The 116,793-nt window shown below is 43.6% G+C and overlaps 1 protein-coding gene across 1 annotated transcript; it reads right to left on the bottom strand.

Moving 5' to 3' along the window:
- Nucleotides 1-64,832: 64,832 nt before the first annotated feature.
- LOC143982475 (Krueppel-like factor 15) lies at nucleotides 64,833-116,415 on the bottom strand. The gene is made up of 3 exons (XM_077481215.1): nucleotides 116,299-116,415; nucleotides 76,577-77,630; nucleotides 64,833-71,463 (listed from the first exon to the last, which is right to left on the bottom strand). The coding sequence occupies exons 2-3, from the start codon at nucleotides 77,530-77,532 to the stop codon at nucleotides 71,289-71,291; spliced, it is 1,131 nt and encodes a 376-aa protein (XP_077337341.1). The 5' UTR covers nucleotides 77,533-77,630; nucleotides 116,299-116,415; the 3' UTR covers nucleotides 64,833-71,288.
- Between the last annotated feature and the right edge of the window lie 378 nt (nucleotides 116,416-116,793).

Genomic DNA, 116,793 nt, shown 5'->3' with positions numbered 1-116,793 from the left:
TCATCCTCGTACTACGGACGAGGATGATACGATGTACGTGATAGGCGGAACACAGGCTGCTGGGAAATTCAGTGTTCCGCCTATCACAGGCGAAGGCGGCGGCGCAGCTTTTGAATTTTACAATGGCCGCCGAGGCGCCGACGAAGAGGGCACGGGACGGAGGCAAGGCAAGGCACGGCACGGGACGGGACGGGACGGAGGCAAGGCACGGCGGCGAGGCACGGAGGCAAGGAGGCTCGGCACGGGACGGAGGCTCGGGACAAAGGCTCGGGACACAGGTAGGCTGGACACACACACACACACACACACACACACACACACACACACACACACACACACACACACACACACACACACACACACACACGGATGGATACACACACACACAGGGATGGATGGATGGAGACACACACACACAGGGATGGATGGATGGATGGATGGAGACACACACACACAGGGATGGATGGACACACACACACACAGGGATGGATGGACGGACACACAGGGATGGACGGACACACAGGGATGGACGGACACACACACAGGGATGGACAGGCATGTCTTACCCTCGGCTTATACACGAGTCAATAAGTTTGCCAGTTTTTTTGGGGGTAAATTGGGGGCCTCGGCTTATATTCGGGTCGGCCTATACTCGAGTATATACGGTACACTTGTGATATACTTCCACTTAGCGATTTCGGAATCGCATAAAGTACACGATTGCAATTCAATGAGATTTTCTTTTTGCTTATAACATCTTGCTGCTGGACTTGCAATATACATTTGCGATATATCTCCACTTAGCGATTTTGGAATCGCATAAAGTACAGGATTGTGATTTGGTATTTTATTTTTTATATATATTTTTTGTTTTTTGTGTTCTTTGTTTTTTGTATTTTTGGGTATTTATAATTTTCAAGAGCACTATGCGTTTTTCATCAAGCACCTTTTATTAACAATACGCACTCCTAGGGATTTTTTCAATATTATATTAGGTATGAAATAATTTTCACCCAATCTACGGGTCATCACGTATTTCGTTTTAAGATATTCTATTATGTGATTTTCATCACTTGATTTGCAATTTGCACATATTAGTAGCAGGTGTGCGCCGTTGACTACCCCTTTGATACACCAATATACTGGATCTACTGCCTAGACACCTTAGCGCCTGGTGGAATTAACGAAAGTATTGAGATTTCGACTATTCTTTGATTCTTCCTCCTTCTATTATTACTTGTTATTATTATTTTTATATCCAGGTCATTCCCTCATTTATATTTTTGTTATATATGTATATATTTTGTTATTTTTTTTTATATATATATATATATATATATAATTTTTTTTTTTTTTTTTTTTACATATATACTTTTTTCCTGTTCATCAGTTTCTTATTCCCATGATCTGAGTACGTGGTTTTGGGGACTTTTTATATACCCCTTTTTTTTTTTTCATTTACCCTCTCACACATTTGGCTTCACATGAATAATATATATTCCGTTGTCAAGTATCCTTTGCATCCACCTTACTAATATTTACGAATTCCCACCCACTTTCATTCATTCTTCTTTTTTCATTTATTTTTATTATTATTATTTTTATTTTTAATTTCTTTTTTATTTATTTTTATATTTATTTTTATTTTTATCTCCACATCCATCATTTTCATTTTTTCATTTTCATTTTTATATTTTTATATATTTTTTTTTCAGTTTCTTGTTTTCCATCAATTCCCATTTATTTTTTCCTTCATCTCCCTCTCACATTTTTTTCATTCATTTTTTTTTAAATTTTTCTCGTTTTTCTCATTTGTTTCATTATTATAATTTTTCACTTTAGTTTCATTATTAACTCCTCTTACTCCACCACACATATATAATTAAATATATATACATGTCCATACATATATCTTGCACTACTCTTTTTCCCATTTACTCCTCTTCTTTCTTTTCCTATTGTATTTAGTTCTGTGTCCTCACATTATTATGGTCCCCCCGCATTGGTCCGTGCCTTATGGGATCCTATGCCTGTATATTGGTTCCAGCATCCCCGCCCCCTTTTCCTCCCCTGTGTGCTATTTATATCCCTGCTCTGATTCCAAGTGCCCAGCTTGATAAAGGAGCGCAGCCGTCCTGTAATACACGGTCTTGCCAGCTCAGGAAACGCGCCGCATCCCCTGTGATGTCATCTCCCGTCGCCCGGAGTTCCTCGTGCGTTCCACGCCTCGGACTAACGCTCACTGCTCTACATTGGCCAGCTCTGCACATCCAACACAGCCCCCAGGAGCGGACACACGCCGACAGGACTCCCCCAGCGCAAGGGATACAGATGACACATCGAGGGTCTCCCTCCGGTTTGGAATCTTTACATTGCCTGTTAATGTACTACTTAATGTGAGTGTTTTTAACCACCTGTGCATTAAATAAGCATTTTACAGTCTACACTCAGAGGCACCTCTCTCTCTTATCTTTACACTTCCCTTACTAGTATAGTGTCTGAACGGATCAATATCTTTGACCTTATTAGAACTATATTATCGTCCCCAGTAGTTTAGTGTTCCCCAAAATGTAGCATTAGTGGGATCAGCCCAGACACTTGCTAGCACCTGTGTTTAGCCCCTCCGCAGAGTCCACCCCACCCAAGTACAGTATCAATAGATCACTGTCACTTACAAAACACAACATGACTGCAGTGTTCACAGAGTCATGCCTGATCCCTGTGAACACTAACAGTTTTTTGCCTGCGAGTCACACTAGCTGTACCTATAAATTTAGAGACCAAGATCTCCAAACAGAGGCATACTAGGGATGAGGCCTACATGTTGCTGAGCATAACACTTGAGAGCGAAGGGGAAGCCTCACTGTCAGATTGACTCATCGACGCAGACAACTTGATCGGGAATAAACAAGGCTGCAAACAGTTGGAGGCGATCAAATCCAGGGTCAACCCAAGGACAACAGAGTTCATTGTCATTAAAATGCATGAACTGCAAGATCTAAATGATTGCTTCCTTGGAAGAAGATAACACAGGGATATGGTGAATTGGGAGAGTGGACCAATATGACTGCAACTCACTTTTTTTTTTAAATGCAGCGCAACTTCCCCCTTATAATTAATTAACTGTTCCCGTCTGCCCACAGTACATTTACTGCGGGCGGGTGGCATGAGCTGGCTGGATAAGGTACATATACATCATCCAGCCTGTTCCTGGTTAGGGGAGCATGTGCATGCTCCTCTCTGATCCGTGCATGACACTGGCAACAGTGGGATTTTGTCAGCAGGTCCCGGCTAATGATTTATGGCTGAGAACTGCTGATTGGCTAATCACAGCATAGAGTCCTGTGTTTAGAAATGCACAGGACTCTGTCTGTACACAGGTCAGAAAACTTTGTTAAAAAAACTGGCTCCTAACTTTTTATAGCTGGCTCCTAGATACAAATCACATTTGTCAATCCCTGCCCTACCATTTGTTATTCTGAAGAAGTACCTGTTTGTCTGTGTGCAAAGTGAATGAGAGTGATTTTATCATTACAATCAGCTGCTGCACTTGCAGGATTCTAATGAGGAAAGTGCCAGGGTCTGCATCTGTCTAGATGTGTTTTCCCTTTGGGAGTATCTCACCAAAAATGACACAAAAAAATTTTGTTGCAGCGGATGCCCAATATTGGACTTGTATCTTAGTGCAGACTTCTGGGGAAATCAATAAGCCAATCACACAAGCAGGAAATAAAATTTCTGGGGGGCATTCTGAACATCATCAATAGGATGCCCTATTGCGTTGCATTTAAAGTGGTTGTAAAGGCTAAAGTTTTTTTTTTTAACTTAATGCATCATCTGCATTAAGGTATAAAACCTTTTAGGTGCAGCTCCTGCCTGTAAATACCTACAGTACCTGAGCCTGATTTTGGGCCAGTGCTGTGGCCGACAGCAACGGCTCTCTCTCTCTCTACACATGGCCAATGGCCCCCGCTGCTGTCAATCAAATCCAGTAATGAGGGGCTGGCTGAGTCACACTGTTTGTGTTTATGGAGTAACACTGTGTGTGTCTATAGACTCACACAGTGAGGCCACACAAGTACCTCTCTTAGCAAGCGGCATGTTGGGGGAGGGGGTTATTTGAAGGCAGGAGAAGCCAGAGGCAATGGGGAACCCCAGAAGAGGAGAATCAGGTTTGCACTGTGCAAAACCAGAGCAAGTAAGTATAATATGTTTGCTATTAAAAACGAAACAAAGTTATTGCAAAGGTGTGTTTTTTTTTAGTTAACTGATTCCGGACCACCCACCACATATATACTGCGGCAGGGTGGCCCGGCTGCGCAAAATCATGTACCTGTACGTGATTTTGTGCATGTGATGTAGGGGGTGTGCGCACCAGAACTGCCACTCCCGATGTTATTGGACACAGTGGGAGCCAATCAGCGGGTCCGGTGGCTGCGATGGCCTCGATGATAGGTGGGTCGTGGAGGCCATTGTGGCCACTGGACCCGCTCAAGCAAAATCTCTCTTTTTCTCCAGTGTATCCACTCCCTCCACAGTTAGAAAGCACCTCCCAGACACACACTTAACCCCTTGATCGGCCCCAGTGTTAACCCCTCCCCTGCAGTATAATTTATACTGTGACAGTGCATTTTTTTTAGCACTGATCACAGTATTGGTGTCACTGGTCCCCAAAAAGTGTCACTTAGTGTCCAATTTGTCTGCCACAATGCCGTAGTCCCGCTAAAAATCGCTGATTGCCACCATTTCTAGTAAAAACAATAATTAAAAAAAAAGTCCCCAAATATATCCCATAGTTTGTGATGCTATAGCTTTTGCACAAACCAATCAATATACGTGTATTGAGAATTTTTTTTACCAAAAATATGTAGCAGAATATATATTGGCCTAAATTGATGAAGAATCTAGATTTTTTTTATTGGGAATTTTTTATAGCAAAAAGTAAAAAAAATATTTTTTTATTCAAAATTGTCGTTCTTTTCTTGTTTATAGTGCAAAAAATATAAAAACCGCAGAGGTGATAAAATGCCACCAAAAGAAAGCTATATTTGTGGGGACACAGGTACAGCTTCACATGACCACGCAATTGTCAGTTAAAGCGACACAGTGCCATATCGCAAAAAATGGCCTGCTCAAGTAGAGGGTAAAACCTCCCGGAGCTGAAGTGGTAAAAATAACAAATGTTATACTTACCTGCTCTGTGCAGTGGTTTTGCACTGAGCAGCTCAGATGCTCCTCTTCTGGCGGTCCCTCTTCAGCTCTCCTCCCTCCTGTTGAGTGCCTCCACAGCCAGCAGCTTGCAATACCCTGCCAATACTCTGCCATAAATTGCCATACCCAGCCATACTTGGTGCTACCCAGCCATACTCGGTGATACCCTGCAATACCCAGCCATACCCTGCAATACCCAGCCATACTTGGTGATACCCTGCAATACCCAGCCATACTCGGTGATACTCTGCAATGCCCAGCCATACCCGGTGATACTCTGCAATACCCAGCCATGCTCAGCCATACTCTATGATACCCTGCAATACCCAGCCATACTCGGCCATGCTCAGCCATACTCTGATACCTTGCAATACCCAGCCATACTCAGTGATACCCTGCAATACCCAGCCATACTCGGTGATACCCTGCAATACTCGGTGATACCCAGCCAAGCCCAGCGTGTTACACGTGTTATCGCCGTACTCAGAAGGAGTAGAAGAATCTATTTTGGGGTGTCATTTTTGCTATGTACATGCTATGTTTTATAAATATTGTATAAATGGACAACTTTGTGTGAAAAAAAAAATGCATTAAAAAAAAAAAGCATTTTAACCACTTCCCGCCCCCCAGCCGTCATATGCTTTCTGATGATGCAATATACCTTGTGAAATGCGTAGAGGCTGCTGGGATCTCCGTTTACCATTTCTGGTGTACGAAAAGGAGGCTTGGAACGCACTTGAGAACCATGGGATGCACATCACTACCCAGAGGGGTCTGAGAATATAAGGGGATAGATCTAACCCACATCCCCACGTACACGGCTGAACATGCTTGGTGCCGGTTTCGGCACAAGCACATGTGAGTGAATATTTTGCATTTTAACACTTTTAAATAAATTTTTCTGATATACTACACTATGATGGCCATTTATATATTTTTGTGAATAAAACTAGCATGAGAGGTTTCTTTTTTCCATTCGGAGAGGTAGTTGGTGAAATTCCTAAAAGGAGTGATTATCCTAAATGAACTAAAGGCGCATATACAGATTTAATCTGGTGAGTGGCCATTGCAGCTGGTGGTGGTGAAGTCACTTGGTTGGTGAATATAAAAAGCACTTTAAATTCAAAAAGAAGCACTTTAAAAATAGGAGGAATTGATCGGCACTGGAGTGATCGCTCACTTAGGATATGCATTGTGCACTGGAACCAATTGTTTGACACTGGAGTGATCACTCACCTAGGACATTCATTGTGCACTGTAATTGATTGTTTTATTTTACTTTTGATATTTTTTCACGTTTCAAGGCATTGTTTTGTACTTTAAATTATTTGACACTACTGTAGAGGTGGCATGCCCATAATACGGGTTAAGCAGGCAGTTCTACAGTGGTGTCAATACTTTGTGTGTTTTTGATTTACACTGTCTCATAGTAATCTTGCAACATTTAGTAATTTTGAAGAGGGAGTAAGTAGTTGTTTTTAGGAAGTTTTCATATATGCACGGCACGTTGTGGGTTTTGTAAAATATTGTAGAACTTAAACAGTTAGCGCAACCCACATTTTATACATATGTTGAAATTAAATTTGCTCACAGAGTGACATTTTTATATTAGGTTGCAGCAAACTAAAATATAGATTGGTAGTTCCTTTTTGCGCTGGTAGTCCATTGTTTTTTCTACTTGCTGACCAACCTACACTATATTACCAAAATAATTGAGACACCTGCCTTTACACGCACATGAACTTTAATGGCATCCCAGTCTTAGTCCATAGGGTACAATATTGCGTTGGCCCACCCTTTGTAGCTATAATAACTCCAACTCTTCTGGGAAGGCTGTCCATAAGGTTTAGGAGTGTGTCTATGGGAATTTTTGACCATTCTTCCAGAAGCACATCTGTGGGGTCAGGCACTGATGCCGGCGATAAGGCCTGGTTTGCAGTCTCTGCTCTAATTCATCTCAAAGGTGTTCTATCGGGTTGAGGTCAAGACTCTGCAGGCCAGCCAAGTTCCTCCACCCCAAACTCGCTCATCCATGTCTTTATGGACCTTGCTTTGTGCACTGGTGTGCAGCCATGTTAAAACAGTAAGGTGCAATCCAAAAACTGTTCCAACAAAGGTGGGAGCATGAAATTGTCCAAAATGTCTTGGTATGCTGATGCCTTGAGAGTTCCTTTCACTGGAACTAAGGGGCCAAGCCCAACCCCTGAAAAACAACCCCACACCATAATCCCCTCTCCACCAAATGATTTGGATGAGTGCACAATGCAAGGTGCATAAAGACATGGATGAGCGAGTTTGGGGTGGAAGAAATTGACTGGCCTGCACAGAGTCCTGACTTCAACCCGATAGAACACCTTTGGGATGAATTAGAGCGAAGACTTCGAGCCAAGCCTTCTCATCCACATTAGTGCCTGACCTCACAAACATTCCCATAGATACACTCCTAAACCTTGTGGACAGCCTTCTCAGAAGAGTTGAAGCTGTTATAGCTGCAAAGGGAGGGCCAACTCAATATTGAACCCTACGGCAGCTGCAGCCATAATCCTGGTACCATTTTTTTTCAGCCAGAGTTCCGCTGTCATGTAAAAGTGATCCATACTGCACTTTTACAGCCTTGCGAAGGAACCTCCTGCCGCTCGGGACTGTGATAAACAGTTAGGACAGCTTCCTGCAGAGGACATGGAGGAACATCTGTTGCTCCTTTGTGACAAATGAAGTGACAAGGTTTTTGTCACTTCCAGTTTCATAGCAGAACCCTGATGTCTATAATGAGTACCTGTCATCTGCCCAAAGCTATCAAGCAATAAAGTTAAAGTGTAAAGGTTTTTTTTATTTTGGAGAACAGCAAACATGTTATACTTACAGTGCGTATAGAAAAGAATCACCCCCCTTTAAAATAATCGCAGTTTGTTGCTTGCAGCTTAAAATGAAGACAGACATAGTTTTTTGTTTTATCCAGCTGTATTTACTTGCAACTTATAACATCCAAGTAAAAGATATAACACCAACCTGTTGAAATATATCTCTACTAACTTTGCACATTTAGAATTTGCAATATTTGCCCACTGTGTGGTCATTTTTGCTGAAGGCTTTGGGTCATTGTCATGGTGAAAGGTAAACCTTCCTCCCATTGACAAATTTCTGGCAGAGGGCAGCAAAAATTCCTCAAGAATTTGATGGTATTTTGCCCCATCCATTTTTCCTTCTATCCTGACAACTGCTCCATTCCTTGCTGCAGAGTAACACCCCATAACAGGATATTTACACCTCTATGCTTTACTGTAGGAATGGTGTTATTTGGATGATGAGCTTTATTGCCTATTAATGACATTTTAATCTCATCTGGCCATAACACCTTTTGTTAATTGACCTCAGAATCTTCAAGGTGGATTTAACCACTTCCCACCCGGCCAATGTACATATACGGCCGGGTGGGAGCCACCTCCTTCTGACTGGACGGCGCGATCCCGATGCGTTTGTGTCACCCGGACTCGGCGCATCTCGGATCGTCAGGAGGGCTCTGTGATTGGCCCTCCTGCGGCGGTCATGTGATGTAAACAAACAGCCGGTTGCTAGGCAATCGGCTCTCCTCTCCTCACATGGAAGTCATCGCTGAGGAGAGGAGAGCAGATCGCTGCAGCCGGCTGGTGATCAGTGAGTATGAGCTGTTTTTACAGCTTTTTACTCACTAATCACTAGTCTAGTGTAAAACACACATGTCTCCACACATGTCCCCAAAACACATTTCAAAATTTCATTCGGGTACAGTGTAGCATGACCGCGCAATTGTCATTGAAAGTGCGAGAGCGATAAACGCTGAAAATTGGGCTGGGAAGGAAGGGGGCGAAAGTGCCCTGTATTGTAGTGGTTAAGATGGTCAGATAGTGAAAATCCAATACACCTCACCATCCAAATAACACCATTCCTACAGTAAAGCATTGAGGTGGTAATATCCTGTTATGGGGGTGTTTCTCTGCAGCAGGAACTAGAGTAATTGTCAGGATAGAAAAAAATGGATGGGGCAAAATACCATCAAATACTTAAGGAAAATCTGCTGCCCTCTGACAGAAAATTGTCAGTGGGGAGAAGGTTTACCTTACATAGTTATATAGTAGGTGAGGTTGAAAAAAGACACAAGTCAGTCAATATTACATTTTATATCCCTGTATGTTGCGGTCGTTCAGTTGGTTATCTTGAAACTATCAATGCCCCCCGCTGAGACCACCACCTGTGGAAGTGAATTCCACATCCTTGCCACTCTTACAGTAAAGAACCCTCTACATAGTAAACAGGGAGTTTTGGGACTTTAAATGAAGCACCTGGATAGTGGAGGTGAGTTTTAACCATATTTAGATGTTTATTAGTTGTTTGTTCAGTGGAAAACCATAAATTTTAGAAATAGAACATATTCATAATATATATCAACATAAATATAATAGAAACACAATGTATAGTATCCACATGACAACATTTCACAATGATAAATGCAATAAATAAATAAATGAAGTGGCATGGTAATGCCCAAGACTGCCAGCCCGGCATTGACAAGTAGGCCCACATGGTAGATAAGCATCCACTAAAAACGATTAATATTTAATTAAGTATACAATCTGTAATAGAATGAATATGATTCCGTATAAAATGTAGAAGGAACATCAAAATCAAAAGCTCGACGCGTTTCGTGGGTAACTTCCCACTCATCAGGAGCTGATGCTACCACAGAATTCCTATGAGATAAAAAGTGTATAAATAATATAATACCTGTATTAATGGAAATTTAATAATTATATATATATATGGTTTAAGCCGAGCAAGCTCACCGGTCAGGACGGCAAGTGCAGTGCATGGCGGTGGATGCTGAGCGGACCAGGGACAAGTTCCATTTAATCATTTTATCCATGCTTCATTTAAAGTCCCAAAAAACCCCCCTCTTCTCCACTGGCATATATATCGGGATGGAAGCATTTGGATATTTGGGGTGGTAGTGTTCCCCTACCCCCCCGTGTGAGGTATATCTTAACATTTACTGTTGATATTTCCTGTATTTTTATTTTTTTATGTTTTTTATGTCTTCATAAGTATCTATTTAATTTTGTAGACTGCCAGCACTTTTCCGACACTGTACGGGTGCCCCACATGGATGTTCTGCTACTGAGGCCCATTGTATGCTCACTGGCCGGCCGGTGTCGTTCTGTGGTGGGCGATTGGGTGTTTGGGCATGGCTGGGCTCTTCTGTCTCCTTCAGGGAACTGCGACGCGCTAGTGGACCCTCCCCTCCTCCCCCTTCACTTGTTACTGGGAGGCTTGGGAGGATTCCCCTTTGTGCATCGGCGCCACGCCTCCTGCGTCGTGCGTGTGACGTCACACTGGCGTCACTGCGCCGACGACTAGGTATTTTCCTTCTCCGTGTTTCCATAGGGAGGGCACGGCACGCCTGTCTCTGGTTGTTAAACCAGGCCAGGTGTGGTCCCTCCCCTTGTGTCTCACGTGCGTGGCGTTGGCGGCATACTTAAACCCCATTCGGAGCCAGCTGTAGGTTACGGCTGGTCTCTGCATGGGGTCTATACACACCAGCCCTCTGGTCTGCTGGTGTTGTCCCTTAGGCGATATGCAGGTAAACATACTCTCTTTCTCTTCTTTGATCCATCTTATTGTTCCTTTAGTAACCTCACCACTTCCCCTTGTTTTCACTATCACACACACACACACTATATTCTCAATCACCTTCACCTACCTCAACCTGTGCACTCATACTTTCATAGACACAGTCATGATCATTATTTTCTCTCTTTAATCGTATATCACACAAGGCTATATCTATTTCTCCACACTCACCACGCAGCACTTATTATTTTTTGCTCACTTACTTTTATGGATTCTTTGGGGCTCAACTTTCAATTTCTTTGTCACTACACAATCTCTTACAGCACACCTACGATTCACATTTTGCCCTCTGATATTTTTATTTCAACAACCATTACACTTCCCACTTTATGGTACACTCTCCCACGCTGGTGTATTTTCCAGGTTTGCCTGACATCGCATCCATCTTCATGTCGCCTCAGTTCCCATGGAGGGAACTTGTCCCTGGTCCGCTCAGCATCCACCGCCATGCACTGCACTTGCCGTCCTGACCGGTGAGCTTGCTCGGCTTAAACCATATATATATATAATTATTAAATTTCCATTAATACAGGTACTATATTATTTATACACTTTTTATCTCATAGGAATTCTGTGGTAGCATCAGCTCCTGATGAGTGGGAAGTTACCCACGAAACGCGTCGAACAACCAGAGACAGGCGTGCCGTGCCCTCCCTATGGAAACACGGAGAAGGAAAATACCTAGTCGTCGGCGCAGTGACGCCAGTGTGACGTCACACGCACGACGCAGGAGGCGTGGCGCCGATGCACAAAGGGGAATCCTCCCAAGCCTCCCAGTAACAAGTGAAGGGGGAGGAGGGGAGGGTCCACTAGCGCGTCGCAGTTCCCTGAAGGAGACAGAAGAGCCCAGCCATGCCCAAACACCCAATCGCCCACCACAGAACGACACCGGCCGGCCAGTGAGCATACAATGGGCCTCAGTAGCAGAACATCCATGTGGGGCACCCGTACAGTGTCGGAAAAGTGCTGGCAGTCTACAAAATTAAATAGATACTTATGAAGACATAAAAAACATAAAAAAATAAAAATACAGGAAATATCAACAGTAAATGTTAAGATATACCTCACACGGGGGGGTAGGGGAACACTACCACCCCAAATATCCAAATGCTTCCAAATGCTTCCATCCCGATATATATGCCAGTGGAGAAGAGGGGGGTTTTTTGGGACTTTAAATGAAGCATGGATAAAATGATTAAATGGAACTTGTCCCTGGTCCGCTCAGCATCCATCGCCATGCACTGCACTTGCCGTCCTGACCGGTGAGCTTGCTCGGATTGATCACTCACCTAGGACATTCATTGTGCACTGTAATTGATTGTTTTATTTTACTTTTGATATTTTTTCACGTTTCAAGGCATTGTTTTGTACTTTAAATTATTTGACACTACTGTAGAGGTGGCATGCCCATAATACGGGTTAAGCAGGCAGTTCTACAGTGGTGTCAATACTTTGTGTGTTTTTGATTTACACTGTCTCATAGTAATCTTGCAACATTTAGTAATTTTGAAGAGGGAGTAAGTAGTTGTTTTTAGGAAGTTTTCATATATGCACGGCACGTTGTGGGTTTTGTAAAATATTGTAGAACTTAAACAGTTAGCGCAACCCACATTTTATACATATGTTGAAATTAAATTTGCTCACAGAGTGACATTTTTATATTAGGTTGCAGCAAACTAAAATATAGATTGGTAGTTCCTTTTTGCGCTGGTAGTCCATTGTTTTTTCTACTTGCTGACCAACCTACACTATATTACCAAAATAATTGAGACACCTGCCTTTACACGCACATGAACTTTAATGGCATCCCAGTCTTAGTCCATAGGGTACAATATTGCGTTGGCCCACCCTTTGTAGCTATAATAACTCCAACTCTTCTGGGAAGGCTGTCCATAAGGTTTAGGAGTGTGTCTATGGGAATTTTTGACCATTCTTCCAGAAGCACATCTGTGGGGTCAGGCACTGATGCCGGCGATAAGGCCTGGTTTGCAGTCTCTGCTCTAATTCATCTCAAAGGTGTTCTATCGGGTTGAGGTCAAGACTCTGCAGGCCAGCCAAGTTCCTCCACCCCAAACTCGCTCATCCATGTCTTTATGGACCTTGCTTTGTGCACTGGTGTGCAGCCATGTTAAAACAGTAAGGTGCAATCCAAAAACTGTTCCAACAAAGGTGGGAGCATGAAATTGTCCAAAATGTCTTGGTATGCTGATGCCTTGAGAGTTCCTTTCACTGGAACTAAGGGGCCAAGCCCAACCCCTGAAAAACAACCCCACACCATAATCCCCTCTCCACCAAATGATTTGGATGAGTGCACAATGCAAGGTGCATAAAGACATGGATGAGCGAGTTTGGGGTGGAAGAAATTGACTGGCCTGCACAGAGTCCTGACTTCAACCCGATAGAACACCTTTGGGATGAATTAGAGCGAAGACTTCGAGCCAAGCCTTCTCATCCACATTAGTGCCTGACCTCACAAACATTCCCATAGATACACTCCTAAACCTTGTGGACAGCCTTCTCAGAAGAGTTGAAGCTGTTATAGCTGCAAAGGGAGGGCCAACTCAATATTGAACCCTACGGCAGCTGCAGCCATAATCCTGGTACCATTTTTTTTCAGCCAGAGTTCAGCTGTCATGTAAAAGTGATCCATACTGCACTTTTACAGCCTTGCGAAGGAACCTCCTGCCGCTCGGGACTGTGATAAACAGTTAGGACAGCTTCCTGCAGAGGACATGGAGGAACATCTGTTGCTCCTTTGTGACAAATGAAGTGACAAGGTTTTTGTCACTTCCAGTTTCATAGCAGAACCCTGATGTCTATAATGAGTACCTGTCATCTGCCCAAAGCTATCAAGCAATAAAGTTAAAGTGTAAAGGTTTTTTTTATTTTGGAGAACAGCAAACATGTTATACTTACAGTGCGTATAGAAAAGAATCACCCCCCTTTAAAATAATCGCAGTTTGTTGCTTGCAGCTTAAAATGAAGACAGACATAGTTTTTTGTTTTATCCAGCTGTATTTACTTGCAACTTATAACATCCAAGTAAAAGATATAACACCAACCTGTTGAAATATATCTCTACTAACTTTGCACATTTAGAATTTGCAATATTTGCCCACTGTGTGGTCATTTTTGCTGAAGGCTTTGGGTCATTGTCATGGTGAAAGGTAAACCTTCCTCCCATTGACAAATTTCTGGCAGAGGGCAGCAAAAATTCCTCAAGAATTTGATGGTATTTTGCCCCATCCATTTTTCCTTCTATCCTGACAACTGCTCCATTCCTTGCTGCAGAGTAACACCCCATAACAGGATATTTACACCTCTATGCTTTACTGTAGGAATGGTGTTATTTGGATGATGAGCTTTATTGCCTATTAATGACATTTTAATCTCATCTGGCCATAACACCTTTTGTTAATTGACCTCAGAATCTTCAAGGTGGATTTAACCACTTCCCACCCGGCCAATGTACATATACGGCCGGGTGGGAGCCACCTCCTTCTGACTGGACGGCGCGATCCCGATGCGTTTGTGTCACCCGGACTCGGCGCATCTCGGATCGTCAGGAGGGCTCTGTGATTGGCCCTCCTGCGGCGGTCATGTGATGTAAACAAACAGCCGGTTGCTAGGCAATCGGCTCTCCTCTCCTCACATGGAAGTCATCGCTGAGGAGAGGAGAGCAGATCGCTGCAGCCGGCTGGTGATCAGTGAGTATGAGCTGTTTTTACAGCTTTTTACTCACTAATCACTAGTCTAGTGTAAAACACACATGTCTCCACACATGTCCCCAAAACACATTTCAAAATTTCATTCGGGTACAGTGTAGCATGACCGCGCAATTGTCATTGAAAGTGCGAGAGCGATAAACGCTGAAAATTGGGCTGGGAAGGAAGGGGGCGAAAGTGCCCTGTATTGTAGTGGTTAAGATGGTCAGATAGTGAAAATCCAATACACCTCACCATCCAAATAACACCATTCCTACAGTAAAGCATTGAGGTGGTAATATCCTGTTATGGGGGTGTTTCTCTGCAGCAGGAACTAGAGTAATTGTCAGGATAGAAAAAAATGGATGGGGCAAAATACCATCAAATACTTAAGGAAAATCTGCTGCCCTCTGACAGAAAATTGTCAGTGGGGAGAAGGTTTACCTTACATAGTTATATAGTAGGTGAGGTTGAAAAAAGACACAAGTCAGTCAATATTACATTTTATATCCCTGTATGTTGCGGTCGTTCAGTTGGTTATCTTGAAACTATCAATGCCCCCCGCTGAGACCACCACCTGTGGAAGTGAATTCCACATCCTTGCCACTCTTACAGTAAAGAACCCTCTACATAGTAAACAGGGAGTTTTGGGACTTTAAATGAAGCACCTGGATAGTGGAGGTGAGTTTTAACCATATTTAGATGTTTATTAGTTGTTTGTTCAGTGGAAAACCATAAATTTTAGAAATAGAACATATTCATAATATATATCAACATAAATATAATAGAAACACAATGTATAGTATCCACATGACAACATTTCACAATGATAAATGCAATAAATAAATAAATGAAGTGGCATGGTAATGCCCAAGACTGCCAGCCCGGCATTGACAAGTAGGCCCACATGGTAGATAAGCATCCACTAAAAACGATTAATATTTAATTAAGTATACAATCTGTAATAGAATGAATATGATTCCGTATAAAATGTAGAAGGAACATCAAAATCAAAAGCTCGACGCGTTTCGTGGGTAACTTCCCACTCATCAGGAGCTGATGCTACCACAGAATTCCTATGAGATAAAAAGTGTATAAATAATATAATACCTGTATTAATGGAAATTTAATAATTATATATATATATATGGTTTAAGCCGAGCAAGCTCACCGGTCAGGACGGCAAGTGCAGTGCATGGCGGTGGATGCTGAGCGGACCAGGGACAAGTTCCATTTAATCATTTTATCCATGCTTCATTTAAAGTCCCAAAAAACCCCCCTCTTCTCCACTGGCATATATATCGGGATGGAAGCATTTGGATATTTGGGGTGGTAGTGTTCCCCTACCCCCCCGTGTGAGGTATATCTTAACATTTACTGTTGATATTTCCTGTATTTTTATTTTTTTATGTTTTTTATGTCTTCATAAGTATCTATTTAATTTTGTAGACTGCCAGCACTTTTCCGACACTGTACGGGTGCCCCACATGGATGTTCTGCTACTGAGGCCCATTGTATGCTCACTGGCCGGCCGGTGTCGTTCTGTGGTGGGCGATTGGGTGTTTGGGCATGGCTGGGCTCTTCTGTCTCCTTCAGGGAACTGCGACGCGCTAGTGGACCCTCCCCTCCTCCCCCTTCACTTGTTACTGGGAGGCTTGGGAGGATTCCCCTTTGTGCATCGGCGCCACGCCTCCTGCGTCGTGCGTGTGACGTCACACTGGCGTCACTGCGCCGACGACTAGGTATTTTCCTTCTCCGTGTTTCCATAGGGAGGGCACGGCACGCCTGTCTCTGGTTGTTAAACCAGGCCAGGTGTGGTCCCTCCCCTTGTGTCTCACGTGCGTGGCGTTGGCGGCATACTTAAACCCCATTCGGAGCCAGCTGTAGGTTACGGCTGGTCTCTGCATGGGGTCTATACACACCAGCCCTCTGGTCTGCTGGTGTTGTCCCTTAGGCGATATGCAGGTAAACATACTCTCTTTCTCTTCTTTGATCCATCTTATTGTTCCTTTAGTAACCTCACCACTTCCCCTTGTTTTCACTATCACACACACACACACACTATATTCTCAATCACCTTCACCTACCTCAACCTGTGCACTCATACTTTCATAGACACAGTCATGATCATTATTTTCTCTCTTTAATCGTATATCACACAAGGCTATATCTATTTCTCCACACTCACCACGCAGCACTTATTATTTTTTGCTCACTTACTTTTATGGATTCTTTGGGGCTCAACTTTCAATTTCTTTGTCACTACACAATCTCTTACAGCACACCTACGATTCACATTTTGCCCTCTGATATTTTTATTTCAACAACCATTACACTTCCCACTTTATGGTACACTCTCCCACGCTGGTGTATTTTCCAGGTTTGCCTGACATCGCATCCATCTTCATGTCGCCTCAGTTCCCATGGAGGGAACTTGTCCCTGGTCCGCTCAGCATCCACCGCCATGCACTGCACTTGCCGTCCTGACCGGTGAGCTTGCTCGGCTTAAACCATATATATATATAATTATTAAATTTCCATTAATACAGGTACTATATTATTTATACACTTTTTATCTCATAGGAATTCTGTGGTAGCATCAGCTCCTGATGAGTGGGAAGTTACCCACGAAACGCGTCGAACAACCAGAGACAGGCGTGCCGTGCCCTCCCTATGGAAACACGGAGAAGGAAAATACCTAGTCGTCGGCACAGTGACGCCAGTGTGACGTCACACGCACGACGCAGGAGGCGTGGCGCCGATGCACAAAGGGGAATCCTCCCAAGCCTCCCAGTAACAAGTGAAGGGGGAGGAGGGGAGGGTCCACTAGCGCGTCGCAGTTCCCTGAAGGAGACAGAAGAGCCCAGCCATGCCCAAACACCCAATCGCCCACCACAGAACGACACCGGCCGGCCAGTGAGCATACAATGGGCCTCAGTAGCAGAACATCCATGTGGGGCACCCGTACAGTGTCGGAAAAGTGCTGGCAGTCTACAAAATTAAATAGATACTTATGAAGACATAAAAAACATAAAAAAATAAAAATACAGGAAATATCAACAGTAAATGTTAAGATATACCTCACACGGGGGGGTAGGGGAACACTACCACCCCAAATATCCAAATGCTTCCATCCCGATATATATGCCAGTGGAGAAGAGGGGGGTTTTTTGGGACTTTAAATGAAGCATGGATAAAATGATTAAATGGAACTTGTCCCTGGTCCGCTCAGCATCCACCGCCATGCACTGCACTTGCCGTCCTGACCGGTGAGCTTGCTCGGCTTAAACCATATATATATATAATTATTAAATTTCCATTAATACAGGTATTATATTATTTATACACTTTTTATCTCATAGGAATTCTGTGGTAGCATCAGCTCCTGATGAGTGGGAAGTTACCCACGAAACGCGTCGAGCTTTTGATTTTGATGTTCCTTCTACATTTTATACGGAATCATATTCATTCTATTACAGATTGTATACTTAATTAAATATTAATCGTTTTTAGTGGATGCTTATCTACCATGTGGGCCTACTTGTCAATGCCGGGCTGGCAGTCTTGGGCATTACCATGCCACTTCATTTATTTATTTATTGCATTTATCATTGTGAAATGTTGTCATGTGGATACTATACATTGTGTTTCTATTATATTTATGTTGATATATATTATGAATATGTTCTATTTCTAAAATTTATGGTTTTCCACTGAACAAACAACTAATAAACATCTAAATATGGTTAAAACTCACCTCCACTATCCAGGTGCTTCATTTAAAGTCCCAAAACTCCCTGTTTACTTGAATCTAATTACGGGATGGAGGCACATATCCATGCTTCATTTAAAGTCCCAAAAAACCCCCCTCTTCTCCAACCCTCTACATAGTTTAAGGTTAAACCTCTTTTCTTCTAATTTTAATGAGTGGCCACGAGTCTTGTTCAACTCCCTTTTACGAAAAAGTTTTATCCCTATTGTGGGGTCAACACTATAGTATTTGTATATTGAAATCATATCCCCTCTCAAGCGTCTCTTCTCCAGAGAGAATAAGTTCAGTGCTCGCAACCTTTCCTCATAACTAATATTCTCCCGACCTCCTCCAGATTAGCTTTGTTGGCCTTCTTTGTACTCGATCCATTTCCAATACATCCTTCCTGAGGACTGGTGCCCAGAACTGGACAGCATACTCCAGGTGCGGCCAGACCAGAGTCTTGTAGAGCCGTAGAATTATCGTTTTATCGATTTAGTTGATCCCCTTTTTAATGCATGCCAATATTCTGTTTGCTTTGTTAGCAGCAGCTTGGAATTGAATGCCATTACTGAGCCTATCATCTACTAGGACCCCAAGGTCCTTTTCCATCCTAGATTCCCCCAGAGGTTCTCCCCCCAGTGTATAGATTGCATTTATATTTTTGCCCCCCAAATGCATTATTTTACATTTTTCTACATTGAACCCAATTTGCCATGTAGTTGCCCACCCCATTAATTTATTCAGATCTTTTTGTAAGGTTTCCACATCCAACAGAGAAGTTATTGCCCTGCTTAGCTTAGTATCATCCACAAATACAGAGATTTAACTGTTTACCCCATCCTCCAGGTCATTTATGAGCAAATTAAATAGGATTTGTCCCAGCACAGAACCATGGGGGACCCCACTACCCACCACTGACCATTCCGAGTACTCCCCATTTTATGACCACCCTATGAACTCATCCTTGTAGCCAGTTTTCAATCCATGTACTCACCCTATGGTCCATGCCAATGGACCTTATTTTGTACAGTAAACGTTTATGGGGAACTGTGTCAAATGCTTTTGCAAAATCCAGATACACCACGTCTCCGGGTCTTCCTTCCATAATAGGTTAGTAGATTGGTTTGGCAAGAACGATTCCTCATGAATCCATGCTGATTACTGCTAATGATACCTTTTTCATTACTAAAATCTTGTATGTAGTCCTTTATCACCCCCCCAAGAGTTTACATACTATTGATGTTAGGCTAACTGGTCTGTAATTCCCAGGGATGTATTTTGGGCCCTTTTTAAATATTGGTGCTACATTGGCTTTTCTCCAATCAGCTGGTACCATTCCAGTCAGTAGACTGTCAGTAAAAATTAGGAACAATGGTCTGGCAATTACTTGACCGAGTACCCTTAGGTGGAAGCCATCTGGTCCCGGTGATTTATTAGTGTTAAGTTTCCCAAGTCTAATTTTAATTCTGTCCTCTGTTAACCATGGAGGTGCTTCCTGTAATGCGTCATGAGGATAAACCCTGCAGTTTTGGTTACTACTGACCTTCGCCATCTCCCCATCATTTGTAACCAGATGTCCTTCCTCATGCTTTATGGGGCCAATATGGTTTGTCTTCCCTTTTTACTGTTTATATACTTAAAGAATTTCTTGGGATTTTTTTTGCTCTCCTCCGCTATATGTCTTTCATGTTCAATCTTAGCCGTCCTTATTGCACCCTTACATTTCTTATTGCATTCTTTATAAAGTCTGAATGCTGATGATGATCCCTCAATCTTGTATTTTTTTAAGGCCTTCTCCTTTGCTTTTATATGCATTTTTACATTGGAGTTAAGCCATCCAAGACTTTTGTTCACTCTTTTAAATGTATTACCCAATGGGATGCATTGGCTAATTCCCTTATTTAATATGCTCCTAAAGCAAACCCATCTCTCCACCGCGTTCTTTGTTCCTAAGATTTTATCCCAATTTATGCCTTCTAGTAAGGTTCATAATTTAGGGAAGTTGGCTCTTTTGAAATTCAGTGTCTTTGTTTTCCCTTTATGTTTCTTATTTGTGTGATTTATACGGAAGCCAATTGACCTGTGATCGCTGTTCCCTAAATTGCCCCGTATTTCCACATCCGTGATCAGGTCTGTATTATTGGTAATCAGTAGATCCAATAACGCTTTATTTCTAGTTGGTGCATTCATAAAATTGTCCTGCAAGACATTTAGGAACTGGCGAGCCTTCTGCCGTGTACACACGATCAAACAATCCGGTGGAAAAGTCCGGCAAACTCAAGTCCGCCAAACAATCCCCCCCCCGTGTGTAGCCTCCGGCATACTTTTTTGACCCGACAGTACGGCGGACTTAGAATTTCGGTTTTTCCAAAATTCTGTCAGTCGGACTCGCATTTCGGCGGACAATCTGGCCGTGTGTATGCCAGTCCGCCGTACTTTAGAAATTAGCGGACTTTTCCCGCCCGGAGAAAAGTCCGCTCATTTCGAGCGGGTCTCCAGGTAGGCGGGGCCCGCGAAGGAGACGTCGCTGGCCCTGCTGCCTGGTATGGACTTAAAGGGGAACCCCAACGCCGAAAAAAAATCGGCGTGGGGGTCCCCCAAAGTCCACAACAGACCCTTGTCCGAGCACGCTACCCGGCCGGCCAGGAAAGGGGGGCGAGCGCCCCCCCTCCTGAGCCGTACCAGGCCGCGTGCCCTCAACATGGGGGGTGCCTTGGGGAAGGGGGGGCCCCTCCACGCCAAAGCACCTTGTCCCCATGTTGATGAGGACAAGGGCCTCTTCCCGACAACCCTGGCCGTTGGTTGTTGGGGTCTGCGGGCGAGGGGCTTATCGGAATCCGGGAGCCCCCTTTAATAAGGGGGCCCCCGGATACCGGCCCCCCACCCTATGTGAATGAGTATGAGGTACAATGTACCCCTACCCATTCACCTGTAAAATAAAAGTACAAAAAAAAACACAACACACAAGATAAAATAATTTATTGCACAGCTCCGGGGGTCTTCCGTCTTCGGGGGTCTTCTCGCCGGACTCCTCCGCTATCTTCTTGTAGCTCTTTTGCTAGCGGAGGAGTCCGGCTTTCTTCCTGGCCGCCGGCCTCTTCTTCCGACTTCGGGGGTCTTGTCCCCCTCTTCGGTTCTTCTGCCGGGCCACCGCGCCTTCTTATAGCTCTTTTACAGGCGGTGGCCCGGTCTTCTGTCGCCGCCGCCTTCCGTTCTTCTTCTTCTCCTTCTTCTCCTGGAGATGTTGACTCGACGCTCTCTCCAGCCACAATGCCAGGGACGTGCTGCGCGGCCACTTATATAGGGACAAGGGGCGGTGTCACATGGCTTTATGTCACATGGGTTGGTCACATGGGTTGATGTCACATGGGGACTGTGACATCGTAAGGGGGCGGGGTCACCATGTGACACCAACCCATGTGACATAAAGCCATGTGACACCGCCCCTGCAGGACTGCTGCAGGATAGGGCAGCAGTCAGCAGTAGTGCACCTCAACCCTATATATTGTGGACCTATACCAGTCCTTAAGGAATAGCAGACTGTACCTCACTCAACCCTATGTACTGTAGTACGCTATACCTTACCAGTCCTTATAAGGACCTTTGTGAAACTAGTTGTGATTAGCAGGCTGTACCTCAGTCCCTATACTCATAAAGGACTACTGCAGCAGAAGGGCAGCAGTCAAGTATAATATTCTTTCTATATTTGGAAGAAAGAATATTATACGTGTACAAGCCTATTACCATACCAGTCCGGAAAAGAACCTTTGTGGACCTAATAGTAACAGCTACTGATTAAATTGACTGTCCCTCACTGCCACACACAGCTTCCTGCCTGTCCCTATTTAAACTGACAAAACCACAGGCTGCTGCAACAATAACTTGGATAGCACTCAAAACTATATCCTGTACTACTTTACCATACCAGTCCTGAAAAGGACTTTTGTGGACCTAATAGTAACAGCTAATGATTAAACTGACTGTCCCTGCTGCACACAGTGTCTTGTCCTTCTCTCTACACTGACAAAAGACAGGCTGCTGCAACAATGACTTGAATAGCAGTGCCTCAAACCTATATCCTGAACTACACCTAAAGCCGCGTACACACGGGCGGACTGTATGGCCAACTTAGTCCGTCAGACAATCCGACGGACAGTCCGTCCTACTTTCGAATGAACGGACTTGACCACACACGGATGCACAAACAGTCCGTCGAAAGTTTGCGCGATGACGTGTAAAGCACGTACGACGGGACTAGAAATAGGAAGTCCAATACACAGCAATGCAACCTTTCGCCGTGTAAATCCTTTCTGAGCATGCGCCATACTTAGTCCGTCGAACTAGCCTACTCACGAGCGGATTGTCCGCTGAAACCAAAGTACGACGGACAATATTACGGAAATTCCGAAATACTTAGTCCGCCAGACTGCACGCTGAAAAAGTCCGCTGAAGCCCACACACGAGCGGACTGTCCGCTGAAATGTGTTTCGACGGACTAAGTTGGCCAGACAGTCCGCCCGTGTGCACGCGGCTTAACACCTATACCATACCAGTCCTTAAAAGAACTTTTGTGGACCTAATAGCTAGCGATTTGGGTCACTGCAGTCTCTCCCTGCTCCACACAGCAACCTCTCCCTATAGTGACATACGAAAGAATTTAAAATGGCGGCTGGATCGGGTCTATTTATAAGTTAGGGGGAATGTCCAAGTGTCCATGTGCTGTAATGTCTCAATTGGCTGTCCTGTACCACATGATGGATGTGTCATCATAGGTCAAAGTTCTTTTACACAGTTAACACGGAAGTCCGCCGGGCGAACAGCTGCAATAGTCCACCGATCGGGCGGACCGCGAACAGCCGAAATTCGCCGCGAAAGGACCGCCGGGCAAACCGTTCGGCCATCCCTTATGACCACTGCCTTGCTAAAGAAGCTGAGGGTAAAGGTGATGCACTAATACAGTGTGTACAGTTTCTGCTACACTTCTGGTGGTATACACAGTATACAATACAGTGCAGCCGTTGTACAATTTCTAATACAGTGCAGGCAGTGTACACAGTATCAAATACAGTGTGTACACTTTCTAATACACTTCAGGTGGTGTACACAGTATCTAATACAGTGTGTACAGTTTCTACTACACTTCTGGTGGTGTACACAGTATACAATACTGTGCAGCCATTGTACAGTTTCTAATACAGTGCAGGCAGCGTACACAGTATCTAATACAGTGTGTACAGTTTCTAATACAGTGCAGGCGGTGTACACAGTATCTAATACAGTGTGTACAGTTTCTAATACAGCGCAGGTGGTTTACACAGTATATAATACAGTGTGTACAGTTTCTACTACACTTCTGGTGGTGAACACAATATACAATACAGTGCAGCCATTGTACAGTTTGTAATATAGTGAAGGTGGTGTACACAGTATCTAATACAGTGTGTACAGTTTCTAATATACTTTAGGCGGTGTAAACAGTATCTAATACAGTGTGCACAAATTCTAATACAGTGCAGGCGGTGTACATAGTATCTAATACAGTGTGTACAATTTCTACTACACTTCTAGTGATGTACACAGTATACAATACAGTGCAACCGTTGTACAGTTTCTAATACAGTGTAGGTGGTGTACACAGTATCTAACACAGTGTTTACAAATTCTAATACAGTGCAGGCGGTGTACACAGTATCTAATACAGTGTGTACAGTTTCTAATACAGTGCAAGTGGTGTACACAGTATCTAATACAGTGTGTACAGTTTCTAATGCTATTCAGGCGGTGTATATATATATATATATATATATATATATATATATATATATATATATATATATATATATATACTCTGCATTCAGTGTAGCCTATATATACAGTGCATTCGGTGGTGTATGGTTTCTAATACACTTCAGGGGGTGTGTACAGTTTCTAATACAGTGCAGGCGGTGTACACAGTATACAATACAGTGCAGCCATTGTACAGTTTCTAATACAGTGCAGGCGATGTACACAGTATTAATACAGTGTGTACAAATTCTAATAAAGTGCAGGCGGTGTACACAGTATCTAATACAGTGTGTACAGTTTCTACTATGCTTCTGGTGATTACACAGTATACAATACTGTGCAGACATTGTACAGTTTCTAATACAGTGCAGGTGGTGTACACAGTATCTAACACAGTGTGTGCATATTCTAATACAGTGCAGGCGGTGTACACAGTACCTAATACAGTGTGTACAAATTCTAATACAGTGCAGGCGGTGTACACAGTACCTAATACAGTGTGTACAGTTTCTAATACAGTGCAGGCGGTTTACTCAGTATCTAATACAGTGTGTACAGTTTCTAATGCTATTCAGGCGTATATATATATATATATATATACTCTGCATTCAGTGTAGCCTATATATACAGTGCATTCGGTGGTGTATAGTTTTTAATACACTTCAGGCGGTGTACACAGTATATAATACAGTGCAGTGTAGTGTGCAAAGAGAGGCAGATGCTCAGGCCAGTAAAGAGGACAAGCAGCCTCTGTGTCAATAGTGGTGGTCGTGGATATGGTGCATCCTCTGCAGGTGGGTGTGGGGCACGCTTGTCCTTTTTTTCTGCTGATGTTATTGAGCCACAACATACAGAAGAGTTGATGAGGTGGATAACAAAGCAATCCTCATCCTCAGCCAGACTCAGAGTAGTTTGCCTTCCAATTCAGCTGCCAAAGCGGCCTATACCAGCGGCTCCTTGTCCATAGTCACTCCTTCCGTAGCCCCACCATCATGCATGGAGGAGTCCCCAGAATTATTCAACCACAGTGTCAGTTACATGCTGCTGGAGGATGCTCAGCGATTTGAAGGCTCCGATGTTGGTTCACAGGTTGAGGAAGGGAGTAACGTGAGCCTAGAGAGAGAGGGTGCCACAGAAGGACAAGAAACTGGCAGTCATGTTCCCCCAGCTGCTGCATACTGCCAAGTTTGCTCCAGTGACGGGGAGGGAGGGAATGATGAGGTCACTGACTGTACTTTGGTGCTTGAGAGAAGAGAGGAGGAAATTGAGGATGCACAACTCCAATGAGGCAGGATGTACTCTAGGGGGAAGCTTAAGGGCAGTCACCCTATTACATCAAACCGCAGTGGGGAGTACTCGGAATGGTCTGGGGTGGAAAGTGGTGTCCCCCAGGGTTCTGTCCTGGGACCTATCCTATTTAATTTATTCATAAATAACCTGGAGGATGGTATAAACAGCTCAATCTCAGTATTTGCGGATGATACAAAGCTTTGGAAATTTGGAAACCTTGCAAGAAGATCTGAACAAATTAATGTGTTTGGTATCTGCATGGCAAATGAGTTTTAAATAGTAGAAATTTTTTAAATAATGCATTTGGGTGGCAAAAATATGAATGCAATCTACTCACTAGCAGGGGAGAACCTCTGGGGGAATCTAAGATGGAAAAGGACCTGGGGGTCCTAGTAGATGACAGGCTCAGCAATGGCATGCAATGCCAAGCTGCTGCAAGCAAAGCAAACAGAATATTGGCATGCATTAAAAAGGAGATTAACTCCAGAGATAAAATGATAATTCTCCCACTCTACAAGAATCTGGTTCAGCCGCACCTGGAGTATGTCGTTCAGTTCTGGGCACCAGTCCTCAGGAAAGATGTGCTGGAACTGGAGAGGGTCCAGAGAAGTGCAACAAAACTAATAAAGGGACTGGAGGATCTTAGTTATGAGGAAAGGTTACGAGCACTGAACTTTTTCTCTCAGGAGAAGAGATGCTTGAGAGGGGATATGATTTCAATGTACAAATAACGTACTGGTGACCCCACAATAGGGATAAAACCTTTCAGCGAAAGGGACTTTAAAAAGACACGTGGCCATTGACTAAAATTAGAAGTAAAGCGGTTTTACCTTAAACTGCGTAGAGGGTTCTTTACTGTAAAAGCGGTGAGGATGTGGATTTCTCTTCCACAAGCAGTGCTTTCAGCAGGTAGCATCGATAATTTAAAAAAACTATTAGATGTGCACCTGAACGACCACAACATACAGGAATACGCAATGTAATACTGACATAAAATCACACATATAAGTTGTACTTGATGGATTTGTGTCTTTTTTCAGCCTCACCTACTATGTACCTATGCAACTATGTAACAAGAGTATCTGTGAGGGGTTACAGTGTTGAGGCACCACCACCATCACCAAAGGCCCATTTTTTCTGCCTCTGTTTAACAGAGGCACGTAATTACAATCTTGGATATAATATTTCACAGCGGGGCCTGTTCCTGCACCCAACAAGAGTAACTGAGGGCTTACAGCGTTCTGGCACCACCACCACCCAAGGCCCATTTTTTCTGCCTCTGTTTAACAGGGGCATGTAATAAAAATATTTGAAATAATTTTTTTTTATTTTTTTTTAATATTGGTGCGGAGTTCCCCTTAATATTCATACCAGACCTGAAGGGTGGGGGGGACATCCACACCATTTTTTTTTGTATTTTTGGACTTTTGTCAATGATTTTTACAGTGCCTTGCGAAAGTATTCGGCCCCCTTGAACTTTCCAACCTTTTGCCACATTTCAGGCTTCAAACATAAAGATATAACATTTTTATTTTTTGTGAAGAATCACCAACAAGTGGGACACAATTGTGAAGTGGAAACGAAATCTATTGGATTTTTGAAACTTTTTTAACTAATCAAAAAATGAAAAGTGGGGCGTGCAAAATTATTCGCCCCCCTTGCGTTAATACTTTGTAGAGCCACCTTTTACTGCGATTACAGCTGCAAGTCGCTTGGGGGATGTCTCTATCAGTTTTGCACATCGAGAGACTGAAATTCTTGCCCATTCCTCCTTGCAAAACAGCTCGAGCTCAGTGAGGTTGGATGGAGAGCGTTTGTGAACAGCAGTTTTCAGCTCTTTCCACAGATTCTCGATTGGATTCAGGTCTGGACTTTGACTTGGCCATTCTAACACCTGGATATGTTTATTTGTGAACCATTCCTTTGTAGATTTTGCTGTATGTTTGGGATCATTGTCTTGTTGGAAGATAAATCTCCGTCCCAGTTTCAGGTCTTTTGCAGACTTCAACAGGTTTTCATCCAGAATGGTCCTGTATTTGGCTGCATCCATCTTCCCCTCAATTTTAACCATCTTCCCTGTCCCTGCTGAAGAAAAGCAGGCCCAAACCATGATGCTGCCACCACCATGTTTGACAGTGGGGATGGCGTGTTGAGGGTGATGAGCTGTGTTGCTTTTACGCCAAACATATCATTTTGCATTGTGGGCAAAAAGTTCGATTTTTGTTTCATCTGACCAGAGCACCTTCTTCCACATGTTTAGTATGTCTCCCAGGTGGCTTGTGGCAAACTTTAGACAAGACTTTTTATGGCTATCTTTGAGAAATGGCTTTCTTCTTGCCACTCTTCCATAAAGACCAGATTTGTGCAGTGTACGACTGATTGTTGTCCTATGGACAGACTCTCCCACCTCAGCTGTAGTTCTCTGCAGTTCATCCAGAGTGATCATGGGCCTCTTGGCTGCATCTCTGATCAGTCTTCTCCTTGTCTGAGCTGAAAGTTTAGAGGGGCGGCCAGGTCTTGGTAGATTTGCAGTGGTCTGATACTCCTTCCATTTCAAAATCATCGCTTGCACAGTACTCCTTGGGATGTTTAAAGCTTGGGAAATCTTTTTGTATCCAAATCCGGCTTTAAACTTCTCCGCAACAGTATTACGGACCTGCCTGTTGTGTTCCTTGGTCTTCATGATGCTCTCTGCGCTTTCAACAGAACCCTGAGACTATCACAGAGCAGGTGCATTTATACAGAGACTTGATTACACACAGGTGGATTCTATTTATCACCATCAGTCATTTAGGACAACATTGGATCATTCAGAGATCCTCGCTGAACTTCTGGAGTGAGTTTGCTGCACTGAAAGTAAAGGGGCCGAATAATTTTGCACGCACCACTTTTCAGTTTTTTATTTGCTAAAAAAGTTTCAATTATCCAATAGATTTTGTTCCACGTCACAATTGTGTCCCACTTGTTGGTGATTCTTCACAAAAAAATTAAATTTTATATCTTTATATTTGAAGCCTGAAATGTGGCAAAAGGTTGAAAAGTTCAAGGGGGCCGAATACTTTCGCAAGGCACTGTATCTATATTGCTGGAATCTGACAATACATTACAATCACGAGCAGTTTTATATTACATTTTTTCCTTTAGAAATGTAATTTTGCTGTGGTACTGTTATAAACATGGGAAAGATGCACCGCTTTATAGGCAGCATGGGGAGAGAAAAAACGATTACCGAGCTTTTGTTTACACACGTGATCAGCTGTCATTGACTGACAGCTGATCACGTGGTAAGGGGCCGTGACCGGCCCCTTACTCGGATCTGTGATCATCCGAGTCTTGGTGAGTCGATGATCACAGCGCACGCCCTGCAGGGGGTGCGCGGGGAGCGTGGAAAAGGGAGGCTATCATATTTCCTCCCGGAAATTCAGGTCCATGCTGTGGCTGTCATTCGGCTATAGAGTGGACGCCAATTGGTTAAAGGAATATTTAATTTTTATTGTTTATTTTAAAGTGGACGTAAACCCACTCTCGCCCTTTCTAAACTACTACCATAGTGGTTATCTATAAGGATATACATGTTGTCTGCATGCATCCTTACCTGTCAAATGTCTCCCCTCTGTCTGTTATGAGACCCGAAAAACTGCAGATTCTGTGGGTGAGTCTATTGTCTGGAGATCGTTGGATGGAGTCGTGATGTCAGTAGGCTCCCCAACCACCTCTACACTCCCCTTGTCAACATGCATTTTCTCCTGTGTATTTCTTACACTGAACTTCTGCTATGATCACTAATATCCAGTCAAAACCTCACCGCATGACTTCAGCATGCCCAGTCATTCTGAGGTGTGGAGCAGCCAATCCTGGAGAAGAAAGGAGGAGGGAATCTGAAGTACACAGAATGTCTTTCTCAGGCCCGTGCATGAGATATGTAAATCACCTGTCACTCACAGCAAGGGGGAGAAAGACTCTTATTTCCCTGTCTGTCTGTTTTTATGTCACTGAAAAAAGATGAGGGCTGCTCAGAGCTGGATTAACTCTTCATGGCAAGACTGGGCACAGATGACATGAAATCCTATACTGTACAAGGTGTAAACCTTAATTAAAAACATTTTTTTTGTGTTTACATCCACTTTAAGCATTATTAAAATCACTGCTCCTGAAAAAACTGACATTTTTAAAACTTTTATTTGCATTGATACATGTCCCCTGGTGCAAGACCCGGGTCCCCAAACACTTTTAATGGCAATAACTTGCATATGAGCCTTTAAAATTAGCATTAGCATTAGATTTTTCACGTTCGCGCTCCATAGACTTTAACAGTGTTCGTGTGTTTTCACAAATCTTTTGCCTATTCGCATTTTCATTAACCAAACCAGGGGGTGTTCAGCACATCTCTAGATAAAGGATGTGTAAAAAAAAAAAAAAAGAGTGGGTTGAAAAAGCTGTTAATTGTGAATCTCCATTATTCACTAGCTCACACAGCACATTATTCATTTTGTGTAGCATACTGTTGCGACCAGAAGATTTTGGACATCAAAGAGAGCTAGTTGGCTCCTTTTGGTGGCTATAAAGCTCAGTTTAGTTTAGGACCCTGATGAGGTAGGATGTCTCTCTCCAGCTCTGCCTGATCATGAGTCCTGAATAAAACACAGGATAATAGCCATTGATTCCAGTGTTTTACCAGATAGGTACTTCATTGTGATAGCCCTGCATTTGGCAAGGACAAGGAGGTTTGCACCCAGCCTCAAATCAGGGCATCACTCCTGTGGTGTCTTTAGTCCCGCATGGTGACTTTGAGCAAGTCCTTCATGCCTTTCAGATGGAAGATCTTCATCATGAACATAAGTCTCTCCAGCTGTTGAGGAATGTTTGGCACACTGCTCTTGCAGGGTCAAAAGTTGACAGAGAAATTCTGACATTTCATCTTTTGTAGCTGCTAGTGACACAGTTGTCTGTTGCCTTCTTGGCACATTTTATTTGCAGACTATAACTCTTATTGCTATATCCAGACAGCAGCCATCTTAGTAAAGCAGTGTTCCAAATCTGTCCTTTCTTATCACAATCATTGCAATATTCTGCAGCTATTTGTGATTAAAATATTTCTTCCACTGTCCACTGTGAATATAAAATGGCAGTTTCCTAAGGGCTAGGGCTGGGTTCATACTATTGCAAATTGGATGTAATTTTCTCCTCATCCAATTCATATAGCAGGAGATTGTGACTCTATGGAGCCGGTTCACACATCTCCGCAGCGGCTCCGGTGCAAATGGCACAGGAGCCCTGTGCATCTTTTGGTCCATTTCAGTTCCGAATTCGACCCAAAATTCGGGCTGAAATTGGACCTGATATGGTAAATGGAGATGCACAGGACTCCTGCTATGAGCCACTGTGTTCTATAGTGTGAACCCAGCCTAAGGCCTAGTTTATGCTTGCAATTAAACAGTAAACACAGGTAGACACTTTTTTTTTCTCCTCCCAAGCTGCAAAGACATGATTGTACACATGCCATGGTTATGATGCTTTGCAGTGCAGCAAAAATGATTCCTTCCATTGTGTTTGGCAGGCAGTACAGAAGGGATAGGTACAGCATCATATCCAAATGAATGGTGCCAACCTACAACCTTGTGCAATGCACGTGGTTGTGGTGTGGGCTTTTGGGGGTAAAAAAAGGAGTGAGAATGCAATATAATGCCTTCTCACACCTGTCAAATGTCCTATGAAAAGTGTTTCACTGTGGATCGCTTTTTTGAGGGGAAAACTAATATAAACAAGACCTAACAAGTACATCATCATGTGCATCACACCAAAGTTAATCATTTTAAATCTAGGTGAATCCTAGTTGCTTACACAGGGATGAATTTTGGTATTCAGAAAAAGTAAATAAAATACACTTCTCTTTGCTTGTGTTTGGAAGAGAAATTGTTTCAAGTGTCAAGGACATCAAAAGAGGCCTTGAGGACATGCCGCAGATTATTACTTTTAGGATGTTACTTTGTGCTTTGAAATGTAATGCTTGATTATTTACCTCCTGGGTATGTATGTGTACATGTTAACAACCGCAGCCTATCAAGCTGGATTACCGGCGCAACCTGTTTTCTTTTTTTTATCCTGCTTGAAAAAAATGGTAGAGAAGTTTAGACAACCTTTTGCTTCCTCATAGGCAAGTTATGGTGAGCCATACTAAATGCACAATAATTGTACAAAAAGGCCAAGACCATACATTACTGCCAAATTTTCCAATTGATTTTTAATACTTTGCAACTGAACTCTGAAGAGATATAAAAGAAAGAACATAATGCAGATCTATATCTATTAATACATAATTAATCCAGGGGTGTTGCTGAGACAAGACGCAGTCCCTGCAGCTTTGTTTTTTTATTTTTTATTTAGGGGGTGTGGTGGTGTGGTACCCCATCAGTGTATCAGTTCAGGATTCTCAACCAGGCAGGTCGAGGGGCTCCAGGGTATTTACTGGTTTGAGAGGCATTTCAGTTTTCTAATTATTTAGTAAGGTTCACTTTGGGACCTGGAGCCCAGGGACTTCTTAGGCCGTGTACAAACGACCGTACTTTTCAACAGCAAAGGTCTGACAGAAAGAATCCTCCGGACAATTCAATCATGTGTGCGCTTCATCAGACCTTTGCTGTCTAAAAATCAGATGGACTTTAGAAATAGAACATTTTTCAAATCCTTCCGCCGGAACCAGTTCCTATGGAGAAGTCCGCTCATCTGTATGCCGTTCCAACGAACCAAAAACTACGCATGCTCTGAAGCAAGTACGAGACAGAATCGCTTGGTCTGGTAAAACTAGAGTTTGTATTGTATAGCAAGCACATTCCTCATGCTGAAAATTCTGTGAACGTTTACAAATGCAGCGCATTGTCTTCTTTATAATGCTAGAAGAACGAAGTTGTTTTGCTGCTCATATTCACACAGAGTTCTCACAAACAGATTTCTGGATTATTTCTCCTGATCGCATGAATGATATTACATTTTTTAAAAGCCCGATCTCCATAATAATGTTTTCAAAGTTTTTTTTGGAGTTATCTTTTATTATTTTGGATTTCATCAAGATCTTTTTTTATGATTATTTAAAAATTATTTTCCAGTGATCTCCATATTTTTATTTTTCGTGTCGTTACCACGATAACATTAATAATGTTTTATTTTTTTGTGTGTCAAGTTACCATGATAACATTGTTAATGTTTTATTTTTTTGTGTGTCAAGTTACCACAATAACATTATTAATGTTTTATTTTTTTGTGTGTCAGTCAAGTTAACTATGGCTCTGGTGGTAGACTTGTGGCAGGAGGAGGAGGAGGAGGGGCTTGCTCATATATTTGGCTGTTGGCAGTTAACACGCCCCTCAGCCCCTTGTGAAGGGGATCAGAAATAATTCTTTCACATTGGAGGAGTTGGCCCTTCTCCCATTCGAGCAACCTGCTGGCTATATATCAGCCATAGGCATCTTCAGCTTCTGGGGGGGGGGGCTCCTTAGGACATTTGTAGTTTCTCTAATGAGGCGCAGTGATGCCTCCTCTGTCACTGTCCCCTTCCTGTGCCTTTTTGTATGAAGGCGGAGGGGAGGCACCTGCGATTGGGTGAGGCTCCTACTGGGCCCAGCCACCTCCTGGCTGAAACTAGGCCCGGTCTCCTCCTGCCTGCCACTTCCTCCTGGCTGAGCTCATCCTGTGTATAAAAAAGGACATAGTTTTAGTTTTTGATTCATCAATCACACACAATTTTCAGCTCATGACTTGCAAATTCAATGTTAATACATATATAAAAGAGTATCATTCTGACCCCAGCATTTTTTCGAGCTGGTGACAAACATTTTTTGCCAGTACTGTCAATTGATATGTATACATAATTTTTTGGATAAAATCATTAATAGTTAATAAATTATAACATCTAGTTGACATCATTAATATTAGGACACTAAATATGTCTAAAAATAATATACCTGGCTCAATCTGGGCGCATCTGCTTCTTCCTGGATGGAAGGCCCAGGTTGTTCCTCATTAGCCTCTGCTGGGGTGGAGGGAAAGGTGGAGGGAAGGCTGCAGGAAAGGGTGGAGGGAAGGGTCGAATACGATTCCCTGGCTTCAGTCTGGTCGTCAAGAAAATGCAGTTTTTTCGAAGTACCACAGCTTGGGTACATATACATCATCTGCTGATGCTCCTGACCTGAGGGAAACCAGAATCATTTTGTGCTCCTTTCTGTACATATTCCTCAAGTTCCCAATTTTATGTTCCAAAATCTCTAAGGTTGTGCAGACTTGTGATCCAAGTCTGCACAAATGCCAGAAGACTCTCCAGCATTGCCTTCCTTACTTGTTTGTTGTATTATGCACTGTGCTTGACCTCCCACAGATTCCTCATCTCCCTGTACTTGTCAATAAATTGTGACATGAATTCAAGGTCCTTAAACTTCTTATTATTAATTTTTTCTGTAAGACAATACACAAGACAAAAACACTAATGTTAGCTCAAACTCTCATAATATTATCCCACTATAGGCCTCAATCTATAAGCAGTATAGGCCACTGATTTTCTAAAATTTGTATGAAAATTTCCTTTATTTCGGTCGCTCGCAACTTCTGTTCCTATTTCCGAGTCAACGTTCGGCACATGCTTGTTAGCTTTATATACAGTGCGCATGCGTGAAACTCCGCCTGCGTCGCCAGGCCCTGATGTTCTTTTTCACGAATATTCCCCGCCCCTTCTCTCTATGGTGCGCAGTAGGGGCAACATGCCGGAGACACAGCTGGTTAATTCTTCCAGTAACTAGAAAAGCCCAGAGCCCGAAACATCCCGATCCGGGAAGAAGAAATTTAAGGCCTCCAATATGGCCTTTGAAGAGATGGTGGAGCTAGTAAAAGAGCAGAAGATAGCAGAGGAGTCCAGTGAGAAGACCCCCCAAGACAGAAGACCACCGGATCTGTCTAATAAATTATTTTAAAACCTTGTGTTGTGTTTTTTGTTTACACTTTTTTCACCAGGTGAATGGGTAGGGGTACATTGTACCCCATACTCATTCACATAGGGTGCGTGGCCAGAACCTGGGGGCCCTCTTATTAAAGGAGGCTCCCGGATTCCGATAAGCCCCCCGCTCCACAGACCCCGACAACCAACGGCCAGGGTTGTCGGGAAGAGGCCCTTGTCCTCATCAACATGGGGTCAAGGTGCTTTGGGGTGGGGGAGCCGCAGGTCCCCCTTCCCAAAGCACCCCCCATGTTGAGGGCACACGGCCTGGTACGGCTTGGGGGAGGCATTTGTTCGTTCCCCACCCCCTTTCCTGACTGGCCAGGCTGCGTGCCCAGATAAGGTGCTATGGACTTTGGGGGGACCCCCACGCCGTTTTTGTGGCGTAGAGCTTCCACTTTAAGTCCATACCAGGTGACGGGGCTCGCGACGTGTCAATCTCGCCGATGGAGGCGGCGACATTGACTTCCTTTGCTAGTCCCGTCTACCTGGAGCCGCGTTCAAAATGAACGGACTTTTCTCTGTGTGTGGGCAAGTCCGGACTGTCCGCCGGAAAAGTCCAGTCGCGTGTGAGCAGGTCTGCTCGTTCAGAAAGTCAGACGGACCTCCGCTGCAAAGTCCAGCGGTTTGTCCGCCGAACTAAGTCCGACGGATAGTCCGATCGTTAGGGGTGTTGAAAATGATCGCCATTTTGCCCTTCCTGATTCGGCATCGATGCGGTTAGCCAGGAGAATCGATTATGTATGATGTCATTTTGGCTCCTTCCCCCTCCCCACACAGCAGTGTCTTTGCCGGTCATGACAAGCCACCGCTCGGCTGGCTGAGCCTTTCCCCGTCAATGATGTGGCCTCAGCATGCTGCCCCCACCCAGGCTCTCCCCCGCCTCAGGATTTGGAGCTGTGGACACCCCTCTCATCTCCCCATCGGCGGGCGCAGAGCTGTGAGACAGATCAGTGTAGCTGTCTGTCAGATCCTGCACTGTGGGAGGGACCATGCACTGTTTCCAGCCTCCCATTATCCTTGTGACAGAGAAAAAAAACCACACTGATTTCTCCCGTCCGTAGGACAGGATGATCAGTGTGTACATTTAGAGGCTGGTGGCTGCAGCTGAGTGGAGTGTCTCTGACACTCGTGTCTCACACAGCCCAGGAGCTGCCCCTCCTCCTCTCTCCCCCTGTGTCTGCCTGGCCCGCCCACTCTCCTATCCCGATGTACAGCTGTGAAGAGGAGAGAGAGGGGGGAGAGAGGGGGGTGTGCGCGGGAGATATGAACAGCAGCAGCTACACATCCCAACCTGTGAGAACTTCCAGCCTCCTCCCTGAATAAGTAAGCTCTGCATTTTTCATTACACATTGATAACTGATCTGTCCCTTTTTCTCCTCTATCTGTCTCCCTCCCCCTCTCTGTTCTTCCAAGATCCAGTTACCCCTAAGCCACTTATGCAGCCCATACATTGATAGCTTTTTTTTTTGTCATTACACTGGAAAAAAGAATATGATCCAATTCCCCCATCTACACATTCCAGGTGGATGGGGGAATCCTCCGACAGTGGACCAGTGGGCGAACAACCAGGGTTGTTTTCCTGGCACCGAAATTTGATAGCACTGGTCTCTGTCTCCATGGCAGCAGCGCATCATGTCTGCAGTCTCTGATCACCTCCTGTATTATGTCTGCAGTCTCTGATCATCTTCTGTATTATGTTTGCAGTCACTGATCATCTCCTGTAGTATGTCTGCAGTCTCTGATCACCTCCTGTATTATGTCTGCAGTCTATGATCATCTCCTGTATTATGTCTACAGTCTCTGATCATCTCCTGTACTATGTCTGCAGTCTCTGATCATCTCCTGTACTATGTCTGCAGTCTCTGATCATCTCCTGTACTATGTCTGCAGTCTCTGATCATCTCCTGTACTATGTCTGCAGTCTCTAATCATCTCCTGTAGTATGTCTGCAGTCTCCGACCATCTCCTGTAGTATATTTTTTTTTTGGGGGGGGGGGGGGGAGCCTGGAACTCTGCTGTGATTAGACTTTGCTGCATGCACGGAGTGTTGTCTTTTTTTTAAGAGCATATAAAATAAGAAAATTAAGTTGTCCTGACTACTTTAATTTCTTTTTTTTAAGAAAACTGCGCACAGTAATCGTGATGCATCGCGGAATCAAATCTAATCTAATCGCTGACCTGATAATCGGAATAGAATCGAATCGTGAGGCCAGTAAAGATGCGCACCTCTACCGATCATGTGTACGTGGCATAAGCGTTCATAGGAAACATTGTTCTTAGGAAACATCGTTTGAAAAATTATACCGTGTATTTAGTTGATACAGGGTTTAAACAACATTTTGGTCTTGGTAATTTGTCTTCTTAAAAGAAGTTTAGGACATTGTTGTCTAGATGTTTTTGAAACTAGAATGAATAGCAAACTTAATTCAGTGGAATGTAAGGAGAGGACACTTGGCAGCTGTTTACACATCTGGACTCAGGAGCACTAGTGTGGGACACAAGAGAACATTTTTTAGGGTAACCCACACAGGTGCTCCAGGGAATACTTGGGGTGTCTCCATCTGGGAAACTTGGCCAAAAAAGGTAAGTATTGCAGTTTGTTTAAAAGGGAATTTTAATCATGCCTTCAACTTGGATCTCTTCCCAAACAGACAATTGTGCACCACTACTAAGCAATGTTTCATATTCCTATTTCTGGACTAAAATATCTGTGTGCTAAGTATACCATTTGTTTAATTCCCATAGGGGAGAAAAGACTCAGACAGCAGGATCCCAGGGACTCCTGACCTCACCGGCCTGAATGGAAAGTTAGCCCCACCCCCCGAGGATGTGGAGTAAGGAGAGGTGGAGGAAGGAGGCAAGGTGTGCACCCCACCAGGTGAGTGTCTGAGACCCCAGCTTTAGGTAATCTATGTATGCCTGCATATTTCTAAATACATGTTTTTTCATAAATTTTAGGGGATGTGCTGGCTGTGAAAGGGGAACCATTTACCAGCGACAGCGCCCAAAGTCTGATTAGCTAGATCATGGCCTGGAATGGGGAGATTGATGCCATGCACAATAGCCTGGACATCATGCGCAATTGGCTGGACAATATGCAACAGGAAGTGAAGAACATGATCGATGTTATGGGGAGAATCTAATCCCTTTTTCCCTAAAACAAAATCGATCATGTTCTTCATTTCCTTTTTAGATGACTAGATTCCGTTTTTAATATTTTAACAGACAAATTTTTAAGTTGCACACGCTGTGTCAACATGTGCTATCTGCCATCGGGGATCTCAATGTACGCGTTTGTGGGTGCAACCTCATCCTCATAACACTAGTAGGTGAGAGGAAGGGAATGCACCCACAAAACACATCCATTGATCTCCTATGATGGGAGATAACACATGTTGACATTACCCATTTGGAATCCCAATTTGTGTGCTTCAAAATTTGGCAGTTACAGGGGTGACATAACCTGTCTGTCTCCTAGGTTCTCCTAGTGCAATTGTAGTGCCAAGCAGTTTTCACATGTACATACACATGTGCGTTTTATAAAACATTTGGCGGTAAAAAAACAAATCTTTTTTTTTCAAAGTTTTAACTTGAATTTTTTTAACAAATACAGAAACAGGCATGTTTCCAAACATAACATAAACAACTCTGGAACTTACAAAGGTCAACATTGCAAAAAAAAAGCAATATCAGACATTTTCTAGTGTGAAAAGGGTATTGATCTTTCCTTCATCAGATGGGGCAAAGTCACCCCTGTAAAAGCCAAATTTAGAAGATACACACAAATTGTGAGTCAAAATGGGGATTTCCTTTCTGACCCCATACCTAATGTCAACATGTGCTATCTCCCATCATGGGGAATCAACAGACGTGTTTTGGGGTGCAACCACTTCCTCTCACCTACTAGAGTTGGGAGGAAGGGGTTGCACCCCCAAAACGCATACATTGAAATCCCCCGATGGCAGATAGCACATGTTGACACACTGTGTGCATCTTCCAAATTTGGCTTTTAAACTGATTAAAAACTTTAGATAACATTTTTTGCAAAAAATAAATAAAAAAACAGGAATCTTTTTTACGATTTATATTCTCCCTAGTAGATCAATCATGTTATTCAGTCTTTATTCAATCTCCTTGGTTTTTTTCTTTGTTAAGGTCCAAATCCTGACTACAAGACATGATTTCCTGGATAAGCCGCTGTGCACTGTCACTGGTGAAATTACTGGATTTTGGTACCACAACCTGAACATCAACTAAAAATATGCAGGCAAACATCTATTGCCTGAATCTGTGGTGTCCGACACTGACCTGTTGTGGTGCCAAGTTCCAGCACTTCTTCCACCTCTACTTCCTCCACATCATGAGGTACCACACTACTATGTTCCCCTTCTTGAGGAGGTGGGGGGTTCATGTTGTCCTCTGATGGAGCGAGTCTTTTCTCCCCTATGAGAATGAAACAAAAGGCATACTTAGCACACAGATATTTGTGGCCAGAAATATGAATGTGAAACATTGCTTGCAAGTGGTGTACAATTATCTGTTTGGGCAGAGTTCCAAGTTGAAGACATGATTAATTCCCTTTTAACCAAGCTGGAATACTTACCTTTTTTGGACAAGTTTCTCACATGGAGACACTCCAAGTATTCACCAGAGCACCTGTGTGGGTCACCCTTAAAAATGTGCTCTGGTCACCCACACTATTGCTGCTGAGTCCAGATATGTAAACAGCTGCTGAGTGTCCTCTCCTTACATTACACTGAATCAAGTTTGCAATTTATTCTAGTTTCAACGACATCTAGACAACAATGTCCTAAACTTCTTTTAATACAGATTAGCATGACCAAATTTAGTTAACCCTGTATCAGCTAAAAACATTGTATTTAGTTGGCAAACAAACAATGTTTCCTACGACAGTAAAGAAAAGCACATGGAGCAGCATGCAAGTTAATACTCATAGGAACATACGACAAGTACTTACTTTTTTGAAGCACTTTCTTTATCCTTCTGTGCTGATCCTGCTCCCTTAATTTTAGGTCTGACCAGCGTTTCCGTAATTGATGCTTGGATCGTCGTATCCCAAATTTCTGCCGCAGACTCTTCACCACTTTCTTCATGATTTTGGCCTTTCGCAGATTGAGGTTTGGGTAGGGCCCATTTTTTCCATCATAGTCTGCCCTCTTCAATATGTGGACCATCTCCACCATCTCCTTAAAGGGCATATTGGAGGCCTTAAACCTCCTCCTGGATCGGGAAGTTTCAGCCTCCGGGCTTTTCTCGTTACTACTAGTAGTAATCACCTGCTATGTCTCCGCCATATTCCTCTCCAGCTGCGACGAAAGAGACGGGGTGGGGAATCTTCGAGAAAGAACGTCAGGGGCGGGCGACGTGGGCAGGGTTTCACGCATGCGCAATGTATATAAAGTTAAGATGCGTGTGTCATATATACGTTTGGTGTGCTGAGGAAAGAGGACAAACGTTCTAACGAAGGTAACATCTTAACTTTGGTACATCAGTGGCCTATACAGATTCTAGATTGAGGCCTATATTGGGATAAGATTAGGAGAGTTTAGCCTGATATTTAGTGTTTTTGTTTTGTGTTTTGTCTTGCAGCAAATATGAAACAATTCAAGACCCTGAATTCATGGGCGACTCTATAGACGAATACAGTTACATAGTTACATAGTTAGCCAGGTTGAAAAAAGACACAAGTCCATCCAGTTCAACCTTAAAAACAAATAAATAAAATAAAAAATAATCGTACAATCCAGATACCCAATTTTATGCCCACAATTGATCCAGAGGAAGGCGAAAAAAAAAACCCAGCAGAGCATGCTCCAATTTACTACAGCAGGGGAAAAAAATTCCTTCCTGATCCCCCAATAGGCGATTGGATTTTCCCTGGATCAACTTTACCTATGTTAGTACCTAGTTATATTATGTACCATCAGGAAAGTATCCAAGCCTTTCTTAAAGCAATCTACTGAACTGGCCAGAACCACCTCTGGTGGGAGTCTATTCCACATTTTCACTGCTCTAACTGTGAAGAAACCTTTCCGTACTTGAAGCTGAAATCTCTTTTCCTCTAGACGTAAAGAGTGCCCCCGTGTCCTCTGGGTTGACCGTACAGAGAACAACTCAACACCAAGTTCACTATATGGACCCCTAATATATTTGAACATGTTAATCATATCCCCCCTTAATCTCCTCTTCTCAAGAGTGAATAAATTTAGTTCCTCTAATCTCTCCTCATAGCTGAGTTCCTCCATGCCTCTTATCAGTTTGGTTGCCCTTCTCTGCACTTTCTCCAGTTCCCCGATATCCTTTTTGAGAACTGGTGCCCAAAACTGAACGGCATATTCCAGGTGAGGTCTTACTAATGATTTGAACAGGGGCAAAATGATATCTCTTTCTCTGGAGTCCATACCTCTCTTAATACAAGAAAGGACTTTGCTCGCTTTGCAAACAGCAGCTTGGCATTGCATGTTGTTATTGAGCTTATGGTCTACCAAAACCCCCAGATCCTTCTCCACTATGGATTCCCCCAGTTGTACTCCCCCTAGCATGTATGATGCATGCATATTCTTAGGCCCCAAGTGCATAACTTTACATTTATCAACATTAAACCTCATCTGCCACATAGTCGCCCAATTAGACAGTGTATTGAGGTCGGCTTGTAAATTGGAGACATCCTGTAAAGACGTTATTCCACTGCATATCTTGGTGTCATCTGCAAAGACAGAAATATTACTTTTGATGCCAGACCCAATGTCATTTATAAAGATGTTAAAAAGTAAGGGTCCCAACACTGAACCTTGGGGTACACCACTGATAACCTTAGACCATTCAGAGTAAGAGTCATTAACCACGACTCTTTGAATTCTGTCTTCTAGCCAATTTTCTATCCATTTACAAACTGATATTTCCAAACCTGTAGACTTTACCTTACACATGAGCCGTGTGTGCGGAACTGTATCGAATGCTTTTGCAAAATCCAAGAATACCACGTCCACCGCCACCCCTCTGTCCAAGGTTTTACTTACCTCCTCATAAAAAGAAATCAGATTTGTCTGACAACTTCTGTCTTTCATGAATCCATGCTGTCTGTTGCTTAAAGTGTTATTGTTCAGCAAGAACTCGTCGATGTGGTCTTTTATTAAACGCTCCAGTATCTTCCCAGCTATAGAAGTTAAGCTAACAGGTCTATAGTTAGTTGGTAAAGACTTTGATCCCTTTTTAAATATAGGCACCACGTTCGCCCTGCGCCAATCCAGTGGGACTATTCCCGTCATTAATGAGTCCCTAAAAATTAGATACAATGGCTCTGAAATTACAGAGCTCAATTCTTTTAGGATGCGTGGGTGGATGCCATCAGGTCCAGGTGCTTTATCCACCTTTATTCTGTCTAAGTATTTCTGGACCATATCCCTTTTGAGCCATTGTGGATATGCAAAATCTGTGGGAGGTTAAAAACCCCTTTGTCAGAGAAACCCCTTTGTCCCTGCGTGCATGCATGGCGGTTTAGAGCTCCGGCGCACGCATTTGCGCCCCATGGTGCGGCGCGTGCATGCACAACGGCACACGTGTGCGCGCAGTGGCCCGTGAGTGTGCATGATAGCGCACGGGTATGCACAATGGCACATGGGTGTGCGCAATGGCGCACACTGTGGTGAGGTTATTTCAAACAGCCCTGGCATCCAAACAAGTTGCTGGTTTGTTGTCAGCTTCCCGTTTGTGCCTGTTTCCTGCTACTATACCTGATTGCCTGTTTTGACCGGACTGTCCCTGACTACGTTGCTCTTCTCCTCGATCCGACCCTTGGCTTGTTTAAACTGACTTCTCCTGATCTGCCTTTACATGTTTGACCCTTGGCCTGCCTTACGGACTTCCTTGCCTGCTTACACGGATTTGACCCCTGGCCTGCTTCACGGACTTGCTACTCATCTTGTGCCTGATCCCTTGCTACTGCTGATTGTCTATTACTCTGCACAGGTAACCCTCTGCTCAGCTCCTCAACCCTCTTCAGGAACTTACACCCACTGATGGCCAGTGCTTCTGTGTGCCACCTGCTCCCTGTACCACCTCCGGGGCACAGGGTGCGCGTAGTTGCAAGAGTTAACCACTCTCGGCATCTCGGCCTCGGGAAGTACTTGTTGTGACACACTTATATCTAAATAAACCGGCTAGGAAGGCATCGCTGGAGAAACTGATGGAATATGTGAAGACGCAGGTCCCAGATGCAGACATCGAGTTTGTGGAGAAGAAAATTGGTAGCTTGAGAAGCACATATAGGAAGGAGCTTAATAAGGTCCAGGCTTCCATGAGATCAGGAGCTGCAACAGAGGATGCGTATGTACCCAGTCTGTGGTTCTACAGCAGGATGCGGTTTCTGGAAGACCAGGGAATCACTTTCTACAAACCAGCTTGTGTGACAAGAATGAAAAATGCTGGGGTCACAATGATTGTGTTTTCTATTTATTAACATTCAATTTGCAACAGTCATGAGCTGAAATTTGGGTGTGATTGATGAACCAAAAACTAAAAGTGTGTACTTTTTCATACACAGGAAGACCTCAGCCAGGACGAGGCTCTGGAATGTGGCAGACAGGAAGGGGCAGGGGTAAGTGGCAGCCAGGAGAAGGCGGGAGTAAGTGGCAGCCAGGAGGTGGCAGGGCCGTGTAGCCTCACCCAATCCCAGGTGCCTCCGCTCCGCCTTCCAACAAAAAGTGCCAGGAAGGGGAGTAATGTGGAGGGGCAGAACTGGGCCTCATTAAGGATGGTAATACGGCCCTGAAATGCCCCCCCCCCCCCCCACCCAGACGCTGAAGAGGCCTATGGCTGCTATGTAGCTGCTAAATTGCAGCAAATGGAGGAGGGCCAACATCTCAGGTGTGAGAATTTTGTTTTTGAGGCCATTCAGATGGGGTTGAGTGGCCAAATAAGTGATAATATGCACTTATGTATGCTCGCCCATCCTCCTCCTCCTCCTGCCACAATCCACCTCCTGAGCCACAGCCTTCAAGGAAGGCTGCAAGAAAGACAAGAAAGTGATGGTCTGGGTTCAGTCTGGTCTGACAGAAGACGCAGGCTGTTGTAGTACCACAACCTGGGGACATAGATGTCATCTGCTGCTGTTCATGATCTCTGGGAGTCCTAGACCAGATTGTGCTCCCCATTATATGGACTTCTCCGGCTACCAATTTTATTTTCCAAATAGTTGATGTGTGCCCTGGGGTAGAAAGGCTTTGCAAATTCCAGCAGTTTCTCCAGCATTGCCTTCTTTATTTTATCAGCCAGAATAAATGGAGATTTTTTTTTTTAATCATTTCCTATGGGGGTTATTTACGAAAGATAACTCCACTTTTCACTGCAAGTGCACTTGAAAGTGGACTTGGAAGTGCAGCCGCTCTAAATATAAGGGGCAGATCTGAAATGAGCGGAAGCTCTGCTGGTTTTATCATCCAATCACGTGCAAGCTAAAATGCTGCGTTTTATGTTCCTTGCATATCCCCCTCGGATCTACAGTGACTTTACTTCCAAGTGCACTTTCAATTGCACTTGCAGTCCAAAGTGGATTTGCCCTTAGTAAATAAAGCCCTATGTGTTTTTCGTCAAATAGGACAGTTTGTTTGTGAGTAGACAGGTACATTTAAAAAATACCACGTCAAATTAACAAGGAACACCAACCAACCTCCTTGAGCTTTAAAAAGACAAGATAATAATGTTGTTGTGTAACCTTGACACACAAATAAAAATGTAAAAAACTACCAAAAAAAAAAAAGGAGTTCTTGATTAAAAAAAAAAAAAAATAACACGAAAAATGATGGAGATCTGGCTTTAAAAACAAAAAAGGTAATCCCCATGAAGAAGTCACATGACGTAACGCGTAGGGATTGGCCAGAGGACGAACCGGAAGTAGAGTAAGGCGGGAGGAAGTTGTCATTATACCCTCTTCCTGATTGTGCTTGTTTTTGCAATTAAAATGTGAGAGTCTTTACTGCTTTTTAATAAATCTACCTGCCGTTTTTTAAACTACTACACTATGGAAGTCTCCTGTTTCTCTCTCTCCCCCTCCTCTCTCTTATTTTGAGCCATACACTGTGAAATAGAAGTGAAGATCCATTTCAGCTATTCTGGAAGCTGGGACTGGCCCTCTAGTGGCGGAATTGTATCATTGCATCCCTCCTTTGGATTGCCTGATGGCTATTATTTATTATTTATGAATGAAATAAGAGAATCCTGGAGTTTGTTTGATTTGCTTATTCACTTCGTTTAAAGGTGAGAGTTCTGGGAGCCTTGAGTAGCGGACATTTTATTATTGTTCTATCATTAAACCTTTTTTCCATTTTTTTATATATTTTTTATATATTTTTATGCGTGCTGTTTTTTGGACTATATTTTTTTCACGGCATTGTATGTATGCACATATTTATATTATTTTGAATTTGTGTATTTTATTTGAGTGGCACGATTTGCGCAGGACCCACCCCTTTATATTCAAAGAAGAGAATGCGCTGCATTAACCTCTTAAGCCCTGGACCAATTGTCCGCCTAAGGACCAGAGGTCTTTTTACAATTTCGCACTGCACTGCTTTAACTGGTAATTGCGCGGTCGTGCAATGTTGTACCCAAACAAAATTTGCGTCCTTTTCTTCCCACAAATAGAGCTTTCTTTTGATGGTATTTTATTGCCTCTGCGATTTTTTTTTTTTTATATATTAATGGAAAAGGACCGAAAAATTTGAAAAAAAAACATACTTTCTACTTTTTGTTATAAGAACAATCAAATAAACTAAATTTTTGTCATACATTTAGGCCAAAATGTATTCATCCAGGTCTTTAGTAAAAAGAATGTGAATAAGCGTATATTTATTGGTTTGCGCAAAAGTTATAGCGTCTACAAACTAGAGTACATTTTCTGGAATTTACACAGCTTTTAATTTATGACTGCCTGTCTCATTTCTTGAGGTGCGAAAATGGCAGGGCAGTACAAACCTCCCCCCAAATGACCCCATTTTGGAAAGTAGACACCCCCAAGGAAATTGCTGAGGGGCATGTTGAGCCCATTGAATATTTTTTTTGTCCCAAGTGATTGAATAATGACAAAAAAATAATAATAATAAAATGTTTACAAAAAGTTGTCACTAAATGATATATTGCTCACACATGCCATGGTTATATGTGGAATTGCACCCCAAAATACATTTTGCTGCATCTCCTGAGTATGGGGATACCACAGCTGTGGGACTTTTTGGGAGCCTAGCCGTGTACGGCACAGCGAAAACCAATCACCACCTTCAGGATTTCTAAGGGTGAAAATTTTTGATTTCACTCCTCACTACCTATCACAGATTTGAAGGCCATAAAATGCCAAAATAGCACAACCCCCCCAATGACAACATTTTGGAAAGTAGACACCCCAAGCTGTTTGCGGAGAGGCATGTTGAGTACATGGAATATTTTATATTTTGCCACAAGTTGCGGGAATATTACAAACTTTTTTTTGCACAAAGTTGTCACTAAATGATATATTGCTCACACATGCTATGGGCATGTGTGCAATTACACCCCAAAATACATTCTGATGCTTCTTCTGAGTACATTTTGCTGCTTCTCCTGAGTACGGGGATACCACATGTGTGGGACTTTTTGGGAGCCTAGCCGCATACGGCCCCCCGAAATCCAATCACCTCCTTCAGGATTTCTAAGGGTGAAAATTTTTGACTTCACTCCTCACTACCTATCACTGTTTCAAAGGCCATAAAATGCCAAAATAGCACAAAACTCCCCCAAATGACCCAATTTTGGAAAGTAGACACCCCAAGCTATTTGCTGAGAGTCATGGTGAGTATTTTACAGCTCTCATTTGTTTTTGAAAATGAAGAAAGTAAAGAAAAAATTTTTATTTTTTCAAATTTCAAAACTTTGTGACAAAAAGCGAGATCTGCAAAATACTCACCATACCTCTCAGCTTGGGGTGTCTACTTTACAAAATGGGGTCATTTGGGGGGGGGGTTTGTGCCATGTGGGCATTTCATGGCCTCTGAAACTGTGATTGGCAGTGAGGAGTGAAATAAAAAATTTACACCCTAATGCTGCGTACACACGATCAAACTATCTGGCGGACTAGAGTCCGGCAATCCGCCCGTGTGTGGGCTCCGGCTGACTTTTTTTTACCCAAAAGTCCGGCAGACTTAGAAAGTAGTTTTGACTCAAAAACGGACAATCCGGCCGTGTGTGTGCTAGTCCACCATACCTTTGAAATGAATGGACTTTCCCGCACAGAGAAAAGTCCGTTCATTTTGAGCACGGCTCCAGGTAGCCGGGACTAGCGAAGGAAGTCAATGTCGCCGCCTTTGGCGGCGAGATTGACATGTCGCTGGCCCGTCACCTGGTATGGACGTAAAGGGGAAGCCCTACGCCGAAAAAACGGCATGGGGGGTCCACCCAGGTCCATATCAAACCCTTATCTGAGCACGCTACCCGGCCGGTGGAGATACCGCATGTGTGGGACTTTTTGGGAGCCTAGGCACGTATGGGACCCCAAAAATAAAGCACCGCCTTCATGCTTTCTAATGCCGCATACACACAATCAGACTATCCGGCGGACTTAGTCTGGCGGACAAACCGCCAGAAAGTCCGCCAAATTTCCAAACGAGCGGACCTGCCCACACACGGGACTTGTCCAGCGGACTAGGTCCGGCGGACATAGTTAGCCTGACTATCCGCCGTACTTTTAAAATGAACGGACTTGCCCACACACGGAGGAAAGTCTGTTCATTTTGAACGCAGCTCCAGGTAGCCGGGACTAGCGAAGGAAGTCAATGTCGCTGCTTTTGGTGGCGAGATTGACACGTCGCTGGCCCCGTCACCTGGTATGGACTTAAAGGGGAAGCCCTACGCCGAAAAAACGGTCCATATCAGACCCTTATCTGAGCACGCTACCCGGCCGGTCAGTAAAAGGGGTGGAGACAAGCGAGCGCCCCCCCGAGCCGTACCACGCCGCGTGCCCTCAACATGGGGGGTGTTTTGGGGAAGGGCAGCCCGCGCGCCCCCCCACCCCAAAGCACCTTCTCCTCATGTTGATTAGGACAAGGGCCTCTTCCCGACAATCCTGGCCGTTGGTTGTCGGGGTCTGCGGGTGGGGGGGCTTATCGGAATCCGGGAGCCCCCTTTAATAAGGGGGCACCCATATCCCGGCCCCCCACCGGCGAGAAGACCCCCAACATGGAAGAAGACCCCCGGAGCTATGCAATACATTTTTTTTAACCCTTGTGTGTTGTGTTTTATTCACATTTTTTTTTTTTACAGGTGAATGGGTAGGGGTACATTGTACCCCATACTCATTCACATAGGGTGGGTATTAAAGGTGGCTCCCGGATTCCGCTAAGCCCCCCGCCCGCAGACCCCGACAACCAACGGCCGGGGTTGTCGGGAAGAGGTCCTTGTCCTCATTAACATGGGGACAAGGTGCTTTGGGGTGGCGGAGCACCCCCTTCCCCAAAACACCCCCCATGTTGAGGGCACGCGGCCTGGTACGGCTCAGGAGGGGTGGGGCCGCTCGCTCATCCCCACCCCTTTCCTGACCGGCTGGGTTGCGTGCTCGGATAAGGGTCTTATATGGACCTTGGGGGGACCCCCACACCGTTTTTTGGCGTAGGACTTCCCCTTTAAGTCCATACCAGGTGACGGGGCCAGCGACGTGTCAATCTCGCCGCTGAAGGCGGCGACATTGACTTCCTTTGCTAGTCCCGGCTACCTGGAGCCACGTTCAAAATGAACTGACTTTCCTCCGTGTGTGGGCAAGTCCGTTCATTTCAAAAGTACGGCGGATAGTCAGGCGAACTATGTCCGCCAGACCTAGTCCGCTGGACAAGTCCTGTGTGTGGGCAGGTCCGCTCGTTTGGAAATTTGGCGGACTTTCCGGCGGTTTGTCCGCCGGATAGTCTGATCGTGTGTACGCGGCCTTAGAAAGCATGAAGGCGGTGCTTGGTTTTTGGGGTCCAGTACGCGGCTAGGCTCCCAAAAAGTCCCACACATGCGGTATCTCCATACTCAGGAGAAGCAACAAAATGTATTTTGGGGTGTAATTCCACATATTCCCATGGCATGTTTGAGCAATATATCATTTAGTGACAAAATAATAAAAAAAATTGTTCCCACAACGTGTGTCAAAATATAAAATATTCCATGGACTCGACATGCCTCTCAGCAAATAGCTTGCGGTGTCTACTTTCCAAAATGGGGTAATTTGGGGGGGGGAGGGGTTGAACTGTCCTGGCATTTTATGCACAACATTTAGAAGCTTATGTCACACATCATCCACTCTTCTAACCACAAAGACAAAGCCCTTTCTGACACTTTTTGTTTACATGAAAACATTTTTTTTTTTGCAAGAAAATTACGTTGAACCCCAAAACATTATATATTTTTTTAAAGCAAAGGCCCTACAGATTAAAATGGTGGGTATTGCATTTTTTTTTTTGACACAGTATTTGCGCAGCGATTTTTCAAACGCATTTTTTGTGAAAAGTACACTTTTTTAAATTTTAATGCACTAAAACACACTATATTGCCCAAATTTTTGATGAAATAAAAAAGATGATCTTAGGCTGAGTACATGGATACCAAACATGACATGCTTTAAAATTGTGTACAAACGCGCAGTGGCGACAAACTACATACATTTTTAAAAGCCTTTAAAGGTTACAACATTAGATCTACTGCTAAAATTACTGCCCTCGATCTGACCTTCGCGGTGATACCTCACATGCATGGTGCAATTGCTGTTTACATATGATGCCAGACCAACGCTTGCTTTCGCCTTTGCACAAGAGCAGAGGGGACAGGGGTGCTTTTTTTTTTTTTTTTTTTTTTTTGCTTTTTTTTTAAATTTTTAAACAGTTCCTTCCAGTTTTATTTTTTTTAATCATTTTTATTGTTATCTTAAGGAATGTAAATATCCCCTATGATAGCAATAGGTAGTGATGGGTACTCCTTTTTTTAGAAAAAATTGGGGTCTGTTAGACCCTAGATCTTCCTATGCCCTCAAAGCATCTGAGCACACTGTTCGGTGTGATAAAATGCTTTCCCAATGGCGCTGTTTATATCCGGGAGGGGGACATTCCCTCCCACTGCTTGTAAAAGCAGTCTAAAGGCTAATTAGCCGCTAGGATTGCTTTTACATGAAAGACGATCACTGGCTGAAAAGAATGATACCAAGATGATACCTAAACCCGCAGGCATCATTCTGGTATAACCATTCAAAGTCCAGCAACATACCAGTACATTGCTGGTCCTTGTTGGACATATATTGTAATCGTTTTTTTCATGCAGCCTGTTGGCTGAACAAAAAAAAGAGATTGATCTGTGGGTATGCCCACCATTAGAATACTTCCCTTCATCCACCCACTTCTAATGATGGGCACACATGCACCATTTATATATGCCGAAGCATGGGTGCATCCTCCCGCAAAAAAGTTATGCCGCGTACACACGGTTGAACTTTTCCACAGGCAAGCCCTACGTCGGAATTTTGACCATATGTAAGCGGCATTAGGAGCAAAATCGCTCCTCCGCCCCTGCTGCCCCCATGCTTCAGCATATTTGCTCTCTTTTTTTTTAACTGTAGTGGTGAAATCACCTCCTACAGCGTTGGAGTTGCTGCTTTATGTATCGTGGGAGCAAACGCTGTTGCTGTCAAGATAAATAAATCCGAACTGCAACTGAATGGCGTACCTGCTAAGCAAATTATGGTTAACATTAAAACAAATTAACATTACAGTATAACAGTAAAACCTTACCATACCATACCTGCAAAGCTAATACGAAAAAAAAAACATAGTAAAAAATAAAATTTTTTTTAACGCAACCTGTGCCTAAAAAATATATAAGCCGAAGCATGGGGGCATCCTCCCGCAAAAAAGTTATGCCGTGTAAACACGGTTGAACTTTTCCACAGGCAAGCCCTCTGTTGGAATTTCGACCATATGTAAGCGGCATTAGGAGCAAAATCGCTCCTTCACCCCTGCTGCCCCCATGCTTTGGCATATATGCTCTTTTCTTTAACTGTAGTGGTGAAATCACCTCCTACAGCGTTGGAGTCACGGCTTTATGTATCGTGGGAGCAAACGCTGTTGCTGTCAAGATAAATAAATCCGAACTGCAACTGAATGGCGTACCTGCTAAGCAAATTATGGTTAACATTAAAACAAATTGACATTACAGTATAACAGTAAAACCTTACCATACCATACCTGCAAAGCAAATACCAAAAAAAAACATAGTAAAAAATAAAACATTTTTTAACGCAACTTGTGCCTAAAATATATATATGCCGAAGCATGGGGGCATCCTCCCGCAAAAAAGTTATGCCGCGTACACACGGTCAAACTTTTCCCGAGGGCTTTCACACTACAATGGTGCGCTGGCAGGACGTCAGAAAAAAGTCCTGCCAGCAGCTTCTTTGGAGCGGTGAAGGAGCGGTGTGTTTACCGCTCCTCCACCGCTGCTCCCCATTGAAATCAATGGGGCAGCGCTGTAATGCCGCCAGCAAAACGCCGCTATTGCGGCGTATTGCTGGCGGTTTTAACCCTTTCGCGGCCGCTAGCGGGGGGTAAGAGGGCCCCGCTAGCGGCCGAAATGCGCCGCAAATCCGGCGGTAAAACGTCGCTAAAAATAGCGGTGTTTTACCGCCGACGCAAAGGGCGGTGTGGTGTGAAAGGGGTCTAAACAGTAAAGTATAAAAAAAATTACATACCTGAAAAGCAAGCATGATAAAACATAATAACATATTGCAGAATAGAATACAGTAAAAAAGAGCAACAATAGAGAGAGGGAGAGAACAATAAAACGACAACTATTTTTGGTTTTTATATTTTATATATATATTTTTTTTACGTTTTATTTTTATTTTTTTCGACTTTTTTTTTTGGAACTGTAACAACTGTAACGGTTCGGGTCTCTCAAAATGCGATGGCATCTTGGGAGACCCTGGGTAAGTGTGTCCTAGCCTGTGAAATGCTGTACCCTACGCTAAAACTTCACTAGTGTGTGGTAGCGTTCAAAACATTCACCAATGCAAAGACCAGGATTGCCAGGACAGCGTAGACAATAACAATGGGTGTCACGCCTAAAAGAAAGCCAATTGAAATAAAGAGACACTTTTTTGTACCAGCATCTGGCCTTATGGGCAACTAGATACGGCGCCAACAACTGGTCATTGAGGTCCACCCCTCCCATATTTTGGTTATATTCATGGACACAGAGGGGTTTCTCCACAACATTAGTCGCCTTATGAATTTGGATTGTCGTGTCTGCATGAAGGGAGGTAAGAACGAAAACATTCTTATTATCCCTCCACTTCATAGCGAGCAAGTTATTACACCGCAAGCAAGCTCTCTCCCCCAGCCTAAGATGGGAATCTACAAGACCCTGGGGAAAGCCCCGGCAATTAGGTCGAACGGTGCCACATTCTCCAATCTGATGATCAAACAAATGACTAAACAGTGGCACGCTCATGTAATGATTGTCCATGTACAAGTGGTACCCCTTTACGAATAAGGGTGACACCAAGTTCCACACTAACTTGCCAGCGCTCCCTATGTAATCTGGGCAGTTCTACGTCTCTACGTAACTATCTTTTCCCTCATAAACTGTAAAGCTCCATGTATAGCCTGTTACCCTGTCACAGAACTTATAGAGCTTGACCCCGTATCTGGAACGCTTGTTGGGAATGTACTGTTTGAATGACAAGCGGGCAGAAAATGTAATCAGGGACTCATCCATGCAGACAACTTGATGGGGAATAAACAAGGCTGCAAAACGTTGGTGGAAGTGGTTTATGAGGGGCCGAATTTTGTAGAGCAGATCTTATTCAGGGTCTCCACGAGGACGACAAAGTTCATTGTCGTTGAAGTGCATGAACCGCAAGATCTGCTCATATCGTTTCCTGGTACATGGAGTTAGAGAACACAGGCATATGGTCAGTCGGATGCGTGGACCAATATGTCCGCAACGTCATGAATTTATGTGTGCCCATGTTGAGGGAAAGGCCCACAAAGGTCTTAAATTCGGAAACCATAATTGGTTTCCAATCTCTGGCAAGGGAAGGTAACTGGGGATTAGCGGCGATGTGTTGACCAGCATATAAATTAGTTTGGTCCACAATAGATCTATAGAGATCTTCTGTGAAAAACAGCGAATAAAAATCAAATGGCATAAAATCAGCTGTTTCCACCTGAATACCGGGTTGGCCAGTGAATGGGGGAAGTACTGGTGCTGCAGAAGTGATGGGCACCAAATCAGGATTGGCGAATTCTGCAGGAAGGGCACTATGGGAACGACGGGCCTGCCTTTGTCTTCTTCTTGGTGGCATCGGAACACTACTGGTGCTTGCCACCTCGCCAGCTTGAACTGCACTCATGGGACTCGCCTGGTCACCACGTGTTACTGCAGTGCTGGATGTACGTCCAGGGTGTACTAGGCCGCTGGTGCTTGCCAGTTCACCAGAAGGATGAGCGACGCTAGTACTGGCTCTCTGCTCCTTACGAGGCACCTGCGGTTCTTGCACCTCAACAACATCAGGAGATCGGAGTCCGGTATGCCCTAACCTTAGCAGGGACCTCACCTTCGTCGTCAGAGCTATCTGTCATGGAGCCACTGTCCTCTACAGGATCGTATTCTGAGCCTGAATCTGACAGATGAGTGACTTCCTCTTCACTATCTGTCATGCTCAGAAACGTGTAGGCCTCTTCACTAGTGTACCTTCGCTTTGCCATTTTGGGCTCTACACTAGTGAGATTCTTAGGTAAAAAAGCACCTAGGCTGTCTAGGCTGTCAACGACTGTATAGTATTTTGTATTTTGTAAGTGACAGTGAACGATCGATACTGCACTTGGGTGGGCTGGGAGGGGCAAAACGCAGGTGCTAGCAGGCATCTGAACTGATCCCGCTAACAATGCATTTTTTGGAACCCTAAACTGCTGGGGACGCTAGTATAGATCTGATTAGATCAGATATTGATCTGTTCAGATACTATACCACTTAGGGAGATGTATGCTTTGCGCATGGGTGTTAACGGTACTGCCACTAATTTAGTGCTGCCTGGGGCGACGCAGACCCTATCTGACCCTAAAACCTAATTGATATCACCCGCTGGGTGATCAGGGGGTTACACCTTTATTTGGTAATAAATGGCGTATGTCCTGATGCTATAAAAAGCAAACTAACTAACCAGCGTCACCCGTAACACTTATACGGTGATCACTGGTGAAAGGGTTAACTAGGGGCAATCAGGGGGTTAAAAACTTTATTAGGTAGTATATGGGGGTACCTGACGCTATATAAAAACCTGACGGGAAACCTAAATAACAAAATAACTAACTGGCTAACCAGCATCACCAGTGACACTTATACGGTGATCACTGGTGAAAGGGTTAACTCTAGGGGCAATCAGGGGGTTATTAGGTTGTATATGGGGGTACCTAACACTATAAAAACCCGGCGGTGAACCTAAAAAATAACTAGCTACCTAGCAGCACCAGTTACACTAATGCAGTGATCATAAAAACGATTTCTTAGTGACACTGGCAAAAGGGGGTGAAAAGGTTACCTGGGGGGCAATCAAGGGGTTAAACCTTTATGGGGGGGTAGGGGGCTACCCTGGACCTAAAGGGGCCTAACACTAACTGCCCTGACACTTTTTACAGTCACGACTGACACTAAATGCAGTGATCAGTAAATAAATGATCACTGCAATCAGTGACACCGTGACTGGGGGGGGGGGTGATCGGGGGGTGACTGGGGTGAAATGTGTGCCTATGTGTACCTACGTGTCAGTGGACTGTTGGTGCACTTACTTGGATGTCTTCTCTCCTCGCCGTCCGGTCAAAAAGACCGCCAGGAGGAGAGTGACATCATTTCCTCCTGCCTGTGTTTACACTTACACAGGCAGGGGAAGCTTCTCATTCGCCAGGAGCGATCGCGAGAGGATGGCCAGAAACCAACGGCCCTCCCCTCATCCCGGATCGCTCCTAAAGCGAAACGGACCACCGCAGCCAGCAGGAGGGGGTCCATTCGGACCCCCCACCCGCTTGAAGGCAGGCACGTACGGGTACGTGCTTGTGCCTGTCCGTGCCATTGTGCCAACATATAATTACATGCGGCGGTCCTTAAATGGTTAAACTATTCAAACAAATTCAGCATGACGACTGTGCTATGTCCATTACGAACGGTAGTTTTACCAGACCGATTGATTCCTTCTCGTAGTTGAATCTGAGCATGCGCAAGTTTTTGCACGTCGGAATTGCATACACACAAAGGCATTTTCGGATACGAACTTTCTCAGACCGAAAAATTGAGAACATGTTCCCAATCTTTTGCTGGCCGAAATTTGGCCAGCAAAAGTCCTATCGAGCACACACATGATCGTATTTTCCAACCAAAAGCTCTCATCGGTCTTTTGCTGGCCGAATTTCCGATCGTGTGTACGGGGCATAAGGGTCTTGGCTGCTAGTCCTTGATTTGCACCATCCTGGAGGAATTTCAGGATTGTGGGGATCTCCTGCTGGGAAGTCCCTTTTGCCGACACCAGCGGGAGAAGACACCCCAGACCTTGGCATAAATATGCTGGGTAACTGGCTTTCTACTTGAAAGGAGGGTGTCAATTACCTTCTCAGAACACCTCCCCTTGCGCAGGCTTTCCCTCTCAAGAGCCAAGCTGTCAGCTAGAAGAAACTGGGATTCGGGTGACAGACCGGGCCCTGATAGAGAAGATCCTGCCTCTCCGGGAGGTGCCGAGGCAGAGACACTGACCAGATTCCTAATGTCAGAAACCAGGTCCTCTTAGGCCACCAAGGAGCGATCAAAATCAGCTTTTCTGCTGATAGGTTCAGCTTTTGTAAAATTCTGGGAATGAGGACCAAGGGGGATAAGGCGTATGGCAGATGAAAATCCCAAACCTGGGCAAACGCATCCATCCCCTCTGACCTGTGTTCCTACCAAAGTAAGAAGAACCTTATCACCTTTCTCTCACCAGTCCATCCAGTTCAACCTGAGTGACTGTCTACAATTGTCCCTATCCCTGTACATAGCACACGCACATCAATTATGATTCAGGAAGGCTACCACAGTCGCGTTGTCGGAAAGAGCCTGGATCTCCATGCTGCAGTTTCTTTCCTCGAAGGCCCTTAGGGCCTCTCTGACCACCAAAAGCTCCCGGAAGTTGGAGATAGTCTCTCTTTGAGTCTGATCCCAGACAACCTGAGCTTCCAAGTGGGCCCCCCAACTCCAGACGCTTGCATCCGTAATCAGCCTGAGGGGTTAAAAATGAGCCCAAAGGAGGCCCATCTGCAACCTCTGAGGACTGAGCCACCGCTGCAAGGACTCCCTGACCTGTACTGGAATGGAGATCCTGTCATCCAGCGACCCTCTCTTCCCATCCCAGGAGGACAGAAGGAATTGCTGGAGAGTCTGTTAGAGCTGGGCCCAAGGGACCGCAGGAATACAAGATGTCATCAATCCGAAGACTCTCATTATCTTCCTGTAGGAAATTTGTTCTGTTACTAGCAGGGATGCAACTGCTGACATGAGATCTTTTGAGGTAGGATCAGCTTCTGTGCTGCTGAGTCTATCAGGAAACCCAAATAGACCTTGGTCTGAGCGGGAATCAAGGAAGATTATTTTTTTGACTGAATAACCAGCTCAGGGACTCCAGGGTACTCACTACCTTCTCTAGGCTGGTAAGGAGATCTTGACTTTGATTGTAAACGAAAATGTCAAGGGGATTTTTGTGAACACCCTTGGGCTGGAAACCAGTCCGAAGGGAAGGGCACAAAACTGCCAATGCTGCACTCCCTGACCGGAGGGGATCGCACATCTCAGAAAGGCCGGAGGTTCTGAAAAAATGGGGCTGTGAAGGTTGGCGTCCTTTATATCTATGGTGGCCATAAACACGTCCTTCAGGAGGTGCCTTCTGAGGGTATAAACACTTTTCTGTTTAGCCTTAAGTTTATTATAAGGCAGAACTTCCCCAAGGGTTTTGGGACAATGAAAATGTGGGAATAGAATCCATGTCCATGTTGCTGCATTGGGACTGGCACTATGACCCACTGATCCGCCAGCTACCTGATGCTTTGTAAGAGACCCACTGCCTTTTGATGATCTTTAGAAAGGTGGGTTAAGAGGAAACTTGGGGGAGGAGGAGAGAGAAGCTCCAACCTGTAACCCTCTCTTATTATTTGTAGGATGTGGGGGCTCTGCGTAACACCCTCCCACTGGGGAAGAAAGTTGGAAAGCCTTCCCCCCACCCTGACGTCACTTGGAGTCTTCATCAGTGGATTTTTGACTGGGGAAAAGGAGAACCCTTTGTTTGCCCTTACCAGCCTCCCAACACCTGGTAGGCCCGCTTTCCTTTTCCTCTCGAAAACGGTCCTTAGCCTGGGGACCTCAAAAAAACCTTCCCTTATCCTTTCTGGTTTTTATGGGAAACTTTTTGCCCTTCTTGGTAGACCTAAACAGGGCCTGCTCTAAACCGGTGCAGAAAAGTCTTTGATGTGTTATCTCCCTTCCAGGTTTTCACCCACAAGGCTCTTCCTGCAGAATTCAGCAGAGCCCCTGACTTTGCAGTAGTCCGAACTGTTTCAACGGCTGCATCTGCCAGGTAAGCTACCACACTACCAATGACCTCTAGGGAGTCCAGGACCTGTTTAGATTTAGAGGTTCTTGAACATGGTCCCTTAATTTGGTGACCCACATATCAGCATTGCTAGCCACACAGGCTGAAGCCAGGGCAGGACTCAGCTGCTGCATTGGCTTCCCAGGCCCTGCGCAGGAGGGTTTCGGCCAGACTGTCCATCTGCTCCTTAATGTTACCCGCATCCTCAAAAGGATAGGTCTGAATGTTTAGAGACCTGAGCCAAGGAAGCGTCTAACTTAGGAGTCTTAAAGAATTTTTCCTCTTCCTAATCCTTGAAGGGGCACCTCCGCTTCCATGTTTTAAGCTTTAACAGCTTCCTCTCTTGTTCCTTCCATTCCCTTAAAATGATATCCTTAAGGGCCTGATGAACTGTAATAACCTTGGACTGGGGCTTAACTAAGCCTCTGTACATTCTGTCCTGAACAAACACCTGTGCAGTAGGCTCCTGAATATTCTCAGATGCATAAACTGCCCTAAGGAGACCCTCCATATCATAGGCAGAAAAAATAAATCTGCAGCGTCTGGAGTCCTCATCTTCCTCCCCGACTGTCCTCTAAGCCCTCGACAGAGGAACTGTGGTCAGGAGCTTCAACCTCCTCTTAGTCCTGAGAGGGAAGGGACCTCAGGGTATCAGGAGCGCCTAAGACTACCACCCGCACTGAAAGTGGAAGGACCCTCCTGGGAGGGAGAGCCCTCTCTACTAGTGTGAGGTTCTGGCTCCCTGGGCTTGAGGGATGCTTGGAAGGCTTTTAAAGTGGACAACCTCTCTGTACAGAGAGAAAGTCCTTCATGACCTGGGACAGGGCTTAGAATGGTCCTGAGGTAATTTGTCATTACAACAACTGCATCTCTTAGAGCGGGAAGGGGTTTTTGTGGGACGGCTGGCGACCACCTGGGCAGTGACATCCTCACCTAAAAGAAACACAGGACTAGTCACATATCTTGCTGTGACCTGCAGGAGTAAGAGGTGGGGTCCCATCATTACCCCTGCCAGCCAGGTAGACTCACCCCCTGTGGCTTCCTCCATGGCTGCAGCCGCTGTGGGCCTCTCCTCTCTGTCCATCGTTCCCACCACCCACCTTCTGCTGCCAGGAACACCACCGTCCAGAAGGGGGGGCAAACTGACTAAAGCAGGACGCCCGCTCCTCTGCAGGCCAAGTCCCCACTCTGAACGCTGCTGTGTAAGGCTCTGGCCGCTATTAACATGGAGACCGGAACTGATGCGAGAGACAGGGAGGTGTCATTTCCGGCACCGAAGAGGAAGTGATGTCACTCACTTTCCGAGGGCCAGAAAGATGGCACCGCACATACAGTACACCGCCGCTATCCACAACAGCCACTCGAGCGACCAGCCCTCCAGGAGACCTCCAACACCGGCCCTCCAGGAGACCTCACTGCCCCGCCAGGAACACCTCCATCTACAGCAGCTGCGGAAACAATCCAGCTCCATGGGAGACCTGACTGCCTGCTCCCCCCCACCAAATGGACACACTCAGGTAAGGGGGAAGAGTGCAAGAACATGGTCCCTGAAGTTCTGGGTACCCCACTGTACCCAGGGTCCTTCAGTTCTCAGGGGGGCTCTTCCTGTCCTGCTGCCCCCCTGAGAAAAATTGGGAGAGCCCGCGGGAGGTCAAAAACACGGGCCAGACTCAGAAAGGCTTCAGGTCTAATGAAAAAAACAAACGGTTTTCGCTGTGGGTAAATACAATCAAAAACTGAGGAGCACAGGGAGAGGCGGGGGGTTTTAACCTCTTTGCTGATTGTGTTTTCTGTCAGGTGGGACCAGTCACCTCCTGGGTGCCGTCCTGGAAGACGACTTGAGAACAATTGTTTTTTTTAACAAAAGGGATGGTTTCCCCTGCCAGGAAAATACAATGGCTCGATGGGAGGGATACCTCTTTTAACACGGTCTGTGTTGATGAAGAAGCAATTGATTTTCTTTCTTGCAGCCCGTGGTTGCAGGAAATAATTTGCTCTGTCTATGGCTTAATATAAACTTGGACAAAAGCCTTTTGTACAGCTTGGGTCCAGGGTGCTCCACTGATCTGAAAACTAACTGGTACAAAAAGGTTAATTTTAAAATGAAAGAAATAAAAAAAAAATTAGAACACTCCTAACAAAAGGTTTTTCATCCCACCAGCTTAAAAAAAGCCCCCATTCCCCTCAACAAAACACACATATAGTAGTACTGTAAAATTTGTACTCATGTCTGGGCCAGACGTACTGCCTTCTACAGTAAATAAGATTTAAATAGGATTTTTGTACTCCGTAAAATACTTTTCACTGTAGTTCACTGACTCACACAGCTCCTTACTTAGACCATCGGGTTGTTACACCACCTTCAGGAGAGGACTAGCCAGAACATGTTAACATGTACAAAAAAAAAAAAAAAGAACTTTCTAGTTCCGCCCAAGGGGCGGTCCCTTCAGTCAAAACCCCACAGCCTGCATACTGCAGCCTCAGTACGTCAGCAAGCAGTATAACATAAAAATAGGAGGGAGTGGTGCTGTGTCAGTCAGTGAACTACAGAGAAAAGTGAGTACAAAAATCCTATATTCTCTTAAGTTTACTGACTGACACAGCTCCTTACTTAGACCATCGGGACGTCCCCAAGCAGTGTCAAAACAAGGGGTGGGAAACAGCATAAAAACTTCACCCACAAAAGGAATGTGGGAAACAGCATAAAAACTTTACCCACAAAACAGAGTGCTCCCTAACCGGGGAGTCACCTCCTTATCTAACCGCATCAAAACTTGCGGTAACAATGCAACAGTGCATTTACTAAAAGGTAACTGTGTTCCTTGTCAAAAAAAACAGAAAAAAATTAAGTGCAATTGCAAATTACACAGCCGCCTGCAAAACTTTGCAGCTTAAACAGGCATCAGCCGATGCACTGACATCTACCTTGTAGAATTTTGTAAAGGTGTGAACAGACGACCAAGTCGTCGCTTTGCTTACTTGAGTGAAAGGCGCTTGATTTCGGAATGCCCAAGCAGTTCCAATTGCCCTGGTGGAATGGGCCCTGACCGGAAAGGGGGGCACCTGCCCCTTCAAGGCGTAGGCCTGAACCACAATCTGTCTGATCCACCTGGAAATGTTGGCCGAAAAGACCGCCATGCCTTTTTCAAGACCAGCCACCGAAACAAAGAGTCTGACTTCCGAAAGGGAGCCGTGGCAGACAAATACACCTTCAGCAGAAAAGAAGGTTGCAGACGCAACACCACCTTATCCTTATGGATAACCAGATAAGGCAACTTGCAAGACAAGGCTGCCAGTTCCGAAACCCTCCTGCCCATGTAATGGCCACTTTCTGAGAAAGAGTTAACAGGGGAATCTCTCTGATATTTTCAAACGGTGGATTCTGAAGCGCCGATAACACCAAGTTCAGATCCCACGGGGGTAGCAGTGGACGCACCGGAGGAACTACATGCTGGACCCCTGAACAAAAGTGCTCACTAAGGAGTGAGATGCCAGGGGTCACTGAAAAAAGACAGCCAAGGCTGATATTTGTCCTTTTATGGTGCTTAAAGCCAATCTCTGGTCTACTCCACGCTGTAGAAACAGCAGGATCCTAGATATAGAATAGGAGCGCGGACGCCATCCTTTCTCCTCACACATGGAGATGTAGGCCTTCCAGGTATGATGATATATCTTCCGCGAAGAAGATTTCCAAGCAGACGTGGTAGTAACTTTAGTGAAGGAAAGGCATATATTAGTTGATACTGACCCCACGGAGCCACCAATGCGTCTGACGCATCTGCCCAAGGATCTCTTGTCCTGGACACGAATCTCGGCACCTTCCGATTGAGATGGGAGGCCAGAAGATCCCCATCTGGTGTGCCCCAACGCAGGCACAGTAGTCTCAACACCTCCGGATGCAGCGCCCATTCTCCTGGGTCCAGCATCTGGCGACTTAAGTAGTCCGCCTGCCAGTTCTCCACTCCCGGGATGTAAATGGCCGATAAGGCTGGTACATGTCGCTATGCCCACTGAAGGATGTGAGCGACCTCCCGTGTGGCGGCCGAGCTTCTTGTTCCTCCTTGATGATTGACACATGCCACTGCCGTGGCGTGGTCTGACTGGATCCTGATCAGACGCCCTCGAAGTCTTATTGACCACGTGGAGAGACATAGCCTGATCACTCATAGCTCGAGAACATTGATCGGTAACTTGGATTCCTCCTCCGACCAGAGGCCCTGGGTCGACTGTACTCCCAGTACTCCACCCCAGCCAGTTAGGCTGGTGTCCGTTGTGATCACTGTCCAATTCAGAGGCAGGAACGACTTCCCGGACCGAAGTGCTGGGGATCTCAGCCACCAGAGCAGGGAGTCCCTGACTGACTGGCTCACCTGAATCTGCCGATCCAGGGATAACGGAGATTTGTCCCATTTAATCAAAATCTCCTTCTGCAAGAGTCTGGAGTGAAACTGGGCGTACGGTACTACCTGAAAGGAGGTCACCATGAGCCCCAGGACTCGCATGCAGGAGTGAATGAATGAAATACTTGTATAGCGCACAATACAAACTGAATCGCCTCTAGGCGCTGCGAGTGCAGGAGTGTAGTGAAAACCACCTGCGTTTCATCAACAGGTTTACCGCAGCTCTGAGAGTCTGAAGCCTGTCTGAAGGGAGAAAAACTCTTGCTTCCATGGAGTCCAGCAGTAAGCCTAGGTACTCCATACGCTGAGTCGGTAAGATCACCAACTTTTTTAGATTCAACAGCCACCCAAATTCCTGCAGGGTCTGCATGCTGATTGCCACATCCTCCTCTAATTCTGAGGGGGAAGATGCTCTCAGGAGGAGATCGTCTAGGTAACCTACGATCGCGATCCGGCATTGTCGCAGCAACAACAGAACTGGAGCCAATACCTTGGTAAAGACTCAAGGGCTGATGCCAAGCCAAAGGGGAGAGCCACAAACTGGTAGTTGGCTTCCCCAACTGCAAATCGCAGAAACTTCTGATGCCGTAGGCATATGGGTATGTGCACATCCTGCACAGGTACACATCCTGGATGTCCAAAGATGTCAGTGAGTCCCCTTGATGGAGTGCAGCGACTACTGAGCGAACTGATTCTATTCTGAATCTCTGTACTTTTAGAAAGCAATTGAGGGCTTTTAGGTCCAAGATTGGACGTAGCCCTTCCTTTTTGGGGACTACAGAGCTCCGGAACAGGTACTATCACCCCGCAACTCAGCAGGTCCCTTACTGTCCCCATTAGGGCCTCCCGGCGAGCCGGGAGTAAGGGTATACTGGAGGGGAACAATCTGCATGGTGGCCAAGAGAAAAATTCTATCTTGTAGCCAGAGGAAATGAGTTTGATCCATTGGTCGGACAGCGGAGAGGCCTACTGGGCTGCAAACACCCGAAGGTGACCCCCCACCCAAGAGAGGGGCGTGGGCAAACCTTCATGCGGTAGCACTTTTGCTCGCAGGCTTGTTAGGCTTGCGGTTCCAGGGACGCTTTTGTTTTGCTGAAGCCCTGGGCGGACAAAAAAGCCGTTTGTGAGTGGAAAATGAGGGCCCTTGCCTACGGCGTGACTCCTTAGACTTCCTGGCCTGTGGGAGTAAGGTACTCTTCCCACCTGTGGCATTCTTAACAATGTCATCCAACGAGGCTCCAAAGAGCCGTTCACCAAGGAAGGGTAAATCCGTCAGGGCTTTTTTAGATGCCTGGACAGCCGACCAGCATTTTAGCCAAATCCCCCAATTCGCTGTGCAAAAGTTTTGCCCACTCAGTAAGTGTCTGTGACACAAGTGTGGATGCCAGTACTGGTCGCATTGCTGACCCCACAACCATAATCAAGGAACGGGCCACTGCCTCGGCCTTCCTGTCTGTGGGGTCTTTAAAGGCAGGAGTCCCCTCTACCGGGATTGTGGTTACTTTGTTTAACCTGGATACTGGGGGGTCCACGACCAGAGGAGACACCCATTTTTTGAGAAGGCTCTCCTCAAAGGGATAACGCACCGCCATGTATTTGGTGACCGAAAAGGTCCATTGCGGTTGACCCCATTCCTTGCATATAAAACGTATCAAAATAATTCAGATATGGAAACACCTTTGGTGTATGGGCTGGCTTATGGGACCCAAAAGGGACCACTACATCAGCAGAGGGATCTGATGTGTCCTGAATTTTCAGAGTATCACGCACTTTTGTGATAAGTGCTCCAACAAGCGCTTTGTCACGTGCAGACCCGGACAGGGACTCATCCTCACTGTCCAAGTCAGCGTCATCTAAAACAACAGAGCAGGGGTCATCAGCCTCAGCGGGGCCCGAGTCTGCGTCAGAGCTCTCCCCAGAGGACGGGGGGCAGGGGCCACTTTTTACCGCCTTTGCACCCACACACCACCTCCATCTCGGCAACGAACGTGTTAAGGACCGACGACAAAGCGTCCAAAGGGCACTGCACTGTCTGCAGGCAAACCAGTTGCAATTGCCTGTATTTCGGGGGAAGAAACACAAGTTTCTGAAGCCATGCTGACCCTACCCTGTCTGCCACCTGTTAGGGACTTAGGAAAGTGATGGTCCCACCCTCCTAACTGCTGCAGGCTGAGGGGCCCCCACCGCAGGACTCACCACCATGTCCGAGTTCTACACTGTCCAGCTAGGTGTGCCCGTGTCCTGTGTCAGCTCCCAGATGCTTGTGAGAGAAAACCGCGCTGTGCTGAGCCTCAGGGAACAGCGCTGAGCATGAAAAACGTGTTTAGGCTACAACAAAATGGCTGCCGAGCGTCCAGTACAAAGGTCATAATCACAGGGAAAATGCCCACCGAACTACAGAAAAATTGTATCAGACCATGCTTCTCCCTGGTCACACCAAAAATGGCCGCCGAGCACTGTATACAATGAGGGACAATGAAACACAGGCAGAAGAAACTGCTGCAAACACAGACTTCTGCAGAAAAAAATCCATGGACCGATGGGCCTGCAGGGTTCCTAGGTCCTTCATCACTAGGCAGAAAAAACTGAGGCTGCAGTATGCAGGCTGGGGGGTTGTTACTGAAGGGACCGCCCCTCGGGCAGAACTAGAAAGTTCTGTTTTTTATGTACATGTTAACATGTTCTGCCTAGTCCTCTCCTGAAGGTGGCGTAATAAATCAATTGTCTAAGTAAGGAACTGTGTCAGTCAGTGAACGTAAGAGAAATAATTTTTTCCTCTGAAAATCATGATAAATATCTGGAATTTGACAGTCCACTGTCAATCAGCTGAGGGAGGGCACACAGTATACATCAGGTACCATGTGTGACTAAAAGATCCAAACAGAATGTATTCAATCCATATTGGCTGCCCTTAAAGCGGTAGTAAATCTCAGCATGTAGAAAAAAAAAAAAAAAAAAGAAGAAGAAATCCCCTGCAAGGTAATGGCATAATGTGCTAGTATGCATTGCGTACTAGCACATTATGAAATACTTATCTTAGAGCAAAGCTCTCCATCGGTTTGCTGTCACCTCTAACAGGGCTTGCATTTTCACCCAGTCTTCCTTCCGGGTTCAGGGGCTCCAGCTGTATGAGTGCCTGGGGCTGCGATAACATCACTCCTGTGCATGAGTCCTCGGCTCCAGCATGCAGCTCTGAAGGTCCGGCATGGTATGCAGCCTCCTCAGAGTGCATGCACTGGTGATGTCACTGGCTGCATCCAGTGTGAATATCTCCTAAACACTTTATGATAAGCTTACCTGTATATACAAGTTCAAAAATGAGTTTACTATCGCTTTAATTTTCTAACAAAAAATACACTGACAACAATTTCAAGTTAACAAGATACATTGTCATTTATTATGCCAAATAAATGCACCTGAAAATTGGGGTGTTTATTAACCACTAAAACAAACTGTTTTTAAAAGATAAGAAGTATAAAAATAACTATACAATATTTATAATGTAAACATAACTTGAAATCCTTTAAATGATTTAGAAATAAACGTTGCTGCCAGAAGCTACAATGACCAGTGTGGATTTAGAGCAAGCTATAATTGGAAAGCAGTCAGACCGTGTTCAGTATAAAGAATACAACAAAGACAGTAAAGCACTGGTACTTTATTTTTTATAAAAGGCCTCAATCTGGATCACCATTTTAGCCAACTACTGTAGCAAAACAGTCTTGCAGCGCCCTTATTAAGCACTTTAAAACCAAATACATACAGTATGTGTTCTGAGGATTGCCAAATGCAGTGGTCACTCTTCAAATCTAAAGGTATAGATAACCATTTTATGTACACTATCTTGAGCTTAATAATACACATCTCGAGTGTGAAATTTCAGTCTGAACTAAAATTAGATTTTTGTACGCAGTATAAAATCCTTTTGTTGGATTCCATTGTGTAAAGGAGGAATGATATACTGTTGCGTCATACTGCCGCCTACAGAAGGAACAGACACTGGCAAACAAAAAATAGTTTAAGGGGTATGAAAGAGCACTAACATTTTCCATGAAAATGGAAGTGGAAACTGTCTGCTGTTTAAGAGCCTCTGAAAGACAAACACCCAAACTGACACCAGATGAGGCCAAACCCCCTGCCTTATGGGAAATGTGATCAGAGGGAGGACATGGAGAACAAACCCCGATGCTTATGACCGAGATACCCTTGACCACCAATCATAAGTTATCACCGAAACCTGGACCAAGGGAGACGAAGATCAACCAGAACCCACTATAATGGATGGAACAAACTCCCAAGTGGGAAAGAAATAAAATGCAACCTGACATTATCAACAAGACGTTGGGTCAGGCACCTAGAGGGAACATGTCCTGAGAAGATACCTAGGAAAAACAACAGGCCCTCGTTAAACGAAGAAGACTAGTCAATCTATTAGAAAGACCCTAAGCCACTATAGGTCTGACCACATAAGGATCAAGGAACAAGCAAACATCTAGAGAGAACGCTGGACTAGACAAACACTTCAGTAAAAAATGCCTGTTAAGGAAGAACCCCGAATTCTGACACTAGTAGAGGGGTAGGAGAACATGGGGAACACCCCAACAAGTTTATAAGGCAACCCAGACTAATCTGAGGATGAAGATAGACACCCCTCACCAGTGCACAAGAGGCGCCACGGAGGTGAGCCCTATGAGGAAATCTTGAAAAAAAAAAAATCCTGCCTATACCTGACCTACAAGCTAGGAGACCTACCTAATTTGAAGTTCATCGTGGTGCTTTTGCAAACAGGTACAGCAGTGGGACAATGCTTCTACACTGAATGGTGGAAAACAGCATGAGTAACACTCCACCAAGCACATGAATTCAGCACTTTATTCCTCAGTGTTAACCACTTCCACAGAGAAACCAGCAGGTAGAGGGAGTTTCAAAAGGTGGCCAGCAGTGCAGTACTGAGGTAGCTCATCCCAACTGGCCTTCTCAACAGGTAGGTCAAACGCTGAGGCAATGTCCCAGCTCTGGACCTGGAAAGCATGCAATAGCTAACTTTTACCAGTATGGAGTCTGGAAAGTACCACAAGCAATGTCCAGTCCAGCATGGTCCAGGTACAGCACTTAAGAGCTAGGCTGTAGAAAAGCTGCTCCGATTACTTATTTTGTTTTTGATCTCTTTAATCAAGCTAAGAATAAGTCTAGCGTTTTATCAGTAAAGCTAAATAAAAGATGTTCATCCTCTTAGGAAACTAGCAAAAAAGGGCATGCTGAGTATCTGAGGCATTATCTTGGGCTAGCCTACAGATTCCTGTGTCCCTCAACAGATGAGAAAGGAATATGTTCTATGGTTTCTATGGGCAGAGCCAAATAGATCTCTAAATAGCAAATTTCTCCATTTCTAAAATTAGTAGGGCTATGCAAATTAGTTGAAATCCTAAACCACACTCCCAGAATTATTTTGTTCCTATCATTACCCTTTTAATAATGTGAGGAAGAGCCGCTAAGCCATGATGGGCAGAAATTATCATAGTGTTTTTGTTTTTTTGTTACCATTTGCCATAGTGACAAACAATAAACCCATGTGAACTACTGTGTTTAAAAAAAAAAAAAGGGTTATTAGTTTAAAATTACATATGTTAAGTAATGTTAGCAGTTGTGATTAGAGGAGTACTTTATAAGAAACATATGAAGACATAAATTTGGGCTAGCATACGGATCCTGGCTTTACTACCTAGGGGATCTCTAACACAGTACGAACATGTAAAATGGGAGGACACACTTTTAGCATGCTTGTTGCAGAGAATGTGTCTGAGTGGGCAGAAGAGACAGGATTAGGATGAGTGCACCTGACCTGCTCATCGGATATTAATCTGCAATTGCAGCTTCCATATTTCTATCTTCAGTGGTTAACCACAAGCCTTTATGTAACAACATTGCATAAAGGTTTATTATATGTGATTATCCAAAGCAGAAAAAATACCTTTTCAGAAGGTTTATGCAGGGAAAGTGTTGCTTGCTGTCTTATTAAAGGCCTACTTGTATTTAACACAGGACTGTTCTCTGATTTTAAACTACAACAAAAAAAGTATGTAAAAATTCTATAGAAAAAAACCCCACAAACCCAACATTGAAACTCACATTTCTATTCAAAATAAATGTCAATGTAAAAATCTAAGCACATCAAAAATATATTTTGGGAATTCTTTATAAGGAAAATGTATTATTATTTTAATTTTTATAAAACCTAGTGTGCCACTATTGTAAAGGACCTTTCAGAGGGATTTATGAGTGCACACTAACTGCAAAAATGTATACAAACTATCATTTTATTGTGATCACAATGATTAAAAAAGGTGTCACATTTGACATGGTCAAAGCCGTCAAAAATCATGTGTACCACTATCCTAAAAAACAAAACAAAAAACTTTTAGAGGGATTTAGGATTCCTTAAAAACTATAAAAAATAAATGCAAAACTATCTGTTCATTGTGATTCTTTTAATAAATAAAAAAGGAAAAATGTGTGTCCCAATTGAGATGGTAAAAGCTCTCAGACAGTGTGTGTGGTTTTTTTTTTTCATTCAAAACACATCCTCATTACATGCAGAGATTACAAGAAAAGCAAATACAAGGGGTACATTGAGTCAATTTAATTCTACAATAGGATTATACTTTATTATCAAACAAGTTCCTCTTAATTATCAAATGTATCCCTATGAACAATAAATAGGTAATATTGAATATTCATTTTAAGTGCCACACAATCTGTATCCATTTTTAGCAGTAAACATATGTTGTAGTATGGCTACTGCCCAATGACACTAGCTGGTCTATATTTATCACAAATAAGCAGACTCAGCACATTGGTCATTTCTGATTTATGAAAGTTATCTGTAAATCAGTTCAGAAGGAAGACCGTAATAGATTTGTATCATAAACTCAAAATAAGCAAATTTACTATTAAAAATCAAAAACAAAAAAAAGATTGTTTCATTCATACTTCCTTACATACTCTCCTAACCACTGCTTTTTGTACTCAGAGCTCATTCACCAGAATTTGAAACCCTTATTAAGCTAAAATAAAATCCAAATGAGAAAAATACTTTTTTTGGGGTTATGTAAGAGAACTTCACCCCAACCCAAGTATATTAGGTAAGTGCTATGACCTTTAAATTACCCTTAAAGTATCTGTTTTTGTTAAACTCCAATTAATATACAGTTGATCTAACCATTTAAACTTAAACTGAGCATTCAGATGTGTCACCTTGGAACATACATGCACAAGATAATGAGATCTGTCTAAATTTAAATTCTCAGTAACTTGTCCTGTCTGAAAAGTCACAATAGGTGTAGTCATAAGTTTGCACAAACTAAACATACCTCAGTTCCAAAATTGATCACTACCAGAAAAATGTAAAAAAGCCTCATAATTGACATGCCAATAATTTTAGGCCAAATGTCTAAAGTTAGTTGCGCTGGTAAAAAAACAGCTTGTATAGACACCTAATGGAACAAAACAGAATAATAAAAAAACATGGAATACAGTACATACAATATTGTTTTGTTCATAAGATTCCCCAAAGTACATCTCTGTCAGTTTTTTATTGTTCTTGTGAAAGCTACATTAGTGTTTAGTCTACTGGATAAAAAATAAGATTGCTAAATAGTTGTGAGTGGAGAAGGAGCTCACCCCTATACCACCTTTCTGTTAAAAAGTCCTATGCATAATTACTGCAGGCAATAAGCAAAATCAAACAGCAAGCTGCTAATGTTATACTGCAGCTGTGCTAAGTGATATGAGATCCTCCAAATGAGGTGATGGTGGCTGTCAGTAACTATAGTTCCAAAGCAATGGGCAACAGGATGTTTTTATGTAATGGGGGCATTGTGCAATACAGCTACTTCAGATTTAAAAAAAAATTAAAAATTGGGCAAACAAGCTGTATTCACTATATGATAGAATTGTATCTTATAAAAAGGGCAGTAACCCAAGCCAGACAACTTTCAGTAAAGTACTCTGAAATTAAGAAAAAATATTAAATGGATTTGTTGCTTTTGACTAGCATACTTTGCATTCTTTAACATTTAAGTGCTTCCATATATGCATGTGTGTGAGTAAAATATGCACACAGCAGCCAGTGTATCAGTGTTTGTGAGTTATACATACATCTGCACTCAAAAGCCAGAAAAATACATACCTTTGGCTCTTACAACAGCTGACCATTTGAGTGCAAATGGGTTCTGTAGCTCGCAGAACTACACGGCTATCAGCCAAAAGGTTGACAAATAGATGTCTACCCTGAGTCTACCACTGTGGTGGCACATCAGAGCAGACATCATTGACTGTTCAATGCTGATGTTCCTTAGCACAAATTACAGTTTAAGGCAGGGATATGCAATTAGCGGACCTCCAGCTGTTGCAAAACTACAAGTCCCATCATGCTTCTGCGTGTCATGCTTGTGGCTGTGAGAGTCTTGCTATGCCTCATGGGACTTGTAGTTCTGCAACAGCTGGAGGTCCGCTAATTGCATATCCCTGGTTTAGGGGCTGTATTTGACCTGCTTTGTGCTGTGTTTCTTGAATGCAGAATGTCCAATTAAGGTAATTTTAGGTGCAGGCAAAGCAGGTCAAACGCAGCCCTTTCTTGTCAAACCTTGCGTTTTCCTTTCATGCAGCTGCATATGCTCCTTGTTCAAATGGAATAAGGACTAAAACACCGGTCAACATGAACCCTAACAGTGTTACAGGTTGGTTGCTGCATCCCACAATTATACTGTGCTAATAATTTTGTGTAATGTGGAATGGCACTTTGCCATCATGGACTATGGCATGGCTTCTACATTCCTCCTGCAAAGGCAGCTTTCATTATAGGAAATGGTTTGATAAGGTGTATTCTTTCATATACACACACACTTGCAAACAGGGAAAGTAGGCAGTCATGGTCTTCATGCAAATTTGTATAAGTACACCTGCCTATGTATATACATTTTTCTCTTTTTCTTATGCATGTAAAGAGACCCTGACCAGAAAAAAATCAGCAGCTCCCTGTAAGACATATAAGGTACTATATTCACCTCTCCAGGCCAGTTATTCCTCCCTCCATTTGCGTGCTACAACCAATGTCTTCAGCAATAGACATTTCAAGGAATATTAGAGACCTGTGTCCACTGACCTCAGCATCACTGCATTGGAAAGGGGCCAAGGGGAAAAAAAAACACTGATGGTGGCATCAACTTTGGAGGAGAGGTGTGATACAAAAGGTACTAGAAGTAGTAGAGTATACAAACGTATATCCTACGGGAAGCCGCTGTTTTTATTTCTTAACGGAGCTGTAACAATACCCACAAAAATGTGGACATATTAAAATGAATACAGTAGAGATAAGGGTACACATGTATATTAACACATTCAAACATAACTAAAACAAGGCTTTACACACATTTACAAATAAACAGAAGTACACAGTATGATATTCCAAAGAAGTGACCAAATCATAGCCCACAGGATAAGTAACAGTCCATAAACCAGAGGTATGGCAACATTCACAGGGATTCTGCTCCACACAGATAGAACAGAAACTTGGTACTTAAAAATGTAACCAAGTTAAATACAGTATCCTGGCTTGTATGATTATTGTCAGCAAAGCCTGCAATACAGTGTTCTATAACATTACACAGCCCCCCCCCCCCCCCCCATCTTGATTTGATTATAGTGGCTATGTACAGTAAGTGTTTTGCAGGTTATATCCAAGGACTGAGGACATGTTATAGGTGAAGCAACAAGTATTTCAGGCTGGCCAGCTAGTGGAAGATTACGAAAGAATAAAACTATATTAAGTGCTGGTTCGTGGTGTCCGGCAACCACCAACTCGCTGGCCACGGTGTATCTTCATGTGTTTAGACAGATGGTCACTGCGGGCAAACTTCTTCTCACACACTGTACATTGATATGGCTTTACACCAGAGTGGGACCTCTTGTGTCTTGAAAGTTCATCAGAGCGAGAGAACCTGTGGAAAGTGCAACAGGGGTGATCAAATGGTAATCAAAACCAACATCCTTTAAAATAAATGATCTCAATGGTGTATACTTTAAACACTCCTCTTTTAACCACTTGAGGTCCGGGCCATAGCCAGATGATGGCTACAGCGCAGACCTCAATTTCTGGGAGGCTGTCATAGGACATCCTCCCCTTTGCCAGCTCCTAGCGCGTGCCCTGCAGGGTGCGCGCTGTGATCACAGAGTCACCGAGACTCGGGTGATCACCGATCCGAGTAAGGGGCCGGTCCCGACCCCTTACCATGTGATCAGCTGTCAGCCAAAGACAGCTGATTACACGATGTAAACAATAGCTCGGTAATCTTCGATCACCGGCTTATGCTGCAGGGACATCTGTCACGAAGAGGAAGGAGGCACATCTGCCTCCTCTGTGCCAACAGTACCCCGTCAGTGCTACCTGCCATTGCCACCTGCTAGTGCCCATTAGTGGCACCTATCAATGCCCACTAGTGGTGCCAATCAGTGCCACCTAGCAGTGCTGCCTATCAGTGTAACCGATCAGTGCCCATCACTGCCGCCTCATCAGCGTACATCAATGAAGGAGAAAAATTACCTGCATGCAAAATTTTGTTTTATAACAAATTATAAAAAAAATATATATATATTTTTTTAAATTTGGTCTTTTTAAAAAAAATTTAACAAAAAAAAAAGCAGAGGTGATCAAATACCACCAAAAGAAAGCTCTATTTGTGGTAAAAAAAATTCATTTGGGTACAGTGTAGCATGACCGTGCAATTGCCATTCAAAGGGCATCAGCGCTGAAAGCTGAAAATTGGTCTGAACAGGAGGGGGGTTTAAGTGCCCAGTAAACATACTAGGTGTACTTCAGTTATCAAAATAATTTGAAATAATCTTGTATGTTCATCAACTATTTGGCACACACCAAGTGGCGTAAGGTCCCACTAACTATATGTAAGATCTTTGTAAAAGGGAATACTTCTCTCCATTTGACATTAGAACACTTGGTCGCCATAAATATGAGGAAAACCAAAAAAAGGATATGCCTCAGGAAAAATGGCCATTTAGAATAAATGTAAAATACTTTTTGGATTGTAATCTTTAAGTTTCAACCTGAGAGGTTTCCCATTATTTTTCAGAAACACTGGAGGCTTCTTGAGCCCATTCAGGTTTTTGCTCCCAGCAAGCACACTCATACCCCCCCAACCCACATCCTTTCTAGCTCTCAACTGCAGAAGGGCAGCACCTCCTTTTTGTCAGCAGTACCCTCTTCTTCTGATCACATCCTGTGGCCCCACTGGTGTAGACTATTAAGTGACTGCACAACAAATGTAGGCATGTAACAGAAACCATAGGAAGACAAAACTAAGGGATAAGATTTAACCAGAGAAATCATTCCTGCTGGCTATTTTAATAAAGGAAGATTATTTTTCATCTAAGTGTGCAGTATTCCTGTTGTTGATACAAGTGATTGCTTCAGTGGAGATTAGCCGAGCTAGTACCAGGGAAGTGATTGTGATGTGTGGTGCCTGATCTCACCAAGATCGCCACCAAGATCGGCACTCTATCCAAAGTTAGAAAAAAGTTGTGTTACGCCTAACTGCAGTACCATGCAGTTTGGTGGCCACAAACACAGTGTTTAGGGTGCCATTAACAATGAATGTGCAGCGTTTAAGGTGACTGCTGAGTGTCTGGGGTCCCATTAACGCAGAACGCACCTTTCCCGCACCATATTCCAGTGGGAGCCTGGCTATTTTATTTGTCCTAAATGGGAAAAACACCAACAGAATAGATACAAATGCAGGTTAATAGTCAGGAACTTTGCTTTAATTAATGGAAACTATTTAAAATACTCAAAATCTCAGGAAAAAAAAAGTTAAGCAGGATCCTAGCTAGGATTTGAAAACTAACTCAAATTCAACAATATATGCATGTCATCTGTACTAGACCGAGTGATCCAGCTCAGAATGTTTCCTCAGATAAACTTATTACACTCCTTTGAAGCTGCATACAGTGGCAAGAAAAAATGTGTGAACACTTTTTTTTTTTTTTACAGTAATGTGCCATATGTGATCTGATCCAGATCTAAGTCACAACAATAGACAAAAACAATGTGCTTAGGCTGATAACACACAATTCTAATTTCTTGTGCCTTTACTGAACACACCCATTAACCACCTCCTGACCAGCCACTGCACATAAACAGCTGGACAGGAGCAGCATCATTCTGGGAGGACATACCCATTTTTTTTGTCCTCCCAGAAGAGTGACTTGTGCACAACCCCTGGGTGTGCAGTACTGTAATCTGTCACCGATATGTTCACTGGACTAACTGTGATTGGCCCTGGTACCATGTGATGGCTCTAACCAATCACAGAGATCAATTGTCCAATAGTAAACAATGGATGTAATTCATGATGCCATTACTTACGGCTGTGATCTCTGTGATTGGCCTTGTACCATGTAAACACTGTGACCAATCACGGTGGTCCTCTACCAAGTGATAGCTGTGGCCCATCCCAATAATCACAATAGTGAACAACTGCATTACGAATGGATGCAAAACACAGTAAAAATTATTGCTTATACAGTGATCATCACTAATAGGCAATCACAGTGTAAAAAAAAAAAAAAATCCCAATCATTCCCCAGAGCACTACAGTGTGCAAAAAAAAAAAAAAATTGCGAAAAAAATTAAAGTATAACTAAAGGCAAATTAATTTTTTTGGATAGAGTGGACTAGGATTAGAATGCTTGTCAATTTGTATTGCTATCTGTGCCCTCATTAAGGAGAGTCACCCTCTCTATTTGTCCTGTTTACAATTATCATTGACAGTGAAAGTTAAAGGAAATCCTAAATTGTGGGTTGTCCCCAAAAAAGTACAGAGGGGAAATATTCAGATGGGGACACTAGTTATGGGGACCTGGGGGTCCCCAAGGAATTTATAGAAATTTCCTTTTACTTTCTATTTGGCTATGGGACAGGAAGTGAAGGGAAATCCCCACAGATGGAAAAGAAAATCCTACAGGGGTTATAACCCTCCCTTGCTCTATCCAAAAAATGTAAAAAAAAAAAAAAAAAAGTTTTGCCTATAGTTCTACTTTATTTTGTCACCAAAACAGTGCAGTGTCACTATGATGACATCGTACTGCTGTGGCGGCAATCACATACAATGGCTGGCTCTGTATGTATGTCACTACCAACAGCCGCAGCTGTACAATGTCAGACCTGTGCTGCCAGTCAATGTTCCTAATCACTGCCACACCACTCAGTGTCACTAATTACTGTCATCCACTCACAGTGCCCCTAATCACTGCTTCATCATTCCCAGTTTCCCTAATCACCGCCACACCATTTAAAGTGTCCCTGATCAATTTCACACCAGTCCCCAGTCAAAAAACTCACTATGCCTTTTACTAAATACCTCGGATTGTCTACTTTCCAAAAAGGGTAATCTGGGAGGTATTTGTACTGTCCTGGCATTTTAGAGCCTTAAGAAATGAGATAGGCAGTCAGTAAATCAGGACTGATCAATTTTTAAGTTCAAATTAAAAAGTATATACTGATCTGGGGAAATTTTTTTTTTCTTAATAAAGGACCTGTCAAAAACTATTTTTATTTACACTAGTCATTTTTATGATGAATGAGTAGGAGGTACTGTGTACCCCACACTCATTCACATGGAAGGGCCAGAGTCTGGGGGCCCCCTTGTTAAAGGGGCTTCAAGATTCCGAAAAGTCAGCTCCCACAACCACTGGGCCAGGGAAGAGGCTTTTGGCCTCATTTCAATGGGGACAAGGACTTTGCCAGCCCCCCCCCCCCCCACCTCCTAATGTTGAAGGCACGTAGCCTGGTATGGTTTTGGGGAGCACACTCATAACACACCCCCCTTTCCTGGCCTGCCAGGCTGCATGCTTGGATAAGGGTCTGGTATGGATCCATTGGTATGGATTCACTCCATGCTGCAGCTGGCAGTCCCAACTGCTTTGAATGAATGAAATGAATGAATGAAATACTTGTATAGCGCACAATGCGAACTGAATCGCCTCTAGGCGCTTTAAAATAGGGCCCCTTTCATGCAAGCTGTCTGATCGGAAGGTCTCTGCATTCCTATGGACATGTGGGTGTAAACGGACTTGTATCCGTTTACACAACTCTGGGTCTGATCCGGTCTGCTAAAAAATAAAAATAAAAAATAAAAATGGAAGGAGATACATCCTCTTTTGTTTGGGCAGATTGGATCGGAGGGTAGTCGGGTGGAAATGGACAGTGGAGTCTGTTTACTCCCGGCCACCATACAGCAGAGCAGGCTCTGTGTCCGCCCTGCAGTGTCTTCATCTGCCTGCTCTGCTTCGATCAGCAGGTAATCTGTGGACTGATCCCCTCCTGTTCTGAATCCACCCCATATGAAAGGGGCCCGTTACCGCAAAATAAAAAATTTAACTTGTGCGTATTTTTTTTATGAAACCACAAGTTATTTTAACTCAAAAATGTCATGCAGTATTTAACTCTTAATGAACTGACCCCAAAGCCTTCAGTGAATTAACAGCATATGGGAGGGGTGGGCAGAGATGTGGTGTATAAGCAAACAGTGTCTCTCTTGTCAGAGCAGCAGGTGTGTAGTGATAGCTGTAGTGATAGCTGAACTCCACGAGGGGGAACGCACCTTGTTGGACTTAACCCATAGTAAGCCAACAACACGTCACAGATCCCAGAAGGCTGCGGGACCATTCACAAAGAGCAGGGCAGCTTGCTCATGCACAGTATGAAGCCGCAAGGAGTCACAGCCAGCTTTCCTTAGTAAACGGGCCAGCACTGAGGACCCAAAGACTTTTTGTAGCTCATTGTAGGCATACAGCATTTATAGCTGTTGACTTTTATTTATTTTTTTCGTCCTCTTAAAATATCTTCATTCGGCCCCCCAAGCCCGATTTAAACAAATATATAAATCAATCACACTTTTTGCCATTTCTATATATTCTAAGCATACTGTAAACCTTGCAAATATATATATATAGCACTGTAGTGAAGATCAATGTTTTTGCAAAAAACAGCATATACAGTTTAATATGAAAATCTAAAATAAGCAAGAATGACACCCTTACCTCCAACCACACTCTGGCCAAGTGCAAACATAAGGCTTCTCCCCTGTGTGCCGCCGAAAGTGCGCCTTAAGGTGTGAACTTTTGGTATACATTTTGTTACAGCCAGGGTGACTACATTTATGAACTCTGATCACAGCTGGTGTTCCCTTTTGTATCTTCTGCTGTCCTTCACTCACAAATACTCCTCCTATAGTCAAGGGTCGGACTGCCACTGGCAAGGGGGCAATTCTAACATACTTTTGGTCCCCTGGTGAAGTAGGCCCTGGGATTGGGGCCAATGACAGGCTTTGGCCTTGTACACTGATTACAAGCTGTGTAAGGCGTACATCACCTGTAGGGCTCTGTGTCAACGAAGCAGCACCAGGCATTGACAAAGGCTGGATCTGAAGTATAACAGGAATACTGCCTGTTGCAGAAGGTGAACTTGCTGAAGCATCTGGTATCTCTGGAGTTGGAACATCCTCAGTTGGCTGAGCTGGGTCAGTAGTTTGAGTCACATGCTCATTTGTCATGCAGCCTTGCAGCCACGTGCCAGGAATGGGCTGCTTCTCAGCCAGTTCTTCTCTAATTAGATCCATGTTTTCTTTTAAAAACTCTTCAATTTCCTCAAGTGTAGGAGAGAAGTCCCCAGAAATTTGAGCACAAAAGTCTGGGAGCTTTAATTGTGCCAGTGAAGTGGTTTCCTTCGAATCCTCTACCGCTTTCACCAACTGGGACAAAAGAATTTCTTCAACTTCCTTAAGGCCACCTCCATCTTCACCATTCTCTTCTATGAAGACAGCTGCATTATTAAACTGTTCTCCCAAGGATGGAGAGAGGCTGGCTTTGTTTTCAAGATGGGTGAGCAATGATACCTCACCAGAATGAGGTACTGCCATGTTGTGTTCACTAGGGGAAGCAGAACTTGAAAGAAGATCAGAGGCAGAAAGAGGTTCACTGCAATTTAAGGAAACCATTTTTTTTTCTTTTGAGGGGCTCTGTACCCTTAGATATGATCAGACAGAGGCGCTAATAAAAAAAAAATGGAATTGGCCTCAAATACCACTTCAATGATCTGTAAAGAGACAAGAACTAATCAGAATACCTAATAAGTAGCATTAAAGAAAACATCTTACATTTACTAAAGATAAAACTCCACAAATAATCCCTCACCGGATTGGAGAATGCAGGGTCATTACAAAGTTGTGACCAAATATGCCTTCTGGCAAAAACAAGCAATTTACATAGTTTTAAAAGGTATAACTGGCCAATTAAAAAAAAAACATGTGCAGCACATCTCTGCAATACATGCACGTTTACCATATTTTAATCCTATCAAAACCTTGCAAGCACAGAAATACATTCAGCTCCTAACCTCCTATTGTAGAGTTACACCACATGCTATTTGATGACTAAAATTGAAAGATTTGTTGTCGGCCCTGCCTAGTTGTCTGTTATTAAATGACTAAATCCCACTAATTTTCATAATCTCCACGAAGGACTAATTGTTCAGTAATGCAAGATAAGAATTGTGAGGGCTCCTGAGATAACACAGTTTGCAAAGGACAGCTCTGAATTTGACATATTCAACAGGTTTTTACTGGCACATTTTGTACAGATAAAACAAAATCTCTTCATTTAAAGTGGTAGTAAACTCTTGACAAAAAAATGTTTATTCCTGCACTGCATACTAGCACATTATGAAAGAATGGAGTCCATCCAGCATCATGCTGTCACCGCTGCAGAGGCTTCCGTCTTCACCTGATGTCCTGTGGCCGTTAGAATGGCTGAGCCGCAATGACATCACTCCCGCGCATGTGCATGGGAGTCTCGGCCACAGCGCACAACTCTGAAGGAATGGCACGGTATGCCATTGCTTCAGAGTGCAAGCGCTGATGACAATACCAGCTGCTCTTTGCTAGAATGTCTCCTAAACGGTGCAGGAGATATTCATTTTACCTAAATTTATGCTTTATTATATTGTCTGTAGGTAAAAATCAAAATGCAGAGCTTACTACCGCTTTACAGATCAAAGCTGAACAAATAAGAGAAGTTCATTATTGGGGTTTATTTACAAATAATTGACAACCATGACTTGTTCTAGGGCAGGATTCCCCATGAAGACGACAGACAAACATGTCTGTGTGAAATGGCTACTTGTAGACTCCATTTGAAGATCTTATGACAGTGACAACACAGAAGCACAATTAAAATGCAAGACCACTAGGTGATGGCATTGGCAAAGGGTACAGCAGTGGGGAAGTATACTGTATTTTTAGTGAGCATATTTTTAAAATACAGTAATGCAGTTTTAAGTGTAAAGTCAGGTTTTGTATGCCTTTTTAATTTTACAGGCTTGCTCTTCCGGTTTTCTGATTTGTTGATTAGCTACAAAAGGGTGCTCATTGAGATTACCCTGACTTTATCTTAATAACTGTTGAGATAAGTAATAAGCCACATAGACAATGATATGTTGTCAGTTGACTTACAGGGTTGAGTTACTAAAAGCAAAAAAAAAAAAAAAAAAAAGCAAGAATTTTCAATTTGCAAGGGTATTTCCTCTTATAGAGGAGTTCCAACCTGGGAGAAAAAAAACAAACAAATACTGTAGCTGCTGACTTTTATTATAAGGACACTTACCTGTCCAGGAAGCCTGCAATGTCGGCACCCCAAGCCGATCTGTCCATCTGCTCTGTACGCAGGGGTCGGCATCTTCACTGAGGGAAACAGGAAGTGATGCCTTGCAGCTTCACAGCCTGTTTCCTACCGCGCATGTGCAAGCCACGCTTTCTGAATGGTCCCTGTTGTCCTCTGGGACCTGTGTGTCTTCCAGAGCGGGGGGAGGGGCTGGAAGTTTCGTAAATTGCTACACAACAATTCCAGCGATCTTACCAAGAAGTGGGTACTTGGTTTTGAGCTCCACTTTAAGGTGTTTTTAAGGGGGATATTTATTATAGCAAAAAGTAAAAAATTTTGCTTTTTTTTTCAAAATTGTCACTCTTTTTTGTTTATAGCGCAAAAAAAAAACAACGCAGAGGTTATCAAATACCACCAAAAGAAAGCTCTATTTGTGGGAAAAAAGAGATACACTTTATTTGGGTACAACGTCGCACGACCGCGCAATTGTCAGTTAACCACTTCAGCCCTGGAAGAATTTACCTCCTTCCTGACCAGAGCACTTTTTGCGATTCGCACTACGTTGCTTTAACTGACAATTGCGCGGTCGTTCAACGTGGCTCCCAAACAAAATTGACGTCCTTTTTTCCCACAAATAGAGCTTTCTTTTGGTGGTATTTGAGCACCCCTCCAGTTATTTTTTGCGCTATAAACAAAAAAAAAGCGACAATAAAAAAAAAAAAAAAACGCATTATTTTTTACATTTTGCTATAATAAATATCCCCCAAAAATATATAAAAAAAATGTTTTTTCCTCAGTTTAGGCCGATACGTATTCTTCTACATATTTTTGGTAATAAAAAACTCGTAATAAGCGTTTATTGGTTGGTTTGCGCAAAAGTTATAGTGTTTACAAAATAGGGGATAGTTTTATGGCATTTTTATTAATTTTTTTTACTAGTAATGGCGGCAATCAGTGATTTTTATAGTGATTGAGACATTATGGCAGACACATTGGACATTTTTGGACCATTGTCATTTATACAGCAATCGGTGCTATACAAATGCACTGGTTCTTGTGTAAATGACAATGGCAGTGAATGGGTTAACCAATAGGGGGCAGTGTAGGGGTTAAGTGTGCCCTGGGGAGTGTTTCTAACTGTGGGGGGGGCATGGCTACGTGTGACACGCCACTGATCTCTGCTCCCGATTACAGGGAGCAGAGATCAGTGACACTGTCACTAGGCAGAACAGGGAGATGCTTGTTTACATTAACATCTCCCCGTTCTTCCCCGTGAGGAGATCGTGTGTATCCCCACGGCTATCTAGTCCGCGGGACCCGCTACCCAACTCATGGAGCTTGGCACGCGCGCACCCACTGCTTAAAGGGCAACGTACAGGTGCATTCGTTTGCCTGTACAAGCCCTTCTGCCGATGTATATCGGCGTGAGGCGGTCGGAAAGCGGTTAAAAGCGACACAGTGCCGTATTGCAAAAAATGGCCTGGTCAATAACGGGGTAAATCCTTCCGGTCCTGAAATTTACGTTCAACTATGTAGTGAAAGGGCCTGCCTGATTGCATTCAATATGAAAATGTTAAAGTCTGACCTCATATACAGTTTTGGTAAGTCTAATTGAAAAATTGTACAAGAAAATTGTGTAATGTATGGCCAGCCTTAGGCAGGCCATATACAGTGCAAATTTCTTTCCTGCAAGGTCTCTAACATCTACCAGCTCCGTGATGTCATCATGGAGGAGTGGAAGAGGACTCTAGTGGCAACCTGTGAAGCTCTGAACTCCCTGCCCAAGAGGGTTAAGGCAGTGCTGGAAAATAATGGTGGCCACACAAAATATTGACACTTTGGGCCCAATTCAGACATTTTCACTTTGGAGTGTACTCACTTTTGTTGCCAGTGGTTTAGACATTAATGGCTGTGTAATGAGTTATTCTGAGGGGACAGCAAATTTACAGTTATACAAGCTGTACACTCACTACTTTACATTGTAGCAAAGTGTAATTTATTCAGTGTTGTCACATGAAGCAATATAATAAAATATTTACAAAAATGTGACGGTTGTACTCACTTTTGAGATACTGTTTCATAGTTAGTAAGGTTGAATAAAGACACCAGTCCATCCAGTTCAACCTGAGTGAGAGTCTACCCCTATCCCTGTGCATTGCACACTCACATTGGTCCCTACCCTCAAGGAGCACACAATCCAAGGTCCCCATTTATATACTAGGGCCAATTTCTGACAGAAGCCAATTAGCCTACCTGCATGTCTTTGGGGTGTGGGAGGAAACCGGAGTACCTGGAGGAAACCCACGCAAACACAGGGAGAACATGCAAACTCCAGGCAGGTAGTGACGTGGTTGGGATTTGAACCAGCAACCCTTTTTACTGCTAGGTGAGAGTGCTAACCACTACACCACTGTGCTGCCACTGTAGGTATGTATATGAACACATACACACTATATTTCCAAAAGTATTGGGATACCTGCCTTCACACTCACATGAACTTTAATGGCATCCCAGTCTTAGTTCGTAGGATTCAATAATTAATCCCAAAGGTGTTCTATCGGAATGAGGTCAGGGCTCTGTGCAGGCCAGTCAACTTCCTCCACCCCAAATGCGCTCATCCATGTCTGTATGCACCTTGTTTTGTGCACTGGTCCAAATCATTTGGTGGGAGGGGGGTATTATGGTGTGGGGCTGTTTTTCAGGGGTTGGGCCTGGCCCCTTAGTCTCAGTGAAGGTAACACTTAAGGCATCAGCATACCAAGACATTTTGGACAATTTCATGCTTCCAACTTTGTGGGAACAGTTTGGGGGTGGCCCCTTCCTGTTCCAACATGACTTCACACCAGTGCACAAAGCAAGTTTCATAAAGACATTCATGAGCGAGTTTGGGGTGAAGGAACTTGACTGGCCCGCACGGTCTTGACCTCAACCCGATAGAGCACTATTGGGATTAATTAGAGCAGAGACCGTGTCCATTATCCTTGCCTGAACTCGCAAATGCACTTCTGGAAGAATGGTCAAACATTCCCATAGACACACTCCTAAGCCTTGTGGACAGCCTTCCCAGAAGAGTTGAAGCTGTTATAGCTGCAAAGGGTGGGCCAACGCAATATTGAACCCTATGGTCTAAGACTGGGATGCCATTAAAGTTCATGTGCGTGTAAAGGCAGATGTCCCAATACTTTTGGCAATATAGTGTATATCATTACAAGTTATACATATATAGCATATATTTGTATAACCAGCATTGTGAAGGAGCCTTTACTTTTTGAGGAGACTGATGTGTGGTGGCTTTGGTACTTTGGTTGTGTGTGGTGGAGATCATCCTTACACCATGCATTAGAATTGTTACGCTGCAGCACAGCAGCAGATAGATTATGGGCAACAATCTGCCCACCACCAATAATACTTACAACAGGAAGGAAGATGGCCCTCAATATCATAAGGCTGGCCATAGATGGATCATTCATTTTTGATCAGCCAGCAGGTTGATCAAAAAAGATCAAATGGATTTCTTCATCCACACAAGTGGGCTGCTATTGTATTCTGAGAGTGAGAACTTCTCGGCGATTATAAGATACAGATTGAATGACAATTTTCCAACATTCCCGTTCGAGAAGAAGAAGCTGATGATTAGATCAATTTATCTTGAGCAGGAATGGCAATAGATGGATCAAAATTTGGCTGTTCTCACTGAACCAGCATAAGAGATTCTTCCATAGTAGGCTGTTTGCCCCTTCCCTTTATGTCAGCGGTTACACAACACCACCACAAGGTCGAAGAAAAGCTTTTTTCCCTTGATGCTGTGCAAGTGTGCAACAACCTGAATTATTGCTGCTATTAGTATTAATACTATTCTGGCCATCACTGCAATTTGAAAATATTATACTGTTTTATGTGTAGTTGTTGATCGCATTTAACAAATTAGTGTTAAATTATCTTCACACTTATGTTTACATACATATTTCTTTGTGTATATGTATACACACACAATCAAATAACTCTTTATTTTGTATGTCTTTAGCTTTATAGAAGCAAACAAAAAAAATATACAGAAAAAGAAAAAAGTGCTGAATGTCTGAGTTATCAGCACCTCATCCCTCAATTGATAGATATATAGCAAGAGAACAGAAAATGGGATTTTTAGGGTGCTAAAACACAACAAAATAATAAAAAATGCCAAAGTTTTATTTAGATTTATTTAAAAACAAAAGTTTTATTTAGATACAACTAAAAAACAATCGGCAAAAAATAATTTTGATATAAACATGTGTTATTATAAATATTACTATCTTTATGTGTTGTGTCTAAATTATGTAATTTTCAATTTATAGTGACCATATATGCAGTGCCTATTTGGCGAAACATGTAGAGATTAGAATCAGCTGCATCTTTTCCATGTATTTATTCTATGGCTATTTATGACGACAACTTGTTGATTTTTAGTCGTTTCTAAATAAAATGTTGATATATTTTATTCTTTTTGTTGTGTTTTGGAATCCTAAAAAACCCATGAACCCTGTTCATGTAAAAAAATATATAATAAAAAATAATAAAATAAACCTTAACTGCAATATGAATATCTAAATTCAGTTGCCTTGTTTGCGTAAAAATGAGTGTATTGTTTGACAAGTTACTTGCCAGACATCCTGGAACCTCAGGAGCCGATTCTGTGACTGAATACTAAATAAATAGTCTTATTAACTCATGTGACAGAACACTGATTTCATTAAAAGAGTGCCCGCCGTGTACACAAATTTGATTAACCACTTCTGCTCTCATAGTCAATAACCACGTTTCAGCAATACATGTTGGCATTATGTAAAAGACCAATATGAGATTATATATTATAAAATATATATATACATACATACATATATATACATACATACATACATACATACATACACACACACACACACACACACACACACACAAAGTGCAGCTCCACCGTAAACAATTATTAAAAGCCAGCAGCTACAAATACTGCAGCTGCTGACTTAAAAAAAAAAAAAAAAATGGACACTTACCTGTCCAGGGTGCCCGCGATGTCGGCAGCAGATAACGAGCAATCGCTCATCTCTCGGCTGCCCCCACTGCCATCCTCTTCCAGGGAATCAGGAAGTGAAACGTTGCAGCTTCACTGCATGGCTCCCTACTTTGCATGCGCGAGTCGCACTGCACATCTTCACTGGTCTCATGGTGTTCTGGGAACTGTGTGTTTCCCAGAAAAAAAAAAAAGGGGGGGGGGCACCTGCGGCTAGCTAAACCCGGAAGTGGGTGCAGATACCTGTATTATACAGGTACCTGCATCCCCCTCCACCCCGAAAGGTGGCAATTGTGGCACCGGAGGGGGGAGGAATCCACTGTGCGGAAGTTCCACTTTAGGGTGGAGCTCCGCTTTAAGTCCATATATAAAATTGGACACAGGCACAATTTTCACACTTTTGTCTCTGTATGCCACCAGAATAAAATTAAAATGAAACAACAAAAATGAATTTGAAGCGCAGACATTCAGCTTTAATGCAAGGGGCTGAGCATAAATATAAGTACTGCAGCCATTTTTACACACAGTCCCCCATTTTCAGGGGCTTAAATGTAATTGGACAAATTTAATCATAAATAAAAATTTTCATTTTTAATAATTTTGTTAAGAATCCTTTACTGGAAATGACTGCCTGAAGTCTGGAACCCATGGATATTACCAAAGCCTGGGGTTCCTCCTTTCTGATGCTATGTCAGGCTCTAACTGCAGCTGTCTTTAGTTGTTATTTCGTTTGTGGGTATTTCTGCCTATAGTTTTGCCTTCTTGTGAAATACATGCTCAATTGGGTTGAGATCAGGTGATTGACTTGGCCATTGCAGAATATTCCACTTCTTTTCCTTCAAAAGCTCATGGGTTGCTTTTGCAGTGTGTTTTGGATCACTGCCAATCTTTACTAAGAAGGGCTGTCCAATAAACTTTGCTGCATTTGGCTGAATCTCAGCAGACAGTATATCTGTAAACACTGCAGAATTCATCCAGCTGCTTCTGTAACATCATCAATAAACACAAATGACCCAGTGCCACTGGAAGTCATGAATGTTCATGCCATCACACTGCCTCCACCATATTTTACAGATTACGTTGTGTGCTTTGGATCATGAGCTGTTCCAAGCCTTCTCCACGCTTTTTTCTTCCTGTCATTCTGCTACAGATTAATCTAAGTTTCATCTGTCCAAGGAATGCTTTTCCAGAACTGGTCTGGCTTTTTTAGATGTTTTTTGGCAGTCGAATCTGGCTTTTCTATTTTTCAGGCTTATGAATGGTTTGCAGCTTGTGGTAAACCCTCTGTATTTGCTCTCGTGAAGTATTCTCTTGATTTTAGACTTTGACAATGATATGCCCACCTCATGGAGCGTCTCCACTTGTCTGGATGTTGTGAATGGGTTTTCTTTACCATAGAGAGGATCCTGCGATCATCCACCACTGTTGTCTTTCTTGGATGTCCAGGCCTTTTTTTATGTTAGTGAGCTCACCGGAGCGTTTTTCTTTCCTCAGAATGCACCAAACTGCTGATTTGGCCACTCCTAATGTTGCTGCTATCTTTGATGGATTCGTTTCATTTTTGAAGCAATACAATGGTCTGTTTCACATGCATGAACATCGCCTTTGAACGCATGATGTAGGTTCACAGCAATAGATTCCAAATGCAAATATCACACTTCGAATCAACTCCAGACCTTTTACATGCTTAATTGATGTAGAAATAACGAAGGCGTTCCTCTGGCCATAAAACAGCTTTTGATTCAATTGTCCAATTACTTTTGGTCTCTTGAAAAAGGCTTTTCTTATGAGCTGTAATTCCTAAATCCTTCCTCTGATTTGGATGTACATACCCTCAAATTAAACCTGAGTGTGCAATTTCAGCCCATATATAACTATAGCTTGAGTAAATCTCACAATGGTTAATACAAATAATGTGGAGCTCTAATGAGATAAATACTCAGTGATTTTGTACGAAAAAAAAAAAATCAAAAAGGAAAACAAATTATTTAAATAAACATTGAGTCCATAAGTGAAGTAGAAAACGTGGCGACTCTGGATGGCCCTCACAGGGCCATTCGACCAGTGTTCATAACATCCGAAAATGGTGAACAGATAATAAAACAATATGTGAATGTAGTCCACCACTGATGGGATGAAGGCTTACCAGATGGTTTGAACTCAAAAGTACATAAGTCCTATGAGTCAAACAGGCTTGTATTGGCAAGTGCCAAAAATTTAAAACTAAAATTGTGCCTTTGTCCAAATATATATGGACCTAACCGTATATACAATTTTTTTCTGTGGTATTGTCTTCAAGAATAATTTAGCGCAGCTGCACTTTGGCGTTTGTGCCCCCTTGCCACAGATAGACCAAATTCAGCCAGTTCAGCAGAGACCAGCTACATTTTTAATCTATGGCTATTCCCTTTCCAGTGAAGTCAGTCTAATAAATGACTTCTCTTAAACCGACTTTTTGGAAAATTTTCATTTGTTCAGCACCGATCCGTGTACTCTGGATGTGGAGGAGTCCACCCTGTCAGAATAGAGTAACACAGCAGTGGGGATTCCTTCATCCACTTTTTCTGTGTTAATGGGGTAATCAGTTCAGTTTTTTGTGTTAGCCTTATACTGGCCATAGATGGGTAGTTTGTTTATAGTTCACCTAGCGCATTGATAAAAAGAAAACTGATTCATGTATGGCCAAGCCTTATACTTACCTGTTGCTGATCCAGCAGGATTATAGCTGTACAGCCTCCTCTACACCACACTATCTCTTTTCAAAATCTAGCTGGCCATACATGGGTCAAAATGCAGTCAGTTCAGTGGGGACCAGCTGAATTTCAATCCATGCATGAGCAGGCTGGTTGTACACAAGTCCATCTATCATTCAAGTTGTGTACACACAGCCAGTTTGTTCAAAATGACTCATGTATGGTCAGGCTTACGCTGGCCATAGACTGATGGAATGTGGACAGTCCAGCAGGGATGGCTGAGTTTCAGACAATGTGTGGCTGCCCCTGTTTAACAGAAGTCAATCATTTGATCGACTTCTGTGAAAGGGACATGCTGGCAATCAGTGGATGCAACCAACTGGCTGTAGCTGCTGATCAGTGTATTCTGACAGAGGCCAGTCCCACTGTTATAATCAATGTTCCTTGCATGTGTGGATAGAGGAATTGGACAGGTTTTTCTTTTCATTCAGTCCGCTGGCTGAATGATAAAAAAAAAGAAAAAAAAAAACTACCCATCTATGGATGGTCTAAGCCTAACACATTTTTTCTACAAACACATTTAGGAAACACATTCATACTTAAATACCTACTTCAAAACATTTGGGTATCTCCATGCATGTCAGATAAAGATAAATATTTTAAAGGTGTTTCTAACCCATTAGTGACTAAGGGTAAAACAAATGTTAATGCTTAAGCACAATTTTGCAACTTTGACATGTGTTGGTAAAACAACTACATTGTGTATCCAGATAGATTATACACTATTTTTTTCAGGAACATGGTAATGGATATCTTCAGATTTTTATTTTTTATTTTAATTATCATAGGCCCAATATAGTAATAAAAAAAAAAAATTTACAACCCAAAATAATGATCCTGCTCCTGATGATTGCAGCAATATGACAAGTTATTTGTTCCTGTGGTAGGGCTCAGAAACAATAGTGCTCATTTAGCATTTTTTTTATCCTGCCTAAAACACACGGACACTAATACTAATTTAAGAATTTTTCCTTATTTCCACTCTACCCAAAATATTCTGACCGTGACGCTAACGTTAACCTGGCAAATCTTAAACTTATTTTCTTTTATTTATTTTTACACACTTTCGTTTGTTTATATCTTCCTCTTCTGCAAGAAGAGGAAGATATAATGGGGTTGATTTAACCATTGGTACGAGCAGGGAGGGAAGAGGAGGGGGGGGGGGGGTCAAAGGAGACTGACACAGGAGAGCTGCAGAGAGCAGGCTGCAGATGACAGAATCACGCAAACTGACCACAGGGTCAGGGCTCAGCAGCCATGATTATCATGATCAGTTTGCAGAGGAGAGGGTATAGCCAGGCAGGATCAGCCAGGTTTTTTAGGGTACACTGTGGGCCAAATTACACAGCACAAGCACTATGCTGTATAACATGCTTTAAGGGAGCAGGATTTTTTTTTGAGGGGGGGGGGGGTTAAAACGCTTTAAGCTTTGACAAAAAAATTAAAATAAAGAAAGAAGCCAATTGGTTTCTATGCATCAGATTTTTTACTCTCCAGTTTAAGGCTACTTTCACACTGGGACAGGGGGTGCGTTAGCGGTAAAGCGCCGCTATTTTAGCAGTGCTTTACCACTGCTATAGCGGTGCTTTTCGACCACTAGTGGGGTACTTTTACAGCTTTCACACTGGGGTGGCTTGAGATGCGCTTTTCAGGTGCTATTTTTAGCGCTAAAATGTCTGAAAAGCACCCCAGTGAGAAAGGGGTCTTAGTAAATCAACTCCAATGTATCTTTCCCTTTAGTCAGAAGAGGAAGTAAACACAGGGACAGACTCACAGTGACCGATCACTGTGGGAACCAGTCAGGTGATTAGTACCGAGTCCCGATCCTCTTTGTGAGAGACCACTCTCTGTGCTGGGAGTGCTTCGAGCATGCAGCATGCTCTCAGTACAAAAAGAGATACACATATATGCGGGCCCCATTGATGAAGACCCACTTCTGTGAGGCTGAATTTGAATTTCTGTACAGTGGGCAGGAAGGGGTTATTGCGTCACATACTTATAATTCTGTGTATCAAAGTTTTTTGCTGTTGCACTCGATTTTGAGCCTAGATATACAGTGGTGTGAAAAAGTGTTTGCCCCCTTCCTCATTTCCTGTTCATTTGCATGTTTGTCACACTTAAGTGTTTCGGAACATCAAACCAATTTAAACAATAGTCAAGGACAACACAAGTAAACACAAAATGCAATTTGTAAATGAAGGTGTTTATTATTAAAGGTGAAAAAAAATCCAAACCATCATGGCCCTGTGTGAAAAAGTGATTGCCCCCCTTGTTAAAACATACTATAACTGTGGTTGTCCACACCTGAGTTCAATTTCTCTAGCCACACCCAGGCCTGATTATTGCCACACCTGTTCACAATCAAGGCATCACTTAAATAGGAGCTGCTTGACACAGTAAGGTCCACCAGAAGATCCTTAAAAGCTACACATCATGCCGAGACCCAAAGAAATTCAGGAACAATTGAGAAAGAAAGTAATTGAGATCTATCAGTCTGGAAAGGGTTATAAAGCCATTTCCAAAGCTTTGGGAATCCAGCGAACCACAGTGAGAGCCATTATCCACAAATGGCGAAGACATGGAACAGTGGTGAACCTTCCCAGGAGTGGCCGGCCGCCCAAAATTACCCCAAGAGCGCAGCGACGACTCATCCAAGAGGTCACAAAAGACTCCACAACAACGTCCAAGGAACTGCAGGCCTCACTTGCCTCAGTTAAGGTCAGCGTTCATGCCTCCACCATCAGGAAAAGACTGGGCAAAAATGGCCTGCATGGCAGAGTTCCAAGGAGAAAACCACTGCTGAGCAAAAAGAACATCAAAGCTCGTCTCAATTTCTCCACAACACATCTTGATGATCCCCAAGACTTTTGGGACAACATTCTGTGGACCGATGAGACAAAAGTGGAACTCTTTGGAAGGTGTGTGTCCAAGTATATCTGGCGTAGAAGGAACACTGCATTTCATAAAAAGAACATTATACCAACAGTAAAATATGGTGGTGGTAGTGTGATGGTCTGGGGCTGTTTTGCTGCTTCAGGACCTGGAAGACTTGCCGTGATAAAAGGAACTATGAATTCTGCTGTCTACCAAGAAATCCTGAAGGAGAATGTCCGACCATCTGTTCGTGTACTCAAGCTGAAACGAACTTGGGTTCTGCAGCAGGACAATGATCCTAAACACACCAGCAAGTCCACCACCGAATGGCTGAAGAAAAACAAAATGAAGACTTTGGAGTGGCCTAGCCAAAGTCCTGACCTGAATCCTATTGAGATGTTGTGGTATGACCTTAAAAAGGCCGTTCATGCTCGAAAACCCTCTAATGTAACTGAATTAGGACAATTCTGCAAAGATGAGTGGGCCAAAATTCCTCCAGGACGCTGTAAAAGCCTCATTGCACGTTATCGCAAACGCTTGGTTGCAGTTGTTGCTGCTAAGGGTGGCCCAACCAGTTATTAGGTTTAGGGGGCAATCACTTTTTCACACAGGGCCATGATGGTTTGGATTTTTTTTCACCTTTAATAATAAACACCTTCATTTACAAATTGCATTTTGTGTTTACTTGTGTTGTCCTTGACTATTGTTTAAATTGGTTTGATGTTTCGAAACACTTAAGTGTGACAAACATGCAAAGGAACAGGAAATGAGGAAGGGGGCAAACACTTTTTCACACCACTGTAACTAATATTTATTAACTCAACAAAATGTAAGGCTTTTATTTCATGGAAAATGTGGAAATCATATTGCGTTTGTGTTCACTGAGGAAAATGTTATATTTCAATATCTCACTTTTTTTTTTTATTTATTTATCATCCCATCTGTTTGAAAAAAATAAAAATAAAAAAATCTCATGAGACTTCTTTATAGAAAATACCTGCAATTTTTCTTGATATAACTCGCCATCAGTTATCTGTACCAGACTGGTGTTAAGGTGGCCAAAAATGAATAGATTCATTCATCCTCACACGTGAGGTTCAGCTGGTCCCTGGTGAGCCAGAAGAATTTTAATCCACCTATGGCCAGCATTAAGGCCCGTACACACGATAAGAACATTGGAAGTAAAATTTTGTCCGAACTATCTACCGATTTTCGGATCATTCGTATGGTGCTTTAGACAGCCAATTACAGCAGACTATAAAAATATTTGTTGTACGCGAACTCATGTTCGGTTTTCGTTTAATTAGTAAAAAATAAATAAAAATCATAAGAGCATGTCTACACATGCCCATAAACTAAAGAATACATACAAAAATAAGCACAACACATTACGTCACTTCTGAAGTTGTATTCTCTCATATGAGAATTTTCGTATGGTGAGTAACTTCTTCACTTTTGACATGACACTAGCATGCAACAAAAAACCGACTTATGGTCATCCAAAAATCTGATTGTGTGCACTTAAGGCTTAAGAGACATGCACTCTATACCAATACGTGGGCTATTTTTTTTAAAAGTACTGTGCACATGCTTTATAGGAGACCACAGGAATGAGTCTAGAGATGTAGAAAAAAAAAAAAATCTGGAATTTCTTTTTCTAAAAAAATTGGAAAGAAATTCAGTGTAATTAGTTTTATAAATTAACAGTTGTTGTGTTACACTGGGAATGTGAAAGGCAGTGTATATAAAAGTATTATGACTGAAATAAAAGTACAGCTTATTCAGTAAATAAACTAAACTTGCTTTTTTAAATTGTATTTTTTATTACAAATAGAACAAGGACTGTTATGTTAAGAACATTCCAACTATATGTGAGAACGTGTAAACAGCCCCCTTTCCCTTGTAATAATTTAAAAGCTAGTCCTGCATTTCAGTTATTAACCACTTGAGGACCGCCGTATTGCCAATGTACGTCAGCACAATGGCACAGGCAGGCACAATCACGTACATCTACGTGATTGCCTTCCAGCGGGTGGGGGGTCCGATCGGACCCCCTCCCACTGGTTACGGCGGTCCGATTCGGTCCAGGAGCGCTCCGTGATGAGGGGATGGCCGTTGGTTTTCGGCCACCCCCTCTGGATCGCTCCTGGCCAATGAGAAGCTTCCTCCCCTGTGTATTGTTTACACAGGAAGGAGGAAGTGATGTCATTCTCCTCGGGGCGGTCTTTTTGACCGGACTACGAGGAGAAGAGTAAAAGTAAGTGTGCACCAACACTACACTGACATGTAGGTACACACAGGCACACAAACCCCCCCCGATCCCCCCCCCGCCCCCCCAGTCACAGTGTCACTGATTGCATTGATCATTTCTTTACTGATCAATGCATTCAGTGTCAGTTGTGACAGTAAAAACTGTCAGGACAGTTAGTGTTAGGTCCAGGGTAGCCCCCTATCACCCCCCAATAAAGATTTAACCCCCTGATTGCCCCTAGAGTTAACCCTTTCACCCCCTTTTGCCAGTGTCACTAAGCGATCATTTTTCTGATCGCTGCATGTGTCGCTAGTGTCGCTAGTGTCGCTAGGTAGCTAGTTATTTTTTTAGGTTCACCGCCAGGTTTTTATATCGCTAGGTACCCCGATATACTACCCAATAATGTTTTTAACCCCCTGATTGCCGCTAGTTAACCCTTTCACCCCCTTTTGCCAGTGTCACTAAGCGATCGTTTTTCTGATCGCTGCATTAGTGTCGCTACAGTCGCTAGGTAGCTAGTTATTTTTTTAGGTTCACCGCCAGGTTTTTATAGCGCTAGGTACCCCGATATACTACCCAATAATGTTTTTAACCCCCTGATTGCCGCTAGTTAACCCTTTCACCCCCTTTTGCCAGTGTCACTAAGCGATCATTTTTCTGATCGCTGCATGTGTCGCTAGGTAGCTAGTTATTTTTTTAGGTTCACCGCCAGGTTTTTATATCGCTAGGTACCCCGATATACTACCCAATAATGGTTTTAACCCCCTGATTGCCGCTAGTTAACCCTTTCACCCCCTTTTGCCAGTGTCACTAAGCGATCGTTTTTCTGATCGCTGCATTAGTGTCGCTACAGTCGCTAGGTAGCTAGTTATTTTTTTAGGTTCACCGCCAGGTTTTTATAGCGCTAGGTACCCCGATATACTACCCAATAATGGTTTTAACCCCCTGATTGCTGCTAGTTAACCCTTTCACCCCCTTTCACCAGCGATCACAGTATAAGTGTCACTGGTGACGCTGGTTAGCCAGTTAGTTATTTAGGTTCCCCGTCAGGTTTTTATATAGCGCCAGGGACCCCCATATACTACCTAATAAAAATTTGAACCCCCTGATTGCCCCTAGTTAACCCTTTCACCACTGATCACCGTATAAGTGTTACGGGTGACTCTGGTTAGTTTGTTTTTTATAGCATTTTATATTCAAATCCGGAAGGCAGTGCTTGGTTTTCGGGGTCCCGTACGTGGCTAGGCTCCCAAAAAGTCCCCCACATGTGGTATCCCCGTACTCGGGAGAAGCAGCAGAATTTATTTTGGGGTGTAATTTGACTTCTGCCCATAGCATGTGTGAGCAATATATCATTTAGTGACAACTTTGTGCAAAAAAAAAAAAAGTTTGTAATATTCCCGCAACTTTTGGCAAAATATAAAATATTCCATGGACTCAACATGCCTCTCAGTAAATAGCTTGGGGTGTCTACTTTCCAAAATGGGGTCATTTGGGGGGGTTTTGTGCTATTTTGGCATTTTATGGCCTTCGAAACTGTGATAGGTAGTGAGGAGTTAAATCAAAAATTTGCACCCTTAGAAATCCTGAAGGTGGTGATTGGTTTTCGGGGTGCCGTGCGCGACTAGACTCCCAAAAAGTCCCACACATGTGGTATCCCCGTACTCGGGAGAAGCAGCAGAATGTATTTTGGGGTGTCATTTCACATATGCCCATAGCATGTGTGAGCAATATATCATTTAGTGACAACTTGGTGCAAAAAAAAAAAAGTTTGTAATATTCCCGCAACTTGTGGCAAAATATAAAATATTCCATGGACTCAACATGCCTCTCAGTAAATAGCTTGGGGTGTCTACTTTCCAAAATGGAGTCATTTTGGGGGGTTTTGTGCTATTTTGGCATTTTATGGCCTTCGAAACTGTGATAGGTAGTGAGGAGTTAAATCAAAAATTTGCACCCTTAGAAATCCTGAAGGTGGTGATTGGTTTTCGGGGTGCCGTGCGCGACTAGACTCCCAAAAAGTCCCACACACGTGGTATCGCCATACTCGGGAGAAGTAGCGGAATATATTTTGGGGTGCAATTCCACATATAACCATGGCATGTGTGAGCAATATATCATTTAGTGACAACTTTTTGTAAAAAAAATTTTTTTTTTTGTCATTATTCAATCCCTTAGGACAAAAAAAATAAATATTCAATGGGCTCAACATACCCATCAGCAATTTCCTTGGGGTGTCTACTTTCCAAAATGGGGTCATTTGGGGGGGATTTGTACTGCCCTGCCATTTTAGCACCTCAAGAAATGAGATCGGCAGTCATAAATTAAAAGCTGTGTAAATTCCAGAAAATGTACTCTAGTTTGTAGACGCTATAACTTTTGCGCAAACCAAAAAATATACGCTTATTGACATTTTTTTTACTAAAGACATGTGGCTGAATAAATTTTGCCCTCAATGTATGACTAAAATTTAGTTTATTCGATTTTTCTTATAACAAAAAGAAGAAAATATCTTTTTTTTTCACAATTTTCGCTCTTTTTCCATTTATATCGCAAAAAAAAAAAAATCGCAGAGGCAATCAAATACCATCAAAAGAAAGCTCTATGTGTGGGAAGAAAAGGACGCAAATTTCGTTTGGGTGCAATATTGCATGACCGCGCAATTACCAGTTAAAGCAGCGCAGTGCGAAATTGCAAAAAGACCTCTGGTCCTTAAGGTGTTTATTGGTCCGGAGCTGAAGTGGTTAACAATGCTGATCCATAAGCATATATCGCGCTTGATCAATTTTCTCCTGAATTTCAATGTCATTTTTCCAAAAAAGAAGGTATTGTGTATTTTTGTGAGGCAGAAAAAAAAAAAAAAAACGGGCGGTCATTCGTTCAATATTTTCATTATGTATATGGGCCTTTACATTCCTTTGACAGGTAACATAGTTCACAAATTTGCATATTAACTTTGTAATTCCTTATATGCCTGGAGTGCAGCTTTAAATGTTTCACCGCACTGTAATGCCTTCATTTGTTTTCCAATAAACACAAAGTGAAAGAAAAACGTTTGATTGCACTTATGGATAGATGTTTATTGTAGTAAACAAATAACATTACAGTCCAAAAAACAAGACACGTACACAACCAACAGCAGTAGTTACATAGTCAATATCAAATATATGTGCAATGCATAGCAAAAGCTATAGTAGCACAACACAGATATAACTCCATCACCCCAAAGTGCAACAAAATCTCATATAATCATTTAAATCAAATCCTGTTAGGACACATGAACACTCTCTAGTATACCAGCTCCCTTGGGCTAAGACCATGTCTATCTATAATCCTCACAGCTTTTCAAACTTGCCGAGACATTATAGGAGCAAAGCCACAGACACCACCCAGAACTTATGCGTACGGGATCTGGAGACTTCCACATTTCTAGAAGTAACCTACGGGCGAGGAAAAAGGGCCCTCCCACTGCTATCCTAGCATACTCATCCTCAATGACATCCTCTAAATCAGTGGTCATCAACCTTGTCCTCAAGGCCCACTTACAGGCCAGGTTTACAAGATAACTGAAATGCATCACAGGTGATATAATTTGCTGTTCAGTGATTGCAGTATTCTAGTCTGCATCCTCCCAAGGTAATACATAAAACCTGGCCTGGTAGTGGGCCCTGAGGACAGGGTTGATGACCACTGCTCTAAAACAAACATTCAGGAGGCAGCATTTAGGGTCCAATGGGATTTGTGTCCCAAATACCATAATCAATGTGTCTACAACATGTCTCCAGTAAAGCTGTAGTTTAGGACAACGCCACAGTAAATGAATTAGGTCCTGTGATCCCTTTTGCATCTATGACAATGTGACTTCATGCTGTACCCCATCTTGTAGAGCCTTAGGGGAGTACATCAAGAGCGTAGGAGAATATAAACTTGGGATAGTTTCTGTGCCACACAAAGGGCTCTTTCACATGCCCTTTCCGCTCAGCGGACTGTGCTTTGCTTAGCAGGGGATCGATCCGTTAATCCCTGCTGAGCAGGCGGATGACAGGTCCATCTCCGCTCACTGTGCAGAGGCAGACCTGTCAGAGCCCCTGCACTCCTTTATGGAGCGATTGGATGAAAATGGACTGCCTGTTCATTTTCATGCGATCCGCCAGACGGATGTAAAATAGGGTCACCATGCATCTGGATTTCCAGAACAGGATCAGATAGCAGCGGGTGTCAGCTGACATGTCACCGCCAACATCCACTGCGCTCCATAAAGGTGCATGGAGCGTCCGATCAGGTCTGCCTAAAAAACTGACAGCCAGGTATTATCGGAAAGCCCTTCTGAAAGGGGCCTTACAGAACAGCCTGATAAGCCTCATCCCATTGTTCACCCGACATCAGTCCCAGGTCTCTCTCCGAAAGAGAAGTCGCCTTGGGATGGCCTTTATGGAATTCGGACAAGCACATCATTTTAGGGATATACATTTGCTTGATTTTTTATGCCATTACTATTTGCATGCTTACTGCACTGCAATAAATAAATAAAAAACTGGCTGTGAAATTATTAGTTTCAATATGAACCACAAGATAGACAAATGTCCTGGGAGGTATCATTCATGTGATTTATCTGCTGTTCACCCAATGTATGTGGTTCATAAAAATAAAATAAATAAAAATCCTTTCTGATCCCCTGAATCAACAATCTCTGGTGTTATGTATAAATGTTAACATTCAGTTATATTTTGTGCATTTAGGAATAGATCCAGCTCTTTATTCTTAAATAATCCTCTGTGCTGGTCAGAACTCTTTCTTGAGAAAGCCTATTTCTAAATTTTCACAGCTCTTAAACTGGAAATAGAAGGTTCGAATCTTGGCCGGTCCAGTAGGAACCGGACAAGATTTGAACCATTTATGGGCAGGCTGAATGTTAAGGTCCAGGTTAATCGATCAATCAACTTGATTAAACCAGTCTGTAAGATTTTGCATGCAATTATTGCTAGCGCTGGGAGAACACAATGGCTTCACCAGAGGGATTCCCAGTCAGTGTCAGTAGGGGAATCTAGTGATTTTCTTGTCTATGTCTCTGTCTATGGCCGGTGTTCTGCCTAATAGAGTCCGCCTATCAAATGCTGTCCGCTCCGTCATGCGCATGCGCAGTACGGAGCAGACGAAGCTTCGGAAAAACTCCGAAGCTGAACGGCGCCTGCGCCGTGAGTGGAGGAGGTAGCCCCACTATCCAAGCGGACATAGGGTTAAGAATTTTAGAGGGCCCCTCGCGGGCGAGCTTCGCTCGCCACGCTTCGGGCTCCGTTCTTTTTTATTCTAACTCTATGTCCACTTGGATAGTGGGGATAGAACCTGGACTCATGGCGCAGGCGCCGTTCATCCTCGGCAATTTTCGGAATCTGCGTTCCTGTGTACTGCGCATGCGCAGTACGCAGGGGACACCATCTGATGGAGGACACTATTTTACAAGACACCGGCCTTACTGTGGAGGAGCCTTTCTGCACGTGAGGTTAAATCTCATTTTGTCCAGATAACCTCTATTGAAGTTAATCTGATTGCAATCACTAAATACATGCCTGAGTTGAACACAATCAAGGAAAATTCACTTTTGAAGACATGTTGCGAATTTAGATAGGCATGAAAAGTGACTGACAACTAGTATAATTAACATTTTTATTGAGGCTTTATGTGCCATCATTGTAAAATTATTGCAGAGGTTTTAAGGCCAACAATTCATCACGTGCATTTTCCAATCCTAGAGAGAAATTTTGTCCTCAGTTCAATGTTACTTTAATGGCAATGTGAAGAGTAGTAATATCTTTACACTATATGCCACGCGTTTATAGTTATTTAAATACTGTAGGCCAGGGGTAGGCAACCCCCCGGCACGCAAAGCCTCTTTTGCCGGCACTTGACTCCCTCCTCATCAGCAGAGCAGCACAGGGAAGTTTCGGGGAGACACTAATGCATTCCAATTTCAGAGTACCCCACGCCGCACCTGCACTGAGCCCCACACATTGTAAAAGATGGGAAACATTGGTTCTCTAGCTTTGCTGTAGCTGCAATCGTCAGCTTTTGTGATGGGGAAGAGATTGGGTGCAGTTCTATTGGGGGGGGGGGGGGGGGGGCTATAGTCCCTGTTTCCAGGAGGAGGAGGACTGTCATTGGCCACTGCTAAAGCCAATCACAGTCCTGCTAGCCCCGCCCACCATCTGAGAGGAAGATGACTCGCTTGGTTGTCACTACCAATCTCAGAAAGAAGGGATTTCACTGACTGAGAAAACAAGGTGATAGTTTGTGGAATTACTGTTGAGCTTCTGGGAACTTTAACAATATTCCTGAACCTTTGCATCACTTACTACTGAACCCCTACACTCTGTGTCCCTTTAAGGCAGGGCTTGACAAACCCCAGGCGCCAGGTCGCCAATGCGACTAGAAATCGCAACCTGGTGCCTAAGCTGCCACCAGCCCACTCACTATTGATGCCCCAGACATGCAGCAGCATTAACACTGACTGCCGTCCTCCTCCCTCCTCCACACTCAGCGGCGCCGCGCTAAGTGTGTAAAACGGACAAGCAAGGGAGAGAGAGGATCTGTCAGATTTCAGCTTGATGTCGGTGTGGGCGGGAACCGGTCGGGGTGGGCGGGACCCGGCAGCTATCAAACACCAGCCAATGGAATCTGGGCGGGCCGCTACGTGTATGTGGCCCCGCCTCTTTTCTTAAGCAGCCCAATCGTTGGCCAGTGTTTGATAGCTGCTGAGTCCCGCCCACCCGGCCGGGACCCGCCCACCCCGACATCAAGCTCAAATCTGACATATCTGCCTCTCTGTTACTTGTCAGTTTCACACCCCGGCTGGGTACCGCCCATTCCGACATTAAGCTCAATTCTGACAGCTCCTCTGTTACATTTCAGTAACAGAGTGCTCCGTGTGAAACCTGCCAGTGCCACCGCCAACCAGTGGCATCTGCCAGTGCCACCGCCAATCAGTGCCACTGCCAATCAATACCACCTGCAACCAACCAGTGCCACCTGCCACCACCAACCAGTGCCACCTATCAGTTCCAAACCAGTGTCACCTGCCAATGCCAGTGTCACCTGCCAATGCCATCTGGCAGTTCCACGTGCCTGCCAGTGCCAACCAGTGCCATTGCCAATCAGTGCCACCTGCCACTACCAATTAGTGCCACCTGCCAGTGCCACCGCCAATCAGTGCCAACTAGTGCCATCTGCCAGTGACAACTAGTGCCACCGCCAATCAGGGCCACCTGCCATCGCCAACCAGGGCCACCTGCCACTTCCAAACCAGTGCCACCTGCCAATCAGTGCCACAGCCAGTGCCAATAGTGCCACCTGCCAGTTCCAAACCAGTGACACCTGCCAGTTCCAAACCAGTGTCACCTGCCAGTTCCAAACCAGTGTCACCTGCCAGTTCCAAACCAGTGTCACCTGCCAGTTCCAAACCAGTGTCACCTGCCAATGCCATCTGGCAGTTCCACGTGCCTGCCAGTGGCAACCAGTGCTACCTGCCAGTGCCAGACAGTTCCATCTGTTGCCAGCCTTACTCTTTCTGGTCAGCCCATAACTCTGATGTAACAGCGTTTCAATGGAGTTATTGACTGGGTGCTCCATTGTGAGTTAGGGATAGGGGGTGAAAATGAGTGGCCTTACCCCGGGAGCTGACAATCCATACCACTCTAAAAAAAAAAAAAAAAAAAAATGGCTCCTAACTTTTTTAACTGGCTCCTAAATTCAAAGCAAATTTGTCAACCCCTGCTTTAAGGCACAGCCAGTATTCAGCTCAATGAAAATCACACCCAACTTTTGCTGTGGCGCAAAACGCTGAACTTTTTCTCAGCCGTGGGGCCCAACTTATGATCCTGCACACTGGCCCACTGCTTTCAGAAAAAGGCCCCTGACCTGAGCTCATCATTGCACATGCATTCCAGATGCTTGTATGTGACATCACATCCAAGCACATGGGCTGGATGCGAGAGGTGGATCAACAGGAAGAGTGTGCCAGGACAGGTAGATGTGTCTCATCTCTGCTTCCTTTCACCACTCTGCATATCACATGCATCATAGATGAGAAGAGGGTACATTGGTGGAGCAGATAAGCAGGAGGGTACAGCAGTGGGGAAAATTAGCAGGGGGGTACAGTGGTAGAGGGGATAAGGGGTTCAACAGTGGGACAGAAGATCAGGGGGGCTACAGTAATGAGGCAGATGAGTGGGGGGGGGTTCAGTGTTGGGCCAGATGAGAAGGGGGTAACAGTGGTGGGAGGATGAGCAGGGAGGTTCAGTGTTGGGGCAGGTGAAAAGGGGGTTCAGTGGTGGGACAGAAGCAGGGGGTAGAGCAGTGGAGCAGATGTGAAAGTAGGTGTAATGGTGGAACAGATGAGCAGAGGGTTGCAGTGGTGGGACAGAAGAGCAGGGGGGTACAGAGGTGAGACAGATGTGCAGGAGGTACATTAGTGGGGCAGATGAGAAAGTGAGTTACAGTGATAGGGCAGATGAGTTCAGTGTTAGGACTGATGAGAAGGTGATTCAGCAGTGAGACAGAAGAGCATGGGGATATGGCGGTGGAGCAGATGTGCAGGGAGGTACAGTGGGGGGGGGAAATGGGAAAAGGGGTACATTGGTTGGGCAGATGAGCAGGGGAGTTACAGTGGTGGGACGGAAGAGCAAGGAGGTACAATGGTGGGGCAGATGTGCAGGGGGTATAGTGGTGGGAGGGTTGAGAAGGGTGTTCAGCGGTGGGACAGAAAGCAGGGGGGTACAGTGATGGGGAAGATGTACAGAGGCGGGGCAGAGGAGAAAGGAGGTACATTGGTGGGACAGATGAGCAGAGGGTTACAGTGCTGGGACAGATGAGCAGGGGGTTACAGTGGTGGGGCAGGAGTGCAGGGGGGTACAGAAGTGGGGCAGAAGTGCAGGGGGGGTACAGTAGTGGGGCAGAAGTGCAGGGGGAGGGGGGCAGTGATCTGAGGTGTGAAGGTGCATGAATTGAGGCTGATCTAAAGTTTGCAGTTGCAGAAATTGGGGCTGATCTGAGGGGTGAGAGTGCAGGGTACCAATTTGCTACTACTACTCAAGTAGTTTACAGCATTTACTTTATAAAAAATCATTTTTGCAATTGAGAGTGTGAGGTTGGCATTTGTTTGTTATAAAATCAGCAATTTCCTATCCCTGCTGTAGGCTCTGGACATTAGGGTGGATGCATTTCTACAAGCTACTAATTTTGGCACAAGTTGTTTTTCTTTCTCACAGATATAAACTCATTCATGTCAGCAGCACAGCTGTTTATCATACATAGCTCTCTCTCCTTACAGTATTGGATATACTGCATGATACAATTCCGCTCTATTATTGGGACAGCTAGGAGAATGTAAGAAGGACTCTTAGGGAAAACATGACTTAACAAATTTACAAAAATAAAATGTAAGAAAGGAGTCAAAAAAGAAATCTATTTATAGACAAACCTTGCTGAAAATGTTAGTTGATTGGCAGGCATGCTAACCCTCCCGCTTTAAGAGTCACTGACAACAGAATAAGCAAGCAGATCAGGAATTCTGATCTTCTGTGTACTTCTTTTGGGGCAGTAACTAAAACCATTGAACCATGTTTATAATGGTGGTCTATTAGTCCAATCTAGATTTAGATTATGTTTCAAGAAAAAGGAAATTATACTCGTGAACATTAAATAAAACATGTATGACTGATTCCAGCAAGTGATTCTGAAGTGTAATTTTTTTTTCATCCTAATACTTTCTCTAGCCAACCGCATCCCTAAACACATATCTGGCTCCTTTCACCGATCCAGCATGGTCTCCGCTGTAGCATTGCTACCCTCCTTTCTTGCTCTCAAAGGAGACACTGAGGGCACTGGGAGACCTAGGCTACTGCTGCTGCCAGTCAAACTCCTGTGAGGAAGGAGTGGGGGTGGGCCTTGCCAGTGTGTGTCTATAGACATCATTTCTGTGGGCTCCTATAACATGTCAATAGTTGTTATAAACCCATATTTTATTCCCAATAGTTTTGGGCCTGGAATGTAGTTTTCAGGTCTTCCTCCCATTTGTGCAGAAATGGCAGAGTCTGGTTGAGGTCTATCATTGGTTAAACATGAGTAACGTAAGGACAGAGAATGACAGATAGGGGTTTCATCTATGAAAAGAGTTTCAAATATGGTTTTAGTGCAGAACACTTTTACAGCATCTGGCAAAGAGATAAAGATGGAAATGTCTTATGAAATCCAGGTTGGTAGTGTAAAGACAAATCTAAATGCTATTCGTGAGGAGGGGTACTGCAGGCCATATACAGAGTGGGTACCGTGGGATACAGGAAATAAATTAGCTTGATTCCCCCAACAACACAGACAGTGTTGACAGGCGAATTCTTCCTGCTAAGCCATTATATTCTCCCGGCAGGAGAAGCCGTTCCCGCCATGAGAAGACAGTAATTATTGCTAGTAGCTATACCAGCCGCCAGCAATAATCACATGTAAAATCCGGCAGGCTGGTTGTACCAAAGTTGATCGACTTGATACATTCAGCCTGCCCAAACACGGTTCGAATCTCGGTCAGCTCCTGCTCAACCGTCCAAGAGACAAACCATCTATGATTGGCCTAAGAATAGAGGTCGACCGATATATCGGTCGATATTTGCCGATTTTTAATTAATCCGCATCGGCCGATTGAGCTGATAAAAAGCCGATTTAGAACTACAGTGGGACTTTGAAATGACTTCTGTAATAGAAGTCAGTGTAAGTTGCCTGAGTTGTCATAGAAACGTCTTTCCACCTCTCTGGGCAGGCTGCCAAGAAAAGAACAGAAAGATACAATGTTTACACTTCAATGAATGAAGTCATCTCTGTTTGTAGAAGTTATCAGTTTAACCATTTAAAGACTAAATTTTTTCTGACACTTGTTGCTTACAAGTAAAAATCCTGTATTTTCTGCCAGAAAATCACTTAGACCCCCCAAAAATTATATATATATTTTTAGCAGAGATCCCAGGGAATAAAATAGCGGTTGTTGCAATATTTTATGTCAGACGGCATTTGCACAGAGGTCTTTCAAATGCATTTTTTTGGGGAAAAAAATACACTATTTAAAAAATAAAAATAAAATAAAAACAGTAAAGTTAGCCCATATTTTTTTTCATCCAAAAGTTTTGACTACCTGTTTTTATTTAATATATAGGTTTTCTTTTTTTTTTATCTAAATCATACAAACAAGTAAACTGATTGGAGGTTTGTTTTGTTTAATAAATGTTTAAATGAAAGAAATTTTCTGTATCACTTATGAAGGCTGCTTTCACACTGGAGCGGGCAGGCATTGATGGTAAAACGCAAGTTTTAGCGGCTCTTTACCATCATTTTAGCGGTGCCATTTGGCTGCTAGTGGGGCACATATAACCCAGCTAGCGGCCAAGGAAGAGGTTAAATGCGCCCATGAAGCACTGCTGCCAAATCGCATTGCATGCGCTTCGGCAGTGGTGCCCATTCATATCAATGGGCAGGAGTGGTGGAGGAGCGGTATACACCACTCCAAACGTGCTGCTTGCAGGACTTTTTTTTAAAGATCCTGCCAGCGCATCGCCTCAGTGTGAAAGCACTCTGTCTTTCACACAGACTGCAGGGGAGCCATTTTGCAGGCACTTTACAGGCGCTATTTTAGCCCAAAAACGCCTGAAAAACGCCCCAGTGGGAAAGGTGTGTTAGATCAAGGGGGATTAAAAAAAATAAAATAATAATCATAAATAAAAAAGGAAAAAAATAAATAAATAAAATAAAATCGGCCTAACATATCGGCCCAAAAAAATCAGCATCATATATCGGCTATCGGCCGCCATGATTTCTAAATATCGGCATCGGCCAGAGAAAAACCCATATCGGTCGACCTCTACCTAAGAAGGAAAGATTTTTCAGGTCTCATCCATAGCCTTTGGAGTACACCAAAGCTTTTTTTTTTTTTTTTACAGGTTAGGCAATGCAATTTAGCCACTGTGCGGAAACTTTTTTAAGAACCCTCATTTACATTTAGGGAGTAGGTACGTAAACCTTTTTGACATGCCCCGGGGGGGGGGGGGAATTTTAAAGGGGACACAGTTGCAGAAAAACATTCACTTGTATCATTATGTTGCAGCCCAACCAACTAAATGCTTCTTTGTCACCCAGGGCTTAAAGTGGATGTAAACCCAATGTCATTCTTTCTAAACTACTACCACAGGGGTTATCTATAAGGATATACATGCCTCCGGCATGTATCTTTACCTGTCAAATGTCTCCCCTCTGTCTGCTATGAGACCCAAAAAACTGCATATTCTGTGGGTGGGTTTGGAGCTCGGTGGGTGGAGTCGTGATGTCAGTAGACTCCCCGCCCACCTCTACACTCCCCCTTGTCAATATGCATATTCTCCTGTCTATTTCTTAGAGCTATGCGCTCTAACATCCAGTGAAACGACAGGAAAGTAACCACATGACTTCAGCATGCCAAATCATGCTTAGGTGGGGAACATCCAATTCTGGCAGAGCAGCAGAAGAAAGGAGTGGGAGGGAATTAAATATGAATGCATGTCTCTTAGGCTAGTGCATGAGATATGTAAATCACCTGTCAATCACAGCAAGGGGGAGAATTTGACAAAGTTTTTCTCTGTTTGTCAAGATTTATCTCACTGAACAATAAAAGAGGATTGCTCAGAGATGGAATAACTCTTTGTGGCAAGACTGGGCTCAAATGATAGGAAATCTTATACTTTACATTATGACATCAAAAAAATAAAACATTTCGGGTTTACATCCACTTTAAGGTCCACTTTGTTGGTTCTAGCTTGAGGTTTACAGGCATGTTAGTTCATTTAAAAGAGAACTTTTCTCTAACCTGTGCCTGTAAACTATATATAATAGCTTGAAAGATGTATCTTAAAATTTGAAAGGACTACTGTATTAAACTTCTTCTGAAAATAGAACTGGGATGAAAAAGAGATTCAGAAACTGCTTTATTCATTTTGACTGAAGCTGTGGGGTTTGAATATAATGTACAGGAAGCTTTGTTTATTTCCAATGATTTGGAAGTGGTCCCCTCCCTTTGTCAGGTATATTTGGTACAAGTGTTACAATACATGGCATAAACCCATGCAAGCATCTTGCTTCATGCTTGTATTGCACACTACATCATCTGAACTCAAACAAGACACATGGGTCTATTATGTAATGCTCATACAATAGTAATGCTTAGCTGCTAAGACTTCTCTGTTCCCATTTGCCAATGAGTTACCAAAAACCTCCTGGGGGGGGGGGCTAAGAAATTACAAAATTGAAACTCATTAAATATAGAGGAGTTTGTGGAAAACTAGATCTTTAAAACCAGTTTCATGCTTTGCAACATTTAAGCCATTATAATGAACTAATAAAACGGTCAACTTATCTCCCCTCCCAAAGAACAAAAAACACACAATTTTCTAACAACACCTACCCTTTATCAGAGACAGATTCACACAATTACATTCTCAATAGTGTAATCTTTGAGTTGTGAAGAACAAGTACTTTTATTTAAATTTTGCAATAAGCCAAAGTCCTAGTCCTATTGAGCTCATTTACTGTATATTAACCTCCTCAGTTACTTCAATAAGACAACATTCAACTGTCCTTTGCCGTGTCTTTGTTTACAGCTTCTGTTGCTTTCCTCTGCAATGCCAATGGCATCTATGGAAGTGAAACCATACAACTGTGTTGACATTAGTGCTATTTTAATGAAAGTTCTGGTCAGCAAATAGTAGCCTTATGGATTTATTTATACAGCCCTTGTAGCTTTGACGAAAATTATATTGTTTAACATCTCCCAGCAGTCACCTCATCCAAAATACAAATGTCAAACATTTCCAAGCAGCATTCATAGGTAAGATACATGGATGAATAAAATGTAATCTCTCCCAAAAATGTTCACTTCACTTGAGGCAGAGTGGAACTTCTGCTTTAAGCACTCCTGACCCCCTGACTTGCCACATTTGGCATGTCTTTTTTTTCTTTATTTTAGAGTGGGACTTCCTGTCCCACTTCCTTCTTCCTGCACTTGGCTGCCTAGGCGACTCCTCCTCTCCCCCTATGCAGCCTCTCCCTGCCAATAATTTTCTGGGACACGTGACAGGTCCCAGAAGATTGCCTGGCCACTAGCAGAGCGCAGCATGACTCACGCATGCACAGTGGTAGGGTACCCACAGTGGCTATGACAGCACCGTAGGAGAGGAGCGGGGCTCCGGGCGGTCGCATTTCTGGACCATTGGACAGGTGAGTGTCTGTTTATTAAAAATCAGCAGCTATACTTTTTGTAGCCGCCAACTTTTAATAAACTAAAAAATGTGTGGTACTCCGCTTTAACAGTTGCTAGGTAGCAAGAGAGAAATTTTCCACCCCATTGTTGACTGTCACTATGTGTTGCTTACATTATCTAAGGAACAAGCATAACATTTCACCTAGTTACCTTTAAATAGAAACATGGTTGCACAAGAAACCTGAACAAAAATGCTGTAGAAAATGGAGGATTTTTACAGCATCCAAAACACGCCATTGCATATGAATAAGCTGCAGCTCATTTAAGTTCTGATTCCCGCACTGCATTCACTAAAAACTATGTTTTCCTATAGCGTAAAATATTTTAGGGAAGTCGCTACTATTTATACATTAGAGGTTAATGGTTTACTCTAGTATATATATTTTTGGGGTATAAATTGATTTAATTATTTTTATACTGAATTCATATGTGTTAATATTTATTTAATATTCATCAGTGGGTTTCATCAACACTTTATTATTGATGTCACCATGGATCATTTGATTTAAGAGGTAAATTCATTGACTAGATTTTATTGTGGATGAAATTGTGACATATCACTTTAGTGTTTTAATTACTGCCCGATGTACAAACAGTGGGAGGATTAAACAGCGTGACCTCCTGTGTAAAAAAAATAAAATAAAATGGGACCCGAGTGCAGCTGCTGATTTAGTGTTCCATTATTATATTTTAATCGATAGAAGAGATGGCCCTACTTTCCCTCTATTTCCTTCCTTTACGAAGTCCAGTTTTGGATACCTACATCCCCTGCAGCACAATGTGGTTCCTTCCTATTGACCCCCACATCACTACAGGACCCAGCAGTGACTCAAGGCTTGGAGAACTTGGCACTCTTGGAAGTGTTGAATGCTGAAGAGACAGGCAGAGGCTACAGTTCTGGAATTAAAACGAGAAGTACAGCCAAAGCTCGTTTTGGCTGTACTTCTCCTGTGGATCATGGGAGTGCAGTTCGTTATGGAGTTGGTCCAGGCTCTGCGTCATCACAACCATGGAGTCCAGATCCGCTTAGATCCCTGGACTGACACCCAACTCAGCCTCTCAGCGAGCCACTGAAAGCTTGAGCTGGCTGCTCCCACCCCCTCCACAGCCCAGGTAGTATGAATCACATGAAAATTGCCCACACAAAATCGTGAGCTCAGGAGTGCGAGTTCCCACAGAGAAAGTGTGAATGGGGCCTCAAGGAGGTAGGACACATTAGCTACTGACATACGAAAAAGAAGGCACCAACTTGGCTCCATTCTCCAACCAGGGAAAACATTTTTTTTTCCAACAACAGAAACAGTCAAGCAGGCTGATAAAAGGATCATCAAGGCAAAATCATGACACAGGTTCTTTATAATAAACAAATAGTACACATACACACATATACAGTATAAACGTAAGGAACTGGCTGGCAGGATTGTGAGCAGTATATATGCGTCACCTACAAATGGCGAGTGGCTGCAGGTTTGCACTGGTGTGGGTCCTAGAGGCCAAAGTCTTTGGAAGGGATAAAGCCTCTATTACTAGGTCCTCATCTCAGCCAAAGCATGACCTCATTTTTTCTCAGCTGTGCACAGGCCTTTTTCTATGCGAGCTGACTAAGGCTCTGTCTCATTCTCTCTGCTGTGAGAGCCAGCTGCTGGGTGAAAAGGCTGAGGACTAACAGAACACTATTAAGGTACACATGCTGTCTCTTGAGAAATCCATTAGGGGCCACCTTGCTAGTTAGGAACTGACATAAGTTTAGTCAGTGGCTTGGCCTAGCAGTTTTGTTTTATGCTTTGGACTTACTGTACAAAGCATTGGATTGAATAAGTAGCCACATGATTTTACATAGGATCCTGCTAGCAATAAGATCCTATGTAAAATCTTGTCTATACACATATAATGTTCATGCTGTGTATAAACGTATCCTACTGGTTACTAGCGACAGTATTTCCCCAGCACACTACGAATATCCAGAATGGGTTCAAAGATTTTTTTCAACTTTCACATCATAACTGTAACGACGTTTCGGAGCCTCTCTGGACTCCTTCATCAGGCATGTATTTGTTTATACAGGACACGGGTCCTGTATAAACAAATAGGGCTGCCCCCAAGTATGTACATATACATGCATATACAGTATATACTTTGTGTTCACATGCCTAAAGAAGGGGTCCTGCGGGGCTCCGAAACGTGTCGGTTATTATGATGTGATTACTGAATACCTTCATCTACATTCACGAAAATTTAGCAGGAATGTGTGCATTGGAAATCGTGTGTTTAGACCACTGGCTACTAGGACACAGATGGCCCCAGACATCTAACAGGCAGCCCCTATCACGCAAAATCATAGTGGACACTTTTTCTTCAAATGGAGACTTCTGGTGAATAGAGCTGCATTCTGGTGTCATGGGCAATGGGAAAGGTACGTTTTTGCTTGCTTCTTTTCTAGTATGGATATTTTAATACCTAATGACAAGATCACTGTATAACGTTATTAAACTAACAACCTGTCATGTAAAAACATGGAAGCTCCCATTATTGCACTCTATTTGAAAAACAAAAATGGTAGTTGTATGACTGTCTTTTTTTCAAAACTTGGAGCTACTGGCCAACAACAAATATGCATACAGTACAAGGACTTATAATTATATCCTGGTGCCTGAATCCGGCAGTATACATGATGTAGTAGCTCTGTCTTCTACCAAGCATTAGGATAAATAAAACACTTATGCCGCGTACACACGACCAAACTTTCTGGTAGAAAAGGTCAGACGGAATCATTCCATCGGATATTACGATCGTGTGTGGGCTTCATCTGTCTTTTTTCTTCAAAAATTCTGACAGATCTAGATATAGAACATGTTTCAAATCTGTCGCATGGAATCAATTTCTATCGGGAAAACCGTTCGTCTGTATGCTAGTCCGACGGGCCAAATACAACGAATGGGCAGCTATTGGCTACTGAACTTCCTTTTCTAGTCCCGTCGTACGTCATCACGTTTAAAACGAACAAACTTCGGTCCGTTTGTGTGTGGGAAAGTCCGTTCGGTTGGAGGTTCATCGTAACTCAGTCGAAAGTCCATCAAAACTCCATCGGGAAGACCGTCTGACCTTTTCTGACAGAAAGTCGGGTCATGTGTACGTGGCATTAGGGGCAATACACACTTTGAAAATCTGTTGCGGTCTGTTATTGTGTGTTACTTTGTGAGTTATTATGTGCTTTGTTTAAGCAGCCCATTTATTACGAATGAGATGCCAGCACATCACAAACAGATCATTTGCAATAACAACACATAAAGTGGGTGCATTGCAGCAAAGTGTACTCCCACAATGCACAAGTGTGAATGGGCCCCAGGCAAGCACCCTCATTCTCATAACTAAAACACACGTGTAGCAAGATTAGAATACAGTATGCTGCCATATTGAGGTACCAGTATAGGAAAATTAAATTATGCAGGTCATCGCACTGTGTTTGAATAGGGCCTAAAGAAAAAGAGCCCTTTCAGACCTAACTGATCCCACTCTCCCCTCTACAGATGCATATCTACTTAGATTTGAGAGTTGTGGCCTCTGATGTTTGTTTACAACCAGCTAAATGCCTCCCTACCCTGGCCGGAACCTACACACTACAGCCCCAAAGACTTTTGGGGGGACATCTCCCAGCTAGAAAACTACCTACCTTTAGCCAGAAGTCTATGAGGCTGTACTGTACAAGTGAATTTCATCGCTGGATGTAAACAAACACCAACATTATTAGATGTCGGTAAATTTGCATCTGTGGAGAGGGAGAGTGGGATCGGTTAAATCAGCTTAAAAGGGGCAAATAGGATAGATGCACTTTGTCTAAAAGTGTATTTATTCTTTAAGCTTTTAAAAAGAAAAAGACAAGCATCCTCAATCTATAGTGATTTCTGGTGCTTTGGTTAAGAGGGAAGAGCAATTATCACATTTATGATGCCATGACAGCTTAAAGGGGTTGTAAAGGCAAAAGTTTTTTCACCTTAATGCATTCTATGCATTAAGGTGAAAAAACATCCGACAATAACGCCCCCCCCCCCCCCCCCCCGTTTTACTTACCAGACCCCTTGAAAGTCCCGCACTCGCCCCCAACATCCTCTTCGCCACTGGCCGTTGATTGGCTAGAGGGGATGGATTGAAAGCGCAGCCACTGGCTCGCCCTGCTGTCAATCACATCCAATGACGCGGCATGGGGGCGGGGCCAAGTGATACAGTGAGTGGCTATGGCCGCCAGGTGTATCACGAGAGCGCGCCCGCAAGCACTCCACACCATGCGAGGGAGCTCGCATGAAGTTGTGGAGTCTTTGCGGGAGAGAGGAGCGACAGCCACCGAGGGACCCCAGAAGAGCAGGTTCGGGGCCACTCTGTGCAAAACGAGCTGCACAGTGGAGGGAAGTAGAATATGTTTGTTATTTTAAAAAAAATAAAAATGCCTTTAGTGATCCTTTAAGGAAAAGGAGGTTCTAATCTAAGCCTTTCACATTCTACCAAACGTTAAAACTGAACTCCAGGAAAGATCTTTATTCCATAGTTACATTGGTCCACCTTGGCACACATAAGTTTGCTTATCTCATACCTAATGCAGTGTTGGGGAAGCTGACATTCACTGTATACCTGGTATTAATATAGTGATAAGCACCATACTCATGGGTCCTGTGTGGCTTCACCTCTGCCAACCTACCACAGGGCAAACATGCTCAGCAGGACACCTTGTGTCTTTTTCAATGAATACATGACATTCTCTGATTGGACGAGGTGGAGATCATGAAGCGACTGTTCTGCCTCTCCATCTCATCCAATCAGAGAACAACTTATATTTATTGAAAGAAATACAAGGTGGTTTGTGAATGGCGGTAAGGCCTTGTGCTGCAGTGGTGCTTTGCTGGCGGTTTTAACCCTTTTTCGGCTGCTAGCGGGGGTTAAAACTCGGTAAAACGATGGTAAAGCGACTCTAAAAATAGCGGCGATTTACCACCAACGCCCGCACCGCCCCAGTGTGAAAGGGGCCTTACTCTTGCTGGATTTTGCTTCTAATCCCCTTGTAGAGGCTGCCATTTGTGAATGGACATTTTGTGATTACACAACCCATCACATTGTTATAATCTTTTTATATGGACTATGAACTTAAAGACCAATGAATAAATGGTTGTGGAACGAATCATCTGAGCTTCCATTATTTCTTATGAGGAAATTCACTTTGATATGAGTGCTTTGGATTACAAGCATGTTTATGGAACAAATTATGCTCGCAATCCATGGTTTTACTGTACTTACATTATGCCAAGTTGAACCAATGTAACTATGCAAAAAAAGATCATAATTAATGCTGAAAGTGGAACTAAGTCCTCTAATCCGTTACAGCCAAGGAAGCCGCCATCTTATCCTTTTGCTTGATCTGAAGTTGTCATGTGATTAGTTATGACACCAGCCATTTGATGGCTTGACAGTAGGGTTGAGAGCTGGCATAAGCACAGTAACTGTGATAGTTATTATTCACTGGATTCCTTCAATGGAACTGCCACCAGCAAGCAATATAACCACTGCATCGCCGGAAGGTGGAGGCGAGTGTTTTTGAGGGTGTAATTCTACTTTAAACTAGTGGATTTTGTTCCACTTTAAAAAGGTATTTATTTTGTTAGAATTAGATTGATTAGAGTGGAGAGGGATTAGAAAGCTTGTCAGTTTTTATTGTCTGTGTCCACATTAGTGAGATTCACCTGCTCTATTTGCCCTGTTTACCATTATCATTGAAAGTAAAAGAAAATCCTAAATTTTGGGTTGAAAAGTAATAGAGGGGAATGAGGACACTAGTTCTGGTGCCCTGGGGGTTGCCAAGGAATTCCCTTAATTTTCAGGGATTTCCTCACACTTTCTGTTTTGGCTATGGGACAGCAAGTGAAGGGAAATCTCCACAATGGGACATAGACTAATGGAACGTTTTAACCACCATCTATCTAGCTTTGCTTTTATTTATACTTTTATGGGTTCTGGACTTTTCACTTGGACATATGCATATTTGACATATATGACGGAGTTAGCAGAAGATCCTGCAAAAATAAAATAAAAAAAGAGCCTTAAGTATTTACATTTAGATACATACAATTCTTCTATCATTCCAATGAATGACTACACATGTATACGTTTATAAGCATAGATGCAGCTGCGTATAGGCTCATTGATTACTATGGTGCTGCATTTAGATGGGCACAAAACTATATGCTGTGCACATCTAAATTCAGTGTTTTTTCTGCCTGTGTGAATGAGTACCAAGGGCTCATTCACATGTGCATAAAGTATTTTCTGCACAGGTTCTTGTAGGCAGAGCTAGAAGATCCTGCGTAAAACACACATGCCTACAGTACTCATGTTTATATGTGTACAACTCTTCCAATGACTTTGCACACACAAAAAAACAACAAAAAATAAAATAAAAATCATACTTGCCTATATGGCTGCAGGATTGATCCAATGCTGCAGCTGTCCTCTGCTGGCTCAAAGACAGAGAACTGAATGATCACATGACCACTGATAGCTCAGATGCTCTATCCCTCCAGCGCTCATTGGAGTGCTGCTCTGTGCAAAGGCAAGAGCGGCTGGCTCAGGCTTTCAGCAGCGGAATGAAAGGCAGAGACAGCTACCAATTAGGCATCTGGCTGGATCCTGACAATATGATCAGGATTCTTCCAGAGCTTGGACCAGCCAACATCACACTGTAGCTGAATCTGGGTCACAGGAGAGCAGAACTAAGTGCAGTTCTGTGACCCATGTAAGAAGTATGACCAACAAAACCTGCTGCCATACTTCTCCAAGGCCCCATTCACGCAACAGGATTCTCACACAATTCTGTGCACATAGGGCCAGCCCATTTACTTGAATAGGCTGTCCTATGTGCGTTTTGGCTCTCAAAAAGAAGCTCCTGCTCCTTTTTGGGCAATGAGCTTCAAATGGCGCAATTTGCTGTGTTGCATGAAGGAATAGCATCACATTTGAAAAGTTGTTGTGCATTGATTACCATTCTGCCCACAATTCCAAATCGCAAACTGTAAGTGGAGCCTGAGTGTACTTACACACAGGATCTGATTTACTTAGACTGAAGCGTGCAAAATCTGGTGCAGCTCTGCATAGAAACCAATTCGCTTCCAGGTTGTTGTTTTTTGCCAAAGTTTGAAAGAGAAGTTTGGCTTTTTTTTTTACATTATACTTATCTAGGTGGATACAGCATTGATCCAATCCAATGATTGCTCAGTTCTCTGCGCTGCTCTGAGCAAAGAGACATGACTGTCAGTCTACAGCTCTCTGTTCTGTCCCCCCTGCTCACTGGAACGCTGGGCTGTGAAGGGGGCAGCAGTGGCTCGCCGAGAGGCTGAGCCAAGTGCCAGTGTTCTGTCATATAGTGCAGATTGTCAGATAATGCATCAGATGATCTGCGCATGCACAGTAGGTAGTGCCACTCCAGCTGATCTCCCAATCAGCTAGTGTGACGTCAACACTGTGCATACGCAGATCGTCTGAGACATTACCCAACGATTAGCAAAATGTGGAGGCAGAATCAGTGTTATTTCAGCTGCATGTCATGTTCCTTGCCAGATCGGAGATTATAAAGTGTGCGTTTTCAGCACAATGGGCTGAAACCTGCTGCTGCTTCCCCCTGGATGATTTTTAGGGCAGTCTGCCATCCATTAAAGACTCTAGCTCTACCTTCCCAGGACTTCCTTCCATCGGATACTGAGCATCAGGTTAATATGTGCAGAGAGAGTGAGACAGTGATGATCAGATTCTGCCTCCGCGCTTTGCTGATTGTCAGATAACACCTCTGATGATCTGTGCATGCGCAGTGCTGATGTCACACCAGCTGATCAGCATATAGAGTTGCCGCCTCATCCCTTTAAACCCAAACACATATGAATTACACAGGTCCTGAGGTTCTTAATGCATGCAAGCACAGTGGTCATCAACCCTGTCCCCAGCGCCCACTAACAGGCCAGGTTTGCAAGATAACTGAAATACACCACAGATGATAAAATTTGCTGCTCAGTGATTGTAGTATTCTAGTCTGCATCTCCCCAAGGTAATACATAAAACCTGGCCTGTCAGTGGGCCCTGAGGACAGGGTTGGTGACCACTGGTGTAGTGGGTAGCACTCTTAGCTAGTAGTAAAAAGGGTCGCTGGTTTCAATCCCAAGACACTACCTGCCTGGAGTTTGCATGGTCTCCTCTGTGCCTGTATGGGTTTCCTCAGAGTATGCCAGTTTCCTCCCACACTCCAAAGACATGCTGGTAGGTTAATTGGCTTTTGTCTAAATTGGCCTTAGTATATGAATGTGAGTTAGGGACCTTGGATTGTAAGCTCCTTGAGGGTAGAGACTGATGTGAATGTACAATGTATATGTAAAAGCGTTGTGTAAATTGACGGCACTATAGCAGTAGCTTAAATAATAATAAGGCACTATGAGGGTTATTTACGAAAGGCAAATCCACTTTGCACTGAAAGTGCAGTCGCTCTAAAGCTAAGGGATAGATCTGAAATGAGTGGAAGCTCTGCTGATTTTTTCATCCAGTCATGTGCAAGCAAAAATTCTGTTTTTTTAGTTTCCTTGCATGTCCCCCTCGGATCTACAGCGACTTTACTTCCAAATGCAATTTCAGTGCAAAGTGGATTTTCCTTTAGGCTAGGTTCACACCGGAGCGATGCGGGAACGCCGCGAATCCGCTGCGTTTTCCCGCATCGCATGCCTCCCGTCGGCAGTTCACACTGCCCTATGCGGACTGCTGGGAGTGTCAATGAAATCTTAATGACACCCCCAGATCAGTCCGCATATCGCCGTGCGATCTGCAAACTCGGACAGGAATCGGATCGCATGGTGTGAACACCCATGCGATCCGATTCTGCTGCGGACCAAAAAAAAGGGTCCCGTGCGAGTTTGCGGTGGGTGCGATGCGAATTCAGCCATACTATCTGTATGGCTGAACTCGCATCGCACAGAGATCGGATGTGATTTGCACTGCAGTGCGGTGCGAATCACATCCGGGTCTCCCACCCACTGCGGTGTGAACCCAGCCTTAGTAAACAACCCACTATGCGAGTTTAATTAATAATGCCTCAATCAGCCACAGAACCTGCATAATTAATATGTGTTCAGGTTTAAAGGGATGAGGTGGCAACCCTATTGGCAGACCAGCTGGAGTGACACTACGCACTGCACACGTGCAGGTTGTTGGAGACATTATCCAATGATGTGCCCTATTCCACAGAACACAGGTCCAGGCTCCCTTTTGTTTTGGTTGAAATTGATGGACTTGTGTCTTTTTTCAACCAAACTATGTGATCCAGACTATATAGTCCCGATTTTTCACCAGCTCTGTGACATCAGAGTGCAGAAGGAAGTGCATTCCTGCGATTCACAGAAGTACAGCTTCTCCTCTCATCTAACGTTAGAAGCTGATTGGCTTCCACTCTCCAGTATTAGTAAACCAAGCCCACAGTGTTTCATGTGCCCTTAGAAAGGTTGTGTCTGGAGTTCCCCTTTAGTTCAGGACACGCCCACCTCAGTTCCCCGGAGACTGTGAAGAAGACTCCAGACTGGTATAAAGTGAGCCCAGCACATTCCTACGGCCTTCCCAAGCAGTGTCCCACAAGTAGATGTCACCTTCGGGTCACACAGAGCCTCCTATCCACACACATGTACGGACTGAGGAGTGGGTGTGGCCACATACTAGCACGCGCTGTGGAAAATGTCAACACGTCAACTTCCATCTCCCCAACAAAGTACGGGCTTCCAGCCCGAGCCGAGAACGTCGTCACCCCCAGCCGGACGAGCTCTCCCCACAGCGGCCCCATTTCCGGGTTCTCACCTGTCGGACAGCGCCGTCCCCCGTGCTACCCCCGGGCCCGCATGGCGCTGCCGCAGCTCATGTCTACCATGCTGGCATTCAGCACTCACATGACTGGGGGAGGCTCGATCACCAGACCCGCGCGCCGATTGGTGGCGGCTACGGGGGCTCGGCCGCCGTATTCGCTTCTCATTGGCTGCCGTGTTAAAAGGGCTCGACTTCGCTCTGCATTGTGACGTCAGGACAGAAGTGGCGGTGAAACGGGTGGCTAACCGTGCGGTTTAGTGAGGTGTTGGTACGGGTCCCCAATGTAACCGGGCGGGCGAGTCATTTCATGAGGGCTGACTGATACACCGACATAAAGTTGTAGGCAGTGCGAGGAGGGGGCGGGGCCTAGAGTGCCCAGTCACAGTGTACGTATAGCAGTGGGATGGCTTCAGTCAGCCATAGCATGCGTATCATCCCAGGGCCACGTGTCTTCTGACTTTGTTATTCCTGCTGGGGGATCGTACAGAG

This window comes from Lithobates pipiens, unplaced genomic scaffold (genome assembly GCF_037356315.1).
Source record: "Lithobates pipiens isolate NorthernLeopardFrog02 unplaced genomic scaffold, aLitPip1_a1.2 Scaffold_16, whole genome shotgun sequence".
NCBI lineage: Eukaryota > Metazoa > Chordata > Amphibia > Anura > Ranidae > Lithobates > Lithobates pipiens.
Note: the sequence above shows the minus strand (reverse complement) of the source record. Positions and strands in the feature narration are given on the sequence as shown.

Coding starts and splice junctions, on each gene's coding strand:
- LOC143982475 (XM_077481215.1), bottom strand. CDS start 77,532: ATGGTTTCCTTAAATTGCAGTGAACCTCTTTCTGCCTCTGATCTTCTT. Junction 71,464..76,576: donor TGGCCAGAGTGTGGTTGGAG/GTAAGGGTGTCA, acceptor CACTTTCCACAG/GTTCTCTCGCTCTGATGAAC.